This window comes from Ursus maritimus, unplaced genomic scaffold (assembly GCF_017311325.1).
Source record: "Ursus maritimus isolate PB19 unplaced genomic scaffold, ASM1731132v1 scaffold_11, whole genome shotgun sequence".
NCBI lineage: Eukaryota > Metazoa > Chordata > Mammalia > Carnivora > Ursidae > Ursus > Ursus maritimus.
Window position 1 is genome coordinate 25,742,548 of NW_024423453.1, and position 134,747 is coordinate 25,877,294.

Below are 134,747 nucleotides of genomic sequence, written 5' to 3' on the forward strand. Positions count from 1 at the left end.
ATAAGGGGGACCTCGACTCAGGTGAGAGCAGTCAGGAAGGTGAAGAGAACATCTACTTAGCATTTTAATACTTCGAATATAGGCAGAGACTACTGAGATTTTTTTTGATAGGATATAGAGAAAATGAGGAATGTTTATGCTACAGATAGCCAAAAGTTAGTGACCAATTGAACTTAGGAAGAAAGAATGTGTAGGAAATTAGGATGATCCCTGCTTTTCTAATTCAGGAGGCAGTGGTAGCATTAGCAGAATGAAGAGCACTGGTAGAAGTTTAGCTATGAAGATATGAGAAGATGATGATGAGCGCACACACATACATGCACATGTAGAGACATATAAACATATGTGGAGATTTGTGTCTGATCCTAAGAAGTAAACCTTTCCTTTCCTTTTCTTTTTTCTTTTTTTTAAGATTTTATTTATTTATTTGTCAGAGAGAGAGCACAAGCAGGGGCAGCAGCAGGCAGAGGGCGAAGCAGGCTCCCTGCTGAGCAAGGCGCCCAATGTGGGGCTCCATCCCAGGACCCTGGGATCATGACCTGAGCAGAAGGCAGATGCCTAACTGATTGAGCGACTCAGGTGTCCCTAGAAGTAAATCTTTTCTAAAGACAGGTATTTTTGTCATCAAAATGCAGAAATATTTGCAGCCATACGAATTTGTAATTTCCTTGGGTAAAAGGAAAATATAGGAAGGGTCATGAATGGAAATTCATTTAAACAGTAGACAGAGAAAAATCCCACTTACAAACAAAAACAAGAGAAACTAAACAAAGAACAACAACAAAAACAAAACAAAACAAAAAACAAAGAAGGAATAACCAAAGATAAAGTTGAATAGAATTTTGGAATATTATGAAGCTGAAGAAAGAGAAAATGTTAGAAAGAATGGAATAATGAACAATATCAAATACCACGGAGAGATCAACAAAATAAAGCTTTAAAAAAGTGCCTAAAGGAATTGGCATTATTCCAGGTTTTTGGAGACCCTGGCAAGAACAGTGTCAGCAGAGTGATAAGGACAGAAACCAGGTTGCAACGGGATGCACAAAGAATTAAATATTATGAGGGAGAAACAGTAAAGCATCCTACTTACTGAAAAACTTTAATTTGAAGGGAAATGAAAGAATAAGACAGTCAAGAAATTTAACAAAGGGTCATGAACATGTTTATAAAAGTAAAAGGAAGGTATGATGGGAGAAGGAGAAGCTGAAGAAGACCGATGACTGATAACGCAAGGATTTCTAAGCGATGACACAGTTAGAAGGAAACCCCAGAAGAGAATAAAGTGTACTTATCTAATTGAGGCAGGAGAAAATTAGGAAAATGTGAATATGTGCATGCAAATACATTTGAAGAGAGTAGAAAGAACTATTATGTACCACATGCACAAAAGAAAAAGAACTAATTCCAGAGATAATCTCATTCCTCTTCCTGATGTTATGCTGCAGGTGTTATATCATCTTTCATGTGTTTCTAAACTGTAATTAAAGGCTGGCTAATAGCAGGGTCTGAAAGAGAAAAGAAACGGAAATTCAAGACTGTCTTATTTTATAAGATTGAATCCTAAAAGAGTCAGACTGGAAGTAGTTTAAGAAGGCAAAGGCCCTGAGGGGAACATCCCCGACGCTAGTAGGTTGACTTGGGTTCCCTTTGCTTATTTTCACATTCCACTTCCAGCTGAGCTGAATATGTTTGCTCCATCACTCTTTCCTTCCAACTTTGCAGTATCTTCAATATGTTTTCAACCTGGAATTCCTTAACTGGCCTATAACTGACATCCGCTGGGGCATCCAAATGGAGTGGCATTTGCTCATTACATGTTTTCTCCTTCTCCTTCTTCTGTTTTTAATGTTTATTGTGTGTAACATCAAAATGAAGTGGGGTAGATGTCTTGGGGCAAATAATACCGGATGCTTAGAAACACTTTTCGTACAGAGCCGAGTTATGAGCTTGTCTCTTCGTGAAAAGATAAACCTCAGTGAACTGAGTAAGATATTATAAATTAAAGGCACATGCTTTCAAAGGAAGATGAATACTTTATGTTTTAAAAGGTGCAAGAAGTATGTTGTGATACTTCACAGTGATGAAATGTCAAAGCAATAAAAGACCTTTGAAGTCCATATTTTCTAGACTTTTTTTAAAAAAGATTTTATTTATTTATTTGACATAGAAAGAGACAGAGAGAGAGCACAGCAGAGGGAGCAGCAGAGGGAGAGGGAAAAGGAAGTTCTCTTCTGAGCGGGGAGCCCGATGCAGGGCTCAACCCCAGGACTCTGGGATCATGACCTGAGCTGAAGGCAGACACTTAACTGACTGAGCCACCCAGGTACTCCTGAAGCCCACATTTTCTAATAAAATATTAATAATTATGACATCTTTCCTTTTTATCTTATTTTTTTCTTTTCTTTTCTTTCCTTTCACTCAGAAAATTAAGTACTCAGGATCTTATCAATTGTTCTCAAAAGATTAAAAAACAACTGTGTGTTCAAAAGTACCTGAATACTATATGCCATGCCAGTCTGACACAACAGACAGACCTCTGACCGAGTATGGTACTTATCCAGAGTACAATGCCAACAGGCCCTTTTTGTGACTCCTTTAAATGAAAAACAGATTCAGAAAATATACACAAATTATGTATGGCTTTTTGTGTCTTTTCAGCTTGTTACAATGGTCTATCATCTATGACTTCAGTCATTGTAACAACAGTGACCTCAAAGTGTCTACTTTTTAGATTTAAACTAATACGAAAAACAAGGTTGTGCGTGTTAAGCCAAATGAGGACTGTTCTATAATCTTGATATAATCATTAGTATCATATTCAACCCAATGATGTAAAATATAAGCCCTTGTAATTAAGCCACAAATAATACTAGAGAAGATAAAATGTTTGCAATCCTTAATATAGTACTTTTAAACCAATTGACATGAATCAGTGAATTATAGAGGGAAACAATAATATTTGAGATGAAATTTTTAAGAATCTAGATTACAGCTTTATGTAAACTATGATTTAATATCAGCATATGTTTTAACATATGTTTACAAATTAGGCAAAACATGTGGAAAAACATAAGAAAATATAAATCCTTAATCAGATATAGATTCATCTTGAATTACCTAGATGCAAAATGGATAACTGAAACCATATCTTTGAAGAAACTTACAGTTAAGGGAGGTATGCCAAAAAATAAAAACATAATTAAATGTTATCAGTGTTGAGGTAAACATAGAAAATATGCCATGGGAAAACAGAAAGAGGAACTCTCTAGTTTTCCTGCAGGACAAAAGTAGACTTCCTTAAGGAAATGACTCCTATCCTGTGACCTGAAGGCTGCATAGGAGCACACCAAATGAAGCAAGATAATGTGGATAAGGAAGAAGCCGTTAAAATTACAGAAACATGAAGCAGGATGCAGATGGCTCAAAGGTAGATTAAAATATATCAGATGTAAATAATTGTTCAAAGCTAAATGATGGTTACCTTTGCATGATATGTTTGGATGTTTGGAGTTAAGCTCATACAAATTCCTCCTGTTCCACCCCACCTTCCCTCCAAAATTGTCGTCTGTACGTAATTCTGTAGGATTATAATAGCTATAACTGAAATATAAGAGATTCTGGGATCTGATATACATATACTGGGGAAGAACGCTATAGCATTCGTATTTGCCACTTCAAACAGACTATGCCCTAATACACACACTCCTACCTCCTGGGGGTTGGTCTGTCTGTCTGTCTGTCTCTCTCTCTCTTTTTATTGGCATGTAGAAAACATCTATTAAACTCATTCTTTTTATATATAATGAAGATGTGATCAGTGAAAGATGGACAGTGGTAAGCAGAAGGAAATAACCAGTCCTTTGGTAGAGAAAGAAGTTTATTGCTGTTTTGGGGAGACAGAATGGAGAGAAGGAGAAATAGGTAAGGAATTTACCCAAATAAAGAATCATCAAGAAGAAAGTGAAATTTGGGGTCTACAAAAGACGTACAACTATACACTTTTTGATCCTGACAAGACTCACAGAACTAATGAACAGAGAAGCATACTACAAAATTCTGTCACAGGAAGTTAGAGAGGTATCTCCTGGAAGGGTTTTAAAGTGTACAATAATCATAATTTAAAATTTTGGAAATATGAGTGGATAACAGGATTAACTTTCCACTAAAGCCCTTAAAATAGCAACTTATTACAATATAATCCTCTTTTAGATTTTCTCATCTATTGTAATTTTAGGAAAAAAAAAAAAGTTGGACAATCCCCTTTGCAAGTTGCTTTTGTAAGAAGCAACCTCTAAGGGGAGTTTAGTCTCAGGGTATTCATTAAATAGTTTCCTTAAGATCCACACTAAGGAAAGGGGAGGTGGAAGAGGGTGGATAGTGCGGGGAAAGAGAAGTTGGGTACAGGCCTAAAACTTGCCTCAGTTGACTCCACAGAGAGTCCAAGTCTAAAATGGCCTTACAGTTGTGCTACTTTGGGCAGAAATCACCAGGACTCCAGACCCCCACCTTATTGATCAACTGAATATTTCTCTCCCAGACACAGTGTGAGTTTGTGTGACACTGCCCTTTCAACAGAGGCAATCCAGAAAGGGGCTGACAGTTGATGGCTTTTTGCTTACAGTAGAAGCTGTAGAAACAAGACATTCTTTGAATGGAGATCTGAATAGGCTATATTCCCATCTCATTACCCTCTACAAATGGGCTTCTTAATCAGTTGACAATAGTTACTAAATTACCCAACAGTCATATCTTCTCCAAAGCAGTATTCACATCTTCTCTATCCCCTCTGCCTTTTATGTTAATCTTGGTTATATGTTCTAAAATGCTTTATAATTCTTCAGTTTAGAGGCCTAAGCCTAGACAAACAATTCTATTAAAAACTAGACCATAAAACATGGCATGGAAGTCCACAAAGGACAAAATAAACACTTAGTGTTAACAAGCTCTTGAGAGACATATATAGAAAAAGAAAAGACTATATATAGACCAAAAGAAAAACAGAAAAAAGCAATTATTTACTTTGAGCCTCACATTTTTAAGATGTTTGAGTTAAATAAACAAAAAAGATCAGAGTCATTATAAAAAGCATTTATTCATTTATTTTCTGACAATCTAATCTTTGTAAATGCCTTTAGTGCATAATTTAGCGGTAAGGTTCTGAAATTAAATAGCCTAATTGACATCTTATTTTAAATATGTGAGCAAAAACTACTGAACTAAACTTGAGAATAAAAGTCTTTGATCTAAAGAATATTTTCTGTAGGACTGTATACTAACGAGTTGGTTAGCATGGTGTTATAGGCAGGATTCCAGAAAAACTTATAAACCGAAATACTTTCCTATCTGAGGTTGGGCTATATTTATATCACCATTGGCCTTTCTGCAAAACATGCCATCTGCTATTCTGCAGACATGTAAAAGCTCTGGAAAGGCTTTAGCATCATCAAAGCACAGAAGAGAGGACATTTATAAAATATATGTTACCTTTTGATCTCTGTTTTTGAATATTTGTCGCTATTTTTTTCCTGCTTACCTGAACTTTCAAAACAAGATGAAGACTTTACTCATGTTTAAGCATGTGACTGAGATTGCTATTTCATTGAATTGGTCAACCCCAACTATACATATGCTCAGCAGTCTGCACAAGTTGCTAGAGACTGCAGTTATAACCTATTTCATCTATTAAAACACCATAACATATGATAAAAAAGTACATAAACCAAATGCAACTACAGAGATCAAAAACTTTAAGCAGGTATCTTCTGTGCATATTATCTGAGTTTTCTTTAATACATCTGGTTTCCATGCCAGCTAAGGGAACGAATACCTGCAGGTGTGTGTTCATATTACACATTCAAAAATAAAACCCCAATAAAAATAGCCATATTTTTCTGCTCTGTGATTTAAACTTCCCTTACCTATGTATTGAGACAGGGTTTCAGACATTCATTGAATTTCAACAGTGAAAAATAAATGAGATATGTATCTCTATTTTGTTTGCAAGATAATTTGGTTATGCTGTTTGGACTTTTAGACCTCTTTTTGAATATAGTTTCTAGACTAAAAAACATTTCATAGAAGTAAAAATTGGTAAATGAGGGGATTTCTTCATTCATTGACTGGTGGTTTTAAGTGCATTTTGTCTTTGTTTCATTTTAGTGTTTTATGCTGTGAAACTTGCCTGTCCCTCTCTTCGATGATAGCTTTACAGCTACACTGATCTAACCACATATGTGTAGATGCCACAGAGATACTGCCACTTGTCATAAATTAAAGAGCACAACAATGAGTAAGGATTGAGTGCTCTGCCATGAAAAATATCCAGTAATATATACAGTGAATATATTCTGATAAAGTTAAAGGTCTGTAGTATGCTATCAAGGATGGATTTATTAGGCCAATGGAGACTCCTTAATATTTTTATTATTGTCTTCTAGATGAGAAATTCTGTTCTTCTCCAATATCTGCTTCTTCCTTCCATTCATGAGAGAAGCCACTAATAAGCCATGCACTTTTCCCCAGTAATCAGAGAATTAGCCCCAGCTTTGCTCTTTTCTAATATGGCCACTACCAACTTTTGCTAGCTGGTAATCTTCATGTCAAACACAAGATTGTTTAGAGAAGTGGCTACTTCAAACTGGGTATATTATAATCACCAGAACAAATTTATAAAAAATATGTATTCTCAGGCTCCTGTCTCCAAAGATTCTGATGTAGCAGATTGGATTCCACAGAAAGACATGGAGTTGGAGCTTGTTTCACAAGTCAGGTACGTAGCAATGTTCTAGGAAACAATAGCTATGAGGAAGGGAGGGAAGTGAGATGGGTAGGGAGCAACTTAATGGAAGACCTGTAGCTGGTATAGCCCTTTCAAGTTATCTCTAGCTGAGGCACGGGGCTCTGCCTTTGTAGTCCCCCAATGAGCAGGGGATGCTGGCTGTCTCAGAAGGGGCATGGCTTAAGGTGAAGCCATAGCTTTGGTTAAGAATAATTCCTAGTTTCTCGTCCTTTCCATTGCTTGTATCTCTCAGTCAGCAACCATAATTATTTGCTCTCTCAGACAGAACTGTAAAGCCCAAGAATCTCAAATACTTAGAGCCAAAATATGGATCATTACCTTTGTTTCAGATCTCTTAAGATCTGTCCAGGTAAATGAAGCTATATGGTGACTAGCCTGAGGACCTGGGCATAGGGAAATAACTGCCTAGAGCTAGTTCCCTCATTTGGAGGCAATGGTTTCTGAAGCATTCGGAACAACTTAAAACTTTTCTCCAAGACATTTAGCAATCATAAGTACCTAAAAATAATGTTTAAAATGCACATAACAAAATAAACTATTTTCATCTTAGATGATAAAAACAGATGATGTGGAGTCAAAGATATATTTCTGAATGGCAAGGCCAGCTTATTTGTTCATTCACTTAACAATTATTTATTGAGTACCTATTATGTGCCATACATGGTACTAGGCACCAGGGATACAACATTGAGAGAACAAGTATACAAACACATTTTTCATGGGGCTTATAAATAAAATTTAAATATATTGAATCTTACTAGCCAATAGGATCCAACAGTACATCAAAAGGATTATTCACCATGACCAAGTGGGATTTATTCCTGGGATACAAGGGTGGTTCAACATTTGCAAATCAATCAATGTGATAGATCACATTAATAAAATAAAAGACAAGAACCATATAATCCTCTCAATCAATGCAGATAAAGCATTTTATAAAATATAGCATCCTTTCTTATTAAAACTCTTCAAAGTGTAGTGATAGAGGCAACATACCTCAATATCATATAGGGCATCTACAAAAAGCCCACACCAAATATCATTCTCAATGGGGAAAAACTGAGAGCTTTTGCTTAGGGTCAGGAACACAATAGGGATGGCCACTCTCACCACAATTGTTCAACATAATACTAGAAGTCCTAGCCTCAGCAATCAGACAATGAAAAGAAACAGAAGGCATTCAAAATGGCAAAGAAGTCAAACTCTCATTCTTCACAGATGACATGATACTTTATGGGGAAAACCCAAAAGACTCCACCCTAAAATTGCCAGAACTCATACGGCAATTCAGCAACATGGCAGGATACAAAATCAATGCACAGGAATCAGCTGCATTTCTATACACTAACAATGTGACTAAGGAAAGAGAAATTAAGGAATAGGTCCCATTTATAATTACACCCAAAACCATAAGATACCCAGGAATAAACCTAACCAAAGAGGTAAAGGATCTGTACTCTAAAAACTACAAAACATTCATGAAAGAAATTGAGGAAGACACAAAGAGATGGAAAAATATTCCATGCTCATGGATTGGAAGAATAAACATCATTAAAATGTCTATGTTGCCCAGAGCAAACAACACTTTCAATGCAATCCCTATGAAAATACCGTCAGCATTTTTCACAGAGCTGTAACAAAAAATCCTAAATTTGTATGGAACCACAAAAGACCCCAAATAGCCAGGGGAATGTTGAAAAAGAAAGCCAAAGCTGGGGCATCACAATGCCTGACTTCAAGCTATATTACAAAGATGTGATCATCACGTGTGTGTGTACTGGCACAAAAACAGACACGTAGATCAATGGAACAGAACAGAGAGCCCAGAAATGGACCCTCAACTGTACGGTCAACTAATCTTTGACAAAGCAGGAAAGAACATCCAATGGAAAAAAGAGTCTTTTCAACAAATGGTGCTGGGAAAATTGGACAGCCACATGCAAAAGAATGAAACTGGACCGTTCTCTTACACCATACACAAAGATAAACTCAAAAGAGATGAAAGACCTCAATGTGAGACAGGAATCCATCAAAATCCAAGAAAGAACACAGGCACCAACCTCTTTGACATCAGCCACAGCAACTTCTTGCAACACACGTCTCTTAAGGCAAGGAAACAAAGGCAAAAATGAACTACTGGAATTTCATCAATATAAAATGCTTCTGCACAGCAAAAGAGACAGTCAACAAAACTAAAAGGCAACTTATGGAATGGGAGAAAATATTTGCAAATGACATATCAGATAGAGGGCTGGTATCCAAGATCTACAAAGAACTTAATCAAATTCAATACCCCAAAAATGAATAATCCAGTCAAGAAATGGGCAAAGAAGACATAAAAATGGCCAACAGATGCATGAAAAAATGCTCCACATCACTTGTCATCAGGGAAATAGAAATCAAAACCCCAATGTGATATCACCTTACACCAGTCAGAATGGCTAAATTAACAAGACAGGAAACAACAGATATTGGCTAGGATGTAGAGAAAGGGGAAGCCTCTTACACTGTTGGTGGGAATGCAAGCTCATACAGCCACTCTGGAAAACAGTATGGAGGTTCCTCAAGAAGTTAAAAATAGAGCTACCTTATGACCCAGCAATTGCACTACTGGGTATTTACCCCAAAGATACAGATGTAGTGAAAAGAAGGGGCACCTGCACCCCAATGTTCATAGCAGCAATGTTCACAATAGCCAAACTGTGGAAGGAGCCGAGATGTCCTTCAACAGGTGAATAGATAAAGATGTGGCTCATATATACAATGGAATATTACTCAGCCATCAGAAAGGATGAATACCTACCACTTACGTCAATGTGGATGCAACTGGAGGATATTATGCTAAGTGAAGTAAGTCAATCAGGGAAGGACAATTACTGTATGCTTTCACTCCTATGTGGAATACAGGAAATAACACAGAGGATCATAGGGAAAGGAAGGGAAAACTGAACGGGAAGCAATTAGAGAGGGAGACAAACCATGAGAGATTTTTGACTCTGGGAAACAAACTGAGGCTTGTGGAAGGGGAGGTGGGTGAAGGTTTGGGTAAATGGGTGATGGGCATTAAGGAGGGCATGTGATGTAATGAGCACTGGGTGTTATATGCAACTGATGAATCACTGAATACTACATATGAAACTAATGATGTACTATATGTGGGCTAATTGAATTTAAATATAAATTATATATATGTATACACATATATAATAAAATATTAATTTCCTCATCTATAAGAAAGGCCACCTGTCTTCATGGTTAATGTAAAGAGTTACATGTAAAACACTAGGCTTCTGTTCATAGTTATTCCAAGAAAATTTCTGTTAGAGACATTTTTGGTCACATGTAATAAAATAATAGAAAAGACCGTTCACCATGGGTGATGGGGTGTCCAGGATTAAAGTATAGCTTTATATAAGTACATTATTAAAAGTAGTTTAATTGCAACTTCACCTATCCTTCTGAGAACCATGGACGGAATCTGGGAAAGATGGTCTCCTCAACTCATGCTTTCCATACACCAACTCACCTCCTCTTGGCAGAATTCGTAGAATTTCAGAGGACCGAAAACCACCAGCAACCATGGTGAGATTTCTTGAAGATACTAGAGACGTTTGAGTTAACAGATTTGAGCAGTATCTCAGGAAAAAAATGGATTGGAAATAATACAGAGCAATGGTCTCAGGTCTTAAAAGGAACAAAGACTAGATCCTGAACATGAAGAGATTTACACTTAAAAAGAATGGTTTTATTTGGGAGTCGATTTTTTTTTTTTTTTGGCTAAGTAATTTTCTTGATATCTTAGGATCAAACAATAAAACAGAAAAATCAAACTACTTAATAAATGTATGAACCGTACTGCATTGTTTTTATAAAACTGAAATTATATGCTTTTTATAGTATCAAGTTTAAGAACAATTTTTGGGTTAGTCTGACTTCTTCCTAGCTGTTCCTTCTACCAGCTGAGTGATCTTGAGTATGTTTTGTGTGACTCTGAATATGCTGGTTCACGTCTTTAAGTCTGTTTTCCCATCACAAAACAAGCATTAATAAACATCCTCATGATTGTTGTGTGTGTTAAATGAGGTAATTTAAGAGACGTAAATAACCCAGTTCGTATCTAGCAAATCCCTATTTATTGCTTTATTACTATTATCATTAATAGTGATAGTTATTTGTATTCGTGTAGTTACAAGGTGTATCAATTTATTAAATAAAGCATTTAGCATTTGATTTCTAGCTATACTTAATTTATCCCAAAGTCGTAATAATGGTGCAAATCCAACCATTTCTTATTTTTAAAGCAAATTTATCATTTCTTTTAAAGAGATGGAAAAAAGATACTTTTTTTGTGGAGTTTTGTTTCCGTAACAGGAGAGAACTATCCAGAAGAGGAAAGTTACTCTGGCCCCTACAGTGGATCTCCCCACATGTCATGAGTGCTCATACAGATTATAAAAGAGTGGGCATGACCTTGTTTTGGTCCTTTCCTGAGTTCTTTTTTTTTTTTTTCCTCCCAAGTTTTTATTTAAATTCCAGCTATTTAACATACAGCGCAGTATTAGTTTCAGGTGTAGAATTTAGTGATTCATCATTCCCATACAACACCCAGTGCTCATCACTGTAAGTGCCCTCCTTAATACCCATCACCCATTTAGCCTATTCACCCCAGCTCGCCTCCTTTCCAGTAACCATCAGTTTGTTCACTATAGTTAAGGGTATGTTTCTTGGTTTGCCTCTCTTTTTTTTATCCCCCCATGTTCATTTGTTTTGTTTCTTAAATTCCACATATGAGTGAAATCATATGGTATTTGTCTTTCTCTGACTGGTTTATTTCACTTAGCATAATACTCCCTAGTTCTATCCATGTCATTGCAAATGGCAAGATTCCATTCTTTTTTATGGCTGAGTAATCTTCTCTCTCTCTCTCTCTATATATATATATATATATGTGTGTGTGTGTGTGTGTGTGTGTATACATATATATATTTATATACATACACACACATCTTTATACTTTATCAGTCGATGGGGCATTTAGGCTCTTTCCATAATTTGGTTATTGTTGATAATGCTGTTATAAACATCAGGGTGCATGTATCCCTTCAAATCAGTATTTTTGTATCCTTTAGGTAAATACCTAGTAGTGAAATTGCTGGGTCATAGGGTAGTTCCATTTTTAATTTTTTGAGGAACCTCCATACTGTTTTCCACAGTGGCTGCACCAGTTTGCGTTCCCACTAACAGTGTAAGACCCATTTGTCCATATTCTTGCTCCACATCTGTTGTTTCCTTTGTTAATTTTAGCCATTCTGACAGGTATGAGGTGGTCTCTCATTGTGGTTTTGATTTGCATTTCCGCGATGATCAATGATGTTGAGCCTCTTCTCATGTTTTTTTAGCCATCTATATGTCTTCTTTGGAAAAATGGCTATTCATGTCTTCTGCCCAGTTTTTAACTGGATTTTTGGGGGGTTTTTTGGTGTTTAGTTTAATAATAACTACATGATTAAAATAAGCTTATTCTCCACTCAATGAACTAATAGGGTGGGTGGTAAATTGTTGGGATGTGCTGCACAAGAGGTTTCAAATTCAGGAAATTATTTATTTGTGTATGGAAAAATATTTGTCTTCCCAAAAGAGTCTGCTATGATAGCCTTCAGTATTCATTCATTATTAAGTCAAATTGCCAAGTTATGGAATAAAACTCTGTTTTAGAGAGAGAGCTAATTATTGAACTTCTAAAAGCTTTCATCACCAAGCTAGAATACTTAATGTCTAATATTTGAGTTTCTTTCTCAGAAAATAAGATAACTGGTTTTAAGTCTCCTAAAAATTCCTCCCACAAACGCTTCCTAAATTAAACTATAATCCCTGCCACCCCCCAACCATTTCTCTTCTTTGTAGAATTCTAAAGGGAAAACTGCTGTACTTACACATGCTAAGATATAATTTTCCAAAGCCTGTGCCCTGTCCAATTTTTCTAATAGCTCTAAGAGCCTAATATAGTTCCTATATTCAGGGTATATAAAGCCTGTCAACATTAAAATTGTCTCTTTCTTTCTCTGTCTGCCTCCTACCCCAATCTAACCTCCCTCTCCATTCTTATTTTAAAATGCATTTAGCTCTTAGGACATTTCTCAGATTTTTATTCTTCTCAGTATCCCAGAGCCAAGAATTTAGCTCTCCAAAATATTAAAATCATTTAACTCACATTTATCTCATATTTTTAAATAAATCGCTAGTAACACATTTAGATTTATTTTGATTAAAGTAGAATATTAAAGATGTTTCTCTTCATTAATATGAACTTTTTAAAGCATTCTGATTTCCATTCATCAATAGGATATCCTATTGACAAATATCTTTTTCTCTCAAGTAAGTTGTCCTCAATAAAAATATATTTCTATAATATGTAATTGATGCCAAGTATATTTTTATGAAATTTTATAGGAAACACTTCTCTAAAGCACATACATGCATATTAAGTATAATATTATCTAAAAATATATCTTCACATCTTTTTTCCTAGATTTCTTTTGTAGTCCCAAACAAAAAATGGCAATAGTTTTTTCACTTAATAGTTTATTTATCACATACTTGATTAGCAATTTCTGAAGTCATTCTTTATCAGAACAATAGTGTCAAGACAGGCAACGCAAGATACAGGTCGTGGGATCAAGCGTAAGAAATACCTTTGAATTGCATAATGTTCATTGGCATTATAGAAGCTCTATGAAATATGGTAGCTATGACACTAATCTTGTTTAACTCAAAGTTCATAACCTTAAAGATAGTTGACTTCATTAATGTATCAACCATCAATATTTGTGTATTGAACCAATATTTTTAACAATTACTGTGTGTCAGGCTGTATTCCCGGGAGAAGAAACATAGATGTCTGTAAAAAAAATTGATTCTGGTCCTCAAGATTTTATATGCTGATAATAATAATAATAATAATAATAATAATAATAATGGCTGCTGTTCTTTATATGAGTACTGTCAATTCATTATTAAAACTGTTTTAAACATTTAAAGGCACCATTTTTTAGATGAAAAGAAAACTAAAGCAGAGAGAGAAGTAACATAAATTCTCAAGGCAACTAAAAATTGTAAAACTAAAAACTAAAGTTAAAAACCAGGTGTTCTACCCCCAACCCTGTGTTCCTAAATGCTAGACTGCAGTTGCTTAAGATCATGTCTTTGTAAATCATACAACCAATTGTAGGTAGCTTGATATCCAGGACTGTTTCATCCTGTTAAAAGTTTATCCTCTTCTCTAACATAGTTCCTGACATATTAGATTGCCATAGACACTGCACAATAAATAAACAAATAGCTGAACAAGCACACATTCACTACTGGTCTAAAAGACAAGTAACTGTTGCTCAGTTATTGCTTCCCACTGAAAAAAAAAATAGGTCAAGATCAGCACCTTTCATATTCTTGCTTTCCTCTTTTCCATCACAAGGACTACAATTTATGTAAAACAATCTATTATCAACTATTTGGTTTTAAGACCAAAACCTGTTCAAGACCAAACCCTTCTCCACTCCCATAAACTGACCAGTGACCATTCATTATTGTCTTGTTCTTCTTACCATCAACTAGCTCCTCTCTTTTGGCTCTACTCTTTTCTCGGTTTGCTCCAAATTTAAATCCATACTTCATTCACCATAAACTTCTCACCCTCCTCATACCAACTTCTTAAAATATAGTTCATACTCACCCACTCCGTATTTCTCTTAAATTCCATTTCCAATCAAACCTCAAGTCATGATGACTTCATATTTTTAAATATTTTACAATCTAATCAGCATCTGTTCATTCACTCACCTAGCTTATCAAACAATACTCTTAAGAGTTTCCGTTCTTTCTCTCTCCCACTCTCAAGATGAAATAAATCACCATACCCTGAAGATTCTACCTCTCTCTCTCTCCTTTTTAAAAATGAGATCCATCCATTTCTCTCTACGTTCAGTATTATGATCCTCTTTGAAGCCACCCTTGTTTCTCCCCTGGATTATTGCCACAGCCTCCCTACTGTTTTCATTGCATTTTCTTTTTCCCTTCTCACCCATTCTTCTAACTCTAGCCAGAGGGATGTGTATAGGAATGTGACTGACATGCCCCTGCTACTATTCCTGGTAGAGGAACATGCAGAAGGTATAGCTGCAATGTAAAAATAATTCAAAATTGCAAAGAAAGACACCATGCTCCATATGGCCCTAGTTCTGGTGCCAGACCCATATAATCCACTTCAACTTTCCTACTAAACCACACTTGTTTTGGCTTTTGCAGGAAGGAAGAGAAGGGTATTGTCATTTTAAGAAGAATATTTCGTAAGGTATTAATACTTTTTCTCCCCCTTTCCTATAAAGGGAGGGTGGAGTCAAATGCTGCTACCAATTCTCCATTCTCTTTTACTTTTAAATTGAGAAAACTCTACTGAATTTTGATAAGTCTTCACACCGCTGGTGTTTCTTTTGCAATACAGGCATGTGAAAGAAAAGACACAGTAAAGCTGAGATTGCAGCCTCTGTGATTCCCACTTCTTGGTGTGGAAAGGATTTGTGTGTTTCTCCTAGGGCCATAGAGGGTAAATGAGCACTGAGCACCTGCAGTAAGTGGGTATGAGATAGAAGAAGAGTTATAAGAATGTGGTAAAAGAACATTCCCACCTCGATTGGCTCACCAAAATTAGAGAACTGTATGGGGAATGGGGTATTGTGGGACAGCCTGAAAAACAAGTGCACCCCATGGAAGAGAGTATGCGGATAGCAACAGCACACTGGAAACCAATGGCAAAGCAGTTAGAAGAAAAGAATATCTATAACCAATGAGGGAGGAGCCTGATAATTTGCAATCAATATGTGTTTTTCTTATCTAGGCTAATATTTTCTTTGCTATACCTCTCCCGGCCATTCCCTGCTTCTGCAGGAGACACCAGGTTTATGCAAAACAAAAGTAAGGATGAGAATTAAAAAAGAAATTAAGTCTAATCTTGCTTCCACCTTTGCCCTTCTGGTAGCTTATTGAAGCTAGTAATAACCTCGGTCTTAGAGAAGAAGTGTTCAACATGACAGAAGCAAGAGATAATACTTTAAATTATCCAAAATTAGAGTGTTTTAAAATCTGAAAAACTCGTGGTTGGAACTTCTTTTCTTTTTCTTTTTTCTTTCTTTTTTTTTTTTTTTGGTAAATTCTGTGATTCCATTTGTTGGCACATTTAAATTCTTTTGTACCTAATACACAATTAACAAAGTTTCAAAGTTGATCTTAATTACTGTTTAAATACTATAGCATCACTGAATTGAGATTACTTAGTTCATATCTGGTTAGCTCTTCTTTAAAAAAGCAAATATGTGGGTCACTTGGGTGGCTCAGTCGGTTAATCATCTGCCTTCTGCTCAGGTGATGATCCCAGGGTCCTGCGATCATCCCCACATCGACCCCCACATTAAGCTCCCTGCTCAGAGGGGAGCCTGCTTATTTCTCTGCCTGCTCTTTCCCCTCCTTGCCCTCTCTTTCTCTTTCTCTCTCCGTGTCAAATAAATAAATAAAATCCTTTAAAAAATAGATAAAAAAATTGAAAAAGCAAATATGTATAATCATTCCCTTGCTTAAATGTTCTTAATGACTTCCCATTGAAGCTATGACAGAATCTAGGCACTTTTTGTCTGGAAAGCGCCCCCACAATTTATCCCACACCTCCTTCATAAACTTTATTTTCATATATTTCCCAATTGCTCTGTGTGTTCTAATACTCTCCCTAAAGGGATAAGATCGCATAGGTCATTATGCATATCCGATTTGGGAAACAACATTATAATGCCCCCCTAGTTGTCTGGATTAGCCCTGTGTGCCAGAATATAAAATCTTCCAAAAAGCTACTTCTTCTCAAGCCTGTATGTGAGTAGATATCTAGAGCTGCATATTGTGATAACTTACTAAACAAATCAGAACATACTTGAATCTTCGTTTTATTCAGCTGTAATTACCTACCGTACTGGAAGTGTTAAACTTATAAACTGCACACCATCATACAGATACGATTGAAAAATAAATATCCAAAACCTATTTAATAAACCACAATTTAATGCAAAAAAAAAGTCTTCACTGAAAATAAATATCAAAGACATATTAGCTAACCATTGTTTTTTCCATTGGATATTGGGTCTAATAAATGTATTGTTCTTTTCTGACATGTGACGTTCATGTAGCTTTTCTATGTCTAAGATCGTACATCAAAAGCTGAGATAAAAAGCAAAGATCCTCTACTGGGAAAATTCTTGTTAAATACAAATCTTTTGCAAGATATTTTAATGATGATGACAATAATGATAATAACAGCAATATGTAATAAAGCCAACACATACTGATGTCTCTGTACCAGTACCTTACACATATTATGTCATTGGATCTTCTCAGATGCCTCATGGAAGACAGTTCTATTCTCATTATTTTAGAAACAGGGAAGCTGAGACTCAGGAAGTTGATTATTTTGCTCATAGTCACAGTGCTAGTAAGTGGTAAAGCTATAATCTGAAATTATGTAGTCTGATTCAAGAGACATGAGCCTAACCATTATGCTCTCATGCCTTCCTATATTAATCAGCCCTAATACACTTTTCTAATGGTTTTGATCACTGACAGTCACAGAATCCTTAATCTGGAACTTTGCCAAGACTTCCTGATACTGCCCTGTGGGGGAACCTTTGAAGGTGTTATCCCTGCTTTCTTCCCTCTCATTATCAGTCATATGTAAATAGCATTTCCTGAAAGTCTCCTGTTCTGCTAACATGGACTAATATCCCAAGTTGCATAAAACCTTCTCTTCCCTCATTGATCCTGTGAGTTCAATATTTTTGGGTTTGATTATTTATCTGTAGTATAACACAAAAGATTTCTGTCACTATAAAGACTAAAGATATTATGATAACACACAGTTCTTTTTTTTAATTTTTAGATGAAAACATTCAAATGACATTTATCTTTATTTTAAAGATTCAACTTCTAAATTTAACCATGCAATATTTGCATTTGTATTTCAAATGAGTAGACCATATTATTACCTAAGAAATTGGCAAGGTAGTATAAACTTTGTCTTAAACTTTATTTAATTCAGAGCTGAGAATTGGTAGCCTTGAAGTGGCCCTTAACATAGGGTTTAGAATAATTCTCTTCCTTTATTTATAGAAAATGTCCATTCAATTGCTATCGCATTAAACTTCTAAAGCATGAATCCAATAAGGAGCATTATAGCTTATTAATTTTAATTCAATCCCTTTCACTTTTGATGAATAATACAACTTCTTCTAATACACATAAAACAGAATCAGAAAATATTACAACAATGAAGTTTAAATCTTCTACTTCATCAGAATTTTTTCTTAATTTATATTTCCCCTTCATTTGTTTTTCTTTGTTCATTTATCTTTCTAATACTGCTGAATGGAGTTTTGAAGTATTCTAAAATTGGTGCTTCAGTCAAAATCTGTGCTTCTTTCGGCTAATGCCTCACACGTACAACTTCTAAACCAGGTCCTTCTGCTTCAACTGTCACATTTTAAAATAAATTAGAGACTTACCATCCAGCGGCTATTGAAGTTCATGAATTAATTGACTTGAATGTTTTGGCTTTCTTTGATCTAAGCTATTTTCTCAGTAATACCATGATTTACCTGACATTAAAGGGCAAACTGAGCAATGAGTTTCTGGAACTACATTCGTATAAAACACCACCAGTTTACTAATGAATGGCATATAATCTGCTTTTAGATTATACCCCCCTCTTACTCTCTTCATTGTAGTGGCAAAAAGTTTCTGATATCCATCTTTTCAATTCAAAATGAGAAGGGAAAAATGCAAATAATTAAAAAAAATAATCTGTGCTTAAAATAACTGAATTTTTACTATAGTAATTTCAGCCTAGGTAAACAGATGTGGAAAAGAGAATTCCAAGTTTCTGTCTGTATTATTAAGAAAATTCTGATGCAAATAGATGTTTGTAATGGACAGCATGAACACAGAGAAAGCACTTAAATCTTTCTGTTAAATTCCTTTGTATTTCTCTGTGCACTATTTTGGTGTTTTATATGTCTCTTCAAGTTATTATTTTGCACCCCAAATTGTGGCAATCACCTCCTAAATTGTATTGTACACATCTATCAAGAATTCTGCCAATTCTGCCTTCTTAATATTAAGGGCTCTTTAGGATCTCAACTTGTGAAAATCAGAACCTAGGATTAATAGATTGAGAATGAGAGGGAAAAAATTCCAAAGATAATAAATCCAAACACCTGTTTAATGATCAAATTAGGCTGATACAAGCAGGAGACTTACTGGGTGGTAACAAATAAATGGGAACTAATGTTAGACATGTGACCATAAAAGAACCTATCAAAATCTTTTTACATGGATTCATATGTATCAGTCAAGAGATTCTTTCTGAGATCATGAGCTTGAACATTATGTAAGCTTTCTAATGCTAGAGGCTGTATTTCTAACCTTAATATGGAAAGCTGACAGAGTTTTTCCAGTACAATTTATTCCAATTGATAAATGGGAAATGAAAGATCCCTGAATTCATTGTTTTTGAAAACCTGGACATAGCTGTGCCTGAACTGCTGAACTTTCCAAATAAGAGAAGCCAATAATTTTGTTGTTGTTATTGTTGTTGTCATTGCTTTAATTACTTTTAACTTAGGTCTCTGTCCTTTGCAAAAAAAAAAAAAAAAAAAAAAAAAATTATGACCAAAATGAGTTGAATGCGTTCTGGGATAAGTGGAGGAAATGAGGTAATTTGACACCCACAAAATGATCTAGAATTTGCTGACAACCTTATAGTGCTTGCCATTATTACCAAGGACACAGACGCAACTAAGAAAGTCTGCAGCTCCTCTGAGCTACGATATCCTAGATCTCCTAACAGCTGATATTAAACCTCATCAGACATGGGACAGGGAGTATGAATTAACTGTTTTGTAAATGGAGTTGGGGCGCCTGGTTGGCTCAGTCCGTTAAGCATCTGACTTTGGCTTAGGTCATGATCCCAGGGTCCTGGGATCGAGCCGCCATGTTGGGCTCCATGCTCAGCCGGAGCCTGCTTCTCCCTCTGCCCCTCCCTCTGCCCCTCCCCACTGCTCATGCTTTCTCTCTCTTTCTCTCTCAAATAAAATCTTTTAAAAAAACAAATAGTGTTCAGCTTATTTTGCCAAACATTTTTAAATACTCTAACTGGCTGCAGCAAAGCAAGGAAATATTAACATTTATAGACTGATATTGCTTTCAATAAACTTATAGTCCACTTACAATATAAATAGTTACAAAAGACATTTTTTAAAAAGCTATTAAGGCCTTAATACCAAACAAAGGATTAAATATAATTTTATGCCTTTTTAAATTTCCCTAAGCTTCTCTTTTCCCTCATTTAGTAATGTATTTATCTTCTCTCCCATCTCCTCATTTTAATTCCACTATTGGCCATTGCTATATAAAGTTAACAGCATAGAATCAGAGTCAGCAGAGACTTTAGCTCTGGCGGGTCCAATCCTCTTAATTTATGAAGTATGACTAAAACTTTTTCCAGCTTTTAAGTTCTTTATAGAAAATGCATCTAATGAACAAATGACTTGCCCAACCTAGTCAGATTCAAGAGCTATGTCACACATTATTACATCTTTAAAATGGTGGTTTTAAAGAACATGATCGTACTTCACCATTTCTATATCAAAATATGTGATTCACGCCCATGTTCCATGTTCCTTCAATTATCCACTAAGTTTTTAAATTTAAAAAATTTTGGAAACTGTTATCAGAAGAAGGTGCCATATTCCTTAATTTTAATTCAGTGCATTATGCAATATTTTTTAAAGATTTTATTTTATTTATTTGCCAGAGAGACAGCACAAATTGGGGGAGCTATAGGCAGAGGGAAAAGCAGGCTCCCCGCTGAGCAGAGAGCCTGATGTGGGACTTGATCCCAGGACCCTGGGATCATGACCTGAGCCAAAGGCAGACACCCAACCTACTGAGCCACCCAAGCATCCCACGTAATGCAAAATTTAATATACCTTAGGTTGATTTTAGTCTTAAGGGGCTTCCACCTCCATCTTAATAAAGGAAATTAAGAAAAATTGAAAAATTAAAAAAATTGTAAAAGCAATTCTTAGGTTTCCATACATTTATAAAATATTTAGCTTCCCTGGTCCCTACCCAATACATGGTATTAAGTGTAAAAAAAATAAAAAGAAGAGGAAAAAAAAAAATCCTGACCTACATATATTTTTCTAGGCATCCACAGGTGGTTAATGACTAGAAAAAAAAAATAGTCTGTATTTTACTATCAGTAATTTAGAATATTTTATGTGAACAGAGAAAAATCTAACTGGGTAATTCCAATCTTTGTTTAAATACAGACACTAAGAAGTAAACATTAAAGTGGGTGAATGTAGGTGATTATTGTGAATCTAGGTTTTGAGCTGGGCAAAAGCACTTTACTTAGAGTTGCAGTGTGACTATACAGCAGTAATTCTCCACTCCAGAAAAATACTTCAACAATGCCCATTTTGGCACCCCAAATAGTATCTTTTTTTAAAAAAGTTTTTATTTATTTATTTGAGAGACAGCCAGCGAGAGAGGGAACACAAGCAGGGGGAGTGGGAGAGGAAGAAGCAGGCTCCCAGCAGAGCAGGGAGCCCGATGTGTGCCTCGATCCCAGGACCCTACGATCATGTCCTGAGCCAAAGGCAGATGCTTAATGACTGAGCCACCCAGGCGCCCCACCCAATAGTATTTTGATATTATTTTTTTAATCTATTCTTTTTATATACATTAGCAGTGAAAAAAGGGCAGAAGTTTCTAGAAATGAGATCATTAGTTTTGATTTTAAAGATTAACATATATGATTTTTAGTTTCATGGCTTTTACTCACATGAAGTAGGTGCTTGCTGACTTAACAGATAGTTCTAGCATAGCAGCCTATTCATGACATGATTCTGAGAATCAAGATTCAAGAGCAGAATGAAACCAATCACAAAGCTGCCTTCCTATTGAACCACCAAGCAGGTAGCCTAGGGCAAATAAAATTTTAGTAAATGGATTGATTTCAGAGCTTAGTCTAAAGGTCAAATTAGCAGGTGGTAGTTTTTTGTTTTGTTTTGTTTTGATCTCAGCTGCAAGACTGGAAATTTACTGGAGCATGGTAGCAGCCAGGGTATTATAGTACCTGATCGCTCTTAGAATTGTTGTAGTTTTTGTGTGCGTGTGTGTAGGCACACGTGTGTGTGTAGCATAATATTTTTACACTCAATTCTCTTTAAGAGTTAAGTCTCCAGAATAAAGATCATTTTCCTTAATGGAGATGAAAGACATTAAATGTCTGCTTTGTCTGTCATCTATTCATAAAACAGTATCTAGAAGGAGCGGTCTTTCTCCAAACTCAAATAAAAACAAACACAACTATCTGTTTCTGTTAGCATTTTTTACAAACCTCAGTCCATTCTCTGCCTCTTTCTTCTTCCACTTATTCTCTGAAGTTCATATAAATCTTCAGATAAATCTTATTTTTCCATGATTATGAATCTTGCCTTTGTAAGTCATTACAAGAACCCCACATCACCTAAAAACCTCGCTTTTTTTTGTCATTTGCATTCATGTTGGCAAAATTAATTTAAAAAAATCTTACATACCCTCATAAGTCAGTGTAAAAGGACTTTTATTTTTAGCTTAATTCCATCCAACAAGAAAAGAGTTGGTGGGTGACAGGGAAGTCATGAGTTTTTAGTGTTTGAATGAAGCTTGGTGTTATCTAGTTGAAGCCACACATTTTACACATAAGAAAACGAGTTCAGAGATTAACTGGCTTATATAAAATCAGACAGAAAAAAATAAAAATAAAATAAAATAAAATCACATAACATGTGGACTTACGTTCAGCTATTTGATTCAACATTTAATGTTATTTCTAATGAAAAAAATTGTTATGATTAAATGTCTAATAGAGATAGTAGGAAATATTAGCCATAGTCAGAATTTAAAAAATGATGTTTTACTAGCTTGAGAAAACATATATAAATACAAAGATATTATGTCTGCAAATAAAAGTAAATATGATAGCCATTAGGTTGTCAGTCTTAAGAATCTGGGGAAAGGGGAAAATTAAAATAGTTTATAAAATGGGGAAAATGGTTAAGTGTACTGGTTTAAAAAAAGATATCAACATAGTTTGAAAAGTCAATAAAAACAAGTTTCAAGATCCGTTACAGAATTAACTCCACAAAAACTGACTACTTGCAAGGCCACCCTGCATAGACATGGTTTGATATGATTTTCCAGGCTAGGACTGTTTCTTTAAAGCATGTAAGCTGAACCAGACAATTTCATACACTTAAATACTTGATGAACTGAAATTCCCATTTGCTTCTCATTACCTCTGATATGAGCACATGCAGCTATTGTCATTATGTATTAGGGCTTGAAAAACAAACAAGAAACATTTCCATACTAACTAGAAAATGCTGAAAAACTGCATGCCACGGAATTTGAGATACTTATCATTAAAAAAATTACATTGAAAGCTCAATCCAAAAACCTATATGTGAGACAAGGATTCATCCAAAATTAAGATCAAGAGCCCTCTTTAGAAACCAATTAAGCAGGGGCGCCTGGGTGGCACAGCGGTTAAGTGTCTGCCTTCAGCTCAGGGCATGATCCTGGCGTTCTGGGATCGAGCCCCACATCAGGCTCCTCTGCTATGAGACGGCTTCTTCCTCTCCCACTCCCACTACTTGTGTTCCCTCTCTCGCTGGCTGTCTCTCTCTCTGTCAAATAAATGAATAAATAAAATCTTTGGAAAAAATAAAGAAAAAAAAGAAACCAATTAAGCAGGTCATAAAGTAGTCTTACGTCATACGTGGATTCCAGCATGATCATTAAGAACCTCATCAGAACCCAAAAGCTACATAGAGTGGTGAAGCCATGGAAAATTCATTCCAAGTTTATAGCTCACTTGGGCAGCTACACAAGCATAGAACTGGAGCACAGCTATAGCTCAATTTGAACTAGGCAAATGGATCCAGACTAATAACTGGATTAGTGTTTCACCTAACTAACTGGTAGGCCCATAACAAATAAATGAAAAGATATTAAAAATCAGGCACTCACTGATTTCAGTTTTGACTTACTTGATCATCTGCAGATGAATGGATATGTTGGTTAATAAAATATAACCCAGAAAATGTAAACATTATTTTCAGTTTCTTTCATTTTTTTTTAAAGATTTTATTTATTTATTTGACAGAGATAGAGACAGCCAGCGAGAGAGGGAACACAAGCAGGGGGAGTGGGAAAGGAAGAAGCAGGCTCATAGCGGAGGAGCCTGATGTGGGGCTCGATCCCATGACGCCGGGATCACGCCCTGAGCCAAAAGCAGACGCTTAACGACTGAGCCACCCAGGTGCCCCTCAGTTTCTTTAATTTAAATGAAGTACTGAAATGAGAATTCAAAAATCGCAACATATATTTCAAATCCTCCTACTGAACAATATATAGACAGAGAAATTTACCAACTCTTTAAAAAAAATATTTCAGATGAAAGGGTCACCCTGATAACTCTGAATGCATTTAAAAAAAAAATGAAATAATAGAATAAAGCTACCATGACCCGGAGAAAGACTTAAGACTTTAGAGTGGTATTGTTAAAGCAATCCACAAAAAACATAATAAAGAAATTCACAAAATCATCCACTCAGGTACTGGTTTATTCACCAAATATGTTAGATGTTGAAAATGGGTCAGTGAACAAAACCGATCAATTTCCCTACCCCCATGAAACTTAAATCCCAGTAAAGGCAGACAAGATATATCATATTAGAAGATAACAGATTGTTAGGAGAAAAATAAACAAGTAAAAAAAAAAGTGCTAAGAGGAGAAAAAGTTGATTTGCACTTTTAAATAATACAGTCAAGGAAGAAATCCTTAAAAATGTAATATTGCGTTTAAGGTTGAAAAATCTGATGTAGTCCTATCTTAAGATTTTTAATGTCAATGAAAGATTTTTTAAAATCATAGATAAACCCAGAGAGAAAAGCAGAATTCCTACCAAAGGGTAATGCAAAACATCAAAACTTCCCTTCTCAAGTACAAATAAAAGAGTACTATAGAATGGTATTTACGAAGCCTAGAAGAGGACAAGTTTGTGTACAGAACTCTAACTGAGCAGGGAGTGTCATTCATGTTTGACAATACATACCTGGAGGTCATTTTGTTCATGCTTGAGTTCGGAAATTATCTTATTTAAATATCTTACTTACAAATACCAAATATATATTGAAGAAAATAGATTGAAAGTTCAATCTAATGAGAGAGTCAAAGAACGGAAAACAACATTTTAGGGAAGAAAGAAAAACTCATGGGGAAAATTTAAACAATGTTTCATATTTTGAGTAATCATTGTGAATGTAAGTTATACAATAATGTCAATGTCAAAACTATTTTTAAGGTAAAAAAGGTTTATTTCTGTTGTCATTTGGTTCTCTGGTGACACTTACTTATGGGTAATTATTTCCTTATGTTCCTAATTATCACTGTCTTTCTTAGACTTCATGTTTGAGGAAAAACCATTTTTTGAATAATTAAATGCTTATTTTAGTAATATCGTCCTTCAAATAGTAAATAGAATAGTAAATTCTATTTCATACAATATGCTGCTACCATATTCAATGCCTGAAGTTGCCTGGGGCACCCAGATAATTTAAAGTCCAAATGACAGGGGGCTAGGATGCTAATCCTTGCAAGGACTATTTTACGTTCTTGGTTTTTGAATCATTTCTCTGTAGACACACATGAACACACACACACACACACACACACACACACCACAGTGGAGATAACAAATTACAATAAATTTAGTGGCTTAAAACACAAATTTATTATCTTACAATTCTTGAGGACAGAAACCTGAAACGAATCTGCAGGGATGCTTTCCCCCACAAGGCTTTAGGAGTGCGTCCAATCTCCCTGCATTTTCTAGCTTCTAGAGGTTGTCTGTATTCCTTGGCTTGTGGTTCCCTCTTCTGTCTTCAAAGCAGCAGCATAGCATCTTCAAACTCTCTCTGACTCTGTGTCCGTTATCACACCTCCTTCTTAGACTGACACACGTGGCTCCCTTTCTAAAAGCTCTGTGATTACAATGGGCATAGCCACACAATCCACAAAATCCCAGAAAATCAAGATCCTTGATTTAGTCACATTTGCAAAATCCTTTCAACACGTAGGTTAATGTATATTCACAGGCTCTGCAGATTAGGACATGGAAATCTTGAGGCCATCATTCAGCCTAGTATGTGTATATGTGTGTGTGTGTGTGTGTATCTATTCAAGGCAACTTGGATGTTACAGTGCAAAAATTTATCATTTAAGTTCCTTTTTTTTTGTTGTTGTTGCTATTCAGTTATAGAGTATTTTACAGATTAAAAATCAAATAAACATTAAGTCCCTGTTATCCTGGGAGAAATTACCTCTAGAAAGTACATATGGACAATCAGCTATTCTATATAGAATGCAATAGTTTTACAAATTTATGTCCTCGGGAGTTAATACAGATATATACACTATCCCAACTTTTATCTTTAAAACACATAAAACGGATCCATGCAATAAAAATCACTGAGAGTTCAGAGAGGAATTTATCTGAGAGAGAAGATATAAATATTTCAGAATGGATTTTAGGCTTTTCTTAGCTTTTAGAAACCTCCAAATCCCCTTCTAGCATGCAAAAAAGTGCTCCTTGAGTAATTTCAACTTCTCAGGTGCTTTCATCCAAGAGAAATTTGGGAGATTTTTGCCTGCAGGCATTAAAAGCGCTAAATCCTGTAATACAAAATACCACTTATGCTTCTGAGCTTTTCACCACTGAATTCAGGAAGCTCTCTCATTGAGTAGCATTCTAAAATAACTTTAGGCAGGATGAGATATTATTTAAATACACATAGAAATTGCTGTTTGGAAAAGCTTTCAAAGAGAACCAACTCTAATTACGAACGCCAGCAAATATTACCTATAATCATGGAAATGATCTGTAAAGGAAACAGGTCCTAAGACAAATACCGCCGTAACAAAAAGAAGCAGACTAGAGGGCAAAGGAAGATGTGGTTTAGTTCAATATCCTCAAACACCTGTAGGGAATTACTTGGCATCATCAGGATTGGTGTGGATATTATAGATCAATTTCCTGAATGACAGTTGCAGACAGTCATGAGCTAGACCTGAGAGCTTGAGAGCTCTATGTAGGCATAGCTCTGAATTGTGGAGTGGGGATATGACAGCCACAGTCTTCATGGTGAGGGCAACGCTGCAGCGTTGTGCACATCAGCATGGGTTGGGGGTGGTTATCAGTAGAGATTAGGGTGCAGGTGCTGAAGGAAAAATAAAATTTAAAAAATGTGTGCTGATCAAACAGTGTGTTTGCATTATGGGCGTGATTAAGGGGAAGGCAAAAGATTAAAAAAGAAATGAGTAAGTGTGTACATGTAGATTTTTCTTTATATATGGGAAAGGGAATCTTCTATTTCTTTTTATTTTTTGTAGAACACATAAGGGAAAAAAGCCCAAGGGTAGGCAGAAGAAATGAGAAAAATGAAATGACAGAAAGAATTAAGTCTCATGTGGCTTGGCTAAGCAAATTTAAATGCCTGGCTGTGTTCTTAAAGGAAAAAGGGGGAAAAAAAAACACAAAGAAAAAAAAAAACAAACAAAAAACCAAGGTCTGTTCTGTGTTTGCTTATACCGTTTCCTTGGGATTTTGGTCAGCACCTGTCATTTATTTCCTACTACTGAGCACAGTTTTGTTTGCTTATTTTTGTTTTTATTTAAACACGTGAATCCCTAGAAAGGGGCACTCTACAGAGATTTACACTCATATGTCCAGTGGGACACAGATGACGTTTTCCCTAGAGTATACTGGCAGCGATGATGAGCATTTTCTTTTTCTTTAGATCATATAATAGCTACCTGGTAGAATTGGATAGTTCCTTACACACTGTTTGGCTCTCACAATGCAATATATTTACACACGAAATTGCTTTGAGATCAATCTTTAAGAAAAGTGACTGCCAAATTACATTTTCCTACGATGCCCTTTACTCATTTTACATTTTTTGCCCCGAAATTTTAGCACAACCTTTTCTAGTACTGGTAAACTTGGACATGAGAATAATCTGACTTTCCACTTATATGCGTATCATCCTGACACCTGATTTTCCTAAGGGGATTCAAGATTGCAAAAAGCTGCCATGTTATTACAGTCCTTCATGAAAGATTGCCTGAAGTGATGTCACAACATCAGACATCCAGCTCTCGTTGACACTGAAACATCACTTACAGAAAATGCTTGCTTTGGGCATAGTTTTATTTGAGCTGTGACAACTCCATCTAATCATCTAAATGACATATCTGTGGGAATAACACTAATCAATATCTTATTCTATTACTCTATTCATTTAATTATTCATTACCTATTCAGTCTTTTACTTCATTTTTTCAGAGTGCCACTTTTGGCATTTATGTTGGAAACTGATACAGAATCTTCTCTTTAATAGCAGAGTATAAAGAATCTTCAATATCAAGATCAACAAACTACCACGACAGAATTTTAAAAGCTTCCTATAGTACTATAGTTAAAATCAACTTGCGAAATTAAAAAAAAAAAAACTAGCACACAATTTAGTGATTGAAAATAAACATCTGTAAGAGCAATATAGAGGATCAAAGAGGAAATTTTAGAGGAGACAAATCAAGACATAGATGAAGAGAAATAAAATTCTAAATGTAGTACATTTATTTATATACTGAGGTAACTGCATTTACATTTCTTGTCATTACTATAAGGTATAAGGAAGGTCAAGGCAATACGCATGAATTATTAGTCTCCTAAACCATCTCTGACTAACTTTATCTTTTTTTCCCTTCAAAATGGTATTTTGAGCAACTCTGAAGTATACTGTTCTACTAGTTTGTACTAAACAAATTTTGAGAATATTCCATGCAGTAGTGTTCCTTAAGATTGCATTATATATCTTCTAGGTGAAAAGCCTTTGATCATATTATTCTAAGGAAGAGAAAAAAAAGTTTCTGACATCCTCATCACTATCTCTCTTTTTGACAGTCCCAATAGAGCCTCACACTGCTGCCTGATTTTCTCTCCTGACAGCAAGCCAAGTCAGCCACCAATTCAAATGACAGATAGGGAAGTTTGGGGGGCCGGGGAAGAGAAGAGAAAGGCTAGATTTAAATAGCAGCTTGAAAATTTTTCTTATAGCATAAAATATGTCGTATATCAGAACAATGTATTCTAAATGTTTTGGCTAAAATATCCAACTCTAGTCAACCTTATTCTGATTCTTATTATCATCCCTAGTCTCACCTCGATTATATCTTCTTCCACAGTCCTGTAGAATTCTATATATTATCATTTGACATTACAGGTATCAACACTTCACTTCAGAAAAAAAAGAAAAAAGAAAAAAGAAAAAAGAAAAAATTTTAGGATGTCCTAAAATTTCTACTCATGGTATTTTAATTTAGGAAAGTGACTGAGTGAGGACATGGAGAGGCCAATGGCATTGAAAGAAGATTACTTACATTTTCTGAGAAAGGGAGACATGCTACACAGTGTAGGGCCACAGGAGATGCACTAGGTTTGGGTAGGAGGAAGAAGCAGAAACAAGGGGAAGCCAAGGCCAAAGCTATTATTATGGTTTCGTGGGAACGCAAGACCGGACAGAGTATATGGTTTTAAGGTTTGGGATTGCTAGTTTGAATAATTCCCCAGGGCTTTGGGCTATAGGTGTGGTCTCCAGTTGCTGGGTGCCCGGCTTTGGATGATTTAGGGCAGGGGATATATTCACCTGGTGTGTCAGAGTTAGATAAGAAGATGCCTCAGGCTATAGACTCAGGATTGGTTGGTCTGCATATGAAAGGCTTCTTCATAGGCAAGCTGTTAACTATCTTTAGGAATTAGCTCCCAGGTCTGTAAACCCCCAAGTGCCAGAGCATCTAAAATACAGAAAACAGGTGCTTACAGGGCAGAATAAATGTCTCATTTTCCAAGGGAAAAAAAAAGAAGAAGAATACAGAAAACAAGAAAATGCAGTGAATGTAACTGGTCCTGTGATGATTGGAGGCCAAATAGACAAATACTGAATCTAAGAAATCACAGAATACTGGACTTAATAAAAAATCAGACATTGAAAAACTCGCTATGAAAGGCAGGTTTCTGGTTGGCTAAGAGAGCCAAATCTAGTGCTTCCTACAGTGATCAAAATATTAGTGCAATATCAGGCAAAATAAAGATTTGTTTTCATACTTAAAAAAGGTACAGGCAAAAGAAGAAAGAAATGACCTAAAAATATTTGCCTATATAAAATGGTTACAACTGGAAAGCACATGTTTTTCACTTTATGACTATATTGAATAAGCAATGATTCAGTCACACTCCTCTCCAGGTCTCGAAAAAAAGAATAATGGAAACAAAAATCTTTTCACTGATCTCAGAGATTCTAACTCTAAGTACACATTAGGGAAAGTTTTGCATTTGCTAAAAATATTATATTTATTTATAAGGTACTAATCACCTCAGTTTTCTATTTTTCAGGTCTACAAATCTCAGCACATACTTACTGGTTTTTGCTTTTGTCATCCTTTTTAGAGAAGTAAGTAGCCCTTCATTCCAAAGCAAACTCTACCATCTATGCTCCAGATCATATCAAGATTTTCTATGGTGATAATCTTGACTCTATTCTGAGTCTCATTTATTATGCATATATTCTATAAATATTTATTCAGTGCCTATTCTGTTATTGGCGCCATCCAGGTTTTGGGGACATGGCATCTACAGTCATTTGAATAACAGCCCCCCTGAAAGATTTATCTGCCAAGAAACTGTAAACGTCACCTTATTTGAAAAATGTGTTTGCAGATAAAAGTAATGATTTCAAGATGAGATTACAGCCTAGATTACCAGGGTGGGCCCTACAACCAGTAACGAAGAGGAGAAGAAACAGTGAAAAGGGCAGAAGGGAAAACCAAATGAAGAAGGCAGAGATTGCAGTTAAGTAGCTATAAGCTAAAGAACACCTGCAGCCACCAGAAGTTAGAAGAAAAAGGAGGATTTTCTCCAAGAGCCTTTTGTTTGTTTGTTTGTTTGTTTGCTTGCTTGTTTTTCATCATGATAAGTGTACGATTTAATCCCCTCACCTATTTCACCCATTCTACCACCCACTTCCCCTCTGGTAACTGCCAGTTTATTCTCCATAGTTAAGAGTCTTTTCTTGGTTTCTCTCTCTCTTTTTTCCTTTGAACACTTGTTTCTTAAATTCCACATGAGTGAAATCATAGGGTGTTTGTGTTTCTCTGACTCACTTCACTTGGCATTATACGCTTTAGCTCTGTCCATGTTGTTAGAAATGGTAAGATCTCTTTCTTTTTATGGCTGAATAATATTCCTGTGTGTGTGTGTGTGTGTGTGTGTGTGTGTGTGTGTGTGTGTGTGTGTGTAAATCACCTCCTCTTTATCCATTCAGCTATCAGTGGACACTTCAGCTGCTTCCATAATTTGACTATTGTAAATAATGCTGCTATAAATATATGGGTGCATGTATCCCTTTGAATTAGTGTTTTTGTATTTTGGGGATAAACACAATTACTGCATTATAGGGTAGTTCTATTTTTAATTTTTTGAGGAAACTCCATACTGTTTTCTACAGTAGCTGCACCAGTTTGCATTCCCAACAACAGTATAAGAGAATTCCTTTTTCTCTACATCCTTACCAACAGTTGTTTTTTCTTGTGTTTTTTATTTTAGCCATTCTGATAGGTGTGAGGTGATATCTCATGGGAGTTTTGATTTGCACTTCTCAGATGATGAGTGATGTTGAGCATCTTTTCATGTGTCTGTGAACCATCTGGATCTCTTCTTTGGAAAATGTCTGTTCATGTCTTCTGCTCATTTTTTAATTGGATTATTTGTTTTTTGGGTGTTGAGCTGTATCAGTTCTTTATATATTTTGGATACTAACCCTTTATTGGATATGTTATTTGTAAATATCTTCTCCCATTCTGTAGGTTACTTTTTAGTTTTATTAGTTTTAGTTTTGTTTCCTTCACTGTGCAGAGCTTTTTATTTTGATGTAGTCCCAATAGTTTACTTTTGCTTTGGAAAGAGTATGGCCCCACTGACACCTTGATTTTAGACTTCTGGTTTCCAAAATGCTGAGGCAATATATTTCTGTATTGTAAGCTACGGAATTTGTGGTAATTGGTTTCAGTAGCCACAGGACACTAACACAGCACTGGATAACTGTAGTAGAGACCATACGCAATAGCTTGAGGGTGGACAAGGGAAGATAAGCACTCGATGCACGTTTTGCGAAGTGCAGTGTATCTTTAACATTAATCTTCACATTGGTTGCTTTAATTCCATGCTTATACATATTAGCAACTATTTTTATCATAAAACACTATTATTACAAGCAAATAACACTAATACATAAATAGTAGAAAACTAACAATATCCTTAAAGACAAATAAAGGAGTTTCTCATGGATCTATTTCGTATTCCCAGTTTCTCTGCGTAGACTGATACTGCTTAGCACAGAACCTGTACTGGTTTCCCAGGGCTCCTGTAACAACCTACCACAAATTGAGTAGCTTAAACAAATAAAGTTTATTGGCTCAGTTCTTTGAGGCTAGGAGTCTGAGATCAAGGTGTTTCTCAGGGCCATGTTTTCTCTGAAGGCACTGGGGAATGATCGACTCAAGGCCTCTTAGGTTCTGGGAGATCTTTGGCTTGTGGCAGCATAATTCCAGTCTTCACATAGCATTCTCCATGTGTCTCTGCCTTTGTCTAAATATTACCTTTTTATAAGGATACTGTCATATTGAATTAGGCCTCACTCTAATGACCTCATTGTAATTTGATCATCTGCAAAGACCCTATTTTCAAATAAAGTCACATTCACAGGCACTGAGGATATTAGGATTTCAATGCCTTTTTGGGGCACATATTTCATCCCATACCAGTGCCCAAATCAATAATTTTGAATTGAGTTGTAAAGTGTATGTGACAAGGAAAGAAGATGATAAAGACATTGTGGAGAATTGAAAAGATATGAATGAGCAAGATTATAATTCTGGTTTAGGTAGAGTTTTCAAAATACAAAAATATTGTCCATATGTAGCATACATAGCAGAATAAAATATTTATACAAGGTAGCTCCTCTATTTTCAGTAACTGAGCTAGTTTTGCCTCTTATGCTTCTGATCTAGAGAGTAGCTGGGTGGTAGAAAAAAGGGAATCTGAGAATTTATGAAGTTGTGAATTAGTGGCATCTTTGATTTAACTCAGTTTCATTTGGGTAATTCTGTCTTTCAAAAGCATTCACTCTGTCTCAGGTTTCCTTCCATTCCCTATGCTTCCCCTAATACCGAAGAGATGTGGGATAGGGTTCCAACACCTGTGCCAGAGGTGGAGGAGTAAAGGACCTCAAGTCAGTGTGCTAGGTAATTGCTGGTACCTGCTGCAGTCTGGCTGCTCTGTGTCATTGATAAAGACAGCAATTAGTGAAACTGTGGTCTGCTCTTTTTGTTGAAATCAGGATAGTGGTCTTCCTTATGACTTGTCTCCATCTTTGCCCTCCCTGGTGTTACAGACCTCACTGAATCTAGCCACATTCTCCATCCAGCCTCATCATGGTTTCTATAGAGTTTATAGCATCTGTCACTATGGTGAAACTTGGTGGGTCTTCAGGCTTCCAACTCAGTTAAATTTTGCCTCTACTGTGGAGCATGTAGTATTATCTCACTCCTTTCATGCCAAATGAGGGCTAAGAGGTCTCAAAAGATCAAATTCAGGCCCTTTGTGGCCTGCAGTAGTTCACTGCCATTATTCACTACGCTGCAACATTTTTGTGCTTGCATCAAAACCACCCTGCAGAATGCTCTCCACCCAGAGTTCTAAACAGAGTGGGGCACAAACCCTTTTATGGCTTTTGCTCAATATATTCAATTCTTCTCCATCCCTCTGAAAATTCAGCTAATACAGATATGATACTGGCATTCTCCTGTCCTTTCTTATCTATCTTCTTCCCAAACCTACCAGTACATTAGTGACAATAATTTTTTGTTTTACTCTACTTGTCTGGCTAAAATGCTTCTTAGATTCTACCTCCTTTCTTTAAATGTGAGTTAATGTCAAGGTCTAGTCATAATTGGTGAGAGTATAGTTTACACATGAAGGAATTAATTCTATATTTATTTTCAGAAAGTTGACTCGATATGGAGGAAATTGGGCAAGTTCAAAATAGGGATTATGAGAGATAAAAATACACTCATTTAATCCCCTATTTTATTCTCATTACTTTCAAATAACAGCAAAGTTAGTGACATATTTTCATTCAAAAAACAAATTATCTCATGTTTATGTTCATTCCTACATTTTTCTCACCTTCCTTCTATTTATTTCTTCCCTTCTTATATCTGTTCATTAATTCATTAGATGCATACCTAGAGATTATTATGAGCCAAGTACTGAACTAGAGACTGAGGATACAAAAATTAATAGAGCGTATCATGCACCCTCAAGTATTTCACAGGGTAGTGTGAGAGTTAGACACATGATATTTTAATTAAATTTTATTTCAGTTTGGGTAAGTATACCTATTCACCTAATATCTGTATATATATTCACCTAATCTATCAACCTTGGACATGGGCTAACTTAATGCCTTTGTTTTTTAGGTTTGGGAAAATGTTGTTCATATCAGGAAAATAAGCTGTATAAGTAACTGATAAAACATAATTAGTGGCACACAAAACTTAACACTTGGCTCTCCTTAATCACAATCTAATTTTTTCCTTAATACTGTACATATTCTAACATGTGATATATAATTATAAGCACCATGTTTTTTTAAAAAATAATAATATTTCTTAAAAGACTTGGTATAATTCTCACTGAGAAAGTCTGAAACATTTTGACACAAAATCAACTAAAGGACTTGTGAAAGTATGACATGATGAATAATAAACAGCAACAACTCATTACCATTTGGTAGATGCCATTTGAAAATAGCTACGGTCACGTATATGTTAGGGTCTACCTTATTGAAACAATGCTTACAATTAAGAAAACAGAAATAACTGAAAAAGGGAAATACCAGAACACATTGAATAACAGGAATTACTGCTCCCTATATTCAGCTGGAAATATTTTAGGTCCTCTTGAAATGAGTTCAGGATTCAGAGACTCAATGACTGAGACAGAAATAGCATTCAGAGGAACTCGCAAATTAAAATCTTAAATTAGGTTGTATTTCCTAAAATGTTCATTGTCAGTACTTGTATTCTTTATCTTTTCTTTCTTATTGGTTAGATGAAGTACTGCCTCTACTTTTTCATCTTAGAGTTTATGTAAGTATTATCGATTTTACATTAAAAAATGAAATCAAAGTCCTCTCTTCTGGTTAAAATATGTAATGATCAGAACAAAAACAAACAGATCTCTTTTGGAAATTTCTTTCAATTTGAATTTCATTAATTCCACTATACCTTGCCAAATTCATTATTTCAATAAAGTAATTCCTCAAATATTTGCAAGAATAGAGAAGAACACACAACAGATTTGAGAAATATGTACTCTTAAAATGTTCAACATGTACAGGGGACAAGAGCCAATTTCAATAAACATTGTGTACTTCTTTAGGTTGAACCACATGAAATTGCCAATTTAACCCCCCCCCTTTTTTTTGCCTACAGAAATGGCAATTTCTTATTTCTTGAACCCCATACAGCCTTGCAGAAGTCTACTTTTATTAGATTTGGCTAAAGATATAAATTTTGGAACCATCAGGCACATAAATGCTATAAATACAGGAAAATGCACAAGTGAGAAGAGAGTTGGCAAACACAGGTATTTAAAGTGCCAGCAAAGGAAGAAATAGAGTTGTTTGGGAGACTGAGAAAAAACAATCAACAGCACTAGCCAAAACAATAATATAACTGACTTAACCAGTCCCACAAATAGGTTAAAATAACTTGGGTTCAAATATATTCTAGCTGTTGAACGACTTATTTGTATTACACAAGAAAGACAATTCACTTCACATATTACTATGAACCAAGGACAAACTGGGAAATCAGTCCGTTTTGCCGAATTATGAAAGAATAAAAATTTATGCATAAGATATTTACCTTTTACAAAATTAAAATTTTATTTTTGAGAGACATTAACTATTTTAGGCAATACATAAATTATTTCAAGATACCGACTACTATGTCTAGTAATGTGCTACCTCACATATTACGTTATTGATACATTGATAAAGATGGCAGCTAGAAGCTATTCTTTCAGCAAGCTTTGTTAGTTATTTTTATAGCATAATAATTGCATTTTAAAGATGTTATAATTTTTAAACAAGGGAAAAGATTTTGAATTATAGCTTGCTATTAGAGCACCAGTTAACCTAATTCCATCAAAGTTCTAAGTTCTCAGCTTTTGCAATGGGAGCTTGAAAGGCTAAAGGGTTAATGAAGAATGTTCAAGGAAAAGTTGTCTGAGATCATCAGGAAGCAGGTGCAGAAAAATTCCAGAGATAGTCATAGATTTATAACAAGGGTTAATAAAACAAACAAACAAATAAACAAAAACTATCCCTTACAAATTCAGAAATCTACAGAATGAATTAAAGTGAAAGGGATTCCCTCTTACCACCAACTGGGAATCCTACAATTACAGAGCTAATTAAAGTTTCAAGTTTTATGCTGTAGATCTTGTGTTTCTACTTTGCCTCCATGTGGAATGTCAGATGACCTAAATCTTATATAGTCTTTTGTTACTGTTCTTTTTTTTTTTTCAGTATTCATAATCTTTTCAAGGTTGATCCATGTTGTAGTACGTATTAGTATTTCTTTCCATTTTATGGACAAACAATACTCCATCATATGGACACACCACATTTGTCTACCCATTCTTCTCTTGACAGACACCAGGGTTGTCTTTACCCCTTGCTTATTATGAAGAGTGCAACCATAGCATTCACACGCAAGTTTCTAATGGAAATATACTTTCATTTCCCCTCCATATATACCTAACAGAACTGTTGAGTCATATGGAAATATCTATGTTTAATCATTCGAGGAACTGCCAGACTTTTCCAATACAGTTGCAACATTTTAGGCTCTCACCAGCAGTGGACAAGGGGTTCTGGTTTTTCCATGTTCTTGCCAACATTTTTGTTATGTGACTTTTTGACTCTAACCGTCTTAGTGGGTGTGAAGTGGCATCTCACTATGATTTATTTGCATTTCACTTATGACCAATAATATTGAACATCTCTTTATGTACCCATTGACTATTTGTGTATCTTCTATGGAAAAATATCTATTCATATTCCCTACCCATTTTTTGATTGGGTTATTTATTTTTTTATTATTGAGTTATAAGACTTATTTATATATTCTAGATACAAGTCCCTTGTCAGATATGTAATGTACAAATATTTTCTTCTGTTCTGTCAGTTCTCTTTTCAATTTCTTAATGGTATTCTTTAGAGCACAAAAGTTTTAAATTTTGAGGAAGTTCGATTTATCTATTTTTTCATTTGTTATGCTTTTGTTGTCATATTTAAGAAACTTTTGCCAAATTCTAAGTCGTAAAAATTTACCAATATGTTTCTTTCTAAAAATCTTATAGTCTTTGCTCCTACATTAGGTATGTAATTCCTTTTGAGTTAATTTTTGTATGTGGTATGAAGATAGGGTCCAAATGTCATCCAGTGTCCCAGTACCATTTGTTTGAAAAGACTATTTTTCCCCCCGTTGAATGGTCTTGGTACCCTTGTCAAAATCAGTTGACCATAGGGGTGCCTGGTTGGCTCAGTCGGTTAAGTGTCTGCCTTTGACTCAGGTCATGATCCCGGGGTCCTGGGATGGAGCCCCGAATCAAGCCCTGCATCGGGTTCCCTGCTCAGCGGGCAGCCCGCTTCTCCCTCTCCCCCTGCTTGTATTCTCTCTCTCTGTCAAATAAATAAATAAAATCTTTTTAAAAAAATCAGTTGACCACAGATGGTATGGTTATATTTCAGACTCCTAATTCTAATTCATTGATTTTTATCTTTATTCTTGTGCCAATAGCACCTTGTCTTGATTACCATTTCTTTGTAGTAAGTTTTGAAATTGGGAAGTATGAGCCTTTCTACTTTATTCTACTTTTTCAAGATTATATAGGTCCCTTGCAATTCCATATGAATTTTAGAATCATCTTGTAAATTTCTACAAAAAAGTTCGGTGGGATTCTCACAGGAATCACATTGAATTTATAGATCTGTTTGGGGCATGTTGCCATTTTAGCAATATGTAGTTTTCCTATCAATGGACATAAGATGTTTTTCCATTTATTTAGTTCATCAATTTCTTTCAAAAATGTTTTGTAATTTTCAGAGTATAAATTCTGCACTTCTTTTGTAGATTTATTCCTAAGTATTTTATTCTTTTTGATGTGATTATAAACGGATTTTTTTTTCTTAATTCAATTGTGTATTGACCATTCCAAGCTATATTTTTATACAAATCCCTGAATTATAACAATGGAATCCAATATTTTAGTTACACTTTTCAGTTATTTCTGAATAAAACCTTACATTAAAAAAAGTGATTGTTAGGAAAATATTGAATTATTAAAAAATATTTTTCTCTTTTGATTCCAAAACTACTACATATCCTTTGAAAAATTTTATAAAATATTAAATAATTAACTCATTATCTAAAGATAACTACATTTTGATGTAATGTTGTTGAGTTTCTTAATAAAAAGATAAAACATAAAAATATATATGAATGTGATATACACATAAATGCACAAGTATAAATATTAACGCATCTACATAGAACTTTATATCATGTGTTTTGACTTATTTTTCTTTCAGAGCACTTCTCCATATTAATTATTATTCTTGAAAAATGTCATTTTGAAGAGAACATACATGTCCATATGGATAGGTGGCATTTAGTCATTCATATACAGATAACTGTTTAGTTGCTTCCAAATTTTACTATTAGAAATATTATTTTGATAAAAATGATTTCATTTTGATAGTTTTGTGAAAATCTCATTTTTTTACCATGACAGAGAATTGATGGGCCTAATATATAAAAATGTTTTCTTCTAAAAATATGATTTTATCTATATATAAGTGAAATATATACTCCCCCAACGTTAGCTTAGCTTTAAACACTCTTGAAAGATGAGCAATGGCGCCCTTCAGGATGAAGACCCTGCTCCCATTACACAGCCCAGGCGCGAGCAAGAAGTGCTCCATTCCAGAAATTGGCTCCTTGTGCACACTTAATGGTACTGGTGTAGGTTTAAGCACTTTCTGAAGCCATCAGTGCTTCACATGGAGGCATGTCTGCTGGAAAAGATTTTCAGTCCAAGCAGAGTCCCCCTCCCGTGGTTCGAATGGGAGTTCAAAGTCTTGCTGCAGATGAGAGAACCCAACTCCGAGGGCAAGGTTGAAATCTTCATCATGGGGAAATGCTGGAGCCAGAAACAGTGTAGAGGCACAGTGATGTTCAGCCTGGAAACCATGAAGTCTCTTGAAAGAGAATGTTCATTCGGGTGCTTTCCTCTCAACCACAGTGATGAGCAGCCTGGATGAAGCCATGCTGTCAGTGAAAATAGGTTAAGAGACTGTCCAGGAAACTGTTACCACAACAGTGTGATTTTTGTGATTAGGACCCCAGTGCAGGGGGTCAGTCTGGGTCAGAAGCCTTACCCTCAGAGGCCTAGTCTGAACTCTGCCTTTGTTCCTGTGGCTAAGGGGAAACAAGTATGTCAGTGGTCTGGATCTTTAATGTTCCAGGGAGCTTTTATACATAAGGAAGAACTTCACTGTTTATTCTTTTATTAATGCTGATTTTGAAAAATAAATGTTTCATTGATATTAAACAAACTTTATAGACCCAATTGATAAGTGCTGAAACATTGATGACAAGCTGATTCCATTCTCTTTGGCTTTCAGTTAAAAAGAAATCTGTTAAAATACATAAATAAATAAAAAATCACTTCTGAAAAATCTAGTTCCCAGATTTTTTTTCCATAATTTTCTCCCTCATATGTTTAACAAAAATAAGGTATCTATATTTTATATACAACTATGGTACTCTCTGGTATCTTTGCTGATTATAACCTCTTGCTACATTGCTTTTTCCCATGCTATATTTTATTTCTTAAAGCCTGTTTAAAAAAAGAAAAACAAAACCTGCTTTACAAAAATTTTCATGATTTTCTTTGCCTTAAATACCTCTGTAACACTTCTTTCTCTTCCCTAGCCTTGAATTATAAGGTCCCTATTTCTTTTATCCCCTACCAAACCATGATTTCCACAGTATTAGTGTCATTATCAATGCATATTTTCTTTATGCATAAAAGAACCTCAAGTACTTATTGCACAAATAAGTTAATTGCATCTGTATATTGCACAAAATTGCAAAGGGCTCTGATCTCACAGCACTTCCTACTTGTGATAATCCATTCTGCAGCAAGTGAACAACTTGCAAAAAAGAAAGAAAAACCAATGAATTGATTCTGTTAATGTGAATCATGTGACTCTCAGTACATGTCCATTGAACTGTGTGTTACGATGTTCTCAAATATCAGGACGCTGTGAAAGCAAGTGTAGCAAGATGCTCAGTATTTAAATCTCGCTAATGATAGAATTTAGTCTTGCAATTATGATTTATTCATCTTTGAATATTAATCATATTCAATAATAATATCTGAATATCTATATCAAAAGTGTTAGTGTATGCATAATTAATTGGAAGAGGTTATAAATCAACATTTATAAACTATGATATTTACTGTCTCTCACTGCAAACATCATTAATAAATGTGTTACAAAAAATCCATTTTGGACTAATGTTTTGAGGGAGAAATAAAAAAATCTATCTTTATTATTTCACTTCCTAAGGCAGGGTGTTGTTTTGTTTTAAAGGAAATCATAAACTTTTTTTTATAATGCTTTAATTTATATAAATTTTGTTTGGAGTTTTGCTACATCAGTTATTCTTCCCTAACTTCTATTTATGGAGTTTACCCTCTGGCGAAATGAAGTAATTAATTTGAAGAGGGAATACATTCAATATCAGAATTTCATAAGATGAAAAGTTTCTTTACTCATCTGTAAAATTGTTCTCTTTATCAAAAAAGAGAAGGGGTGAAAGCAATCCAGGAGACAGCTCTTCTGGAGACTGAAGGTGGTTTACAGAATACATGTTAAAAAATAAAAGAGAATAAAAAAATAAAAATAAATAAAAATAAAAAATAAAAGAGAAAAAGTGTTTTCTACCTGTAATATTAACAAGTCATATAAAAATATATTTGAGAACACCAAATGAATAAAAAACCATAATTTTCCTGGTTCCAATTTTGTTTTTGATATTCACATCCTAACTTCTGATTCCCCTTTATTACACTCATCCTTGTACTCTATTTTATATTTCTAGGATAAGAATTGTTATATATAAAGTGGAATAGCAGTTGTCCTGTGCTGCTTAACAGACATCAACTCCATTTCTTCCTTTCTGGATCGATCAGACACAAATCCATAGCAGGTCATTTGCTAAAAAGAAGAAACAGTTGAAATGATGGAGAAATAAAAAGTCAAACACACACACACACACACACACACACACACACACAGAGAGAGAAAAGAATAAGAAGAATTGTATACATTATTGGCAAAGGATGTTCCTACTATACTCATGTTTACTACTTAGTGCCTAATAGCCAAATATGGAGCTCTTCTCTATAAAATATACTAGTCTCCCCTTATCTTCTGTTTCACATTCCTCTGTTTCAGTTACCCCTAGTCAACCATGGTCAGAAGCAGAGATGATCCTACTTCTGACAGAGTCAGAAAGTCAATACTACCCTAATGCTAGGTCACATTGTCTATGTAATTCACCTCAATTCGTTAGATCACATGGACATTTTATCATCTCACAACATCACAATAAGGGTGATACATTAGATACATTCACATATGGTAATATGATTCAAACTTCTAATAAGTAGTAGTTCAGTATGATTTTTATAAAGACCCTCAAAGTTTTTGTTGATGTTTTCTATTAGCATATCACTATGAAACTCCAGCATTTATTTGAGATGTATACTTAAAATGTCCATGCTTGGAACCCCTGGCTAGTTCAGTCAGTAGAACATGAGACTTGATGCTAGGGTTTTGAGTTTGAGCCCCCTGATGGATATAGAGATTACTTAAAAAATCTTTTTAAAAAATGCTCATGCTTTATATCCATGAATGTAAGTCCCATTAAGTTAATGCAGTTTACATTTTATAATGTATTTTATATGAGAATAAAATCATGGTAAAAGGGGTGCCTGGGTGGCTCAGTCATTAAGCATCTGCCTTCGGCCCAGTATGTGATCCCAGGGTCCTGGGATCGAGCCCCGCATCAGGCTCCCTGTTCTGCTGGGAGCCTGCTTCTTCCTCTCCCCCTCCCCCTCTTGCGTTCCCTCTCTCGCTGGCTGTCTCTCTTTCTGTCAAATAAATACATAAAATCTTAAAAAAAAATCATGGTAAAAGCCTTTAGTAAATATAACATCTATACTATATTTAATATAAAACAAATATATGAGTTTTATGAGATCCTTGATGGAAGGAATTATACCTCTTATCATGTTGAACTATACGACTTTGCCAATTTTCAACCATTTTCTACTTACTGAAAATGGCAATGCCATATGATTCAACTTAATATATCCCTCTCCTTTGTGCCTGGCTCAATTTAAGTAACATAGTAGGTGCTCAATGAATGTTTAATGAGTGAATGAAAAAATAAATCTCAATTTATTTTGTAAAAATTCTTTAAACTACCTGAGCATGTGTTCTTACTCTTTTGTTTCCTTATTCTTATTCAATGAGGAAGAAAAATAAAAAACAGAACTCATGCTTGCTTGCCAGGTAATACATGAAAGAAGTGTCTACCCACTCCCCTGATACCACACACACACACAACTCAGAAAGTCTCACAGACACTTATCCATTTACACATGTAAACAAAGGAGAATTGGATACAGATGTATCTCCACATAGTAAGTGCCTGGATCTTCTTCCTGGTTGAAGGTTTGTGGTTAGTTGTAGCGTCTCTGAGGTAATCTCCCATTACCCTCCCAGAAATCCTGCTCCCATAATCATGAAACTCTCAGCTTTTTGTTTTGGTTTTGTTTTGTTTTGGTTTGGTTTTTAGAAGAACTTTTCCTCAGTCCACTTCTTTGCCTTAACTGAATTCCGCCTCTCCTTGGAAGCCCTCTCTGGGGTGGGGGCTCAACTTTCACACTTCATTTCTACCAGGGGTTTCCTCCTAGTATCACTCTGCTACTCCCAGAACCAAGTCTCCACTATTGAGTCTTCACCCTGTAGAACCCTCTTACTGATTGGAAACTCAAACTATCCAGCACCTTGGTGTGAGCTTTCCTTTCATCACACACACTTGGCAAGCCCATGTCTTGGATAAATGTAAATATCTGTAATCTCCATATCGGTACTCAAACAATACAAGGGGATGGGGGGGAGCAGGATATTCATGAAATGGATGCTACATTAAGTCATGGTTAGTGATCTCAACTAGACACTTGGCACTGCCTAGCAGACTTCTCTAGTTCAGTGTCTCCCACTTCGATAACAAATTTTCATATCAGGGTCACTCTTCTCATATCTGTAACCCCACTTGCACCTCAATAACATTCTACCTCAACACCACCAAACCTTTAAACATGCCAACAGGTTCTATCCCTTCTTTTCTTTGCCTCCCTCATCTTATAAACAGAATCCCTTTCCTTCCTGAGCTAATCTCATGTCATTTATCAGCACTTTCTCCATAGAATCCTTTCTTTCATCACTTCCACTACTCTCCCACCCTGATGATCTTTTGACTATATCAGGACCTCAATAGGGAAATTCTATTGATGTTCTGTTGTCTCTGAAGCCTTAATGTGATTTCTTTTTTCCTTATGTATGCAGTTTAAATTCAAGACCAATCTCACACCCCCCTTGCATATACATTGACTCCTTTACCCTTGTGCTACAGAGTATTTGCTTAGTGAAACCATAAACCTGATTAAATCCAACTGTCAGGCGCCCCAGGGATTAGTACTCTTGTAAAGAAGTCCAATTGAGTTTTTTTGCCCCTTCTGGCATGTGAGGATACAAAGGGGAATTGGAAATCTCCAACCCAAAAGAGGGTCATCACCAAAACCCACCAAGCTGGCACACATCTTGGACTTCCACCTCCAGAACTGTAAGCAATATAGTTCTGCTATTTATAAGCCACCCATTCAATGGCATTTTGTACAGTAGCCTGAACAGTCTAAGACACCAATTTTTCTTTCCAATGTACACAAATAACACAAATATAAAGAATAAATCACAATATAAATCTGATAATGTCAGCCCTCTGAGACCATTTAGAAGTTCTCCATCTCAATGAGAATAAAACCCAAAGTCTTTCAATGACCTACAAGGCTCTACATAATCTTGGCCCTTCTTTACTTTTTCTGACCTCTCTCCTACTCTCAATTTTGTCCTCTCTGCTCCAGCCATATTAGGACCTCCCTAAGGACTTTGGCCATATTCATTTTCTATGTTTGACATATTCTTCTCTCAGATATTTGGATGGCTAAATCTTTCCACTTCTTTATATTGTCTTTTTGTTGAAGACTACACAATGACCTAATTTTAAATTACAAACCCACTCTCAGCTTTCCTGATCCCTCTTATGTGCTTTTTTTCCTCCATAGCATTTTACTGTTTATAATGCACTGTTGTTTTACTTGTTTATTATGCTATTCCTGATTTTACTTGTTTCTTTACCATTTCCACCCATACAATGAAACCCTGTTTTTTTTTAACTTTTATATCTGAAATGCCAAGGACAGATCCTGACACAACAACACTCAAATATTTGATGACATCAAAAATAAAGTAATAACATCTATTCCTTCACCTTCACTCACAATTCCATTTCCTATTTCTGTTGGGATTGTATTAAACCTTGTACTAAATCTTATATCTCTCATCCTATATCTTCTACTTCTCACTCTGAACTCATTTCCAATACCACTGACAACTCAAGTGTCAGTGATCTTAAAAAAAATAAAAATAAAAACCTTCCCTCAACCCTAAGCCAACTTTATCTTCAGTATTAGCTTTCTCTTATACTGTCGCATTGGAATTATTTAGAGAAATGTCAGTAATTGATTCCATTTCCTTATCCCACTTTAAACCTCCACTCCCACTACTTACACTGAACTTCATCATGTGACTTCTATACCATAAGTTCTCTTGGGTTTTCATCTTCCTCACTCCCATTCTGTTCAGGAGAAACTTCCTATAATAGACTATTAATATTTGAGCCTTTCAAATATCTTCCCTCGATGCTCTTACATTGTTATCTCTCACTTTCTTCTTAAACATCTTGTCCACTATTCTATCTTCAATTATGACCAGATGCCAACATTTTCTGAATTTCTGTCTCCAGCCCAGAACTCTCTCCTGAAGTTTGGGACCACTGTTAGCATGTAAATGTACCGAGGGCACCTAAAAATATGTTACACTAATTATTCATTTTCTCTCACAAACTTTTGCTTCTTTCTCCATGTTTCTTATCATAGTGTACCATATTATGAATAATTTACTCTAACATTCCATCACCAAGAACTTTCAATTCTCCATCTTTAATTATTTTGTGACATTATTCTTCTTTTATTCCCCAATCTTTACTACCACTCTCCTTCTCTGTGATACCAAATCTTGACTGGATAATTTTCAGGTTTTTCTCACTATAAGTCATTTTCCAATTCTACAAAGAGTTATCTTAAACATTCAAATCTTACCATTACACTCATTGATTAATTCTTTTAATGACTCCATACTCCCCTTATGGCATAATGTAAAGGGCCATTTAACTTAGAATCTGTTCTGTGCTTAGAAGCTCTTCAGTTTCAAGTCTTGTCCTTAATCACCTATAATCCGCCCACAGTGTTCCTTTCACACTGAACTCCTTGCGGTTCCCTGAATGTTGCAGATTTTCTCACTCTCAAATCTAGTCCTTAGCACATAATCTTGCCTCTTATAAGATACATTTTCCTCAACATATGAACTCTACTAGTATTCTCCATCTACGTTTGTATTGATACGACACATTTGCCTTCAGATCTTAGCTAAGGCATCATTTTATTTGTGAACTGTAGGTAATTTTTTCCTCCTTATGCTATCGTATCATCTTTACTTATAATTTGCCACTTTTCACATTGATTATAATCATTTTATGAAATGCGTTCTTTCTCTACCTGACAATGCAAATAGAAACAGCATTTATGTATGGTGGCTAATATGTTATCTGGCATATTTACTTTTTGTTTTTCATTAATTATTAAATACGGTGATTACTGCACTTCAGGTATAATACATTAATTAGCCTTCATAAAAATTCTATGAGTTAGGGGCGCCTGGCTGGGACAGCGGTTAAGCGTCTGCCTTTCGGCTCAGGGCGTGATCCCGGCGTTATGGGATCGAGCCCCACATCAGGCTCTTCTGCTATGAGCCTGCTTCTTCCTCTCCCACTCCCCCTGCTTGTGTTCCCTCTCTCGCTGGCTGCCTCTATCTCTGTCGAATAAATAAATAAAATCTTTAAAAAAAAATTCTATGAGTTAAGTAGCACTATTATTCCAATTTCACAGGTGAGCAAACTGAGGCTGAGAAAGGTTAAGGAAATATATAAAAGGTCAAATAACTATTAAGCAGTACAGCTAAGAGTAATTATTATTGGCTCACAATTAGTATTTACTCAATAAATGAAAAGATGGATAACTTATAGAATGACTGCATAAGATTTCTCCTTTCTCAGGTCACTAAATGTTTGTTACTAGTGACTAGGATAGACTTTTCATGACTACCTCTCTTCCCTTTGTATAACTTTTTTTTTCACCCATGAAGTTACTCATTTTCTCAGGCAATATATTTCTGGCAATCCACCCGCCAGTATGTGTTTTAATGAGAGCACTAGACACAACAAGCAAAACTGGGACACTGGTTACATTAAGTTGAAGAGACCCCTTAATTACAAGTAAGAGACTTTTTCTTGTGAATAATTGTACAGATTATGTTCAGAACAAGGGCCTCTGGCCAAGGAAGCTAAAATCCAGCCCAGAATGTACTGTCATTTTGGAGGAAGAAATGACATTTTAAGTAATTAATTTTCCCAGCAAGCAGGGGCATGTTTTCTAATTCATCTGCCAGAATGGGTGGGATTTTTTCTATTTTTTTCTAACTTATTACAAAGGCACCATATATACTATCAGAAGGCCTGCCCAGAAGGGCCTAGATCCTTAAGTATGTATTCTTTTCCAATTCATATGACCTTGGGAAAGTTTCTTAACATCAATTTTCTCATTTGGGAATGGGAGTAATATCTCATTCAAAGGATTGCTAAGAATATTGAATGGTGGGTGCCTGGGTGTCTCAGTTGGTTAAACGTTCCTCTTGATTTGGGTTGAGGTCATGATCTCAGGATCATGAGATCAGGCCCTGCAATGGGCTCCATGCTCAGCATGGAGTCTGCTTGATGTTCTCCTTCTCCCTCTCCCCACTAACCCCCGATCGGGCTAACTCTCTCTCTCCCTCTCAAATAAATAAATCTTAAGAAAAAAAAGGGGGGGCACCTGGGTGGCGCAGTCGTTAAGTGTCTGCCTTCTGCTCAGGGCATGATCCCAGCGTTCTGGGATCGAGCCCCACATCAGGCTCCTCTGCTAGGAGCCTGCTTCTCCCTCTCCCTCTCCCCTTGCTTGTGTTCCCTCTCTCGTTGGCTGTCTCTGTCAAATAAATAAATAAAATCTTAAAAAAAAAAAAAAGAAAAAGAAAAGAATATTGAATAGTATAATGTATTAAAAGCACCAACACTTTGTGTTGCATAGAGCAACCACTCTGTAAATGTTGGCTCTTATTGTTAGTATTTTTATTCCTATTAATATTATCATTGTTATTTTCTTTCTTTTTTTTAATCAGAGAGAGAAAGTGAGCACAAGCCGGGGGAGTGCCAGGCAGAGGGAAAAGCAGGCTCCCCGCTGAGCAAGGAGCTAATGCGGGATTAGATCCCAGGACCTTAGGATCATGACCTGGGCCAAAGGCAGCTGCTTAATGGGCTGAGCCACCTGGGCATCCTTCATTTTTATTTTCTTTTAAAATTTTTCTTATAGTGATTGCATTTTCACTTTGGATTCTGAAAACTAAGGAAGCCTCATGAGATAAAACCACCTCTAAAGTTTTGAGAGAACAAATATAAAGACAACAATCCCTCTCTAATATCATTTCCCAAATACTAGAACAGTACAAAGAAAACTTTGTTTTCACATGTCCATTCTCTACTCAAAATTATGATAACTGGGGGTACCTGAGTGACCTCATGAGTTGAGCTTCTGATTCTTGATTTGGGTTCAAGTCATGATCTCAGGGTTGGGTTCAAGTCCTGTTTTGGGTTCCATGCTCAGTGTGAAGTCTGCTTGGGATTCCCTTCCTCTGCCCTACCCCCAACTGCTACCCACCCTCTGTAAAATAAATACAGAAATAAATCTTTAAAAAATTATGGGAATTATACTTTAATTAAAAATTAAGTTTAAGTTGAATTAAATTTAGGTTAATTGAAATTAAATTTAAAGATCATTATACTGCCATACAAAATCAAAGACTGTTAGCATGAACTGTAATGAAAGGTGAAGGTGCTTTCTGTCTATAAATTTCCAGACTTAGATAAATTTCTGAACACTATGCCACAGACCATTCTAGACAAAGGGAAGGTATTAGGTGCATGTAATTTATATGCAATGTATGGTAGGCTGAATACTGACTCCTCAAAAATATCTAGTACTTAATTCCTGGAACATGGGACTATGTTACCTTACATGGTAAAAGAGACTTGCAGGTTAAATAAATTGAGGATCATGGGATTGGAGATTATCATTTTATCTGGGTGGGCCAGATGCAATCATAAGGGTCCTTATAAGTGGAAGGCAGGAAGATCAGAGTCAGTGGAAGGCGATATGACAACAAAATCAAAAGGATGGCGTGATGCAAGGAACGGTATCACAAGTCAAGGAATGAAGGTGACCTCTAGACACTGGAAAAGCCACGGAAACAGAGAGAGGCTCTAGAAGGAACAGTCCTGCCAACACCTTGAATTGAGTCTGGTGAAACTGATTTTGGATTTCTGACCTCCTGAACTATAGGATAATAAATCTGTATTGTTTTAAGCCACTAAATTTGTGATAATTTGTTATAGCACCAATTAAAAAATGGGAAGTGATGCCAGATAGCACAGTGAATGGGGAAGTGAGATAGGAAAAATTGTTATCAGTTAAATTATCATTATCAGCTAAATTACTATATATATATATATATATATATATAGTATGTTTTTTTGGTAAATCTGGGAGCAGTTAGAATATATGCCTCTGAATTTTTCTACTCCCTACCAAGGTATGAAAAAGTTGGGGGGGTTAATACATGAACTACAATCAATCATCTATTGAGGGTTAATTCTAAAAATATTAATTTCCTGGCACTTCTGGACTGTCGTGTGGACAAACAGAATAGGTTCTAGTGGCCAGAGAAAGCCCATGGGTAAAGAACTTCAGGTGCTGGTATCCAGAAGTCTACCTGTTATACGCTGAAACAATTAAGAAGCTATAAGCAGGGCATTGATAGCATCTACGAAGGTTTCTAATCTAAGTTTACTTATAGTGAACCAGTGAACTAGATGAATTTAGGAATTGCTTATATATTTTAGTGTTGCTTGCACAAACAACAGATACATATATATGTATATATATACACACACACATCTATTTATCTCCAAAATATAAGATGTATGGAGGGACCTCCTCATGAATTTAACAAAGACAATAAAAGTTCTGATTGGTGAAACAAAGCACACAAAAATAATTGTAAAAGCTAATTTTATGACTTTTAGCCTTATAAAATATGGAAAGATTATTTTAAAAAGTAACAAGGTGTGTCTATCCTTGTTTACTGCAAAAATGGCAAGCTTCACACATGAGGTAACATTATCTTTTTAAAACACATGAAATTCTAAATATATGATTAGTGGAATGTGAAACACGATTTGTGAAAAATCAGTGAATCATGCAGGTAGTATATGAAAGCAACATGCTAAACTGGAAGTAGGGCGCATGGTTCTTTTCAAAATTAATAACCTAGAGGGAAAAGTGCAATATTCATCCTTAATAAAACTAAACACAATCTAATCACGATATCTACAATTAAAACATTCAAAGACTAGCCAAACATATAATCAAGTATACACTTTATCAAAAATGTGAACCTAAACTTGTGATATTTTAATATTAACCTTTTTCCAAAGTACCTCACAGAAAAAAAATTAAATTACCAGTTTCACAAATATAATATTTTAAATGTTAAATTAATCTTATGTGATGGTAAATTATGTGCATTAGTAATATTCCTATTTAATAAATATGGGTTTTAACTCCAACTTGAACAGTTTATTAATCACTATTGATAGTCAAAAAATATTTTTGAACATATATACCAGACACAAGTCTAGGCACTGGAGATATAGACCTTACAATATAAAGAAGACAGACAATAAAGAAATAAATACACATACAAAATGCAAAATGGTGACAACTTAATAGAAAGATAAAACAATGACAGTGGATATGAAGTTTCCAGGGTCAGGAGGAGATCTAAAATTTTTAAATTTTGTTTGGAGAAGCTTTTAAGTGAATATAGTTCACTGGAAAATTTGAGATTGGGTTTATGCATTTGATATCTGTTAGTGAATAAAAGTTAGTGAAAGCCACAGACTATAAGAAATCAATGAATGAATTGAGTATACCTAGAACGTGATACGGGAGGACTGAGCTCTGCAGCAACCCAGGGTTTATAGGTCAAGAGGAAATGAAGGAATCAGCAGTAAGATGGGGAAGCAGCAATCACAGAAGAAGGAGGAAAACCACAAAGTGTAGTATTTTTAAAGGCCAATTAAAAATGTAGAGTCTCAAGGAGAAGTAAGAGACGACTTGTGTGAAATGCTATGGATTTCTTATAAAGGATGAAGACCATCCAATGAATTTACCAATGTGAAGTTTAAGGTCCTCTTGAAAAGGGCTGCTTCATGGGACAGAGTTGGGGCACAACCGTTTGGAGTGGATTTATCAGAGCGCAAGGAAGGGAGCTGTACGTCAGTTCTATTTTGCATATTTGTTACACATCATTCTCCTCTGCACTGGACGGACACCATGTAATTCAGGCCTCTTTTTGGAGACAATTTTATCTTTTTTACTTGTCTCTTTTCTGAGGAATGAGCTATCATTTCATATTTTTCTAATTTATCATAACTATTTGAAATTATGAATTTCTGATTTCAGCGCTCTTTCTTATCTTTGGTGTTGGTTAAATTACTTTTGATTCAAGCAGGTATGAAGTTTCAGTTTTCCTTTCTTTCATGTCTTGGTACATGTGTCTGCTGGAGCAGAAGTATATTCACCTGCTAAAAGTTCTGTATTTATTTTTCTTTTTGCACTATTTTTAACTGAGACCTGTTTTCTTTTTCTTCCATTCATGTTCATTTACAGTGGATTGTCCTAAAATAATAGGCAATTCAAAGTGGGAGAAAGTGTAGAAATTTGGTACTTAATTTGGTTCTTAGTTTGCGTATGTTCTAGTTCCACCTCTATGTACATTTCATTAAAATATGGCCTCGTTTTGATAGTTTTCTTCAGAATCTTTGATATTACCAAATTTTGGTAGCACTCATACTTTCCTACCATGCTTAAGGGGAATATTTTTCCTTCTAAATTTCTTCCTCTGTTCCTTGAAATAGCACCTATCTGAAAAGGCAAGTAGTCCATTCTTTGATCCACCAGCTCACAGAACCATTTTTTGATATTTTTGCAGTCAATGTGAGAACTTTTTTCTCTTGAGATAACCCTGGTTAATGTTTTCTATTTTCCTCCACCATCATGATTTTGCTGCTCCTTCTCCTGCCCAATCCCTGCCTAACTCTTCATTCTGGTTTAGAAGACTCAAACTGCTGGTCAGAGATTTACAAGGCCCCACATACATAAAAATTCAAGTTTGCAGTGTTCTCTGCCCTGTTGATAGAATAAAGTATATGCTATAGGTGGTTTGATTTTACTTGTTTTCTGTTTTGATTAGAATGTGTTCTTTTTTTTTTTTTTGGTTTGTTTGTTTTTTGAGAATGTATAGAGAAAAGTGTCAACTTCCATAAACTCAAGAGAAGTTAAAACTCTCTTTTGATGTAGGATTATTATGCTTTCTTCCTAACACATATTAATACAGACAAAAACTTCATTGAATAAAGCCTCACTGGAATTATTGTAACTTACTAATGATTAAATTCAACTTGAAATAAACAAACTTGGGATCACTATTCCAATTATAGTCTATGAATCTAAAGGATTCCAATCTAATTATAGTCTATGAATCTAAGTATTTCAATCTAACTCCAATCTAAAGGATCCATAATTCATAAAAGTAACACACTAAAAGATAAATTTCATTTCTGTGTATAAATGCAAAGAAACAACTCTATTTTGTTCAGAAAAATGAGGATTATCAGGACAACCAATACTTCTAGGTTATATTAAAGACTGTTACAAAGAATTCAAGTTAACTTTTACTATTAATAAATTTCCATAATCTGCACAAATGTAGTAATTATACATCTGAATAAGTAACTGGTGAGAGGGACAAAGTGAAATTTTCATTTCTGGAAATCATCAGAAGATCAAGTAGTGTTTTTTTGTTTGTTTGTTTTGTTTTTTTTTTATGGAAGACATGAATGACATATTTCCTGACAAAGAAGAAATGAAATATTTGACCTCTCGGTGTTTCTTCCTAACATAACATCAGTTTGTATGATCTAGCTGGGTTTCTAACCTATTACCTTGCTACCTTTATTCTTTTTGATCTAATATCCCTTCTCTGTTCCTATGGTGACAGAAGAAAGGTACCACTTGGTGTTCCTTATACCTACCTGTGTACTACTTTTGCTAAAACAAAAAACAAAAAAACAAAAAAAAAGGCCAGGGAAGGTGGGAAGTACAATAGAAGTTTTGAACAGCTGGAAATACAAGAGCAAAATTTTCTGCAAATGTTCATGGCTTCAATTTCATACTTAATTTATCTATATGACTCAACAGAATCACTTAACCACATAAAAATACTTAACATTTGAAATTAGAAAATTACTGCACTAATATCATTAGTAAGAACTATCATCAGCAACATAGAAAACACTCAAATATCTCTAATCCAGAAAATTTTAATTACCTAGCCATGATAAAAGTAACAAAATCATTTTCCCAGCTGCTTTTCTATTGCTTTTAAAATAAGCCCTTGAGTACAATGATAAGTTAAATGCTACTTTTGTATTCATGAAAAAGGAAGCAGTCTGAAAAGACTGCAGCTGCCTCAATACTTTCAAGAAAACCTTTTATCTTTTGCAGAATCACACACACACACACACGCAAAATTGAAGAGGTTAAGAACAATTTTCATCCTGTTTTACATTCTACTAAAACACACTTCGGTGTATCAATTGATAATAGATAAATTGACATATGGAATGGAAATAAACTTTTGAATAGAAAAATTATTTTCTGAAGATTATATAATTTTATTTTTTGACATCATTTTTGAGACATTCAAAAGACAGCAGATATTTTTATTCTAAGAGTATAATGAGGTGCTATGGATGTGGTTATTTTAAAAGCCTTATCTAAGTTGCACTAGTATTTTCATTGCACTCAACTGAAAACAATCAATTATGTACCAAGGGTCTTCTTTTTTTTCCTGAAGATTTTATTTATTCATGAGAGAGAGAGAGAAAGAGAGAGAGAAGAGAGAATGTGAAGCAGACTCTGCACTAAGCGCAGAGTCCCACTTGGGGCTCCATCCAAAACCAGGAGATCATGACTTGAGCTGAAACCAACAATCTGATGCCTAACTGACTGAGCCACCTAGGCACCCTTGTGCCAACGTTTAAAACAATAAAGAAATATTGCCGATATTGTTGCTAAGACTATGAAAACACCTCAACTTCTAGATATGAATTTAGGGTGCAGTAACAGTATATTACAAGTATGGTGCTTTTTGTGATTCTTTGTCTAGGAAATTTATCAATGTCTTGCTTCAGAATAAAATTCATCTATCAGATGGCTTTGAGTTTTATTTAAAAATAATTATTTTTCATCTCATATGTTGTAACAATTTCTTTCTACACAAGCAATATATATCTAACAAATTACTTGTAACTAAAACATTACTTAGAGCTATAAGACTTTATATTATTTAATATATCACGAACATTCATAATTTTACTTCTATGGAAATCCTCTCTTTACTTGAATTATTTCCTCTTTAACTGCTTTTCTCAGTGTTTTTTTCTTCAGCTCCTTTTACACTGGTTACTCCTGAGATGTTTGTGCTTTTTCTTTTTCCCTGCTCTCTCAAACCTAAATCTTTATTTAAGCCCATAGCTTTTTATTCCCTGCCCCAACAACTCCTGCCATAAATAGACTTACTAGGGCACGAATAAAGTTTATACTCCAGAAAGGATCATTTACATAGGCCCCACTTACAGACACTGTACCAAATATTGTATTTGAAAATTTATATTTTTAAAAAAGTCTCCAAAATTATACAAGTTTCTGGCACTGTAAAACCTGCATCAGCCCCTTCTCTTGATTGTAGACAGCTGATCTGTGTCCCAAATGCATATCTGTGATTTCCACCTGGCTATGCATTTAACAGGAAGGACTTCATACGGGCATCCCAAACTCAGTATATACAATCTGAATTTATACCTATACTCTAACCTTCTCTTCTAGTAATCCCTATTTTAGTGATTTGATTTTCACTCAACTAGTCACCCACTAAGAAACGTAATGGACATCCTTAATCACTCATATACTTCAGCCCAAAAAACAGAGGATAAAATTCATTTTCAGCATGGTACACAAAATCCTGAATGTGACCACCATTGGCCTCTCTTGTTAAACATCCATAAATGTACCATAAGACCTCCACCTTATTTATAGATTCATTAAACCTGTAACACATCTCCAACTTTGAAATTACTATGTCTTTTGCTTAGTCTCTCTCCATCTTTCATTCTAATCTAGTCATCATTGAAACTTATTGTGACTTTCGATGAAGTCTTTTTGAAAACTTTCTTCATCAGTACTCACCCACTCTCTTGAAATGTATACCTTTTCTCTTTAATAATTGCATTGCATTTTTAATCTCTAGTAGAGCTCTTTTTTCATCATAATTTATTAAAACGAATCATGTTAATTCCTAGCTTTTCCATAGGACTTTACTTTTTTTAAGATTTTATTTATTTATTTGACACAGAGAGAGACAGAGCACAAGCAGGGGGAGTGGCAGGCAGAGGGAGAGGGAGAAGCAGGCTCCCGCTGAGCAGAGAGCCCAGTGTGGGGCTCAGTCCCAGGTCCCTGGGATCATGACCTGAGCTGAAGGCAGATGTTTAACCGACTGATCCACCCGGGTGCCCCTACCACAGAACTTTAATCCCCATGATGAAGACCCTATTTTATTCATTTTCATATTCTTATTATCTAACACCATAATGGCACAAATAACAGCACAAAGTATGTTGCATGAATGAATGGATTTACTGATTTATTTTGGATAAACCATTTATGTTCCAATCTAGCTCCAAACTCTCCACTTATGACATGACCCCATCTATTCTTTCCTACTTATTCAGGACATTACTTAAATAATTGTCTTATTTATCTCTTGAACCTCTTGGGTCATTTTACTCCTCTCTATTAGAATATTTCCATTGGTATCAAACTTGCTATAATATTTCCCACTTTTAAAAAGCCCACCCCTGACCATACGTGTTCCCCAGAGATCACTCTATATATTTACTCCTTTCTACAACAAATCTATTAGAAAAAGTTGCCTACATTTGTAATTACTCTTTTTGTTACTGTGTTTGAATCCTGTATATTTAGACTTTGTTCTTCTACTCCACTATTTCTGTTCATGTCAAGGGCACCAGTGATATCCATTTTGTTAAATATTCACTTTTTGTCCTTATCTTTCTGACTTGTTAGGTGCATTTGATACAATTGATGAGATTCTCCTCCTTAACACACTTTCTTCACTTAGTTTCTCTTCCCACCTCGTTAGTTGCTCCTTCCTAGTCTCCTCTGCCCTCTTCAGTGAGACAAATCCAGAGCTGTTTGGAAAGCTTTTAGTATTTTGCCTGTGTGTACGTATGCATTTTATCTCAAGTAGTCTCATGCTTTAAATATCACTTATATGGCAACATTTCAAAAATTTATAAATCCAGGTCAGACTTCACCCTTGAACTCCAGACGTATATCCAAAAGCTTCTTTGACATGTTCCTTCCTCTATCTAATAAACATCTCACACAACACATTCAAAAACTCTGAATTAACTTCCCTATTCAGCTGCTCCATTGGTAAAGAATAATGTTATTCTTTACATTTCTCAGGACCCAATACTTGGAGTTATTCTATGTTATTCTCTTCTTTCCTACTCTTTCTCCCAAATGCCATACCAAATGATCAGTAAATCCTGCTGAATCTGTTTTCAAAATATATCCAGTGTCCAGTCACTTCTTACTACCTGCACTACTAGCATCCTAATCCAGGCCACCGCTGTATCTTACCTGGATTGTTCTAGCATGCCCCAAAGTGTTCTCCTTGATTTTGCTGTTGTCCCTCTAAAGTATACTCTCAATTCAGCAGCTAAAATGACCTTTGAAAATTAAATCAGATCAGATGAATTTGCTTGAAACTGTCCTATGGCTCCCCCAAACTTTTACTCGGAGTTCAGCCTTTCTTTCCCTACACTGCACTGCAATGCCCCGGATTTTTTCTGTCTCTCAAAATGCCCTCTATCTGTTCATTTTTTGACCTCATATCTTATTACTTCCCTCCTCTCATTCTATTTGAACCATTCTGCTCTGGTTGCCAAGTTTCAGTCACACCAAGCATGTGCTTAACCCATGGACCTTTATACTACTTGCAGTTTCCTTAGAATGAAACTTTCCCCCAGATATGGTGCAGAGAGCAGTTTCTTCAGCTCCCTCATCAAATACTACCACATAAATGTGACTATTCTTGAACATACTACGTAATTATCACCTTCTCCCTCGTTAAACTTTCCTATCCCATCTCCTTCCTATAGATTTACTTCAAAGTGCTTGTTATAATCTTTCATGCTAAATATTTACTTCATTATTATCATCCCTTGGATTAGATTAGCTGAACAGATTCAAAGAAAAATCTTTTTCCCATAATACCCTTTTGATAAGATCTGATTCCACCTGAATTTGTTTTTATTATCTTTTTTGGATCTTCCCCCCAATATTCATTTGTAGTTATAATTACTTACCTTTCAAACATTTACTTACTTTCTGCATTTCCAGATACTGAAAATAAACTTATTTTTTTTCCCACTATCATTGTATTTTCCTTTGAGAATATGGTCAATTTATTGTTTCTCTTATAGTATTCAGTTAATTAATTTTCTTAGGCTTTCACATTTGAAAAACTACAGTTTATAAGACTTTCTTTAATTACTTCTGTTGCTATTTTGAGTTTTATTTGAAACGTATAAAGGATACCATACTTGAAAACACTATTATATTTAAGTAGCCTCTAGTCATTCTAACTTATTTTAAAGGCTTTTTCAGGATAAACACTGAAAAGAAATACATACTCATGTGTATGCACAAATGTACAAATACACACACAAGCTACTTTTTATGAAAGTACTTTCCTACCATGCAATGTTTCTTAAATTTCTTCTACCATAGGGTTTGGCAATTTCCATATAGAAAAACAGCTTAATAGAAATGTACCTGATGATTATATTTAATTAATTTCTACCAGAGCCATCCACCATTATTTATTGATTTTTTTTTTAAAGATTTTATTTATTCGACAGAGATAGAGACAGCCAGTGAGAGAGGGAACACAAGCAGGGGGAGTGGGAGAGGAAGAAGCAGGCTCATAGCAGAAGAGCCTGATGTGGGGCTCGATCCCATAACGCCGGGATCACGCCCTGAGCCGAAGGCAGACACTTAACCGCTGTGCCACCCAGGCGCCCCTATTGATATGTTTTCTAAATGTATTTCCACATGTAAATTATTGATTACCCAATAAGTGGTACAATGGAAAAAATATATTAAAAAGCCTAATAAAATAATATGTAGGAAAAAATAAAATTAAAATATGTAAAATTAAAAATATAACCATACTTTGTTGTTTAAAATGGATATAATAATTTATTACATACAGTCAATAGCAATTTAGACAATGGTTGGCGTATAACGTTAGTCACTGACATAAAGATCTCTAAAGGGAAATCTAAGTAGCTTTCATGGGTACAAAAGTATGAAAACAGAAATGTCTGAAATGTTAAATTTCTTCCTTATATTTTACAATATGCTTTATTAATACAATCATTCTAGTCTTCATTTAAGTCTATACTAAGTCAAAATAGTGGTTCTATACAGGAAAAAACAACTTTGAATTTAACTCGGGTGAATGCTGGGCTTTATTCATCATGAACTAATTCTTCAATATGACATTATATTTCCATAGATGAAGTGCAGGACTCTTTCCAAATAGAGACCACATGTTTGTGGAATGTCCACGCCATATTCCTGTGCCACAGGTAATAATTACATCAGCATTTATCAAAGGGGTTGTCTGCAAAAGAGCCATGTGTACCTTCTCCTCTCCAATTGTTACAAATGGAAGGAGACTAGAAAATTAAAAATAAAATTTCAAGGATGAAGGAGCAGAACAAAATATTAATCAGTTTCCAGCTGAGTTAGTGTAACCAACCACCAAGTCTTACTTTGATGTAAGCAAAGAGCCTATCCTTGGGGAGAAAAGAATGAACATAAAGGGAGCATTTTAGAAGTCTCTCATCTTCTTTGTAATATTTGTTTCTTAAATTATCCATTCTTCTTGGTATTAGAACTTAAAGGCTTCCAACTAGGCTTTGAAACTGATATGCTCTTGAAGTTGTTAAGCTGAAGTGAAAAAGTTGACATCTTTATTAAAGCATTTTTTTATTATTAAAAAAAATTTCTACAACTTGCTCTGGTACCTCTATAACAAAATATATTTCATTTCTTTATCTAAGGCATTTTCCCAGCTAAAATATTTATACTTAGGTAAAATACTAGTTTTTCATATAAAAATTTTTAATTCAATGCCTACTGTCAAGATGTTATCTAATATTTCATATGTGCAATATTATTGGATTAGAGAAAGCATTCAAATTTGATAATCACGTTTCCCAGGTTACAGTGAAGCAACTTTTGTTATTGCTCAAAAACTGATGCATTTTAAAAATCGCTGACTTTTGAAATTTAATTTATTGATAAAATAATTCTACAGAACTTTTTAGCTGATTCTAATTTTTATTTTTAATAAATTATATGCATAACCTTTACTATAAATTTATGACAAACACCCATAAACCCAGTAATAGACACCTAGTGCTAAATCTCCCCTCTATTACTGTCTTATATAACCTCTATTGTATATTTTGCACTTTGACACCTAAACCACATGTGCACACACACACACACACACACACACACACACACTTCTTCATCCTATAATTGGAGATAAAGTAACGTAATTGTACTATCTGATTTAAGTAGATTAATTTTCTAGCAATTAGACTTTGAAAGTTCAATTATAAGTGTGTAAAATATTCATTCCAATTTTTATCAAATATTGGCAAAGTCCTCTCATTTGAATGATGCTACTATCCTAAAGAGGGAAAATAACAGCCAGGGACTGCTCTGCAAGAGGGTAGGCACTCTATTTCCCAACATCTCTGTGGCTTCGTGAATTAGGCTCGATGAACACTGGAATTAAATCAACAGAAATGGTCATGTATACACAATTAAGACTTTGGACATTTATTAACTCCTTTTTCAATCTATGAAATAAAAAGATTTCTTAATTTTTTTAAGTTATACAAATTTGCTTTCATTTTCTTTTTATACAACAAAAGAATTTTTAAGTAGGTTTATATAGATTTCTAATAGAATATTTTATACTGTTTACAAACTTTATAAAAGCCAATACAGATGGGCTTTTCCTTTTCCTTTCTCATTTCATCTCCTGCTTCATTTATAAAACTCTTACTCTTAGGTGTCAGTCTTACAGAAAAAAAGAAAGGTGAGATTGTTCTATGTCTCCATTCAATTCCAACTTGTCACTTCAGACATATCACATGATGTGAATAAGCCTTAATGATCTCAGCTGGTATGTAGGAATATTAATACTTATCTGTATAAAAAATAAATATCAAATGAAAAGCAGAATCGGACCTAAAAAGAGAGGACAAACTTATGGTTGCCAGAGGATAGGGTGGGGGGATTGGGCAGAATGGGTGAAGGGGTAGAGAGAGATATAGGCTTCCAGTTGTGAGTAAGTTACAGGAATAAAAGGCACAACATAAAGAATACAGTCAATGATACTATAATAGCAATGTAACAGCACAGGTAGCTACACTAGTGGTGAACATAGCATAATATATAAACTTGTCAAATCATTAAGTTGTACACCTGAAATTACTGTAACATTGTGGCAACTATTCTCAAATAAAAAAAAAAAAACCACGAAAAATCCCATAACATATTAAGATTTTTAAAAATATTTTCCAAGTTACAATCAATTGTGTTCTTGAACAACAGTGGAACTAGTAAATTTTAACAATTGTTTCTGAAGCCAGGTACACCAAGACTCTTCATTCCTTCCCAACATGTCATCATTATTGAAATATCTATGACAACTTACTTTGTGCAATAATTATATTTGCTTGCAATTTTATTATTTCTCTCATATAATAGAAAAGACAAGGAAATAGGGATCTTAGTACAAAGTAAAGGAATGCTAGATATTTATCACTGTGGCCCATCCTTTCTCCTTCTGTGGAGGTAATAAATGAAGTCAGATCACCTTTCTGACTTTAAGGATTCTCAAGTAGCCATCGTGGAATCTGGCTCTAAAAAGAATTCATGGGTCCTGAATCATTACACATGTGGAACAAAAAAGACAAACATCTTCAGTGGAAGGCTACAGGTAATATCTGAATATGTAGCATTTATTATCGTCTCAGATAGAAAATAAAAGGGATAGTGAAATAGTCTCTTTAAAGGTGTCTTCACATCGAGAAACTGTAAGACTTAACTCAGAGAAAGGTACTGGTATTTTTCACAAGGTTTTAAGTACTATCTTTGAGGGTTCTTTTGAATATCTCATGAAATAGTATAAGTGAAAACATCTAACTTATGCTTGACACACAGAAGGCACTGAAACATTAGTTTTTGTACTACGTACAATTTTTGTACGTTCAAGCAATATTATTTTTATGGTTTATTTATTTTAAAATATATGTCATTGTTTGATTCTAACATCAGAAAACACCTGACTGAATGGTTTGAGCCAATCATTTTATAAACGAAAAAATAAAGTAAAGCCATTAAATCTAAGTAATTAATTCAGAGATAATAATTGGGAGAACTCTGAGTTAGAACAATCCATTTTTTTCCCCCAAATTTTCAGTCTGTGTTCTTTCCATCAGTTTTTAGCTTTGGTTCTTCACCTTGATTTATCAACTCCATGTCAGCAGGAATTCTTTCTGTGTCTGGACCTCTCATAGTGTCCATAACAGCTGCCGACACATATGTCCATTTCACACTTTCTAGTAAGTTTTAAACTAATGAAGTGTGCCATAGTACTAAGATTGTGATGGTGGGATACTGAGGGAATAGAGGAATAGAGCAATCCTCAGTAATGGAAGGTGGGTGGAAACTGGGGCTTCATGCTAATTTGAAAAGAAAATAGTACTTCTATCCTAAAATAGTGATGTTATATGTGTTACTGAAAAATATGGGCATTTCTCTTATGCTTCTTTAGTAAATAGAAATGTCTCTGTAAATAATACACCCAGGATTATTCCTATAGTACTCTTTTATAAAATAATAAACAAATAAACTAAGGCAAACATAATAAGGCTTTCATTAGAACTCCTGCTTGATCCATTTATAATCCTCCCTCATTTTTAAGCCCTCAACATGTGGGCCACCTTACTGATTTTCTTAAAATAGAAAATATTTAATTAAAGTTATGACCAAGAAAAATGGAATTCATGCCTGCACACCTACCTATATTATCATCTGTAAAACCATTATTTTATATCCACTGAACATTAAAAATGTTGACTGAAATCGCCTTACTGGTAAAGTTCCTGGTAAACACAATACTCATCCTGCTTTAAACATTTAAAACAAATCCAAATCATTTAGTGCAAGTCCTTTGAGGACGAAGACTTCCATAAATTCTTCTAATGGCTCCATTGGTTGGAATAAAGTTATTTTCTAAATATTCAGCTATTAGAGAATGATGGAGATTTCCAAAGAAATAGATGCCAATATTCTGATTCAAATTGGTGGGTAAGTAGCTTCTGCTTTGAACACCATGTCTAAGTGATTAGGGGGGAAATGGTATTTGGTTTCTTGACTTTCTGTGATCCTCTCAAGTGAACATATGGAACTGAATATGGGATTAAATCAAATACTGAATGCACTAACTGTCCTCTACCTCAGTTTTTCCCTTTCAATTTCCTTTTTTTCCTTTTAACCCAGATCAAATCTCTCCATATGTTGGTTCCTATTTAGGACAGCAACGATTTTCCCCAAGATTGAGCTTTTATGTTACATTAAAAACCCCGGGCTAAATGTCATTAACTGTAGTTTTAGCCATTAGTTTCAGCCCATCATTATACAATCGACTTGCCACAGAATTTTCTCTGTATGTGTAATTCTGACTAATTTGATTCTCATTTTGGGTAACTTTCAGAATCCTTTAAGTGTAATGATTTACATTTAGCAATATAACTGGAAATTTGAAGTAGTCCATGCCTAAAATTAGTATCTTACTTTTATCTTTAAAAAAAAGAGTGGTAACAAAGAATTTATATTTGAATAAGAATTATAATTCTGTTTAAAGTACAGAAGGCTATGGGAAGAAAGAAAAAAATAAACAGGGAACATGAACAGGGACAAGAAAAGGAAAATGTCGTTTAGATAGATAGATAGATAGATAGATAGATAGATAGATCATATAACACTGAAATAAAGTTAGCAATTCGAAAGTATTATGTGAATACTTTTGCTACATTAATGTAATATACAGATTACATATGCTTATATCTATTATCCATAACACTTTTTTATATATTTAACTCTGAAATACAAACATTTAAAAAGTATACTTTATATGTTCACTACTTTGAAAAAATATTTGCTGCTACTGTCTCCTTAAAAAGAAACAAGTGAATCCTTATAAATTTAAGTCCTTCCATAGGTGTTAAAAGGGGACCCAGATTTCAGGGTTCTTCCACAAAAATCGTTTCTATCTAGGCCTTAGTTCTTGTAAATATCAGCTCCCAGGAGCATAGAATAAAATATAATCTATTGAAATATCAGACCCAGAGTACTAACTAGAAAAGTTTTATGGAATTTGTCGCTCAAACAAAGGCACATACTAACATAAATATCAAGCAAACTATCAAACACTCATGAAATACTGATAGTAAACACAACGCATGAACTTATTTGGCAAGAAATGACAGCTTCTTCAACTGAATAAATAAATTATTCTTGAAGGTTCACTCATTGGCTAAAGGGGTGAAGAATTTATCCCATTCTTCTTTAACCCATCTGTATAGTTCAGTAAAATTGAGTACGAGGCCCTTAACAAATAAACTCTGGCCTACACTTGGGTGCAGAAGGAAAAGGTAAAAGTGTGAACACACACCTGCCTCTTTTATTCTTGATTTCTTGATCCAAAGGCAAGAATGTTCTGCAGAACTGTAATGTTCCTTAGATCCGAGAACTGTGGAAAACAATGATATGTTAACAATGTTAGGTTAATGGGATGTCTTGGAAAATAACTTTTCTGCTTCTGGAACTCACTTTTCACTAGTTTGCACTGTGGTGATTGAATTAGATTTTTTTTTTTTTTTTTTTTTTGCCATCAAAATTTACATGTTGACCCACAGCTGCTCCAAATCTTGACCAGAGCTCCTCCCTCCTCTAGTGTCATCCTCCTCCTTCCTATCCCTCAGAGCAAGGCAGTGCCCCCATAGGTTCATATCTCCTAATGTTTTTACATCAGCAGGAACCCAGACACACATCTCTTTGGCTTATTTACCCTAAAAGCACATTCAGAGGAGCTGACTCAACGTTTGCTTTTGTATGTCTATGCAAACTAACTTTTTATGCAATTTTTTAACAATGCTTAAAGACAAATTAGGTAATTCTTAAATATCAAAATATTTTTATAACTAGGAAATTCTACCTAGTATAAAATTAATTTTTACTGTAAAAACCTATTACCAGTGCACAGGGCATTCCAACATTAATATATGGGCATCCCCCACTTTTTGAAGGTTCACGTTACACCACTTTGCTTTTATGAAAGCTCTACATTAGCACCTGTTTTCACTAACTGAAAGAAGTCCAAAGGGAATTTTCACTTTAAAGAGAAAAGTCAAAAGACGAAAATAGTGTTCAGTGTTTGTTTTGCAGAGAACCATTATAGAGGCAATGTCTCCCTGGAGCAGCAGAGTGGCACTGCCCAGCTCCTTCCCTGGGAACTATGCTAGACATCTCACATCAAGTGGCCCTAGCTCTGAACTGGGTCTGTGGCCGTCTCTGCTTCATCTAGCTTTATTTAGTGCATCCGTTGGCAAGAGGTGTCTTAAGGTATCAGAAAAGCCCAAAAGAAGGTATTTTTTGAGTCTGGGAACACTTAAAAAATGTTTCCATACAAATTAATGGTAATTACTTCTTCATTTTAAACCATTTCAGCTTACAAAAGTTTTCACAGGACCGCTGTACTTGCAGATAGTTGGGAAAACCTGTGTTTTGTATGTTTTTCATCTCCAAATTGAAATAATAATAAAGATTGTTCTGTGAGAATTTATCTGTGCTTCCGATGACAATGGCATTCTTTTCCTCACCTCACCTAAGGTGAGATCATCAGAAACAGAATTTGAAGGGTTTTCCTATTTTTTTTTTTAAGTTTTTATTTATTTATTTGACAGAGATAGAGACAGCGAGAGAGGGAACACAAGCAGGGGGAGTGGGAGAGGAAGAAGCAGGCTCATAGTGGAGGAGCCTGATGTGGGGCTCGATCCTGTAATGCGGGGATCACGCCCTGAGCCGAAGGCAGACGCTTAACCGCTGTGCCACCCAGGCGCCCCAGGTTTTCCTATTTTAATAAGATAAGTACACTTTGAAAAACAGATGAAAACATCACTTCTTAATAAGTAGATAAGGAAAAATCTCATAGAGAAGATATGTAACCCCTTACATCATCTGCACCTAAAGTTTTAAGGCTATGAGGCAGGTTTTGAGAAAAATGCAGGGCAAATAAGAAACAGAAGAATAAAACAGTACTTCTAAAGGATCCACTTGATTAGAAACCCAGAATTTTCGAGTTAAATACTTCCGCTGAGGGTTTACCAAGTATATATTTTCAGAATTCTAAATTACTTCCGCTGTCTTTATATGATGAAACTAGCTTATCAGAAAGCCATTTTAAAGACAAATAATAGAATAGATGCATTTTGTCTTATGGCAGGTTTTTCTTCTCTGATCAATAAATAATTATAAGCCCTTCATCATGTTCTTTTTTTTTTTAGCCTTCCTCACGCTCCTCCCATAGGAGCCATTAACAATGCTGAATATTTTAGAATCACAAGAGACCTCAGGTATTCTTGCATCATTTCCCAAAATACTTTCCAGAGTATTTGTTCTGCAAAATACTCAAAGAAAAAAATAATGATGGTGGTGGTAGAGGAGTTTTTTGGTCAAATATGTTTGGGAAACCAAATTATCTCTATCTCTTGACAATTTATAAAGCATATTATATACTAAAACCAAAAATTTGGGCAGAAGAGAGTGCTAAACACTTAAAGTGTTTTAACAAAATAGTTTTCAAATTTATCTGCCTACAAAACAAACTGCTATCATGTTTATCTACCCTAAAGTGTATTTTTTAACCAGATTTGGCTCCTCAATGGGTCCACTTCAGTCAGGACAATTCGAAATTGTGGAGTGCCTGCCACTATAAGTGTTAAAAAAAATAAAGACTGTGAATAATTTAGCTTAAAATATATATGAGAAAAGTAGATGTTAGGTTTTCCCTTCAATACAACTCATACATTTTTGGCAGGAGTGAGGTTACATCTGACTTACATCGATCAGTCTTCTAACCACTTACTGCCATGGCTGAGAGTCATACTAGTCGTGCGCGTCATTGAAAAGACAAAACTGAGAACCTCTGGTTCCAACACCTAACTTAATGTCCTGAAAATAAACCATATTTCATATACAGACATTTATATACTTCTTAGCAATATGTATGACATATGAACATTATTGTTGGCAATTATAAAAACTGCAAGATAGTTTGATAGTTTCTGGAAAGACATACAAGGCAAAGGGATAAGAGTTAACTTTCCTGTCAGAAAACCTTAACCAGAATGACCTTTCACTACTTACTGGAATACTAATGAAATTTTATCTGGTGCTTACAATTAATTTAAGGTGTTGCTGAACTTCGAACTTTCCCTTAATGTTTTTTGAGGTTTCCAAGTAGTCAATTTTAAGTTTACAGGGAATTTCTCTTAGAATTCTTCTTCAAAATTATTTCTCAAAATATTGTTTTTACTAAATGTCCATTTTGCTTTTGGCAACATCTATGCTATTCTGAAGATAAGTTAGTACAAATCTGGTTTAAAATCAGTGTTTTACTTATTTTTATAGCAGAGTAGAATGTTCTACACTTTGAAATTTAATGAATTTTTTTTCTGGTAAAGTGAGATTGCTTGGGCTCTTACTAAATACATGCACATGCACCCTAAGCTCATATATAAACATGGATTCATTTGTTTTTTGTGCTGTGTGTGTGTGCAATATACATCTAATCGTGTATGTGTTTGTATATATAGATGTGGATAATCTCTCTTCCTGGCTCTGGCTTGGTCTATACGTACTAATGTAAACTAGAACCAGGATATTTAAATGGCATTTAGCTTTGCTAAATCCAATTTAATAACCAAACTCTGGGGGCGCCTGGGTAGCGCAGTCGTTAAGGCGTCTGCCTTCGGCTCAGGGCGTGATCCCGGCGTTCCGGGATCGAGTCCCACATCGGGCTCTTCTGCTGGGAGCCTGCTTCTTCCTCTCTCACTCGCCTGCTGTGTTCCCTCTCTCACTGGCTGTCTCTCTGTCACATAAATAAATAAAATCTTAAAAAAAAAAAATAACCAAACTCTGATCTATAGTTTAGTAATCACATTTATATGTTAAGAGCTAGGAACAGTGGAAAGCTTACATGCTTGCCCTCAAGCCTTACCCTAGAATATATGGTTAAAACATTTGTTAATGACAAAAATCCTTCTGGATATTCTATGTTAATAATCACCAAAAATATATAACTGGATTAACTGTACTTTTTTAGAAATATATTGATCATTTCCTCTCTTTGACACAAATGCTTTAAAAAGTTTTTAAAATTCATAAGAAAGGGACTTGGATCATTATAAAATATTTGACATATTTGAAAAAATGAGGGGCACCTGGGTGGCTCAGTCAGTTAAGCATCTGCCTTCGGCTCACAGGCATGATATCAAGGTCTTGGGATTGAGCCCCACATCGGGTTCCACACTCAGCGGGGAGTCTGCTTCTCCCCACCTGTAGGCCCCTACCCTTGCTTGTGCTCTCTCTCTAATAAATAAATAAATTAAATATTTTAAAAAATTATTAATAAAAACAAAAGAAAAAATGTATATTTATCTTTCTTTCAAGATATTATCTATCTCTAAGATTATTCTGTGAGCAAAAATAGGATTTTTAAGAAACATCACTATTTTGAGGATGTAGGACATCCTCATTTGCAGATAGAACATATTTAGACTAGAAGATCATTTATTCAGAGTTTCATTTTAGATCTCAATAAATTTTGTTAAGATTACCTGAATATCTTGCAATGCTTATGAGAATAAACATAATTAAAATATGATATCTGTTTAGAGGCAAATAAAAAAGAAATCAAACTTTTTCATTGTTACATAGCCTATGGTATTTTTAAGGCACTAGAATTTTAAGGCTGTTTCAAGATAATTTTTTTTATTATTATATTGTCTCTTATTATTGTATTGTCTCTTACTACCTTTCATAGCATGCAGTGCTATTAGGATCATCTTCCTTTACAGATTCTTGCCTTTATTCTTTGGTTTGTCTAATACATTTCTGGATCCTCCTACCTGGATCAGTAAAGCTACTGAAATAAAACAAAACTTGGTTTTGATTATTTGTTGTAAAACAAACTGCACAAAATTTCAGTGTCTTAAAGCAACTACCATTATATTTTATTTCACATTTGGAAGGTCAGGAATTAGGGCAAATTACAGTCAAGTGGTTCTTCTCAGTGCTGCATTGTCTAGGGTCACTTAGTGGTATGCAGCTGGTATCTGGACTGGACTGAAAAGTCTAACTAAGCTTCACTCACCTGCCTGGTGCCTTAGCGAGAGCTAGAAGGCTGGGCTTAACTAGGTTTGTTCCCATCTCCACCTAGTCTCAGGGCCTCCCCAGGTTGTCTTCCTTACAAAATAGTTGACTATTCATATATAGTGGTTCCTAAAGACCAAGTCTGAACCTGGCATACTGTTACTTCTGTCGTACTAGTCAGAGCAGTCATAGACCAGTCCAAATCCAAGAGGAGGGGAAGTAGACCAACCCCTCCATGGGAATTAGGAGAAGAATCTTTTGTGATCATTATTACTCCACAGCACCAGTGCCAAAGAAAGTAATCTCTTACTTTTTTCAATTTCTAATGTCTTACTGTCATGTACTTGCAGATTTTGATTTATTAAAAAAAGAATAATATTTATCATAGTTTTTGTTATAGCTCACTTAACAATAGAATTATAAAGATCTAACAGTAAGGCTCTATACACTAGAAAGTACTTAATGATAATATTGATAATTAATTTCATTAGATTGCCTTTAATTGTAAAATAATACTAATATCTTAGGATTAAAAAATGGCCATGTTTTAAGTGTTTTCTATTTTTTATTTTAAATTATTTAATTTTTCAACAATTCCCCACAAATGGTACTATTATCATCCTCCATGAAGAAACTGTGGCATAGAAAGATTGAGACAATTTCTTAATGAGTTAGCAAATTGTACACCTGAGATTCAGATCTAGTCAGTCTGGCCTTAGAATCATACTGCCTTTCTATTTAGTCTTTCTAGAAATAATGATTCCAAAATATTTCTGCCGAAAGATTTAGAAAATCTGGCAAATATAAAGAAGTTGTAAAGATTTTAGTATCTCCCAACTGGACAGTGTTATAGTAAAAATTCAACAATTTGTTGTCCATATCATTTCCATTATATTTTTGGGTTGCTGTGTTTTTACAAACACCCAGATAGGAGAAGGCCTATGAGATTTTATATGTTAATCAGCTGCATGGCTATTTAGAATGAAAATAATTCATGGTAAAGTTAGCCATTGTTATATTATTATTCTGAGTCCTATAGATTGTATATTTATGCTGAAATCTGTGACACTTCTGTTTGAATTGCTATATGTAAGCAATTCTAGTTGCATGTATTTGAAATATGATTATTTTCAGCCATAAAATATTTGTTACTAATATTTTATTGTAAGTCTACTTACATTGTTGAGTACATGAAATTTTACTAGTACTATATTAATGTGATAAAAACATATTTTTAAGCTTTCTAAAGGGTGTACTTGAATTTCAAAGTCCTATAGAAATTAATTTCTCATTGACAGTATATAGAAATACATGATGTAAACAAAACCATCATTATTTAGAGAAAGCTAATTTCCTTGTATATTTTATAATTTGAGTAAATGTAAAATGATCTTCAAAATTCTCATTCAGAGATGATATTTAATCTCTTTTGGAAATTAAAAAGCGTTTTTGGTTAGAAGTGAACTGGGATCAGAAGACACACAATAAACTCGAAGTCATTCTCCATTCTTATTTCTTACAAAGCTGTTTTGACATTTGGAGAATAATCTATGTACAAAAGAAAGCACAGGAAATCAATCAAGGCAATGGTAAGTATTCATCCAAGTCACTACAGAAGTAACTGTAGACCCTCTGAATTTTAATTCTAGCATATATGTATGAGATATCTATTCTGAAATAATTCAGATATTTATTTTGTTATAGAGGAATCATAGTTTATTGCAGAAAATCTTGAGTAGGGTCTTTTGACTATGTCAAGAAAAAAATGAATATATTATGGACCATTTTTGGAAGACTCACAGCACACATTAGCTTGATAAAATATTTAAAAGGCATGTTGTTTAGAAACCCTTTAAGTTGTTTAAGCCAACATTTCCTAAACACGTTTTCTAACAACTATATTTTAAGCAAAGTCTCTTGATACCTTGATCATTACCAAACACTTTAGGAAATGCTACCTTAGAATATAATTTCTCCAAATATTAGAGCACCTTCTCACAGGAATCATATTTGAGGAGAGCATAAACTACATTCTTAGTGGGATTATTTACATGTGTCTAAGTGTATAGTTACTTGTTGGTTAAAAGTACAATCCAAATCGTATTCCAAACACAATCCAAAAAAAATACATGAAATAATATATTTAATACATATGACATATTGAACATGATACAATAAATATGAATTATATTGAATAATGACTGAAAGACATATTTTAATTTACCCAATAAATCCAAAAGATTATCATTTCAATGTTCAATCAATATAAAGTGTTATTCATGAGATATTTACAATCGTTTTTTCACACTAGGTTTTAGAAATGTGTGTATATTTACACTTACAGCACATGTCAATTTGGAATAGCCACATTTCAAGGTTTTCATAGCTACTTGTGGCTACTGACTAATAAATTGGGCAGCCTAGTTCTACTTCACACAGTTATCTATTTTATTTACACACTAAAAATTTAATTCAAGGTGCCTGGGTGGCTCCGATGGTTAAGCGTCTGCCTTCCGTTCAGATCATAATCCCAGGGTCCTGGGATGGAGCCCTGTGCCAGGCTCCACACTCAGCAGGGAGTATGCTTCTCCCTCTCCCTTTCTTCTCCCTCTCCCCCTCCTTGCTCCCTCTTGTGCTGTCTCTGTCTCTCTCTCTCTCTCAAATAAATAAAATCTTTTTTAAAAAATTTAAAGAAAATAAAAATTTAATTCAACAACTTCTCCTACAATCATTCATTTTGATAAGTTGAAAGCTGGTGTCTTCAGAATCTTTCTAGAAGTTGATATATACATTTTAAAATTTTAATTAAACTAATTGTGGGGGCACCTGGGTGGCTCAGTTGGTTAAGCGGCTGTCTTCAGCTCAGGTCATTGTCCTAGTGCTCTGGGATCAAGCCAGGCATCAGGCTCCCTGCTCCTGCTCAGCAGCGAGTCTGCTTCTCCCTCACTCTGCTCTTGTGCTCTTGCTTGCTTTTTTTTTTCTCTCTCTCCCTCCCAAATAAATAAAAACAAAGTCTTTAAATTTATTGTGATATAATTTATGTGTAATAAAACACACCATGAAAAGAGTACAATTCTATGAGATTTGACCACCGTATACAGGCATGTAACCACTGCCACAACACAACATAAAAAATTTCCATCACCCCCAAAAGTTGTTTTGTGTATTCTTTCATTTACTTCCTTCCCCAAGTCCCAAACAACCACTGATATGTTTTTTCACTAAAGCTTAATATTGCCCAATGCAGAATTATATATAAATGGAGTTATACATTACGTATTTTTTCTTTCTGTCTTGTTTTGTTTAGCCTAATGCTTTTTGAGATTCCTCCAATCTATGTAAAACAATAGTTTGTTCCTTTATAATATTGAATAATATTCCATTATATGAATATATCATAATTTGTTTATTTACCTGCTCTTGAAAATTTAACTTGTATCCAGTTTTAGGCTATTATGAATAAACCTGCTATCAACATTCTTGTGCAAGTCTTTTTGTGGACATACATTTTCATGTTTTTTGGATATATACACAAGCATGGGATTTCTGGGACATGGTTGTATCTTCCAAAGTGGAATCTGTTTTCTAAAGTGGTTGTACCATTTTACAAAACCAAGAGAAGTGTACTACTCTTGTTGATCCACATCTTGGCATCTCTTGATATGGTCAGCCTTTATAATTTTAGGTGTTCTAGGATTCATAATAATCCATAGTGACTAAGGATGTTATTCTTCTTTTTATGTTTATTGGTCATCTGATATCTTGTTTTGTGATATGTCCATTCATTTGCCCATTTTCTTAATTGGATTGGGTTTTTTTTTGTTTTTCTTTTTTTTGTAAATTCTGGATATGAGTCCCTTATCAGATATATCTATTGCTAAGTTTTCCTTTCACTTTTTGTTTTGTCTTTTGAATGTAGTTAATGGTGAATGTTGTCTTTCAGAGCTCAGAAAATTATATATTTGATGAAGGTCAATTTATGAATCTTTTCCTTGTTATGTGCTTTTTGTGCCCTATAAAATCTTTGCTTATTCTAAAGTATCAAACATTTTCTTCTACTTTTTAAAAATATTTTTGACTTATATTTTTAGGCTTATGATCAATTTTAATTTCTGTCTTTGTGTAAGGATGTAGCTGTGTTTGTTTGTTTGTTTCCATATGGATATCCAGTTGTTTTAGAACTTTGATATTGTCCTACAGGCCACTGACTCTTTGTTCACCTCCCTTCCTTCCTTCCTTCCTTCCTTCCTTCCTTCCTTCCTTCCTTCTTTTCTTCCTTCCTTCCCTCCTTCCTTCCTTTCTTTTTTTATATTTGTGCTTCAGTTTAGGTATTGCTATGGACTGAATGTGCCCTCCTAGCTCCCAACTAATCTGTTGAAGCTCTAAATCTTTATCATGACTATATTTTCAGATGGGGCCTATAAGGAGGTAATTATGGTTAAATAGGGTCAGAAGGGTGGGTCCCTTAATAGCATTAAGATAACATTAATGTTCTTATAAGAAGAGACACCACAGTTCATTCACTGTCTTTAAGTGAGTACAGAAGAAAGGCTATGTGAGGACAGGTGTAAGCCTAGAAGAGAGCTCTCATCAGAACCTGGCCATGCTGGCATCCCGATCTCAGACTTCTAGTCTCCAGAACCGTAGAAAAATAAATTGCTGTTGTTTAAGCTACCTAGTCTATACTATTTTGTTTTGGCAGCCTGGACTGACTAACACAGGTATTCTCAACTGTTATTTCTTTGAGTGTACTGGTTATTTGACCTCCAGTACATAATTAGCCACTAAACTCACCCAGTAAATATTTTAATTTAGATAATACATTTTTTTTAATCTCTGCGAGTTTCATCTGGTTCATTTATATATCTTCCATTTCGCTTTTGCATTATGCTTTTCTTTAAAATCTTGAATATTTAAAGTTTTCCTTATGTGGTTCTCAATTCTGCTTCTTTGTATGGCAGTTGATTGTTTCATTAGGTCCCAGACATTGCATATGTCATATTGTTAAATACTTATATTTTGTTAACTTCCTTAAAGAGTACTGAAGTTTGCTTTGGGAGGTACACTTGTTATAATGGAAAACTTTTTTTTAATTATTTATTTTGTTAGAGCTGGTCCAGAGTAGGTTTTACTCAAAAGCTAATATAGCCCTCCTACTCCAGTTGTAACACTTCAAAGGTTTCTACTGATTGTCCAGGCATTCAACAAGGAATCTTTGCACAAAATTTGAATTTCATCCCTATGTGCATCCTGGGAATTATAAATTGCTTGCAGTTGGTTTTACTTGGCTTTGTGGGGTTGCACCCTGTGCATACGCATATTAATATTCAGGCAAGAGGACCACTATATGTATTTTTCTGCAAGCTTCCTTCTTTCTGATAACTCTACCTGGCAGAGCCCATCAGACTTAGTCTGCCCAAATTCCAATCTGTGTCTCTTCAACTCAACAAAACTCTCATGTTCTGCTTTCTTCCTCTTTTCTTGCACCGCAATCCAGAACTTGCTTCCCTCCCTATAGAAAGAGCAATTTCAGGGCTCACCTCATTTTCTCAGGAAACATAATCCTATAATTTCTGTATTTCAATAATTTCCATATTCTGATGAGCAAAAACACTGTTTCATACACTTTACAGATTTCTAATTGTTTGCATTGGAAAACAAGCTGCATACCACTTACTGCTTTATAGGATTTGCAATAAGCACTGATTAGGAACAAATACAAAGTAAAGAATACGTATTTCTGGATTTTTTTGCTCTGCTTCAGAAATAGGATTAATGTGGGAAGAACTGAGACAATAGGCATGAAAATGAGAGAAAAGCTTTTCCTAAAGGAGAGGGAGTTATGCAGTTGGTACATTTCTAAGAGGTGGACAGTTAAGAAGCATTTTCAAAATAACAAGATAGGGATTAAGAAACAGGTGGCTTAGGGGCGCCTGGGTGGCGCAGTCCTTAAGTGTCCGCCTTCGGCTCAGGGCGTGATTCCGGCGTTCTGGGATCGAGCCCCACGTCAGGCTCTTCCGCTGGGAGCCTGCTTCTTCCTCTCCCACTCCCCCTGCTTGTGTTCCCTCTCTCGCTGGCTGTCTCTGTCAAATAAATAAAATCTTAAAAAAAAAAGAAAAGAAGCAGGTGGCTTATGCGCATGCATTCACCACTTTGCTCCCAACACCCCACTAAATCTATGGTACAGGAACACTAAAAGTATCAGACTTTACAGGAGAGAAGATACAAGTAGACAAAACTTTCAATGATTTTTTGAATTATACAGAGCAATAGAATCATTAAGTAATTTAATGAATAATAGTGTGTCTAATGTAAAGACATTTTGAGAGGGATAACTCCAAACAACTAAGTTCATTTATCCTTTTGAATCTCCAAGAAGCTTAGTACTTAGAGGGATCATTTCAAAAATGACAGAATCATTGAAATCAATTTTACATTAACTTCTCAGTTATTGTTAGAGGAAAGATATTTAAATGCATTTGGCAACTCTTTTAAATAAAAATTTAATATTTTACATCTAAAATCTACCTGTAAAATTCTCATTTGTACAAAGGACTTGATATTATTTGTTGCTAAAGCTAGAGCAAATATTTTCATTTTTTTCTCCAAGCTGAGCATACATGTACAAACTAAGAGATAATTCATGTTATTATTGTTGTTTTGAAAAATGGGTGAGCAAGTACTAAAATGTCTTCTGGTTATTTTAATATTGCCAGATTAATATTTACTTGTTTTCTTTTATGCAATGCACAATTTCATTTCTTAAAGGAAGATGCCAAGGTATTGTAATATTTGAATAACAGAATTATCTCTACAATCAACTACAAATATGAATTTCATTCTATTGTTTTAGACTCATCTTAATAGATGGTCTGGTTACCTCTGGGTAAAAGATTTATCTCTGACCAAATATCTACCAAATAATATAGAACTGGATAGCATTGCAAACCTGGAAAAGCAGAAGAAACTGAATACGGCAGAACATGAATATTGTGGTTTGCTCATAAGTGCAGCAATATAAGATAAAATGTATGATTTATTTTGTTAGCAATTTAAAATATCCATGAGTATTATAAAATATATCTTGCAATATGGGACAGAATTAGTATCTCTTATAAAATATTTAAGAAGTATAATTGTATACCTAAAGAGATCTGTTTCTATTCAGTTCATCAGAAGAGCAATAGCAAGATTTCATAAATTAATCACCTCAGGCTGATTGAAGGGCATTGTAAAAACATGGCTTTAGCTTTTTTAAAATATTTGACTTCCAACAAAAGCCATCTAAAAAGAAATATGAATCCAAATGGTTATTAACTTTGAAAACCTATGTCACATATTCTTTTTTTTTGAGATGCAGTCAAAAACACTGGTCAGAGTAAGAGTCCATAGGTTGAGACAATTCATCCCTACTGATAGATGTTTATGGCTGTAGCCAGTAGAATCAACTACCTTCTCCTTCTCCCACCTAGAAAGGAACTGAAAAATATTTCTCCAGCGGCTATAAAAGTATTTACTTATAGGAATAAGAAAATTTTAATATAATGCTGTTCTAGGAGTCCTGATGGGTGAAAAGAGTGCAGTGAATGGAACTTCTGGTGTTTATAGTAATAAAATCCCTTGGAGAGGGTCCAAAATCCATTTGCCTAATACTGAATTGTGTGTTCCTAATGCTGTGATAGTGGCATTTCAGTCTATTCTGGAAGAACAGATGCCCACTATTTGGGTTTTGCAGATTTCCACAGGAGATTGGCTATGTCTACTCACTAAATGGCAGAACAATTTAGAAAATATCTCTGGCCATACTTTCTTCATTTAAATTGATTAAGAGTGCAACCTATATAGTAATATTATCATAACTATGTATAACTCCACTCTTTCCGAATTGTGTTGACAGGGTGATGAATTAATTTGACTAAAAGCCAAACCAGAATTATTTTTTTATAGTATCTTACACAACCGTGCAAGCCAATGCAATTTAATTTTCATTAATTTCAATACACATTGAGAAATAGATGTTAAAGCTTAAGACATCTAAAGTGCCACACTTCTTTTTACATTTATGTCATGATTTTTTTCAATGTCAGTATTCAAAATAATGTTTTATGCAACTGTAGGAGTACGATTTTCTGATTTAAATGCCAAAAGACCATACACAGTTAATTTTTACTTACCCATCAGTGATAGATAGATTCAGATAGATACACAGACAGAATAGAATAGATACAAAAGTTCTGCTTGTCACTTCAGATTTTGACTATAATCCAAAACATGGGCATATATCTGTTGGAAGTAACAGCAGCCCATTGTGATATTTCATTTATTACTTGAAGAAGTTGAAAGACAGTATAAAACTGATCATTACAAATTCAATCCCATTCCATTTTAATTGTGTTAATGATGCTGTTTATCAAGCCTGTAATGAATTTGTTTTTGATTCTCTAGCTAATTCACCACATGAGATTTTTCTCTCTTCCCTCTTCAATACCCTAAGCTGGTAATCACTCCTCCTTCTATGCAATTTAAAATAGTAAAGACTATACAATTTGGTTTCAGAAAATTAGGGTTTTAATTAAGACTTTCAATTTATTAGCTGTGTGGTTTTAAGTCATATAGCACTGCGTCTCTGTTCTCATTTATAAATAAAAGTAGTGCCTAACTCACAAGAATAATGTGAAATGAAAATGTGAGCACACATGTTGAAGTGTTATGCATGGCCGTTGTGAATAAATCATTGTGTGACAGTGGTTCTCAAAGCATGGTCCTGGGAAGAACAGCATCAGAAGTACAATAAATTTGCTAGAAATGCAAAGCAAATTAATCCCGTCCCAGACCTACTGAATCAGAAACTCTAGAGATAGAGCCTAGAAATAAGAATGCAGGTGATTTATGGTCAGTGAACCATTAGTATAAGGAATCTTATTTGTCTTTCAACTTGGTATAAGAGTCTTGCCTGCTATAGCCCTTTTATAACCCCTTGTAATTTATATCTAATGATTTTTCAAGGGATCATTGACAATGACATTGAACTTTTATATATGGCTTTATGACATATATTTTAAATAATATATAATGAAAATCATCTCTAGATATGGTCTTAAACATAAGTACATAATATACAATAACTCATGTAAATATCTATTTTAATATTAATTTTAATTAGATTTTACCTACCTATGGAATTGGTGAAGACATCGTACATCATGTTGTGTTAGGATCTAGGAAATATCACCATTTTGCTCCAATTTAGATTTCTCTTATTATTGTTGCTCAGATTCTGGTAACTTCCTTCCTCCCACCCTCCCTTCCTTTTCTTTCTGTCTGTCTCTTTTTCATACATGATACGAATCATCATTAGCCACGTTTGCTTTCCTTAAATAGTGCTGTTACTACTATTGCAACTGCATAAGAATGTCTACATGCATTTATTTTTAACTCACTTTAGATAAACAATTTTCGTTAGAATAACAGATGAAGAGAAGCTAAAAGAGCAGTAAAAACAACCACTAATAGAGGTGTTATTTAATGAAACTTTTGTTGAGTTTTGCATGTGAGTATGTTCAGTTGCAATGTAAAATACTTTCTTACTCTGGGTTGAGGGGGAAGAAAAACCTGCCTGTATAATGTCTGCCTTCAATATATACTTTTTTCTCTTTTTCTTTCTCTCAAGTATCTAATACTTCTGTGTTCTGTCTTCTGCTGACACTGCTTTAATGGATTTGTGTTTTATGCTTCATTCCTTTGGGCAAAAAAGAGTAAATCCAAATTGTTTACAAGATAAAAAATGGACTCCCTATCAGAGAGAAATAGATCTTTATTAAACATCTCTGGCTGTAGCTGTTTAGGGTTTTAATACTTAACCGTTTCTATCACACTACTTGGCGATTTGCAAAAGATATTCTTACACTTTAAAACAGTATGTATTTTCTTGTAATTTTGATTATTTTATCTCCTATTTTAACAGTTTTGTTCATAATAATATAATGATTTGTCTTAAGTATAATGTAATTTATAAAATTACTTATGTGCCCGACAAAGTTCTACCTGCTTTAACTCATTTAATATTAATTATAACTTATTAAATAACCATTATCCCCATTTTACAGATGAATAAACTGAAGAAAAGAGAGTTTAAATGACCTGTTCCAAACCACATAATAGAAGTGGTAAAGCAGGGATTTAAAAGATGGTGGTCTTGTTATAGAGCCCTTGGTCTTAATTGATTCAAGATAATATCAAAGACAAGATCTTTTCTTTGTTTTCAGTTTTCACAAATTCCACTTTAATCATCACAATATGTTCTTATTTTCTTTTTAGCAGGGCTAGGAGAAAGTCTCAGGATTAGCCTCTAGGATTTTACATAATTTTGAATTTTAACTTTTGAACATTTGAGAGAGGTGGGAAGAAAAGACTCATCTCTTAATTGTTAGATTACTATTTCTGAAGAAGAAATGTCCACTTTGGATAAAAAGCCTCAGGAAAACACAAAGAAGGATCTGGCTTGCTTCTTTCTTACCTCTTCCCCCATCTTCCAGCACTTCTTTTTTTTTTTTTTTTTTTAAGATTTTATTTATTTATCTGTCAGAGAGAGAGAGCACAAGCAGGGGGAGCAGCAGGCAGAGAGAGAAGCTGACTCCCAGCTGAGCAGGGAGCCAGATGTGGAACTCGATCCCAGGACCCTGGGATCATGACCCAAGTGGAAGGCAGAAGCTTAACCAATTGAGCCACCAGGCATCCCATCTTCCAGCACTTCTGATACTGGAAAAGTGCCCAAACTCAGAGATGTCTACTGGGGACAGAGAATGCCTGATTATATTCATTTCAATTGAGGGTGTATTTCATTATTCCTTCCCTGTAAAATATTCAGTCTTGGAAAATTTTATTTTGCATGATTTTCATAGTTGTTGTTTCCACCCTACCCCACCCCCAATTAGTTTGCCTTTGAATTCTTATTGCATCTTATCTTCTCTTTTTTCATTCTTCTACTTTATGATTTTGCATCTTTGGCTTTCTTAGCGTTCTTTTTGTTTTGTTTCTTTAATTATTCATATTTACTTTAAAAAGATGTTTTCCAGGTAGGGATGAGGCTAAGGTCAATGAGGTACTTGCCTTGGGACACAATATTTAAGATAGCACCAGAACTCAGTAATCAAGATATGTAATATTTATGTAATTTTTAAAAAAATTACTGGCAAACAATGTCATCTCTTTTTGTAAATAAAGTTTTACTGGACCAAGCACTGGGATTAGGTGAGGTAAGTGAGGCACAGTTATTAAAGTGCAGGATCAAATTGTCTTTATTTATTTATTTATTTATTTATTTATTTATTTATTTATTTTAAAGATTTTATGTATTCATTCGACAGAGAGAGAGAGACAGCCAGTAAGAGAGGGAACACAAGCAGGGGGAGTGGGAGAGGAAGAAGCAGGCTCCCAGCGGAGGAGCCTGACGTGGGGCTCGATCCCAGAATGTCAGGATCCCGCCCTGAGCCGAAGGCAGACGCTTAATGACTGAGCCATCCAGGGCCTCCAAATTGCCTTTATTTAAAGTTTTGTTTTTTTAATGTTTTTAAAATTATTTTTACTTTTAAAAATATTTCATTAAAATGTTACTTATATTACGTACTTATTTTGTACCCCTTTGAATTTTCTGCCCCGAGGCAGTGGTCTCACTCACATCACCCTGTCCCGACCTGGAAATATATAGAGTTTTGTTTTTGTTTTAATCCTGGAGCCCACTTTCATACTCTAATTAGTATTATTTTCCCATGAGATCTATAACCAAAAATCTTTCCCAAAAAGTAATGATCCTGTTCTTATGGATAGTACATGTGGATTAGTAGACTTTATTAAGTGTTCAACATATACCAGGCTATGTAAAGCATGGCCTACTACACAAATTCAGAGCACAAGTTCAAAACATTCCTTTTATTTTCCAAACAAAATATAATAAATCTTCTGCATATCTAATTGGGTGAATCCCAGTGGCTAACTCTTGGTGTGCTTTTCAGATTTCCCAAAATTATGCAAGGTTATGGCATTCATAATGGTGATCTGAATGACTTCCACACTTAAGCTGGAAATAATGCACCTAAAGAATAAACATCACTGGCGTTTTCTTCCTTGCTTTTTTCCCTTGGTGTCACATGGTGCCCTCCAGTCCTCCACAGAACAACAGCCATTGCCAATCCATTTTGTAACAATGCCTTAGTGGCCTGGGACCTAACACAAACTGCCATAATCCTATATAGCAAAAGTCTAAACTCCTTCCAGGTAAAGTGCAATTAAATTTATTTGTGTTCACCTCCATTCTCTGCTTATTTACCTATTCTCAGCCTTAATTCTTAGAACTCAAGCAATGTACTTGGTCTTCTGGAAAAGCTTCTGGCATCAGTCTCATGCAAGGAAGACGGTAGTTTTTTCCAAAGAACCTATACTCCTTGTCTTGAGATTAGTTCAACAGCCTAGACTCCCACAGCCTTCAGGTAATTTAACATCAGGATTTCTGCACTTTCACACACTGAGTCAACCTGCCCACCAGTACATGTCTCCTAACTTTAACTCCCAATGATATGATATGGAATACTGCTTGTTTCCCCCTGGAAAAGTACTAGATTTTTATGTATATTGGGTCCTCTTCCTCGCATAATTTATTTTCTATTCCAGCAATGCCAAGGAGTGGGTATTTTATAGAGTCACAAAGAAACAGAAATTCTAAGATAGTAGTTTTCAATAAAGATTTATAGAACTAAGAAGGCAAACTTTTCCAGAAGAAATTAATCAATCAATTAATTAATTAAGCATATTTGTTCTTCCTAGTTGAGGAATGCTTATTTTTTCTTCCACTGTTCATTCACCTCAATCCACAGGGAAAAGAGCTTGTTATGTTCTTTTCTCTTGAGGACATTTTATCTTCTGAAGTAGAAAGAACATTTCAGCTAACACAGGGCCTGATATTGAGCTATATTATCTGGAGGATGTCAATCACAAAGTAAAAGTCTTTGCTTCCACTTGCTTTGGTCTCCTGCTGTTTTGCCCTTTCCTCCACACAGACGCAGTTGGCTCCCATTATCGGCTCTTTCCTTTTTATCGGTCTTCCGGTATTTGGCATCTCCTACCTGCCTCCACCCCTCCAACCCCTCCTAATCTCTATTTCTCCGCCCAGATTGTAGAGGACCTTCAATCCTACATCCACAAACTTAGATCTGTAGACTGATGACAGGGATCAAAGAAAATTTGGGGAGAGAATCAAGAGATTCCTTTAGGCTTCACTTCTAAGGCACTTATGATTTTATAAGATACACACTTAGCCATTAATTCAGCTAATATTTTGATTGTCATTTATCCAATTTTCTAGTTTTAAATTCTTTATTGGCTAAATACAAGAAGTAAGTGGAGGGGGTTTTGTTTCATCACTTTGAAAATGCTATTATATATGATCACATTTATAATCCTCAAACAATTCTATGGATTAAGTGGTCAGTTGTTTCTTAAGTGAGATATTAGAAATCTGGAGACCTTAAATAACATTTACATAATTACTTGAATTGAGAGCGCTAGGATTTGGATCCAGTTTTCTTGGTTACAGGAGTTAGTCTCTTAATCACACCTTAGCCTTTCAGAGGTTCCTACAAGGTTCCTACAAGGTTCTTTGACACTTCTACATTACTCTACCATTTCATTACTCCATATAGCATTTAACTCCAAAGACAGGTTTTGAGTTTTGTCAAATAAGATGTAGGCGAGGATTTTTGGATTGAGGACTAAGGATCTTTCCCTTTTCCTCTCTTATTGTCTCTCAAGAGCAAGAACCAGATGAAAATCAGGTCTGTTTTATAAGAATCATAGTGTGCAATTACACCTTTCTCCTATTGGCAATAATGTCCTCCAAATGCAGTAAAAAAGTGGACAATTTTCTAAAATGGCTTATTAATGAATGGTGGAAAAGTATACAATTGATACTAAGTACAAAGGACAAAAACATGAGACACAAAAAAGAATCAGAGAATAGTCGATCACCTTTAGGTTAAAGAAATCTTTTAAGCAATAATTTTGCCTAAATTTTCTTTAATTATTTTGTAGGTCCAATTTCCATGCCAGGTAGAAGCAGCCAACGATACTCACATGTCAGAAAGTTATGCCAGTGGTCCCTTACAACAACTGTCAAAGTCAGAATCTTTCCCTGTGGAATAATTTTAAGTGGTACATTATGTAGTACAGTTGAGGTGAAGTTTAGCCAGTAGGTGCAGCAAACTAGAAGTTTCAGTGTGGCAAACACTTGGGTGAAGAGAATTCCAATATTGCTACACAATATTATGAATTCGACTGGATTTTCCAGCATAGATATGAGAACATACAGTTGTTCTAAATGAAAAAAAGGCAAAGGAAAGGTTTAGATTCATACTGTCTCTGGTCACTGCCCTGCTTTGTGGATTGCATCAATAACATTTCAATGTAGCATAAAGAAAGTTTCTTCTAGTGTGGGTTTTTCTTTTTAATTCCCCTACAAAAATAAGGGGGAAAAAAGGCAATAACCATGAAACCACCTCAAAAAAGTGACAAAAAATTGATCCATTAATTTATAAATACCTTCTAAATCTTTTCCTTCTGAATAAAGGAAACATGTCAAGATAGATAACCCACTGGCACAAAATATCACTGTGTGTTTCATATTACCACTCACTAATTAGCACCGAATTTTGCCTTTTGATTTGAAAAAATTACATTACTCCTTTTTTCTTCATTTCTGAAAATAATTTGCTAACCACTGTCATCAGTAAGTTTGTTTTTCTTTTTGTGAATCTTACACGAACACTGATCTGTACGGTTTTCCCAAGATCTACAAATGCTTTGGTCCTGTAGCAGTTTGGGCATATATTATTAACAGTGTTTCAATGTGTAATGACATGTGGCTTCATACTGACACAGACCCCACAGCTATCATCAGACTAAGCCAATATATGTATGAAAAGGCTACAGAATTTTTTCATTTTTTTCTTTGCCATTCTGAAAACAGAAACTTTATTCATTTTTTTCTTTGCCATTCTGAAAACAGAAACTTTAGAAAAAAAATGATGATATTTTTGGTAATTTTAGTAAAGAATACAAATTTTGTAACTGTTTTGTAATCTTTCATCTGGTATCTAGGCAGTGATAATATAATTCAAGAAAGAGATACCCATATCTATCTCATATTCAATGAAAAAGACACTTTCAAAAATAAAGTCAATTAACTTGAAATTTTCTCTTTAAATTTTTTTTAAAGATTTTATTTATTTATTAGAAAGAGAGAGAGAGAGCATGAGCCCAGTGAGGGGCAAAGGGAGAAGCAGACTCCTTGCTGAGCAGGGGGCCTGATGCAGGACTTAATTCCAGGACCCTGGGATCATAACCTGGGCCAAAGGCAGATACTTAACCAACTTAATCAGCAACACAGCCTAAAATTTTCCTAAAAGGCAAAGATTCTGCCTACTAAAACATGGGCTTTAGTCCCAAGTAAACATTTAATGCTCTATGGCACAGGATATATCCAGCCTACTGCCTGTTTCGTATGGCCAATGACCTAAGAATGTTGTTTTTGTCTTTTAAAGTGATTAAATGGGGTGCCTGGGTGGCTCAGTCAATTAAGTATTCAACTCTTGGTTTCAGTTCAGATCATAATCTCAGAGTTGTGAGATCGAGCCCCACAGCAGGCTCTTTGATGAGCATGGAGCCTGCTTAAGTTTCTCTCTCTCCCTCCCCCTTCTGTCCCCATCTCTAAAAAGTAAATAAATAAATAAACAAACAAACAAATACAAGTGGTTCAAGAAAAATCAAAATAATATTCAGTATCATGTTAAAATTACACTAAATCAAATTCGTGTCCATAATAGATTTTTATTAAACACTGGTTTACATAATGTCTATTACTATTTCTACACTACAACAATACAGTTGAGTAGCTGAAACAGAGAACTTATGGACCCACAAAGCCTAAAATAATAAATTTCTGGCCCTTCACAGAAAGTTTGCAGACCTGCTGTAGATGAACTAAAGTAAGTGATTACAGCTACGCTTTTTGGCCCTTGTGCCAAATTTTTGTATTCATTTTTGTATTTAATCCCCACAACCTTGCATGGTAGGTGTTATCAGCAGCATTTTGACAGGACTTAAGTAATTGCCTCTTTGCTTAAAGTTAGTAAAAGGCAGAGACATTACTCTAATTTTGGTGCCTTTGACTTGTAGGAGGTTATTTAATTACAAACTAATGCATTCCTTCCTTAGACAGAAATTTTTATTCCCTTTTACTACAGTTATAAAAAAATGCACATTTTGTGAAAGAAATGAGTATGGTCTATAGATGATAAATATTAGGAAACACTAACATATGATTCCTTTTGTACGGAAGAAAACAATACTTATGATGCATAAGGAAAAAATGTTTCAGCTATTCATGCAGTAGCACTGCTTGTGAATTTGTGGGGTGAATAGTCCCAAAACAGTATTGAACAGTAACCAATCAAGCATCTAAAAATAGTCTGTGTTTTTACTAAGCCAACTTAAAGGTGTTTTTCAAGACCATCATTTTTGTATTTCGGTTTAAAAAGCAAATTGTTATGATTATCTTATATGACTCTGGTTTTTCGCTTTATAAAAAATATTTTCACACATAGTGCATCTTCAAATAAGACAGTTAACAATTTTATTCATCATTTAGAAGTGAGAAAGTGGAAAAGAAAAGTAAATTAAATCCCAGAGAGTAATGGACAGAGGTAGGACCAAATATCACGGTCTCAAGTACTAGTTTTGGGCTTGTTTGTTCCTGGGAGAAGGCTGCTGGTTACATGACCATTCTTTGGTCAGTGACCAGGAATAAAGAGTACTGCCTGTGTTTGAGGGTAAGAGAGGCAAGCGGAATTCTTTTTTCCCTTTTCCATAATAATAAATGAAACTGACTAACTTCTTTTAAGATGTGAAGCATGGAATACTATTGACTATTTAGAGCAAATTCGCTATTTTAATATTTTTATGTTTCACTGTGATTTGTAATTGGGAATTTTTAAAATTTTATATTTAGTGAATAATTCTACTGTTTTTATTTATTTTATTCTTCTGAAAAACACAAGGGAGTTTTTAAATCAAAGTTGACAGACCTATTTTTCCTCCATTAATTGAATGGCATGATTTATTCAGATATGCAGGCAGTGAACATTTTTATGAGTAGTTACTTTTCATGTCATTCATGAGATATTCCTATTCAAGTATGAACATTTCCAAATGCAAAACAAATATATCTTTGATTGGCTAAGTGAATTCTGTAGAGAGACTTTCATAGAACAGGCCATGTCATTTTGTGTTTTAATATGATCTGATGAACACCATTGTTCCCTTTATTCAAGAATTGTTTGGCTTTTCCCAGAACAAAGATGCTAAGACTACAGTTACAATTTTAGTTTTAAGATTACAGATTGTAATCATCCTATTACAGTATCTGATATGTTATATTCAAATAGACTTCCTTGCATATTACTCTGTACCAAGAACAAAGAAAAAGTATTTCCCTGAATGAATCCAAATTATGCCAAAGTCACAGAAATGTGGACTTAGATACCAATTTATTCTATAAAGCACCTGAGAATTGTAGCCTTTAATTCTGTACTGAAATAAGAATCTTAGGGTTACAAATTTTACCCATAAAATTGTAGTTTTATCCATGAGAGTTCCCATTACATTTTTAACCTGATTTACTTCACAATGGTCCTAAAGTATATGCTTTAAAAAAAACCTACAATAAAGAAACTATGAAATTATTTTTGTTTTAATTTTTTGTCTTTTCCTTTCTGCTTTTGGTTCAAAAAAATAGAATAAACAGAATTAGCAATACCATTTCATAGTTATAGAACTACTATGTCAGAGATTTTTTAAAATACTGGAGAAATGTTTAATTAGTAAAAAGTAATACAGTCCAGAATAGAATTGGGTTCAGAAGAGGAAAATTTATTCTAGTGAAGTGATCTTGGATATCCTGGGATGTTTTACTTAAAAGAATGCTCTGTGAGTGAAATCTAAGTTTCACGTTGCAAATGAAAGCAATAACAACAATAATAGTAAAGAAAGTTATCAGGGTGTAAGCACACTGAGGTCTCCGCAAGTCAGGGATATTTGTCAAAAGAAATCACAGCTGGCGGTTAAGATCTCTGCAAGTGGCATATATTATTAAAATTTTTTTGGTATATTTTTTCTCTGAAGTAGGAAGCAAGGTGGTCTCTTGAGAGTAAAAGGGTAAGAGCAGGATTAGTAGGTTTAGGAGAGGAGAAAAGGTTTAAAATAATTATTGCATTATACACACACTCTTGCACACAGTGAATGCTGCCCATTGACTTGAAATTATAGATAGCATTTGCAGAACCCAAGACTGTTTGTAATCCTGCCATTTCAATTGAATTTTTTAATCAATTTGGTCAAACATGTTAATAAGGTCAAAAAGCCAGTCAAACTGGTTGTCGGACTTAAATGATTGTGTGACTAAAGTGTTTAGTGGAAACAGCCCTGAGCTCACATTCATCCCCAAACCTTGTCTTCTGAAAAGCTGTCCTGTCTCAGATGCTAGGCTGTCCCTGTATAGTCTTTATGTTTACATGAATGTTCCTCAACATTTTAGAGCTCACACTTTCTGTTGAAAGCATAGTAAATTCTATACCTTCTCCTAAAGTTTTTCAAATTCAAAACAATTTTTAAATGTCAAAAGAGTCAATTGGTTTTCAAAATAAACATACCTCTTCTTTATCATGATGTGAGTCCATGCCCATTTTACAGGAAATTGTCAGGTCAGCAGTGGCCCTGAAACTTCACTCTGTTCCATTATGCCTATATGCCCATCAGGGAAATTGTGTGCTAGTAAACATCTAACAAAAAACTTCCTGTTTACCAAAATCTAATTCTTGTTAACTTTACACTGATACTTACCACAATATATTAAGCTCACTGGGTATTAATTCTGTGTATACTACACACCATCCGACAGTTATTCCTAGTACAGACATAGTGGAATGAACGTTAAGGCATTTATCAACTTAACTTGAGTCAGCGATGTTGCATTTATGGCTTCCTACTCTTTACATACTGAAATCAATCTTTGCATTAACATGATAGGATAAATCAAACCCAGAGCTAGACTCTGAGTAACTTGTGTTAGGGGTATCTTTCTGGGGCAAATAAGATCTACTTGAAATTCTTTTTTGGTAAAATTATTAATTGTTGAAAAGACCAAAAACCATTAACTAATTGAAAAGACTCCACATTGTCATACATGAAATGATATCAGACCATGAGCATCTTTCAAGAATCTCTCAATAACCTTACTGAAATTTGATACTATGGAAGGAGATTTCATTTCAACATCTTACTGTTCAGCCTACACATCACACCCATCATGACTCAGATGATCTCCCACATCTTTCAGTCTCATCCAAGAGATGTACCTGATGCTAAGCGTCCTTGAGGACTTGAGCAAAAGAGAAGAATTTTCTCTTCCCCCTGCTCCCACACATTAAAATAAGAAGTGAAGGGGAGTCTGCGTGGCTCAGTCAGGTAAGCATCTGACTCTTGATTTCAGCTCAGGTCATGACCTCAGGATGGTGAGATTGAGCCCCACTTTGGGCTCTGCACTGGGTGTGGACCCTGATTAAGATTCTCTCTCTTGGGCGCCTGGGTAGCGCAGTCGTTAAAGCGTCTGCCTTCGGCTCAGGGCGTGATCCTGGCGTTCCGGGATCGAGTCCCACATCAGGCTCCTCCGCTGGGAGTCTGCTTCTTCCTCTCCCACTCCCCCTGCTGTGTTCCCTCTCTCGCTGGCTGTCTCTCTGTCACATAAATAAATAAATAAATAAATAAAATCTTTAAAAAAAAAAAAGATTCTCTCTCTTCCTTCTCCCTCTGTCCCTTCCCTGCCCCTGAAATAAATAAATAAATAAATAAATAAATAAATAAATACATACATACATACATACATAAAAGAGGTGAAGGCAGCCAACGGGGTACAGGTTGGAGAGGGAATAGTTCACTAAAACAGGAAATGCTTACTAAGAAGAAAATACTGACTAGTGGATTAAGGATCATGACGTCAGTGCCACAATGAATTCAAGGTAACCATGAGAGAGCAAAGTGTAGATGCTGAATAAGCAGTTACATACAGAGTTGAAGTTATTAATGGTGTGTTCACCTGGAAAGATAAATTTTAGATTCCTCATTGTTATTACCATACTTGGAGGACTAGTCACAAGGCTATTAAGTATCAGTATCATTCTGCCTTACAAGTTCTCTCATTGAAAAATTCTGTGCAAATGGCTCCAATACATCTCAAAATACCAACTTCTCTCTCCCTCTTCAAAGCATTGATATCTCATTCCCAGTCTCCAGAGATAGCCTCTTATACTTCTAATTTACACTCGTCTCCTTTTCCAAGCACAGCTTCTTGTCCTCAAAAGATATGTTTTCTCCAAAAACGGGACCTTATAAATCAAATCACTACTTTGATCCAGCCATCCTAAATGCTACTGTTCATACAGTGTTGCCTAGGCCTTGCACGGTCCGGCCTCAGCCTGTATTCTCCACCTCATCTTGTTATACATACTTCTGTGCTCCATCAGTACTGTTTCAGTGCTTCCCTTGCACGAGTCTCCTTCCCTGCAGGGATTTCTGTATATCTTGCATAGAGTTTACTTCCTTCCCATAAAATATGGACCAGTATGATTTCATCAAATCAATCATTTTGAGTTACTACTACATACTCAAAAGTGCACTGCACACAGGGAGAAAACAGGGAAGAGTAACTAAGATGTAAGTGGCCATTCAAATATGAATAAAAGAGTATGAGTGTAGCCATAAATCAAAACACTCTGGAAAGGTATTTCTAATAGTCTAACAAGAACTTATTGTACTAAGTTATATTGTGGGAGCACTTATTTTTCCACTGAGGAGACAGTCATAAATAGTCTGGTTCTCTTATTTGTTTGTTTTTGGCTCAATCATCCCAGTTTTATTAATCTATTAGTCTTTAAATTTGGGGGGGTGTCACATATCACATACTATTTTTCTTGTTACTCTTTCATTGAAGATGATCTGTATGTCCTCTAATTTAAGGCAATCTTTTTTAATAGAGATAAAGTGACTATTCCTTTTATAATTATGCCCCTTGGTCTTTAGGTAGACAAGTAAAATGATTTCTAGATTAATGAGCAAAACTAGATGTAATTGAAGAGATTAGATTTTTTTTTAATCTGAGGAACTTATATATGCTTCATGAATTTTAGCTAAGTGGACAAAAGGATTCTCAAACCGTTTATGGTTTTTCCATTTGGGAGCTTTATAGGTTTCTTAACTTTTTTGTTAAGTACTAATAGCCTGTGCTTATAAGCATTATGAGTAAGACCAATTTTCAAGCTAATAGTTTCAGGTATTTCAGGCTGAATATATGAAATATAATTCCAGTATACTAGATAGATTAATAATGTGCTAATACCTTGGGAGCATGTGCTCAGAAAATTTAGAACGTATATTAATTATAATACTATATTTAAAATATATATTGATTATAATAATTGGGTAGGTTTTATCTATCCAAGAAAAAGCAATATTGGTTGGTTACTGCTGCTCTTGCACTTTTCTGTATTTTACTATGTATGACCAAAAGTCACAAAGTAGAAATTAGTCACTGAAGACAGAAACCACTTGTAAAAACCCTAACATATCACTATCTTTATGATGTTTCTGAGTCTCCTGAGATTCTAATTATATCTATCATTTCCATAATAATCTATAATTGATCAAAAACCTTTTCTCATGGATTCCCCGAAGCTGCTGCACCATTAGGTGCAGACTTTACAAGATATGGGAGGGACCAGATTCGCGTGTGCTCAATGTCGCATCTACAGTATCTTGACAGCTAACCAAAAACATTAAAAATAAGCTGAATTATTTATTTTGCCTAATGAATTGCCTATCTGTGATGTAGCTATCTAGGCAATCAACAATAGGATAAAAATAAAATATCAAAATTATTTATATCTGTACTCGACTATGGCTTTATTTTGAACAGGATTTAAAGAAACGGCTCTTAATCTTATTGAGAAGGAAAATGATTATATAAATTTTATATTCACTTTCTAAATAAACAAATGTTAAAAACTTACCTGAAAATAGCCACTGATTGCCTTTAAGACTTATCTTAACCTGTGGATATGAAAATAATGCCTTCTCAGTTCCAGACTCGTGTAGTTTTTAGTGAGCTCTTTGTACATTAATCTTTGTTGATGATTTAAAAGCTCATGGTTTCATATACATCAGAAATTAGTAAAGTATATGTTTAAAGACTATTTTGTGATCTCATCTGGTAATAAACTGAGTCTTTTTTTCCAATCAAGTATTCAGCAGCATGAACATAGTTTATGAGTCCATTAATAAACATTTCAAGATACTTCCAAATGTCTGAGATAGCCTTGGGCCTTTTTATAAATCATCCCATAAAACACAGTCTAAAAGCATCTTTAGGATATTATAACATGACCATTTGACTAAGTCATTTAAAAAAAAGAAAACAATAAAATTTAAATGCATTTCTGTGATAAATATGAATAAATAAACATATATAAAAATAAGGAAGGAAGGAGTTCCAACTGCTTTTCCTAATCCTGTCCATTGGATATACTAGTTGTCCTTTAAAATAAGGTAATGCACATAATGTTCCATTTATATAACCAGACATTTTTAAAATGAGCTTTGGGTTTCCTTTGATAAATGTGAATCCATATTTCATTGGCATGGCTGTTCTTTTCAACTGCCCTTTACTAACACCAAAGCATTTTTCAACTTTTGTATCGGAAAAACTCAGTTCAGACTGGTAGTGACAAACATTCCATTAAAATCGGTAAGCCATGTAAAGTTTTGTTTTGTTTTTTTTTAAATGCAAATTACACAATATAAATCTTCTGCTTAAAATCCTCCAATAGTTTTCTACTGTCTAACAGACAAAAATCCTAATTACTTAGGCTAGCCCTTCAGTATATCTGAACCTTGCCTGCCTTTCATTCTTCCTCCTTCTCCTCCGGCCTCCTTGGCCCTCATTCAGTGGCTTCTCAGAACATTCTACACACCTTTTCCCCCTTCTGCCACACTTCATCAGGAATTTTAAAGTTCAGCTGTCATGATGCCTTCCACTACTGTCTCCGTCCTCCCATTTAGCCATTGCCATCAACTAAAAGAGTCGATGTGGAACAAATACAAGAAATTAATAATAAACACATTTTCTGTTGGTTAACAGAAACAAAGGCTGTAGTTACACTCAGAATACGTGGATGTTAGCTTTTCTTGTTGGATTTCATTTTACCTCTCCTTCTACCCTCAGATCTCACCTCTAATATTGAAACACTGAGGAAAACACTGCTGACCTCAAAAAAGGCTATTGCCAGGATCAAACTCGGGCAGCATATACAAAGGAATTTTGTGAACTTTACCAAATAACTACAAAGAGAAGTAGACCTGTGATAGCAGCAGAGATGCTAATGCAGTTGCTGCTGCTACCGCCAGGCTAAGTGTATTGCCAGCACTACTAATCAGTACGCTCGTTCATTCATTAAGTGCAGGTTTACCTCCCAGTATTGTGCTAAGGCCTGGCTGTATTACGGTGAGCAAAAGAGACAACAATCTTTGTTTCATGATGCTGCTGAGACAGAGGTCTATAGGCAGTGATAACTATTTTTAGATTTTGGATTAAATAAGTACTTCATAAACTCAAAGTAGTCAGTTTTCTCTCTACATTACTAAATCTATCATTTATTATCTTTTTCTAAAACTTGTCTGAGCTTCCTCTCCTCTTATTTGTGTTACTCCTTTCCTCTAATCAGTGTTAATGGCTTGCTTAATTTAATACTGATAAAAATTATTTTCAAGTGATAAGAAGATACTAACACGAAATTTTTACTTTATCACTTAAAAACTAGGTCATGTTCATTGGTTGACTGAACTGACTGCTACTATTTAGATATACGTATAACTTTCTTATGCTCACATTTCTGCAAATAAAATGGAAGATAGATGTTGAGAAATTAGCTAAACTACTCCATAATATTGCTGCCATGACATCCATTTCCTGCGCCCAAGTTGCTTAATGGGGAGACTAACTGACATTAGCCCCTCATGCAGGCACATGCCCCTAGATAACAGCTTGCAGTCACAAGTAAATGTACGTTCCTGATATAATACCCCATGTGCCCTTGTGATAAGCGCTCTCCCACACAGGCAAAGATTTTTCCCTCAGTGCATCCCTTAGTTAAGACCTTCACCCAAGCTTACCAAAAGCCTGCTCTTTTTGGTTAGAATTGAATGATCCAACCTTAGCTTGGAAAGCCAAAGCACTCCACCCTCAGACCCTGATAAAGGAATGTGCTCCTTTTGGCTTGCCCTTTCCCTTGACTTCCCTGTGGGTGGCCCCTGGAAAGGACTGTGTAGTTCCTCCAGGGCCTGTGAGTAATAAACTTCTCTATTTCAATTTCCTTGTGGTCTTTTATTGAACAAAGTCAAACAACAGATTATATTAAATTTCTATTATATGTACCCTAATTTATTTTATGCCTATGTATATGGTTAAAATTATTTCCTTTACAAAGTATGACTAGACATGGTATTTCACTTTAGAAATAATGATTCAGGGTACAGGCAAAGTTAAATAGAAACTAAAGAGAAAACACTGAATCAATGTTGAATGTACAAATTTATTATGCCACAAGTACTCATAAGATGAAAGCAATAAATGGAAGCACTTAGAAATGCAATATATAATGACTGCCACACTTGTTCAAATCTAAGATACCCTCAATTGAAAGATGTATCACTCTCACATGTAGGACTACAAAATAATAATAATAATAATGGTACTGTCAATTAAGCAATGACACAATGCTTTAATGATGCACTCTCGAGATGTCTCACACTAGCCTAATGTTGCACTGAAATTTTGTTCAAAAGTTTTAAAGAAATTTGTCAATATTTTCACCTTCAGTTTCCTTGTCTAGCATGTTCTACCCAATTTCCTTAGAGGTATGTAAGTAACAAAACATACTATGATTTTAACTCTACTTCCTATCTTCCTTTCTAAGTCCTATAACTACATTGCTGCTTTGCAAATAAATATGGAATTATAGTAGTTATCCATTGACATGCATTTTCTTTACTGATACATCAAATTACATTCTAGTTTTCTCATACCTTTATGTATACCTAATAATCATTTTCTTGAATGCCCCATGTCACCTTTTGTAAGACATTTGAAGAGCAATGAAATCCAAAATCATATTATAAAAGTTGTACCTAAATTGAAGTGAAAAGGTATGAAAATATTATGACTAATATCATATATGTAAAGAAAATTTCAACAACTTCAAAATGGCTGCTCAGCAAAAAAGCAATTGTTAGATATCACCAATTGTACATGTTCCAAATTCAGAAAATTCAGAGCTATCTGGTGTGTGTGAGGGGTGTGGCGGGGGAGACACAGAGAAGTGGGGCTTGAAAAAATTAAACATTATATGAAGCAGGTGAGTGCATATAAAAGCCAGAGAAATAGCATTATATACATATCCTATGATGTCTTTTCTTCTATACACTAATGCTTTTAATTGAAATGTGAATAAAAAATGATAAAAGTAAATATTTCAAATATTGTTTCATAAATACGTAGAATGAAAATTATTTGAATTGTTAAATACACATATATAATCACAGACTTCTAAAAATACGTATAAATTTTACAATGAGTAACAGTACTAAATAATTGCATCAGATTTAGCTTTCTAAATGAACTGTCTGCATTACAGGTGCAAACACTTGCATGAAATTCAAATTGTCATCAGGAAAGATTAGGTAAAAATGTACAATCTGACATGTTAACATACATTTTTTTCCTGAAGGGCAAATATGGTCTTCAAATATGCAAATGCACATTGCTCTGATTACTCTGTTGCATGTTCATTGAAAGAATTTATGAAGCAATTAGGGTAACTTGTTTGCATTATTCAAAACTCAACACATATGACTAAACTATATCATATCTTTTATTCTAAGCAGATTATTGCCTATTGATAGTGAATGATTGTAGAGCTCTATTTCATGAAGAAGAGTGAATGCTGCATACTATACTTGCTGATTACTTGTGTAAATATGTATTTTTTTAACTTACAAAATCAACTCTTTCAAAAGAGATGACTTCTTTCATCCTTATCTCTGTCTCATAAGTCACACCTATGCTTGTCTTTCTGAGAACTACTGACCGGAGCTCGCTCTTTCACTAAGTCTTCAGTAACTCAAACTTAATATTTGATATCTTTGTCAAATGAGGTCATTATTTTATTGCTTATTCTGAAACATGTTAAGTATATTCCATTGTCAAGAAAGGGAACAAAGAGGGGGTGGGGGGATGGGCTAGCCCGGTGATGGGTATTAAGGAGGGCACATATTGCATGGAGCACTGGATGTTTTATGCAAACAATGAATCATGGAACACTACATCAAAAACTAATGATGTACTGTATGGTGAATAACATATCATAATAAAAAATTTAAAAAAGAAAGAAAGGGAACAAAGTCTTGTCTATTAATACACAAGGCAAAACTGCTTTTCTAAATGCTTCTAAAAATATAACAAAACTTAGCAAACACTTTAAAAAATAAACCCTTTAATTCCAAAATATTTCTCTTTTATTATTTTCTTTGCAATATTACACTAACACTCTTGCAAAACAATTTTACTCAGATTTGTATTCACCTTCTACAACTATTATTTTGGGGGAAAATTATTCAAACTGTTCTACCCAGTAAAACAAATATTAGCAAGCATTGAAAAATGATCCAGTATCAAATAATTTTTTTAAAAATACTTATTAAACACAACAAATGGGTTTTTTAAAAGATTTTATTTATTTATTTATTTATTTATTTATTTATTTATTTATTTGAGAAAGAGGGCAAGTGAGAAAGAGCATGAGCAGGGGTGGGGGTGCAGAGGTAGAGGAAGAAACAGATTCTCTGCTGAGTGGAAGGCCCAACATAGGGCTCCATCCCAGGACCCCAATATCATGAACTGAGCCAAAGGCAGACGCTTAACCAACTGAGCCATCCAGGCACCCCTCAACAAATGGATTCTTTACTGAAATACTCTTCACATTTAATACTATAATATCAATTGTGAATATCTATAATGGGGATATAATGATGTCACATTTCTGAAAAACTTTTGCTCACGAGATGCCTTTTTCACTGACAAATCTCACATATAATTTTTCTTTGTAATGTGGTATGAAAATGTTAACATATAAATTATTTCTGAAATATTGAACACATTTAAAAATAGATTTTACCATTGATCATCTGTGAAATCAAGCCTAAAATTTGCAAAGACCTTTATAAGTACACTTGGAAGGAAGTGGTTTTTCGTATTGTTTTCAAGGAGATATTTCAAGAGTTCACTTTGAATTTTATTCATCAGTGAATTAATAAACCATAATAAATTTCATAAGTATTTAACAATTTAAAAAGTATATATAGTAATAAAAATAGCAGGAGAAAGCCTAAGAAATTTGGTATATCTCCAAGAATGTTGAGCAAAGAGAAAAGTAAATGGCACAACAGAAAAAATATAAAAGTATTAGAGAACAAAGCTATAATATCTAACAAGCAATAAAGAATACTTTCCAAGTTATAGAAAAACTTCCATCATTAGAACAAAAGACAGGCTTATATCAAGCACGATGAATTGAACAAGATCACTATTTTCCACATATTACTGAATTTTCAGAAAATTCTCACATCTATCAGAGATGGGAAAATATAAATACACAAAAGAAATAAGAATTGATATATCATGAGACCTGTTATCAGACAAACCAAACATTAGAAAAACAATGAACTAAAGATCTTAAAAACTTATTTTGAACTTTTTGCATCCAAAAAAAACCCAAATATGCAAGAACAAATCAAGATGTCCTGACATGTAAGGTTCATGCAATTAACTTCTAAAGAAGTACAGAGATGTTGAATTACCGTGTTGTACACCTGAAAGTAATGTAACATTTTTGTCAACTACACTCAAATAGAAAAGAAATTCAATATTTTGCCAACTTTAAATTGTATAGAAAGTAAACAAAGGATACTTTTCAAAAGGACAAAAAACTGGAAAGCAGAATATGTGGGTTACAAAGAAACAGAAGACATAAAAGAGGATATGAAAAGAAATCCTGTGATGATGGCTTTGAAATAATCCTTACAGTAATCATTCTAAGTTAGAACAAGAATATAATAGAGAATTCTACTTTAAAAAGAAATACCAATAAAATAAATTGCATTGACTAGGTATTCTAGAGTCACATTCTAGAAGATCTTCATAATATGCTAAAGAAAGCATGTTTCTTTTCTCAGCAAGGTAAAAGAAAAAAAAGCAATTGGACTGCTAGTGAAAGAAAAAAAAAAGTATATTACCAAGTTATGGTCCAAATATAAAGCTACCAAATTATGGTCCAAATATAAAGCAAATACTACATGGCATGGTGTTTGAGCATTAAGCATTACAGTAAATGGGAATGTCATTTATACTTGCAATTTACATAATTTTGAAATTTTAGAATCAATATCTAGAACAGTAAATTATGGTAACTGAACCAATTTAAAAGCAGTGTAATACTGACAATGTAAAAAATAAATATGCACTACTATACTTTCAGTCTTTGCTGTTATTTCAAACTAACATGACTCACTGAAGGCAGATGCTAATATTGCTTAAATAACATTTTATATTTGGGCTGACTCTTAAAACCACCAACCTGATAAACTTAAGTCCTTCTTAGCTACCCCCTCACCATTTTTCTCCAACCTCTCTGTAACCTTCCTTGGCTTCTGTAACCTACTGCAACATTCATCCTTTGTATTGACAGGGTACTAATATACCAAATAATTACAATATGTTGAGCAATAGAGACTTTCATGACACTTACAAAACAGAAAGATAAATAACAGATTTTTCAATGCAGTGATGTAAATCCTACAATAGATATGAGCACATGTTTGATAGGAAGTTTATAGAAGTGGTCGTCAGTACCTCTATTTGACCACCTCTAAAGAAGTGGTCATAACTTCGATTTATATAAGTAGTCTATAACCTCCATAACCTCCGTTAACTCTCAATGCAGACTTAAATACCAACCCAGTCATTTATATAATTCGTCCTTGTCAGCTTGCATATTCTCTGTGAGTCTCAATTTCCTTCCTTGGAAAACAGGCTAAGATATCAATGATACAAAAGTTTTTATGAAGATTTTATCTGAAAAATGGCAACTACCCTAGTGTCTGGCACAAAGTAGATTATTCACCAAATACACATTTTTCCACTGCAGTCATTAAGCAATTATAATTACAGGCATAAATTGAAGAAAAGCATTATTTAGCATATTATACTATTAAAAATATTTTTTTCAGTGTGCTGCACTTTTCAAAAAACACTTCAATATAATTTTGTATTTATTTGCCATAATAAAATTGTGGGGGAGATATTTTCATCCATAGATCTAAATGTAACATGAGTAGAATGTTTGGAATAACATAAAATACTTTGACATGGTTGGTTAGATTTTGTTATATAATAATTTCATATTTCCAAATACCAAACAGAGAAAACTGTAACTCAAGTTTTATCATTTTTCCTTGATATAGCATTATCCCAGCAATTCTACCACTTTTTCAGATTCAGGTTTGTTTCCCCTCTGAGAGGTTGATGGGAGTCAGTAGTTCCCCTATTTCAGCCATTTTTCCTGACAATATACTTAGTTCTGGTCCTTCTTTGGCCTGGTAACAAACCAGAACGCCATTTAGTCTCTCTTCAAAAATTATTCAAAATGGAACAGCATTCTGAAACCTCATTTTTAACGTATGTCAGTAGCAAGCTTAATGAAACAAACTAAACATAATGAAAAGACATAATGTTCAAATCATGTTAAGATGCGTGTTTATACACATTTTTAAAAATTTCCCATAATACAAAAAAAAATTATGTTTCTCTTAGGTATGTATCTTTAAACTGTTCTGCTTTGGCTTCTCCTGTGCCTGATTTGAGATCAGCCTCTTGCACAGTTAACCTCAGAGGGTGATGACTGTATCAGGGATACACTACAGGATAGTGTTTTGACACTAGCGGTGGGGAAAGAAACAACACCATGAAATCAGATGGGAGTATAGACAAATACACAGATTTCTTTTCAGTAATAATTTCATGTTTTATTTCATGAGAAAATATATGTTTTTATGTGAAATGAAGTAGTTTTTTAAGCACTTACTAAAACAGAGCTGATGTTATTACTAATTAAAATATGAAGAGGCTAATAACTCATTAGGATCAAATGTATAATATTGACACTTTTAACAAATTAAATGTGAGTAGTTAAATCATATTAAGAGAGAAGTTTAGGAAATGAGAATGAATGTGTAGGGGAGGAAGAATTTTACTCTGTCTTTCAAGATTCTTCTACTAGACTAAGAATTAAATTGACATGAGACAGATTAACATGAAAAAATAAAATTTAATTTTGTACATACTGGGAATCCACGCAGACATGAAATTCCAAAGACAATCAGTCAAAATGAGGAATATATGTCATCATGAACTAAGGAGTAGGGGGTAGGGGTCTGGGACTTCAAAGGGAAGGAATGTAAATCACAGAAAAATGTAAAAGAGTACATGTTTAGTGAACAAATGTTTGCTGAGCAGTTCAAAAACAATGAGACACAGAGAGGACTTTGATCAAATAGGCTTTGCTAGGTTCTTCCCTCTCTATCATACCTAGTTCATATCATACCATAGCTATTTATGGAGACAGCTTCCTTCAGTGAGCAGGTACTTTGTTTAAATTCTTTGTTTTTCATAATGGCACCTGGGTGGCTCATTCAGTTAAGTGTCCGAATCTTGATTTTGGCTCAGGTCATGATCTCAAGATTGTGAGAGCAAGTCCCACGTAGGGCTGCACACTGAGCATGGAGCTTGCTTAAGATTCTCTCTCTCCCTCTCCCTTAGCCCTTCCCCCCATGAGATTGAGCTTGTGCGTGCACTCTCTCTCTCTCTCTTTCTCTCTCGAAAATAAATAAATTCTCTTTTTTTTGTAAACGCGTCTTCAGGAACAAATATTTCACAGTAGTGTCCTATATATCATATCAAAGCATGAGCAGAAAAAGAAAAAAATAGTAGAGTTCTGTTAGAATTAAAAATGTTTATGCACCAAAAGACATTAACCAGAGAGAGAAAAGAAAACTGTAAACAGTTGTTGTATTTTTTAAGTTTTTATTTAAATTCTAGTTAGTTAACATACAATATAATATTAGTTTCAGGCGTATAACATAGTGATTCAATACTTCCACACATCACCCAGTGCTCATCATTAATAAGTGCACTCCTTAATTCCCATCACCTATTTAACCCCCCCCCCCACCTCTCCTCTGGTAACCATCAGTTTATTCTCTATAGTTAAGAGTCTGTTTCTTGGTTTGCCTCTTTCTCTTCCCGGAGCCCTCCTCTTGGCTCATTTGTTTTGTTTCTTAAATTCTTTTAGGCCATTGCTGGGGGAGGAGGAGGTGTCGAAGTTTCTTTCTGTGTCTTTTGGGCCTTGACTATTTTCAGCTAAACATAATCTGCATGTCAATGTGTCCCACTTTAGGCTGACTGCCCTTGGACCCTACAAATGGATTCAGAATTGCCCGATTTCTATGGCACACAAGCACAAATACACACAAAGCACTGATTTTTCTTTCATTTTCTTATGGAGAAAATAATTTTTACAAAGAATAAATAGTTACTGTTAAAAACATGTCTGAAATTAGTACTCCAAAGTACGTACAAATTATATACAAACAAAAGGGAAAAAGTCAAAATACATCAGTACAAACTATCCCCTGACAGTGTACCTAATGCCAGAATCTGGAAAGCATTTGCACTAATATGATACTGGCATACCAAAAATGATAGTTAAATTAAAGGATTTACATATGCTTCTGTATAAAGCAAAACATGACTTCAAGTCTGAAAAAGATAAGAAAACATTTCAAATGGTAAAATATAGTGAGGGTAGGTCAAAGGGCCGTAATGATTTTAAGAAACGGTGGACTGGCAAAATTTAAAGCTGTACTGAGACAATAATAATTTAAATGGACACAGTGCTAAAAAGTATAAATCTTAGAATCTCAAAATGCAAAGAAATATTGTAAAGACTACTCTTAAGATTTTTCTTGGGAAACTGATGTCACCCAACATTTTATACTTAAATTTCTCCTATTGTTTGAGGGCCACCAAATTATACATTCAGATACCACAGGCCAAGAGAAATATACAATATATATAACCTCTAAAAAAATGTTAAAATCCTAGAGATTGAGAGAAAATTGAAAGTTTATAGTAAACAGTCTCTAAGAAGGTCCCCAATGATCCTTTCTTCCTGGTAATCATGTCCTTGTGTAATCCTTTCCCATTGAGTGTACACAGGTCTTACTGACATACTTTTAATGAAAAGAATATGATAGATGTCATGTTATGTCATTTACCAAGAGTAAGCTAAAAAAGACTGTGGCTTCCATATTGGCAATTCTTTAAATCTCTCTTGGATTGTTCATACTGGGGGAAATAAGTTGTCATTTTGTGAGGAGATCTCCAGCTATGGAGAGGCTCAGGTAGCATAGTAAAGAAACGAGGTCCTCAGTCCAAAAGCCTACAAAGAACAGATACATGCCAACAACCATGTGAATGACTTTAAAAACCAATTCTTTGGCTATTGTCAATCTTCCAAAGGATGTAGCATTGGCCAAAAGGTTGACTGCAAAATCACAAGGGATCTTGAGCTGAATGTACCTGGCTAAGCTGCACCCAGATTCCTTGTCCACATACAGTATGGATAATAAATATTTGTTTTAAGCTGTTAAATTTTGGAATAATTTTGTTCCTCAGCAATAGATAACCAATATAGGGTCCATAAAGGACTCATAATTGTGATTGTTTTTGATTAAAGTATTTGTTAGTAAATATTAAAAGTTAAATAATAGTAAGTCTGATTTGCTGTTATAATTGTAATTAAAGAGTTAAATTTAAATTTAAATATTTCTCTTAATGCACATACTATAATCTTGCCCTGTACCCTATATTTAAAGATTATATGTGGATATACAATTACTTAAAACTGGTTCTCTTTATCTTATGATTATATAATAATTGAATTCTTTCTACTTTAAGGAAAAGTTTTCATCTTTATGCATGTGTTTTGTTCTCAAGAGACTTACTATTTACAATTTTACTACTTTTTTTGGACATTATACAAATACACGGGCATATTTACATAACAAACACATACACACACATATTTATAATGGGGCAATACTTATTGAGTTTCATTAAATAATCTGAAATTCAAACTTGAGGTTAGCAATAATGATCATTTGGAAAAGTAGTCTCCATATCTTTTTAAATTAAAGTATGTTGCAACCATTTAGTATTTTATACGGAAAGATAGTAAGCATGGTAAGCATGAATTGCTGCTGTTTTATTAGTATGTTTAAATAACTCAGTATAATAACAAGTTTATTCAAAATTTTAAACTACACACTATAAAACCCCAATGGATTTAAAAACTTGTGTGCCAGTTTTCTCCCATAAAAATAATAAACCCAGTTCAAGAAATATAGGCCTGCCACAAAACACGTATGATACTAATTCATCATTACATGAAGTTTCATGCAATAGCTCTATTCTAGCTTTTCAGTAATGTGATTTGAGAGCTACCATGCAGCACATAGTTATAAGTCTGCATTGCTTCCAATTGTTTGCTATTTTATAGCAGATAATCACTTGTATAACATGCGTTTTTATTAATATCTTCTGCATTTGCTATTCTGTTTAGCTTTAAAGGAATTAGGAAAATATTTACTCTTACATGCCATCTCTGCTATTAAATAATCATATCCTATTTAAATATCCTTAAGATGTTTGAATATTTAATGATAAATATTTTTATGACCAAACATACATTTCATTTAAACACTAATTAAAGAGAAAGGAAAACAAAGAAAAAAGTCACATAATGGAAGATCAGATTGACTTTTTTCTTAGAAAATTATTTAAACTCATCCAGTTACTTCAAACTCTCCCTCCTAATGTATTTCTGATAACACACTTGACAATGAATATTAAAAAATTTACCATAAAACAAAATTCACATAGTGAATTTTTACCTATGACCATTTAATTAAAGCATTTGAATCAAACTGCAATACTCCATTATATATCTTATAAATAAAACCAAGTCCATTGTAATAAATTTTATAAAAAACATTACTACTTATATTTTAACCAGATTTAAATGTTGACACAGGCATTATTTTAATATATTTTCTGACAAGATCCTTTACAAATAAATTGCATATAGGATACTAAACAATTTTCTAATGAAAGAAAAAGGTAGCCAGTTAATAGAATTTGATTTAAACTTTTGATGCAATAAATAATCTGCAGTTAGTAATGGGGAACATTACCAATAATTTTTCAAATGTGTTTTGTATTGTAACCTTAAAATAATCTAGAGTCACACAGTTGATCCCAAGTAAACCTATTCAAATACTGAGACAAATGGCAACTACTTTAAGAAACACATGCTTTAAAATCCTAATAATGTTCTTTATTATATATCACTTTTAACCTAAAGGGAAAAAAAAGTGCTTGGTTTAAGTTGAAGGTATTTCACTTACTCAAACATTTAATCAAATTTGAATTTCAAGTAACTATGTAGAGTAAAATTTAATTATAATAATCAGTGAATTAAAATATTTTTCATTTTTTTAAAAAAGAACTGCATTATTTTAGAATACCTAAACCAAAATACTTGTTCTTAAAAATGATTAAGAACACTAAATCCTGAAATAGCTCAGTAGCCTGAAGTTGTAGGTAATAAAGTGATAACCATTTGATAGAGTGTATCATTTATTAATTTAATGTGTCCCTAATTCTTATAGTCAGAATGATGGAAATAGAGTTGAAATTTAAAATCTAAAGGAGTCAACCAGAAATTCTGGGTTTAGAAGATTATTTGCTTATCAACCCAACTATATATTAGACTTTTTGATGCAACCAACTAGGTAGCAAAATTCCAGAACACTGATTCTATCTATTTCAATAATGAAATTTAAAGATATATTAGTAAGAAGAAAATGTAGCTTTAAAAGTGTTGTAGGCTCTATCTTTTCCATTTTCGTCGGTTTAATATAAGTTTTCAAGGTTATAAAAATTGCAGCAGGAACAACAGAAGTCACATCTCTAACAGGCTTTGAAAAAAGGCAAACAAGAATGTTTCTTTTCTCTGGTATTAGATGAGCCTAAAATAGGTTGATGATAATTATTTTATAACCAGTGAATATTCAGTACCACTGAGAACTTATTCTGGGCATTAAATTATGCTTTCCGCAATTTCTTTTTTAGAGATCAATCTAGTTAACAATTGTCTCGGGGCGCCTGGGTGGCGCAGTCTTTAAGCGTCTGCCTTCAGCTCAGGGCATGATCCCAGCGTGCTGGGATTGAGCCCCACATCAGGCTTCTCCACTAGGAGCCTGCTTCTTCCTCTCTCACTCCCCCTGCTTGTGTTTCCTCTCTCGCTGGCTGTCTCTCTCTGTCAAATAAATAAATAAAATTTGGAAAAAAAAAAACCAATTGTCTCTATATCGTGTCCCCTCAGCATTTCAATTCACAAGCAATAATTTCGGTTTTGTTGAATATCTATCCCAGTCCCTTTTCTTTCCTTTTTTTTTTTTTTTAAGATTTTATTTACTTATTTGAGAGAGAGAGAGAGAGAGAGAGAGAGAAGAGGGAAAAGCGACTCCCCGCTGAGCAAAAAGCCCAATGCGGGGCTTCATCTATCCCAGGACCCTGAGATCACGACCTGAGCAGCAGATGCTTAAAAGACTGAGCCACACAGGTGCCCCACTCAGTCCGTTTTCAATATATAAGTGATAAATTAAAAATTTCATAAAAGATTAAATATATTTTAAAAGTCAAAAGCATAAAATAAATTCAAAAGAATAAAAAAATCTTCCTTCATCTTTATTTGCACTCAATTCCTCAGAAATAGACTTAACATTTTTATTACGCCTCTTTTCAGTCATTACTACTGCATTTATTTACATTTATATGTGCATGTGCAAAACTCTGTTTTATACAAAATAGATTTTTTATATATTTATATGTGATTAGCAGTAAAATTTCTTGGAGACCTTTATGTAAAATGTACCTTATTTCATCTTAAAGTTTGCATGGTGTTCCATGGCCACTTTTAATGAACTTTCTTAGTCGAGTATAATACATTATATATATAATGAAACAAATGTTAAATATACAGCTCAATGAACATATATTAAGTGAACATATTTATGTAATCACTGTAGATGGATAAAATAGAGAACAATGCCAGCTTTCCAGAATCCACCCTCATTTCCCCTTATACCTACTAAACCACTACCTACCCAACCCAATCACAGTCCTAAGTCACAGAGAAATTACTTTTGACTACCATTTTTTTTAAAGATTTTATTTATTTATTTGACAGAGATAGAGACAGCCAGCGAGAGAGGGAACACAAGCAGGGGGAGTGGGAGAGGAAGAAGCAGGCTCATAGCAGAGGAGCCTGATGTGGGGCTCGATCCCATAACGCAGTTTAATATAAAGCAATATAGCTATTGCTTCCCAGACAATGCAAGTTCATTAGAAGCTTTAACTCTTATTTCCTAAAGATATTTATTTTGTTTTCCTTCTTCCATTGTTGCTACTGAACTGATACCTCTCAGTCTTATTGTTGTTCTGTTAAATATGTCTTTTTTTTTTTTAAAGCCAGCTGCTCAGTCTCCTTGTCTTTACTTTTTTTGCATTTTTCTGTGATGTGCTTAGACATGTTTTCTTTGTATTCATTCCACTTGGGGCTCATCAAGCTTTTTGAATCTGTGGCTTAATGTCTTTCATCACTTTCAGGAAATTTGGGCTATTTTCTTTTCCCATATTGCTACTGCCCATATACTTGTTTTTATCCTTCTGGGTTTCCAAACAAATGTTAATACTATGCTTCTTATACTGAACTTCTTTTCTGTATTTTACATCCATGTCTCCAACTAAAAATTGTCTATCAGCATAATACTGATATTATAATCCTCTTTTTTTGATGTTTCTAATCAGCTGTTAAACCTTTTCTTTAGCTTTTAATTATAGATATTTTCTTACCAGTTTTAGAATTATGACTTTTTTTTAAGCTCAGTCATGAACATCACATCTTGATCACATTTTCTTCATGCATTAACTATATTTTAAAGTAGTATTTTGATAACTCCAATGCTGGGTTACCTGCAAGTGTATTTTTTCTTTATATTTTGTAAATTTGGTCCCATCTCCTACCATTCCTGAAAATTGTTTTATTGTATGCTAAGCACTGCGTATGTAAAATTGTATAGTTAATTTGAAGCTTAACTGAATTGTCATCTTTTAGAGAGTATTTATTTTTACTAAGGTAAGCAATTAGAGTAGGGATATCTCTCCTTTCCAATCTGAAGTAAAGTTGTTTCAAAAGTTGGCCTATTTTTTATTTGTGATTGCACCTACTATGTTCCTCTAGGGCTCTACTTGGGATTTTTAATGACTTTTCTTCTTTTGCTTAACTTCTAAATTTTATCTAACCAGGCCCATGTTCCATCTTATTTGTTGTTTCCTGATTGCTTCTTACTTTCTTGGATGCTTATGATTTGGATAATGTCTTGAGGAAAAGGTAGTACAGAAATCTGGAACACTTCAATATACTTTCTTTCTGTCAAAAATCAAATGCAGCCAGCACTTGAACATAAACATGAACACTAAGGTTGTTTCTGTCCTAAAAGACTGTTGAAAGATCAATTAAGTTCCTTAATCCCTGCGTACTACTTGCTGTTCAACTTTTTATCCACGTAGTGCCATGCCACATTTAATTGACAAATACCTTGAGGGGAAATTGCCATAGAACGCTGGGCTCACCTCAGTCTGTTTCCTTACTCTTTGGGACCCTAGTTCCTCAAGTCCTGACTTGCCTGCTTTCTTCATACCTAAAATACATGTACTTTGGCATATTTTTCTATGCTTTTGTATTTGTACTTGGGGAGAAGAAATGATAATTGCTCCTGGAAGTTAACCCAGTGGTTTTGCCATGTAAGTCTACTACATATAAGTCTACTATACTATTCAGCAAACAGATTGAACAGATTTTATAATTCTCAATTTCTTTTCATGGTATAAAAGGAAAATTCCCTTAAGAGAACTAAAGACAATTTATGGGCAAGGTTTTGAAACCCATTCTCTAAACTCATCTTTATAGTTCCCAGAAAAATTCTATAAATAGGGCAAATAAATTTCTATCAATCCTAAGACCAAAGAAATAAAAACTGACCATAAAGAGAATCTGGAATAATTTAATAATAAGCCAATGCTGACAGCACTAGCTAAGGAAACTTGTCAATGGCCAAAATCTATTCTGTTGGGTTTTTAGGCAGGTTTTCTAGAAAGCAAGTTACTGATGTATAAATATCTACTAGAATTCTTTTGGCACTAATACTGACTATATAGGAAAAAATTTAAAGTGGCAGAATGATAAAAAAGAATATTAAAATATAAGGAAAGCAACTGATAATATCAAACAAACAAAAAATATGGTGTTCCCGAAACTAAAACAGAGAAAACACTGTAGATTAACAAACCACAATTAGTTGCGAAAGAATTTTTGTTAATATTCAGATTTTAAAAAGTAAATTAATTTTTACTTTAAAAAAGTAATTTAAAAAGATTCATATATAAATATATAAATTAGAATTACATATAACTTTATAAGCATCAATTCAAAAGTAGAAGTATCCTAAAAAAAAAAATAGAAGTAATTTTGTTCTTAAATTTCTCATCTGCATGATTAATAATTATATTATAATATATATGATATGATATTATGATATATCATTTTGTTTTGGCTTGCCTGCTATGATTTCTATCTCTTCCTTAGGAAGCCGACTCTATTTACCTAGCCATAGTGCTATGTAATTAAGACATTAACAATGGTCACTCACATTTCCATCCTCAGTGATAGGTTTGAAAATACTCCTGATCCAAGCTGAGTCACTGCTTTTCACTTTCAATAATTTCAATCATGAGTGGACATTCCGGATTGTAAAGTTCTGAATTCACAGTGCACCACAGAGAGGAATTTTGGAGACTCTGGCTGCAGGGGTCTTCAAAATGGCTTAATCTCTGTCTTTTGCAATACTTGTCTTAGATAATCTGTTCTTTAAATCTTTGAGCTGTCCCAGGACATTGTTCAATAAACCCTATGTAATCATTTACATATGTACATATGTATACTATACATATATATGTATATAACAATACATATAATTTTAAATATATATAAAAATACATTTTATATATAAATATATAAAATGTTTATATTTATATATATAGTTAAATATATTTAAATAGTTATGTATATAAAACTGTATATATAGTTTTAAATAAATTTATTTTACATTTGTATTCAATTAAATTGGATTGTGCAGCTAAATCCAAAAAATTAAAAAGTCTTAGCTACCTCAACAGTGGATTATAGGCAAAAACCTCTTATTTCTTCTCTTTCTCTCCACAATCTATTCTACACTCAACAGTCCATTTGATCCAGTTAAAATATAAGTTTAATTATGCCAAACCTATCTTCAAAATTGTTGCTTGGTTTCTCCTACTATTCAGCAAAAAAATACAAGGTTGTAAAAAGGTTTATAAGACCCTACACAGCATAGGCCCTTATTACATCTGTGATTTCATCTCTTATTATTATTATTCTGCTTCTTTACCCACCTTGGCCTTGTTGCTGTTCCTTGGAACATGGCTCAGGACTTTGCATAAACTATCTCTTCTCTGCAGACATTTCTATTCACAGTTATACTCCAGTATCTCCTTCAGATTTGTGCTCAAATATCAAAAAGGCCTAATTTGAGTATCATAATAGTCACTGTCACAAGTATCTTTAGACTCTAACATTTCATTAACTGAAAACGTACCAAATATAAAGAGTCCAAAAAGCTTGAAAAAGACAGACAAAATGAACAAAAAATGAGAATTAGAAAAAAAGAATACCTTAAGAAAACATGAGTGGAAAAAAAAGGAAGAAAAAAAATGTATGTATATTCTTTGCCATCCTTTAGTCTTTCTTGTACCCTTCTCCAACAAACTGGGACTTTATATCTCATGTATTTATAAGAGGAAAACTTTCAAGGCAATCGGATCTAAGCTTCAGGTTAGTACCAATTCCTGGGAAACCAGACTTTAAATGAAGTTCACTGTACAGAATGGGTACTGTGAGGAGGAAGTGATAATTTAAATTCTAACAAAATTTGCCTCACATTAATTGCAGTGAGTTTCTGAATCCAATGTGATCGTTTAATCAATTCCTGAGTGTAAAAGTTGAATGGGATATTTGGTACATAGTAGCACTCCCACGTTGGCTACTTAACTTTTGGAGTCTAGTCAATTTATGACAGGAAGGATATACTCATGCACATAATAATAAAAACAATAAAATGTTATTTTCCATCCCTGAGGGAATTAAAGATTTTTGCAAACTTCAAAAATTTGAAAGATGCCAGCCCTGTGATTCATAGCATATCCCTATTCTTTCAACTACTTTGATTACTGTAAAATACTAATAAAACTTTAATAATCAGGGGCGCCTGGGTGACACAGCGGTTAAGCGTCTGCCTTCGGCTCAGGGCGTGATCCTGGCGTTATGTGATCGAGCCCCACATCAGGCTCCTCCGCTATGAGCCTGCTTCTTCCTCTCCCACTCCCCCCTACTTGTGTTCCCTCTCTTGCTGGCTGTCTCTATCTCTGTCGAATAAATAAATAAAATCTTAAAAAAAAACTTTAATAATCAATTACTGTAAACTTATTTAATAAGTCCAACTGCGCCTGCTATCCAGATATACTCTACTTATTAGAGCACGCAAATATATGCTTTGGCAACTTGTATGCTTTATTGACCTAGCAATTACATTTTCAGTGGAGCGCAAATTAAAACAGAGTAGGTTGCTTTCACCTGACAGGAACTGCCTCTGAGAAACTCTGCTTCTGGGATATTTCAGCTCTCTAGTTCTGTGCTGTAATGTAGTTTTCAGGAACATTATCTGATTCACCATCCTGTAGGATGTCATATTATTCCACTATATTTTTGATTTCATGTTGATAGAACCTGAAGCTACAATAACAACAATAACAACACCAACAAATATTCATTTACATGTTTAATATACTCTGTTAATTCTTAGTATAAACCCTATGAAAAAGTTAATATCATATTCTTACATTTTAATTGAGGAGAAAGTGTCACAGGGCTATTAAGTAAGATGCCCCCTGTCACCGCTAAGAAGGAGCTGATTGGGATTCAGCCCCAGGCAGTCTGATGTTAAGCTGGATATGTATTCACAATGAATAACTAATAGTGAAGTCAGGATTAAAAAATTTCCATTATGCCACAATAAAAACACACATGAAAGATAAAGGAAAATGTATTTCTTGAAAATATAAGTACTCTCAATGGTCCTGAGCACGTGTACTATTTTTCTGTTGCTGTCTGACAAATTAGCACAAACCTAAAAGCCTAAAACAACACAAACTTATTATCTGATAATTTCCACGGGTGAGGAGTCTAGGAATAGCTTTTCTGGATCTCCAGCTTAGGATCTTATCAGGCTGAAATGAAAGAATCCAGACTGTTCTGTGATTCTCATCTTAAGGTTCAGGGTCTTCTTCCAAAGAGCTCACAGTTTTTCAGCAAAAGTCATCTCTTGTAACTGTATGATTGATGTCCCTGTTTTCTTGCTAGGTGTCATGCAGTTACCATTATTAGAGCCCAGAGGTCACATTTCTTTGCCACATGGCCCCCCAATCTATTGTTTTCCTTCAGGCCAGCACATGAATATCCGTCAGACATCCTTCTCTGCATTCAGCTGGGGAAAGCACTCAATTTTGATTTTATAATTTTATTTTATTTTTTCTTTTTATCTTTTGACCCTCCTCTAGTTTTAAATGACTCTACTGATTAGGTTGGGCCCACCCGTTTGCCATATAACAGTAGTGAGATCTCCTATTCAAAAGTTCCATCCACACTAAGGGGGATAGATCATACAGGGCATGTACATGACTTGTGGGAATTCTGCAGACCTCCACATGTTTGCATTTTTCCTCTAAAGTGGAAGCTGTGTTGTTCCTTAAACTCACATCCAAAAAAGTTCTTCTACTTTTACCATGTACTCTGTTATTTGAAAATCTTCCACTCTTTACTAGAGTTCAGAGAAAAAGAAAGCAATTGAGCTGGTCAAGACTAGAGTCAGCAGCTCTATCACTCTTTCTTCATGACCTAACAAAGCCAATGCTGATAAAAGTGTTGATGGCAGATCAGAATCAAGTAGGACACACTGATAAGAGTATGACAGCAGGTAATCCTGAGATTTGGATTTTCAAAAAACGTCTCTTTAACAATTCTAAATATTCTAATTTAAAAAACAATTTGTTTGTTTAAAAAACAAAACAAACAAAATAAAAATAATACTTGGCCCTTCAGGGAAAATTGAACATGCTGACTTGGAACACCCAAGTACATCATGTTCTCAGTGCTTTTCGATCTGCCTAACCATACATTTGGGCATGACCAGAAGTATTCCACCATTATTTGCCCATGTGTATATGAAAGTCCCTAGCCCCCTCTGACGATACAAGTGAGTTATATGAATAGGTTTATCACAGGTTCAGTACACCATCTCCTCTCCCAGAACCTCGCCTCTCCTCAAACTAAAACTATAAGGGATAACTATTAACTGTATGAGCAAAAATTAAAAATTATAAATATAAAAAAATAAACACATGTTTTTTCTGTAACTTGTCATTACTCAGAAATAGACAACTTTGACTTCCTCTCGTAGGAGTGGCCTTGACCATAAGTGAAAAAGGAAAATTCTCATAAGAAGTAGAATTTTGAATGTGACATTTACTGGGTTTAAAAGGAGTGATGCCTGGAATAAGACTCTATGTTGATTTCTGGGCAATGGGTAAGGGTTTGGTTGGATAACTTGAAGAGAAAAGGATTAAATAATTGGTCGCTAAAGACAATATGGATAAATCTCACAAATACAATATTGAGCTAAGGAATCCAGGCACAAAAGAAAAAGAAAAAAGAAAAAAAAAAGGAAAACAAATATAGCCAAATTACAGAAACAACCCAACTGCCCATTGAATGATGAATGGATTACGCAGCCATAAAAGAATGAAACCTTGCCATTAGTAACAACATGGATAGAGCAAGAGAGAATTATACTAAATAAGATAAGTCAGAGAAAGACAAATGCCATATGATTTCACTCATATGTGGAATTTAAGAAACAAATGAACAAAGGGGGGAAGTGAGGGAGGCAAACCAAGAAATAGACTTTTAAATATAGGAACGAACTGATGGTTACCAGAGGGGAGGTGGGTGGGGGGATGGGTAAACTAGGTGAGGAGAATTAAGGTATGCACTTGTGATGAGCACCGGGTACTGTAGGAAAGTGTGGAATCACTACATTGTACACCTGAAACTAACATTACACTGTATGTTAACTAACTGGATTTTAAATAAAATCTTTAAAAATATAAAATTAAAAAAAACCTATTTGATTATATTTATAGAAAGTTCAAAACCACACAAAACTGATCTATGATAATGGAAATCAGGAGGGCTGGTGCTCTTGTGGGTATTGAAACCGGAAGAAAGTATATTGGGGCCTTCTGAAGTACGTGCAGTGTTTTATTTTATGATTTCAGTGCTGCTTGTACAGATGTGCCGTTTGTGAAAATTCACTGAGCTGTGCCCAGATGGTTTGTGTACTTTTATGAATGTATGCTATTATCAAATAAAAAGCCAAACAATTTCAGTAAATAATTAATCTCAAGAAATTTTTTGGAAGAGCCCTGTAGTAGCACCTCTAGGAGTAGGCCCAGAACATGAAAATACATTTGTTCCTACTGTAGAAAAATACCTTCATAATCAGGTGTACAGGATAAGAGACTTTTTAGATATCAGCTATCTTCTTTCCCCTGGACACCAAGACTTGCATAATGAGCTCATGATTAAAATGTGTGTGGTGGCAAGAAGGAACTTTAAAAATAGTTTTCCTCTTCTCAGGGTGACCTAGCCACAGACACTTATGAACGTGTAGTTACCAGCAAAAATAATTGTTTTATTCCTCAATATGTCTCCACACTTCAGGTGAACAGCCAGCTACATGGTGGCCTCAAGATGTACATTAGAACCCTTTCACAGGTGGGGGCTGTGGTGAAGATTTTTTTTTTTTATCAGACAGAAACTTATCGTAGATGTGGATTTTATTTTCAGACTATAAGCATACTTGTTCAGGAACCTCGAAACCTGGACTAACTAAATGCTTCAAAAATTGTCATTCCATTCCACAAGCACTGTCTCCAGTTGAAATAAAAGAAATAAAGTTTTGAAACCATTCATTCTGCTACTCCAATGACAGAAGCAACCGGCTTTATTAAAAAATTAATGCAGATTGAGGTGTAGTTCCAGGAGAGACAACACTGAAGTGAAGTTGGCTTTTCTGCACAATGATGTTTATAATCTAAACCCAGGACAAATATATGTTGCTCTCCTTTCCTTAACCAGAATGCTAAATCTCTGAACAGATGAATTCAGCAAATAAAGTTAGAAGAAGGTTTTGGTACTTCTCATTCTTACCCCTAATATCACATCTCAAAATCTTGTTTTTCCACTGTAGGATTAATTCCTATAGTCTTCCAGATAGATAGATAGATAGATAGATAGATAGATAGATAGATAGATATTTAATCCGGCAAAATGATACTTCTACAAGCATATCTTCTCGATTCTCCTAGAACAGGGTTACATATTTTACTAGAATGACTGAACTGATAATCAAGGAGAAATAGAGATTTTGCTACAGAAATATGGGTAGAATCCAAGTAATACTCTGGAATGTTTCCATGTAATAACAGGCCTAGTACTAAATATTAAATAAGACAATGTAATAGGATCCACAGAGACTCCAATAACAAGGGATTGATAACTTAGTTCAACTCACAAGATAAAAAATAAAGAAATATGACCTGAGACTATTCTGGCCAAAAATAAAATTATATGAAATAGAAATTTTTAAAAAATCAGTGACAAGTTTACTTCCCATGGACTTTTGCAACATTGCTTACTCTTTTACATATATTTCCTTTTTCTTGCTTTTGTCCACTATTAAACACAAAGTATGCTGGTTGATTTGGTCCATAGATCACAGAATATTGAGATGTTATAATGACAGAGGAACCCAAGAAATAGACATTACCCAGAAAACACAAACGTCATCTTTGGAAGCATTAAGTCAAAAATCACTTTTGGTTTTCACCTACTATAAATGGAATAAGATTATTTTTAATCGTGAGACACACTTTGTAAAACACGAACGTTTTAGGAATTGTATATATAGAAAAAGGAGTGGGTTAGTACTTGCCTACGACTTTGGACAGGTAGGGTACTTAAGAAAAGTTCTATTGTTTTTGCCTGATGATTACCCCTTCTTCTCCTAGGAAGAGATCCCAATCTCTATGACAACAGACAGAGGCAGTATGTGATGCAAACTGGTTCAATCAAAATATCCCCTACCCCTGACACTCAGATAATATGTACTTCTGTGAATATTAATCTATAATAAAGAGGCTGAAGATTTATTAAGTTACATTATCTTAAGGCTTTACTCTGGTGAGACTGCCCAAACTCCTGCTGGCATTCCCAGGGTTGCCCTGAGCTATCATCTTCCCTAAGACTAGAATGTTTAGCTTTAGTTATTTCACCATCCTTTGTATAAATTCTCTTTCCTTTGTTTATTTAAGTTAGCTGAATCTAAGTCTTTCTTTGGTTCTTGTTAAACTCAGAAACCAAAGAGCCTAAGTGCTACTAAATTAGAGTAACATCCACAGCAGTTTGACTTTAACATTTTAATCAAGACTTTTACCAGCAATTAGTTTGTCAAACATTTAAGAAGGCAAAAGAATTCTCAGATACACAGCACTCATTGAAAGTTCTTTTCTGTTTCACAGGGAGATAAATCAAAATTTGATGTCACTGATAGTGGTCATTATGTTGCAGAAAGTCTGGACATCAACATCAGAAACTACTTAAAAAACTGAAATAAGCACATATGGTTTAAATATGAATCACAGTTTTAGTATAGTAACTATAGTAACTATAGTTACTGAGTAAAAGCTATTTTACCACTAGCTTTCCATGAGCCTGGAGTAGTCGTTAAAAAAATAAAGTGGTGACTTTAATTAAATGCACTAAATGTCAAGATGAAAGTGTTATTAATATTGCCATGATGGAGAAAAAATGGGGTACTCTGTGCATAAATCCTTATTTACTTGGGAGTAAATAAAGTCTTTCTAAAGGCCCAGCACAGTTACAGGCACATAATGGGTGCTTAATATATACTTTCTAATTTTGTGAATGAAATAGTTACTAAAAATTGGAACTTGAGGAATTTTTTTCAGTTAGATATGATCAAAAATATTTGAAATAATAGATTAATTAGATTATCTAAGGAAAATTAGATAAAAAAGAAAATATAAATTTAGAATAATTAGAATAATAGTATTGGGAAAACAGTCTGGGGTAATTTAATAAAAAATAGGTATCTTTAAATATATGATTATATTATTTTTCCCCCTCTCCAGACATTCACTGATAAACAGGCGAGGATTTCATGTTATGAAATAGTAAAAACAACTGATAGACATTTTGGAAAATGTTCTATCTCTATGTTCTCTGATGCTCTATTAATGTTAGAACAAGAAAATGCAAATTAAGCCAACAATGAGATCCCATTTTAAACACTTTTTAAAATAAAAGGGCCAAATGATAGTAAGGAAAAGACAACATTTCCTTTGGAAAGGACCTTAGATACTTAAGAACCTTTTTTCATTCCCTTCCCCTAGACCTCTTCTTCTAAGCAGTAGCTAAGTGCAATTCATTCTGTTTTCTAGTTTCCCTCCAATCTCTATTGCTTTCCACTGCCCATAGCAGGCACTTCAGCTTAGTTTAATATTATAGCTACCTAAATTCCCACAATTACCTTCTATTTTATCCTTCAGCCTCCAGTCTTACTCCCGTTGATACAGTCTCCTCCTTCAGCCACAAAGCAAATTTGATCATGTTGTTCCTCCAACATTGTAATAGCATCTCTTTTTTCTTACTTAAAATCAAACTGATCAATATGTTTTTAAGACACTTCATCTACTGGGGCACCTGGGTGGCTCAGTCAGTTAAGCATCTGCCTTCCGCTTAGGTCAGGATCCCAGGGTCCTGGGATCGAGCCCCAGTCAGGGCTACAGAAATATGCTGAACAGGGAGCCTGCTTCTCCCTCTCCTCCCTGCTTCTCCCTCTTCTCCCTGCTCATGCTGTCTCTAACTCTGTCTCTCTCTCTCTCTCTCTCTCAAATAAATAAATAAAATCTTAAAAAAAAAAAAGACATTTCATTTACTTTTGTTCCTGTTCAATTACTTACCCAACTTCGTTTTCCCTTTTCAACACCATCTCCCATTCTGTTACCTCCCAAATCTAAGTTCCAGGCAGCTCAACGTCCGTTCCCCATGTTCTCACTTACCTCTTGATCCCTGCCCAGATTCTTTTTGCAAAACATGCTTCCTTTAATCTGATGACCTCTGGGCATCCTAGACATAGAATTAGTTTTGATATCAATCACTTACCCATCATTACAGCTAGTTTCTTTCCAGTAAACTCCTAAGGAAATTTATAATTACCCTATTACAGCAACCTGTATTTGGTTTCATTTAACCCAAATCAAGTGTAGAATTTAAAACCGTATTAAAGTTTACTTGTCTTAAATTTATTTAAAAATTATCTAAAAAAAAACCCTTTACAGTTTTTATTATTTTTGTTTTCCTTTAATGATTTCTCTACAAATTTAATTTTATCTGTACGGTTCTTGTTAACATCTCTGATCTTTCTGTTTTTTGCCTTCTTAGGACTTTAATTAAAGACATATATTTAAAATTTAGATCATTTCTTCTGGTACGTAAGCAATTTTATCAAGTCATAACCTAAAAATGTCAAATATTTATATTTTTGACCATATAATATTTATAACAGAAACATCTTAGTAACAAAGACTTTGTGTCCTTTTCCACAGTATGATGTTGAAAAGAGACATTTCATGAAGATGAACCTTTTTTCCCAAATACACTGAAAAGATAAAGAACATACTGACTATATTTTATTGGAACTTATAGAAATAAGTGACAGAATATAACAATGTAAGATTTGATCTATTTTGTTATTTTCCCCATTGGATAATATCATCACTAGTTTTATCCTAACATTATTCAGAATAACCATTCATGAAAAGTATCCACAAAAAAGACTGCAATAGGAGACTATCCACATCTAATTGAACATACATAATTTTCTCCCCCTTTTTATTTAGCACAAAAGATTTAATTTAAAGGAGAATGAAATATGTACTTTGTCCACTAAATACATCAAGCTCATATTCTGAGGAACATGAAGCTTCTTCTGAAATGTTCTATAAGGAATACTATCAGTTGAATTTTCCTGAGAGATACCTATATTAAACTTTCATTGAGATGAATTTTAAATGCTGAAAAAAAATGTTTAAATAAAAAATAAAGGGTTATGCATGATAGGATTCCATTCAGATTTAAAATGTTAGGTATCACATAGTAATCTGGTGCAGGATCCATTAGGTAACATGGGTGTTGGGGATGAAGAAAGGGATGTTTAAGATTATCTCTGTATTATCTGTAATAATTTATTTAAAAATCTTATGCATCGTATTTTATAACTGTATTACTGTATTATTAAGAGATATTAAATGGTTAGCTAATAACTTCACGTAACATTTAATTATATCAAAATGACTAACAGGGATTCAAAATAAATAATCAAAAATCTTTAGTAGGACGACACTGTCCAACACAGTGCTGGGTCACAGGCAGAGGATGAACAAGGAAACCAGTCCTGGAGGCATCCTACTACCTAAAGTTTACCTTTTGTTTCTGTATGATAGGGCAATGTAGAGATCTGGAACTGGAAAGACCAGTTCAGTGGGAGGGGAACTCAGGGGATTTGGGAAACAGACTACCAACTGGAGGAGAAGAATGGTAATATTTTAATAAACGATGTGCCCATACAAAAAGCGTGCTGAATATTTATCAGCCTGGTTATACGTGTGCTGAGATACTGATCCTCTCAGTCCTTGGGGTGGTCAAGCAGGACCTGGGTAGCCAGTTGCTTCATCTGCCTGCCACCCCTATAGCAGTCTCCTCTCGGCACAGGTAGCCTAGGTCAGGTTACCTCACTGAGCCATAGGAACATTTTTCTATGTCTCTCCTAATGTCATAATCTGTGAAGAATTTTTCCAAGTCAAAGGTGATATGTGTCAACCACTACTTTATGCAATCATTACTTTTTTAGCTAAATTAAGTAATATGCTTTACTATATTTATCTGTATTTGTAGTATCTTTGTTACTGTTGTTATTAACCAGAATACAGCTAGTTGAGGCAAAATGTTTAGGTTCTAATTTGGTTTCCATAAGGCACTATGTGAATGTAGAATATAATTTTAATTTCTTTAAAGCTACATATTGCCTAGAGGCACCTGGGTTGCCGGGCTGGTTATCAACCCATTCTTGATTCAGGCTCAGGTCCTGATCTCAGGGTGGAGTGACTGAGCCCTGAGGCTGGTTCTGCACTCAGTGGGAGTCCGCTGGAGCTTTTCCCTCTGCCTCTGCCCACCCCTGCATGTGCACACTTTGTCTCTCTCGCTCTCTTTCTCTCTCAAATAAATAAATAAATAAATAAATCTTAAAAAAAAAAAAAGCTACATATTGCCTCATCAGTGAAAGAATGGGATTATAAGAGATTTATTCATCCAACTAACAATTATATGTGGAGTTTTTGCTAATCTTTAAAATACTCTTATACCTGAAATCAGAAACCTACAGGTTTGGAAAACAGGGCTAATTGTAAAAGAAGCATTTGACGAAAATTTTCAAAATCTTAAAATCTCTTTAGGTGAAGTAGATTGTTATTTGAGAAATAGATTAATCAAGGAACCCAGGAGCTGCAGTCATGCATACCTCAGGTTTGAATTTAAGTTTTGTTTTTTGTTTATTTGTTTCAAAGATTTTTTATTTATTCGTTTGAGACAGAGACAGAGAGCAAGAGAGAACATGAGTCGGGGGAGGGGCAGAGGGAGAAGCAGGCTCCCGGCTGAACAGGGAGCCCAACCTGGGGCTCAATCCCAGGACCCTGGGATCATGACGTGAGCCAAAGGCAGATGCTTAATGCACTGAGCCACCTAGAAGCCCCTAAATTTAAGTTTTAACATGTCCCCAGAGCATATCATTTCATCTATCTAATCTTTAATTTCCTTAGAAATAAATTGGACATTGGGAAGGGTATGTGTTGTGGTGAGCAATGGCTATTTTGTAAGGCTGATGAATCATAGACCTGTACCCCTGAAACAAATAATGCATTTTATGTTAATTAAAAAACAAACAACAACAACAAATAAACAAAAATAAAACAGTACATACTGGTCATCATCTGAGCCAACCACGGTGGCCTCTCCTGGCGCCCTACTCCAAGACAACCTGGCTCATGCTCTCCAACACGGCAGCTCAATTTTTATCTCCTTCTCTGTCCCCAGGCGTTGGGAGGCCAGGCCAGCCACCAGGACTGCGCAGACCTCGGGGACGGCAGCTGCGACAGCCCCTGTCAGCCTGTGAGGTTTGGGGTCTGAGCGTGATGGGGCAGCCCTGGCGCCCGCTCCCATAATGCAGTGCATGCCACGTGATTGAGGAGAGAGCATCATGGCTGCCAGGAAGCTGTAGATCGCAGTGCTCAGGGAGAACGTGGCCAGTGTTCTGATGGAACCACCTGCCAGGGTCAGTAATGAACAATGTCAGCATACACAGTGCAGATTTCTGTCACTTAGGAAAAGGGTCAAGATTTACAGTTTGCAAGCGTTTTTCATGCTTCATGCTTTGGAAGTAGCAGTTGAAGAGGGGGAGGAAAGGTTTTGAAAATTTTAATGGTGATTAGCTGCCACTTGCCTGAGGTGTATTTTGAGAGGAACTAACCTCTTAGTGGTGCTAAAGCAAGGTCACTTAATTAAAAAACAAAAACAAAAACCAGAAAGCAAAATGGTCTATGTTCTGTTTTAAGCTGCCACAGCCACACCGAAAGCAGTGAATACTCAAGTTCAAGTAACATGAGCAACATTGGATTGAGTGTGGGATTCCAGGAGTACTACAGGAGAGTATTTCAGGAAAAAGACCTTTGTCACATCTTCATGTTAACTGTTGAAGTTCTACGGGAGTTCATCAGCAGAAGCAACCTCAATACTCAGATGTCTTGGATATTTCAGCAGTTACCTTGTACTTCACAATCAGGCCTGTAGCTGGAACTTTCTTCCTCCAAATTTGGGTAGACACCATATAGCTATGTTTGAATCCTCCCAAATGTGTTGTCAAAGCCAGCAGAGCCCAAGCAGGAGACTCTTCTGGACAATAGAGTTATGAAGGTTTTCCTGTTAGTACATGGAAAGAAATATCAGAGATTTTTTCAGATATGGCACAAGGTTCCCTGCAATGCTGTACACAGTATCTCTTCATGGACCCTTACTCCCCATGTAAGATCGCAAGTTGATTATTGAAGGATTACTGAATACTATCAATGGAATTGAAATAAAAGATTTGGAAGTTGTGGGATTCTCCAGCATTGATCAGCAACCTCATAACTGTATTCTATCCAAATTTTTAAATGCCATTCCAAATGAACTTTTCTCCTTTATTAACTGCTTCACACACCTCACTTATTCTTTGGGTGAAGTGCTATATTGGAAGAAGTTTTGATAAAGATGATGTGGTATACAAGGAGATGTATGAGAAATTGCTGGAGCCCTGCTAACTTGGATCCAAGATGAGAAACATTTCCATAAAGGCTTTTTTATCCAACATGCAGCTCAAGTTTTCAATTCCTATAGTCAGTGCTACCTAGCTGCTCCAGATGGCACAAGAAATTGGACTGCAAATGGTGTGGCTTCTTGTGAGGAAGAAGAAATAAGTAAACATCAGGAGGATGATGAAAACCAACTTTCAGATCAGCTGTGTGGGAGTCCTAGGAAGAATTGCTGCAGAACACTGTACACCCCTGCTGGCAACGTACACACGGCACACGGTCTGAAGAAACACCACGGAGCAAATACTATCTATTCACAATTCCCAGGAGAGTGCATAAATTGTTTAAAGATTTTAAACACCCACCCCATATCCCAGCACACTGGAACAAATGGACAGAAACATACTCGTGATTGTATTCCTTGGCTTATACATTTGGAACCCAGGCACCACAGCATAGATGGCAGAGAAATTATGGAAAGCATGGTATGAGACACTATTTTACCCATATCAATAAAAACTTGGAATAACCACTTTTCAAATGACTTTTGTAAACCTTGATTGTTTATAAAGCAATCTTTTAATGTTAATGTATCATAATTAATCACAACTCCTATTTTAAAAAAAAAAGCACATACACAAACTGTAAAGTTTATATTAAAGCAGTCTATTTAGCACAATTGTTGCAGTTCCTGGGACATAACTCTTACCAGATACCATTTTATTGTAAAAGTTGTGATCTTTATGGGGAGAGGATCACTCATATCCATGCTGGAATCCCCCTGTTACTTTGGTTAGTTAAGAAAAGAACTAAATGTAAGCATGGCAAATGAAAATATCTCAACTATATGGTAGACCTAGAGATATAGGGGTCTTAGTGTGCCTCACTCTAAAACAAAAACTTTTTAAACAGCCTTGAGTCTGCAAGTGGAGGCTGATTTAGCCTTCAAATGTGAATAGTTACATAAAAAATTAAACTAGCAAACCAGACTATATAAACTCTTAAAAGGAGATGTAATAGCTTAGAGTTATCACTTGACATATTTTATTACTTCTTTCCATTCCCAATAGGTAATTACTCCATTGTAATGTTAAAATTCAGGCTTATAAATGCTGTTTATAAGACTATAAAGAGTTTTTTTTTTTTCTTTCTGTAATCTCTCTTCTTTGTCTTGGCAGCCAGTTCAGTCTCTCACCATGAAAAAGAGACAGACATCAGCAATATGTGGTGAAACAAGATTTAAAAAATAGAATACTCTCTAAAATAAGATAGTTTTAATGTTAATTACTCATAATTACTCAAACTTTTCATTGAAATTCATCCAATGTATTAAAGAATAGTTGGCCTGAAATTAGACAGTGTTTGAAAGTGTTCTATCTTGCAAAATATATGGTTATGTGTATGTATTGTATAGATTAGATAGGTTATCCTAAATTTTACCAATACAATCTAGCTAAAAAGTGCTAAAATGATTTTCTCATTATAAATTTATACCTAGGTTGTCAGAGGTTCTGTTACGCCACTCTGCTGCCCTTCCCTGCTGGTTACATGAAATTAACAAAATCAATTTGCTGAAACGTTGTGCAAATATTCTTCAAAGTCTTCAAGTTGGAGGGGGATGGTCTTGGAGATATGAAAACAATTATCATGTGGATTTTAAGCTCCAACACTTACTAGGTATGTGAACTTGGATAAGATAAACTCTCTGAACCTCAATTTCCACATTTTAAAAATAGAGAATAAATTTACTGATAAAGATGTTATGTAGATTACGTTAGATGATATCAGTCCCTCTTACACAGAATCTGGTACCTAGTAGACACTGGATGCCTCTTTCTCCTGTTCTATTGTTGAGGTGACTAGCGAGGAAATCCATGTCTAAGAGGGAAGAGATTTAGGGGCTTGTAAGGGTGGATACTATTACTATTACAGTGTTGATTATATTCTGGATAGCAACTGAAGATACTAACCACAGGTATCAGCCACTCCTGATGTGTAACATAGGTGGGGTGCTTAGTTTACATGTTTAGCTACACTATTGTTTAATTTTATTTAATTTATTTTTTAAAAGATTTTATTTATTATTTATTTATTTATTTATTTATTTATTTATTTGACAGAGAGAGAGGCAGCGAGACAGGGAACACAAGCAAGGGGAGTGGGAGAGGGAGAAGCAGGCTTCCCGCTGAGCAGGGAGCCCGATGCGGGGCTCGCTCCCAGAAAGCTGGGATCATGACCTGAGCCAAAGGCAGACGCTTAACGACTGAGCCACCCAGGTGCCCCTATTATTTACTTTTATAGACAGAATTACATTTTGGTACCCATTTGCACTACCCAAATAAATAAGAGATTGATTTAAAGTGGAATGCTAATTAATCCTTTAACTGAGAAATATCCTTAGCTTAGACTTATTTAGGTTTCCAAATTAATATGAATTTGCTAGTTGAGTTAGCTCCCTCTAAGAATCTGTAGTCCATTATGTAAGGCAGCAGCATTCCCTGTTCTGGATAATTCTAAAAATTTCAGTATCTATTTCTATTTTTTTTAAATCAGGGGTTAAAAAAAAATATTACTTCACCAAAGAGTTATATAGTGTCCAGTGTATCATGACCCTTTATATTTATTGAAGTTACACAATTCCATTTGCAAATCAGTATCTTAGAAGATGAGATTTGAAAGCCACTTTTATCTTTTCTGAAAAACGCCAGCAATTTATGACTATGGATAATTTATTTTGTCTATCAATAGCTCACTCTTTCTTGTTGCAGAGTAGCATTTCATTATGGACCTACCCCCATTTGTTTACCCATTTCCCAGGTGAAGGACATTTGGGTAGTTTCCAGCTACTAGTAATTTGAATAAAACTGTTTTATATATATGGCTGGAATGCATACATAGTTATATGTTTAACTTTTTAAGAAACTACACATTATCTTTCATGCTTATATCATTTTGTATTTTGACCAATTATGTATGAGATTTCAAATCTGAATTCCTTTCCAGCACTTAGTACTTGGTACTGTCAGTTTCACCCTCCTTATTCTGATGGCTATTTAGTGGCATCTTAGTACAGTTGTAATTTATTTCCCTAATGACTAATGACATCGAGCATCTTTTTATATGCTTATTTGTCATCTGTTTATCTTCCCTGGTGAAGCTTCTTTTCAGATCTTCTGACAATTTTTTAATTATTTTTTTATTGTTGAGTTTTGAGAGCTCTCTATATATTTTAGATACAAGTTATTTATAAGATATGATTTGCAATACAGGTATTTTCCAATATGGTGGTTCATCTTATAATTTTTCAACTGTACAATGGTGTGAAAGTGATTTGCATTCAGTGGAAATTGTGCCTCAAGTTTTGAATTTCAGTCCTTTCCAGGGTCAGCTTTCTGTGGTACAATACTCTTTTGATGTTGGACAACAGCAGTGAACCACGGCTTCTGGTCAGACATGTAATCACAAGGATAACAAGGATACACTTCAGTCATTCTGTACCCATACAACCATTCTGTTTTTCACTTTCAGTACAGTATTCACTACATTGCATGAGATAATCAACACTTTATTTTAAAATAGGCTTTGTGTTACATTTTGTCATTTAAGATAGGTTAGGTTTAAACTGTGATGTTTCAGTAGGTTAGATGTATTAAATGCATTTCCAATGTATGATATTTTTGACTTATGATGGGTGTATTGGGACATAGCCCATCATAGTCAAGGAAGATCTGTATTTCTTCCTAGTCTGTCCTTTTAATGCTTTAATTCTCTTTATAGAGTCTTTAACAGCAATTTCTCAATTTTTATTCTATATATAGCATTCTTTAGCTGTTGTACTAAAAACACTGTGCCTAGCTCAGTGTTAAAAAGATTTCCGGTGTGTTTTTTTGCTAAAAGTATTATATATAAGTTTATATTCTACATTTAAGTTTACAATTTTATTTGAATTAATTTTGTATGAAGTTTGAGGTATAAGTTTGAGATATGGGTTGAGTTTCTTTTTTCTTATTTTCATTTTTTTGCATATGAAAGTTCACCTGTTCCAGGAATATTTGTTTAAAAGACTATCTTTTTTTCTGCTGAATTTCTTTTGTTTTCTTATCAGAAATCAAATGACCATTTTCACGTGGATCAAAAGAGAGAAAGAGTGGGGTAGGAAGAGAAAGAGAGAAAAAGAGAGAGAGAGAGAGAGGAAGGGAGGGAGGGAGGGAGGAAGAAAGAAAGAAAGAAAGAAAGAAAGAAAGAAAGAGGAAGGAAGGAAGGAAGGAAGGAAGGAAGGAAGGAAGGAAGAAAGAAAGAAAGAAAGAAAGAAAGAAAGAAAGAGGAAGGAAGGAAGGAAGGAAGGAAGGAAGGAAGGAAGGAAGAAAGAAAGAAAGAAAGAAAGAAAGAAAGAAAGAAAGAAAGAAAAAAAAGAGGGAGGGAGGGAAGGAAGGAAGGAAGGAAGGAGAGAAGGAAGGAAGGAAGGAAGGAAGGAAGGAAGGAAGGAAGGAAGGAAGGGGAAAGAAAGAAATGAATCAGTGTCCCTCAGAATATATATGTGATTAAATTAAGTATATGCATTAGGACGTTTGAAATCAATTCTAGTGCACACTATTTTATACTCTTGAGCAGGTATACAAAACAATGAAAACAAATAAATTAAAGTAGGATTACAAATTTGAGCAGGTAATTTGACAAATGCAACCTGTCTTGCACATGTAGATAACTGAAGGTAAATTGGGCAATTCAATTGTGTTGTCTCTTGTGCAACTCTCTATCTTAAATAAAAGATAAATTGCACTTTCAAGTTTATAAAAATGTCTTAGGTTTCAATTTTACTGAAAGGTAGACATTAGTGCATTACCTCAAATATATTACACTTTGTAAAATCTCTTTTCTAAATATGCAAAATAGCAAATGTGTTACACATTTTACATACCATTTCAGGTCTCCTTGGCACCATTTTTTTTTTTTCCTGATCTTTGGCCCCTTAGCGGAAAACTAAGGTAAATAAGGCTTAAATATTGTTCTTAGACCAAGTCTGGTTAGCATAATTCATTCCACAAGTAACTGTTAAGTGCTTACCACTCTTACAGTTTCCTAAGATACATCAGTGAACAAAACAGAGCAAAAATACAAAAATATCTACCTTTATGGAGCTTCTATTATAGCAAGGAAAATAGACAATAAAACATTAATACAGTAAAAGAAGAAAGAAATTATATTGTATATAAGTTGATAAGCTTAATAGAAAGAAACAAGGCAGAATAAGGATGTCCAGAATGTAAAGGTGGCAATTTAAACTGTCTTTGTGAAGTTTATTTGATTTTTTTTTTTTTAAGATTTTATTTACTTATTTGACAGAGAGAGACAGCCAGCGAGAGAGGGAACACAAGCAGGGGGAGTGGGAGAGGAAGAAGCAGTCTCCCAGTGGAGGAGCCCGATGTGGGGCTCGATCCCAGAACGCCGGGATCACTCCCTGAGCCAAAGGCAGACACAACGACTGAGCCACGCAGGTGCCCCTGTAAAGTTTATTTGAAAAGGATGGTTTCAGCAAAGACTTGAAGAGCATGGTATAGTTAGCTATAATAGATATCTCAGGGGAGTATCCCAGGACAAAGAAAAAGCCAGTGCAAAGTCTGAAACACAGGAGCCCAGCACATGAATATACTGAAATATAAGAAGGTCAGGATAACATGTACAATGAACAAGGGTGAGGAAATAAAAAAGGAGATGAGATCATATAAAAATTGAGGGCAAGTATAAGGCCTTTGGCATTTACTTGAGTCAAAATGGAAGCTCTGATAGAGTTTTGACTAGAGATGTGGCATTCTGACTTCTTTTTTAAAATGGTTACAGTGTTGAAAACAGACTGAACAACAGTATAAGTAGAAGCAGGGGACCAGTTATGTAGGCCCATATGGCTGTGGAAGCATACAGCATCATGGTTCTCAGGCTGGAGAAATCAAGGAAAGCTTCCTGATAGAAGTTATCTGTGAATTATCATAGTAATATTAATTGAATTTTGGTGCCTATTTGATAGAAAATAATTTTTTCTGATGACTGTGCTCAATAAGATGAATGAGGTTACTAAACCATTAGTAGGCTTTCAAAAAGAAAGAGCTCGAGTTATCTCCATCCTAAGAGTAGTAAAAGAAGTTAATACCAGGACCCTATGGTTTGATCCCTTCAAAGGAATCAGGAACCATGGTCAAAAACTTTGTATGAGTTTGAGCACTTTGTAATTTGTTAATTTACTTTCCACCATTATTATTTGGAGTCCTAGAATTAGCTAATTTCAGCTGTGTTTCTTATACCTAGTACTGAAAAAAAAATACAGTGGTCCATTTATGGTTCTTTCCACACTTTAAATTATTCCACCTATGTCCTTCACCAACACTCCATTGCATCGTACCTTTTGAAACTGCCTTTCTATTACAAATAACTTAATAAAACTTATAGAATAAAAATGTCTCCATTTTTTCCTCTAATGAACCTAGAAATTTCCTCAAGATGTTACTTACATTAAAGTCCCTCTTTATTAAAGAGTACTTATTGCCCCACACCATCGGAATAACTAAGTCAGGCATGTGTTGAGGTGAGGGAGTCAGTATTACCTTTGTTTCTCAACACCTCTTCTGAACCTTTACTTCTCTACTCTTATGTTAAAAAAATCATGCTTTTGAAACTCATTTCTATTAGTCTATTTCACTCATATCTATCATCCTAATCATTTTCCCATAATAATCGAGGTCCTAAATATTTATCTTCTAGATTCCTTTTCTTTCCTGAATTCTACTACTATACTTTCCATGATTGTCATTAATGTTAATCATTGAGTATCTCTGTCTCTTCTCCTTCTGGACACATGTTAAGATTGCATGCAAGGCCCCCTGTTGTAACAGAAGAGCTGTGAGCAGAAGTGATCTCTGTCACTTCCTAGTCAGAGAATTTAATTGCTAATTTGTGATCTTCTGGAGTATTCCTTCCTACTGGTATGGCAACAAGTAATAATTGAGATGATGGCTACTGCTTCAGCCTAGATTCCTAAATGGTTATGAAAAATTGAACACATAAGCAGATTTGTCAAGGACTAGTAGTATGAGTGAAATGTCAACCTTTGTTGTCTTAGGCCACTGAGATATAGGTCTGTTGATAATGCAGAGTAAATTAGCCTATTCAGCCACTGAGTAATGTAGAAATTGTTATGTAATGTACAAAAGAAGAATTAACATATGTAGTATTGGTTTATAAGCTGGCTGCAGGTGGTAAGAAACTGTTATGCTAAGCTGAAAGGATGGCAATCCATATTATATAGTGGCAAATAGTTAAATTCTTACCTGCTATAATTTTATGATAGGAAATGTATTTTGTGAACTCATAGATCTAAAAAAGAGTTTGGTAAACAAAATGTTAGTGTGTGTTGGCTATAGCTGACAAATTACCATAAGAAACAGATGATCTCAGACAATTTTCTATGGTAGCATAAACCATTATAGATATAACATGAGCAGGAAATATTTTATTATTTTAATTCACTGAGATACTGAGGCTGTTGGCTACCTCAGTTTATTTTAGCCTATTTTGACAGGCATACTTAACAAACAATATCTAACTGGATAATCCATTCAACACACTTGTCTTCATTCTCATGGCCTTATACTGCTCCTTTTTGTAAACTGTATTTATTTTACATATGAAATATTAAATTTTATCTTTGTTTTCCTGTTAAACACAGCATTACTCTCTGGAAGGGTTACTTTTCTAAACAATTTTTTTTTTTCATTTTGTAGAATCATTCTTTTCATGTTGTAGAATCCTGTGCTATCAATAAATTTGTCTTTTGATTCTCCTGAGTTATTTAGTCTGTTATTTCTCTGAAATTCACAGCCCTAGTCTATCACTGAAACATAAAAGCTTCCAATTTCGGCCCTTGTAAAAGTCTTTATTGTTTTCATTGTTCACATTTGTCTGTCTCCTGTTCCACATCCCCACCAACATGATAGTAACAAAGTTGAATATAGCTCCCAACATGACAGTAACAAAGTTGAATTTAGCTCAAACCCTATGATCCTGGAAAACATTACAATTAAACAACCTCCCTCCCAGACACACCTTTGTTTTCCAGGAATGGATTACAGAAAGGTCTCATTCTTCCCCATGTGATTTAGGTAAGACTCAAGAATACTTCACTTGATAACCTATGAGAAAGCTAGAGATAGGCCCGACAAATTGCCATTCTTTGCCTCATAAATGATTAGTTGAATTGTTTTAACTCACTGACTAATCTGGATAAAATATCTGCTGTCTTGCCTTGACCAAACTTCAGTTAAGTTTCTTTCCTTTTTCTTGGTTCTTGAACTTTGACCCCCAGCTTCCCATCCTAAGCCAGCATCCTACAACCCCTTCTCAACAGACCCTCCAGAACATAAGGTTATCTCAGGGATAAACATTCCCTAATCAACTATCTGATTGTATTACATTTTTATCCCACTTACCCATACCCATTTTTTCTAATCTTTTTCAACACCCCCCCCCATTTAAAAAAGTCCTTTTTGCCTTACCTTTGAGATATTTGCAGATCTCATGGTCAGTGTCTTATTGCAATAGTTCTTCTCTCCCTTGCAATAATCCTTTCAAATAATCTTTCCTTATTTACATGCTGATTTGTTTTTTGACACCAAATACACTTTTTTGACAGGCAAAATTATCACAGCCTCTGAAGTGTTATTTCATATATCAAGGTAATGTAAACATATCACCAAAAATAAAATTAAAGGAATTCTAATGAGAAATTTAAATTCTCAAATTTAGCATGCCATGTCCCTGCAGAGATTCTCTAATATTAGCCCTGCCTAGCTTGGCAACTGCAACTTTTGATAATGCCTTTTTAAATTATTTGATCCAGATTCATTGTCTTTACCTTTTCTCAGTTGCATAACCCTATAAATTACATTTGCCTGTAAAAAAAATTTTATGTACTATTTGTCTATGCATAGGAATGTTGCCCCACACTTCACCCATCTCTTTTTCCTTGTCAAACTAAACACTCAGTTTGAAAGTTCTTCTAAGAACCCTTCCTCAAACCCTAAATCTGTTTTCAGTCCCTTTTTTAAATGCCACCTTATTACAAAACACTTCTCCCATCAACCCCTGAATTGTAATTGTATCTTACTTGATGGTGGAATGGTCATTTCTTTCAGGGGGAAAATCACTGAAAGAGAATGGTGGTAATAGTGCATTTTGCAAAGCCTGAGTTATTCAATCTGGAGTGCCCTTAAAAGGAATACAGTAGAAAAGTCCAGAGTGGTTTGACATTATCACTTAAAAGGAATACAGTAGAAAAGTCCAGAGTGGTTTGACATTATCAGTCTGGTCAACTCCTATGTGCCCCAAGATAAGCCCCATTTCCTATGGATTTGCTCCTAATCTCCTGGAGAGAGTACAATTGATTCTAATAACAATTTACACAGGCAACAAAGTACAAATCTATATCAAGGGGGAAAATCTCCTAAAGGCAATCACATCTGAAAGATGTTACCTATTACCAGGCATACAATAAAGAAATCTTTTTATATTATTATGCAGAGTAGTTAGAACCCTATTGAATGTTCCTGAATAGGATCTTGATTTTAACTTTGAACAGAGAAGACCCATTGAAATGTTTGATTCAAACAAGAGATCCCTTTACTCCAAAGGTGAATTCAAGCAATACAGAAGGTTACAGTGCTTTTTCACCAACCTCTTCTCTCTTTTTAAATGAATCTTTCCCTCAACAAAAGTTCAAAATGTTGACAAACCTCAAATCTTAGTCCTAAACTCTCTTCTATCTACATTATTTCCTAATGTGATCCAATTCAGAACCATGTATTTTAGTAGATGGTCATACTTTTATATTTAAAAGAGTACCTGATATCTCTGTTAAAGTAAGTTTAATAATTTAATAAATATTGAGGGATGAATATGCTTAAATCAAAATACTATTCATATCCTCAGTACCTTTCTTTTTCAGTCATTTACATAAGGATAAATAGCACTAATAGCCCAACTGCATAAGTCAGAATCTTTGAGCAGAAATATGCTCCAAAATTTGGATCTGAGGCTTTCATATCTGGGGGTTAGGCTCCTTAGGAAATATGTAAAATTAGGAATGTAAAAGTTAGATATAAAAGATAGTATTTGCTTGTAATGAGAAGGTAATTACCACAAATTCCAAGGTTAAATAAGTTGATGCATACTATAAACACCATTCCAAATTGTCATATGTCATCAGGGCAAGATGCATCAGATACAGATGTAGTCAAATAATTTTGGATGCCCAGAACAAGGGATGTTGGACTCAGACATAAGCATTCTCTATAGTACTGAGAGATTAAATATACAAAAGGACAATTTCAGAATATATCTATAAAATATATATGTAACTCTAACCCATAATCTGCAGTAATGAACACAGGAAGTCAACCTACTATCTATAATAATCAGAATAGGAAGTCAGACTACTATCTCTAGCAACCAGTCAAAGAAGCTAACCAATAACCTTTGTATTATTTGGCCCCAAACGATTGGATTTTGATTTATAACTGATAGCTCCTCTAATTTTTGCTTCCTTTTCCAACTTAGGACCAACTGGCAAAAGCCAGCTATGCATACTTAACTAATCACATAGGATGCCCTGCTTCTATTTGGTTTCTCCACCCCAACAGCCTTCAGTCAGGTCATACCTGAAGTCTTCCCTAAACTAGTGACATTTAACTACGTGTTTAAATTTGGTATCTTACACATCACACAAAGCAAAGCACAAAAAATCTTCCACTACACAGATAAGATAGAATAGGGGGTAGGAAGTTAATGAACTAAACGTGAAGTCAATCTATGAGCACATAGTTGAGATAAGGCCTCAGTCTGGTCAGGGTCAGCTCTCAGCACTTACTGCTTATTATGTTCAAGCAGTGGAGGATCTCTGTTCTATTCAGAGGTCAACTGGGCAAAGCCTTTGGTGGCAGCTGCCTTTTTAAAATGTGGTCAGAGATGAAAGGGTCAGCATCAAGACAGTTTGTTCCAAAGATCCTCCCTTTATAAAGGGAGGCTTTGTTGCTGGCGGTAATCAGTTGTGAGTATGTCATCAGCTGGTGCTGATTTCAGAGATATCTGGTCTTCACTTCTTGGTTGCTTGCATCCCTGCTTGACATCAATTACTACTTGACGTGAGTGACTTCATCTTGCTTTCCACAGTGGCTGACTCCCTTGCTACAGCAATCTCTGAACAAACAGCCCATGCTTGTTCTCATTTAAGTAGTCTGTGTTTATTTCTACAGTACTGCTATGTGTTTATTCCCTAAAAGCACAGGAATTCTTTAAAAAAGCTCAATTTCACATGATTGTAATACAAAATATGTTGAATTTTAGAATCATTCATTGCAATATCAAGCATATTTCTGTCAGGTGAAACTTTCACTTTGAGTTATTCATATAGATCTTCATAGTTTTCTTTTGATTGGAAGACTTTTCCACTGACTACCTTCTGACTCTGCTCATCTCAAACCTGTTTTTCTTTCACAAGTTCACACCTCCTATGCACAACATGACACAATGCTAGGTGACTTAGCACAGTGGGAGATAGAATATTCCTAGAAGTCTTTTCTACATGAGGACATTCAGTAATAAATATATCTATAATTAGGATTAGGCTATATCCAAACTAAATATATATCTTATTGATTTTCCTCCAACCTGTGTTTCCCACCATAAAAAGGGCCTACCATCATTCCAATACCATTATACACAAGAGGAAATTTGATAGAGGAAAAAATAAATAGAAAGTGGAAAGTGATGGTAGATTTAATATGTTATTGTTAAAATATCTTAATTTTTTTGCAAATGTTCCACAAACTTATGGACACATTGCTAGGATTCCTCCTCAAATTTGGAACATGCCCATGAAAGAAGGGACCCAAGGCTTAAACTTCATTACATTCACAGTAAATATATCTCTGGTATGCCATAGTCATCTTTAACTTTTGCCTTTCTTTCCTCCAGTCTCATAAGATCATGAAGATACTTATCTGTCAAAGAAGATCCACATACATCAAAACGGAAAGTTCAGACCAAGGTACCTTTGGGAAGAAGACTGGAGAAAGTTTTCTGGCAAGAGTGAGAAGGCAAAAACTGAAGTAGTGGATTAGCTTAGAATTGGACTGGGAACTAGAAGTAAAGAATTTCTGCAGGAGATTGTGCCCCTAAGCTCTGAGGGTTTATATATTCATCTTACAGGTTAAATGTTGGGTTTTCTCTTCGTAGTGTTCTTTCTGCCTTTTAATGCCAAGTGTTCAATAAAGCCATGATAACTATGTAATTTGTGCTTTGGAGAATTAAGGGATAGATTAATATTCTCTCTGGAGAAAGGTTAGCAAAAGGTATTATGCTTTTTCTTGCCTCACTCCTATAAAGCCAACACATTGGGGCATTGTTTCTCCATCTCTAAGAACTAACTAAAACCTATGGAAGAGTATTCTGTGGTATTGAGGCAAAAAAGAACAGGAGATACAGAGAAAAAAAAAAACAGAAAATGGAACAGAAAACGGCAGGAGAGACACAGAACATAGCAAGAGAGGAGTTGAGAAAATGTTTTCCCTGATGTAAAATTTATGGAGTTTTCTAGGGAAACAAAAAAATCAATACCCAAGGGAATGTGCCAATTCATAATTATAGAATTAGCTAAGTTTATTATTGATAAAAGAAATCATTGTGCATGTATATAAGTAGTCCCTACATGACTAAAAATTCATAATGGATTTTCAGTACTATTTATCTGGAACCAAAGCTACTATCAAACTTTAGCAAGCAGTCAGAAGTTACTCAATTTGCATCAATAGATACATTAAGCTTACTTTGATATCCTGTTTTATATAACTCTTTATCAGTATCTCCTATGGTTGCCCCTATAGTACATTGACTTCACTGTATATATGATTAGTCATATTCTTCAACATTCCTCTGTTAGGTTAGGTTGAGATTTATTTCCCACACATTACTATATTCTACCACAATGACTAGCAGTGGTTGGGAACTTATAAAAAATGCAACTTTGAGGGTCCCATCTCAGACCTACTATATCAAAGTTCTGGGAGTGGGGCCCAGCCATCAGGGATTTGCCAAGACTCAAATGACTCTGTCACAGTCTTAAGTCTTGTTTACCGTAACTAGTCAGCCAGAGGTATTCAACCACTATCTTTATTACTGTATCGGTTTAATAAATATCACACTACAGCCAACATGATTTTTTCAACATGACAATCTAATCATGTCACTAAACTGAGGGCTCTAAGCATAAAATATCATCTTCACATCAGGTTACATTCCATTATCATTAATGTAATAATGTGTGGAAACAAAAAATAGGTTTTTAAAATAAAGAGACAATTTATCCTTTTTGTTTTAAGTTAATTGAAAAAAACATATTTGGTAAAAGAGTTTCTGTATTATACTTGATTTAAATTTAATATTATAATACAAATATATTTTCATTATAGCCCCATATTCACTTAGGGACTACCAACATTCATATTTTAAAATATTTTGAAATAAGAGCCATTCTTGGTTCTCAAATGGACTTAAATATCAAATTATGTGGCTTTATGAGCCAGTATGTACCTAAGTGTAATGGGGAGCCTCCCATCATGAAGCAGAAAACATTTGGGAATACTTTATGGAAGAGAAAGGAAGGCCTCTTCTGAAAAGAATTACTGTGTATATCTCACAAGAGTTAGTACCGTTAATTTACATTATCACTATCTAGTGAAGGATTTACTATAATATGTTTAATAATAATGGTTCTTCCACACAAACTTCCTTTTGAAAAGCAAACCTTTGTCCCAGATCACAAATAATTTAAACAAGTTGTTCAAGAAAATTAACATAAAACCATTCAACATATATTTAATTTGATATTCAGAAGGAAAATGAGAATGTAACAGTGACAATATATCTCCATATATATATATATATATAT

At 34.6% G+C, this 134,747-nt stretch overlaps 1 pseudogene; it reads left to right on the forward strand.

Moving 5' to 3' along the window:
• Positions 1–60,979: 60,979 nt before the first annotated feature.
• Positions 60,980–121,248, forward strand: LOC103657949 (annotated as a pseudogene).
• Positions 121,249–134,747: the final 13,499 nt, after the last annotated feature.